Here is a 113,455-nt window from a genome sequence, read left to right as displayed (position 1 = left end):
TATTAATTGAATAAATTCCAATCAAAATTTGATTAAAGTGTAATTGAAAAATGAAAAATTAAGGGTTTGACGTTTTAACCTAGGGAGTTGAGACTTTGCACTTAATTCTAGGTCATTGTAGGGATGTATGTGATGTGAAAATAGGAAACCTTTGTGTATGGATCAGTTATATGTTTATGTTCATTCTTTTCTGGTATTGAACTTTTTTTTCCATGATGGTCAGCAACATGCTTGTATATATTTATTAAAATCCTGACTTTACAGCATATTGCCTTCCTTTGTCTGATTTGTCTTAAGATATTGGTTAGATGTGAGGCGTCTGTAAGGGGTTTTATTGGCCTGAATCAATTTGGAGTACATTTATAAAACAAGTATGATATGGAAAATAAAATAAACTATTTTCCCAACCTATTGACACTACACTTACTGTATTGAAGTTGTAAACTCAAACATACATTTATTCTTCTATTTTCTAAACTTGTAATTATTCTGATAAACATCAACTCCAGACAGATATATATAACTTAATAGAACATGAGGATGATTTAGGCTAACTTTGTGTGGTCTAGGAACTCCAATGTATTGATCTCGGTAGGATTAAGAACAATCTTGAAGACTAGATTCCTTGTGTGTAATCCACCCCGCTAACAATATGAATGGAAAAATCGAAGGAAGTGAATGAAAAAAAAATCTTGTAGATAAAATTAGCATGATTGGACAGTACGTGGAGGGTGATTATTGTTTTATAAGTTGATTATCGCCTAATTAATACGCGTTTTTCATAAGACTACGTTACATTACGTGTAAATATTCATGTGGATAGATTTTAGTCCAGTCATTAAATCACGTGTCCTTTTCAACCAAGGATGAACTTTATTGAGATTCGAGAAAAAAATCTCATGTCTTCGTTTATTCTACATTCATTTTTATGGATACTGTAAAAGTTGTTTTCTTAGGTGGCGAAAATTTTCGCGGTTATAATGTATGAACATTTCACAGAGTTTATGAGACGAAATTTTTTTTCTATTTCTAACTTTTTCTGATAATGAGATTTAATGTAATGCTCGTACTATTTACGATCTTACGGAAAAACTATTGAAGCATTAAACCGTCTTGTTATGGCATGTATGGTCATTATAAATGACAGTTTTGCAGTCATCCGTGTAATCTGTCAGTACAGTACGTGGAACAGCCATTTTGTAGCAACACCCCCCTCTAGTCTGAAGTCTTAGTAAGCACACGCTTCATGGCATTTACGGTATCTTCTCTCAGATAAGTTTAGATACAGCCATTTGCTGTGCCATTTTCAATTCATGACGTAACGTCACCATCTATATTTTATAACAATCATTTTCTGACTGGCGCAGCCAATGAAAAAAGCCCCAGTGTATGTTACACAATTGATATATACGGAAAAAAAAGAAAGAAAACAAAAAACATTAACTGGATGACAGGCCGAATATGTGATAGAATATATACATTTGTATGTGTAAAACTATTAAAAAAGAATTTCAAAAGGAAACAGATTAACGGTGTCATTTCGAGCAAATTTAAGTAAGGGTATTAAGGTCATGTTTATGTTTATCATCTTGAAATTTACATGTCCTTATATTTACCATTGCTTGTCATTTCGACAATTGACCTTATCAAAGTTAGTTGTTTATTACAAGCTCTTGAACCGACAGCGTAGGAATATTGCAAGTAATGTCAGCAAATTGAGGTTGTCTCCCCTTATGATAAGATTAAAATTGAACAGTAAATATAAGCATAGAACTGCTTTCAGTTGGCATTCATGCATAATTGTAAATTCAATGCGAAGCGCTTCATTGAGTTTGTCATAGTCCTATTGGCATTCATATACTCATGGATGCCAACTGAAAACAGTTCAATAGTTTAACATTGCGTGCATTATGCCTACGTCATTGGCAATTCATGAGCTGGTAATTCTCAACTTGCATTTTTAAGGTTTCACCGTAGCAGTGTTATACAGTGGGAATTATATTATTAAGACTTGGGCCTCTATTTAAAATTACCTATGCCAAGAATATGTCGTGAATATATTTTTAATTTTCGTTTAAAATACTCAACCTATAACAAACTTTTTGAAATAATTTAAGAACATTATGTTACTTCATTATTTGACGCTAAGTTCTTGTACATGACACAATTGTGTTGACCGTCTCAACTCAACCTGACAGTAATGCGAATGTACCATAATTTATAACAGCCCCAGTTCTATTTAGATACGTGGAGCAGGTGTATGATATATAACGTCCATCTTTATGTGTATTCTACAACTGTATAATTTGAATAAAACACAAAAACTAAGAGAAGAACATACTGTTTTAAGTTCAAAGTGTGATATGACGCATTCAGTGGTCTTTTTGCAGTAATTAATTTTGACGAGGTCTACAAGTGTCTAATTCATTCTGTTACAACTTAATAAAGATAGATCTTTCAAAATTTCTCCACAATTTAACGGTTTCCTGTTATTGAATATGATTTGCATTATGTATGCTATCTCTGATTGCACCGGTCTCGAAGCGTACATTTGATAATCGTGTTCCTGTGTTCTGCTTTAATGACTTGATGGCTTTTTCTAAAATTGTACAAGAAACAGCGAATATCCTCTTTTAATACATGCTTTGAATTCGACACCGTAAAGCCAAATAATGGATTAAACTTAAAAACTTAAATATTTAACTTATCCAGATCAAATTAATATTTCTTGCAATTATTGAAAGAATCCATTTTTTTTACAAATTTCCCTTAATGGGCCCCAAGCCTTAGCCTCATAGATCACCCCTTCTGTTAATATAATTTTAAAAAAGTCTTGGCATTTTTCTTCTTTACCTGATTGTTAATGTCCCTGCATCTCCTGCTTCCATCGAGAGCCCCAACTCCGTGTAGTACATAGACTAATTATAGTGTCTTTGGTCCACCATAAAATATTGTGGGACGAGGGAGGGGAGTTGGGGTGGAGTGGTGGGGGATGTGGCGGAAAGGTATGGGGAGGGGGGCTATTACTTATCACTTAAATCTAATTACAAGAAAAAAAAAAATGATATTTATTTATTCTTTATTGATCTGAAGCAATACAGCTTATGAATTCTAATACATAAATATACAACATGTATCGTATACAATAGAATATGAATGAAATCTTTCGTGGGAACAGAATAGATCAGAGTAGTGAAAAAACAAACGAACAAGCAAACAAACAAACAAGTACATTAAGAGCTTTATGTTGTGGTTTCATCAATCTGGCTATCCTGTGTATGAATCTAAATTAACTCTTTCAGGAACAATTGAATTTTGTCTGCACATTAAATTAGTTAAAAGTGGGTGTTATTTGTAGCACATTGAGTGACTGCCCATGAAATAGGACTGAAAAAATCAAAAGGTACATAAGGCCTGTGTTACGCCCCATTTAGTGTCATAAGAATATGACAGGGTTCAATTTATCATCTGAAAAAGTATTCAAACCAACGTGTACATTGCCAAATGACATACTTTTTGATTAACAAAGATCAGTTTGAGAATACGGTGGTAGTTATGTGTCAAAATATATAGTTTTAAAATTGAAAAAAAAAAGACTTTTTTTTTTTTTAGCTGAGACAATTTTTCAAAGAACTGAATCATTTACTTTCAATTCGAGTGAACCAAAATCATAGTCAAGAGATGTCAGTTTTGAATAAGTAGAATCCATGTCAAATATAGATATAATTATCGCTAATCAATCAAAATCAACCATCTCGAACTTGGAAACATAACATCAGTTTCTCAAATAAGAAAAGCTTTCTTGAAAGAAAAAAAAACTATTTCCGTTTTCAGTGCACAAAGCATTTCTATCCAATTATTTGACTCATTATTTGAAATGTATACAGTGAAAATTGGTTCCTAATCTTGCCCCAAAGAAGAGGAGTACATCAGGCAAACGTAAACTCTGACCTATAACTGAGAAAAGTCCAGATTCACACATGGCATACATCATCCTGAATTGTTCCAATGACCAGCGGGTCCATGCATGACAGTCTGAATCCGACATGTTTATAAACTGCAATTTTGGTGAATTATCTTGAGTGGATACCTCGTGAATGAGTTCTAGGATATCATTTATGACTTATGATGAAATAGTGTCACCCAGTTTTCCTCGTGTCCCCGTAGTGGACTTTGGTTGACCAAGGATACTATGGCACCGGGATGTACAAAATATCCTCCCAATTAGGTGTTCTGGATAAACACGGGCATCAGTAAAGCACCATAGCCGATGTTCTTCATGATCGGACTGGGTATATTAACACAGTTGTCGTTATACCTAAGACAAATTGAACACTTCCGGTGAGATGTTGCGGCATACTTCAGATCGTCGACACTCAAATGTAGGATAATGACTGTGAAAACCTCAACATTATCTGCATTGTCACTGCTGATATTCCTATATTCTTAAGATGGAGCTTCAACATATCGGGAGTAGTAATTGTTTGTATCTTGTCATGGTCTTTTTTAGATACTTTGTTTAACACCTTTTGGAAATCGGTTTCCCCTGATAACCCGTCTTCTATGAGCAAAGATTTTAGCCAACTATTATGCTGTGAATCAAGACTCCGAGGCATTTTTGGGGGTTTTGTTACTGTACCTTGTATGATAACTTGAAATGATGCACTGGTCATTCATTTTCATGAAATTATCAAATTGCTTTGAATAATAGTACAAGATATTACTTAATGATATCACTAACAGAATCGTTTACATACTACAGGAATTAGATGAAATAAGACCACTACACTCTGTTGAGGCTCAGGCATGTCCTTTAGGTAAGGTGACTATTTTGGCCTATCCGTTTTTCTACAACTACCACTAGGCTATATGTACATACATAGGCTCTGTTCATAGTTGTTGTTACGCTACTTCATTTTAATACATACAATTCAATGACATTTGTAAAATGATAAAAGTTCGCAAATGTTCAACTTTAAGTGAATTTTTTGTGAACATTTGCCTTGTCAGAATACTGTTTATAAGATATTTATACTCTTCTTCAGACCAATTTCTAGGAATATATTAACTTACTTTGCTCGAGCCTTTAAATGGCAATTTTACCGGTCCTCAATTTTAATGAAATTGTCACTGTATACACTTCAGATGATGAACCAAATAATTTTACATAAATAAAAACATTCAGACCCCTGGCATCACTGAGGAATACTATGAATGACAGAGCTCAATGATGCAGCTATCTTTTTCCATTAATTTCTTCGGTGCTGTAATTGTAATTTTCTATAAATACTGAGAGGCACAATTTACTTGTGTAAATAGGATAATCATGTGTAGATTGCGAATATTGTATGACGAAATAAGATTTGGATCCCCGACACCCCTCCTCCATCCTCACCCCCGTCCTCGTCCCCCCCCCCCCACCCAACCCCCCGCCAAAAAAAAAAAAAAAAAGAAAAGAAAACTGACCACTTATCCAACGGGACAATGACAGCCACTACCTATGTCACGTGATCCTTCCAGCTTTATCATAGTTATAAATCGACTGTCCGTACCAGAGGTTAATTACCGAGTCAGATGTATTATGACACATCTAATCGACACCATTTAACAGTAAACGACCTGTCGTTTCGTTTGTTTACAAGTGTGTTTCGCCCCGTATTGGTTTTATTGTCCAAATACACGATACCAATGGATCATGTTTATTTTTTTTATCTTCTACGTTTTTCTATTACAAGTTTATGCGCCCATTGTTGGCAGATAATACTGATAACCATTTTCCTTCCGCGGCTACCGTCTTTCACGATTTTCGCATCACAGGAAGCCCTCTGGGATGCTTCTTCCAAATCTGGACACAAAATTCCTATTTTCCACAAATTTTCAAAATTTATGTTATTCCTGCAGGAAAAAAAAGGATTCTGTACAATTTGTTTTGTATCCTGTGTTGGAACCACCCCTTTGGTCATTGGGATACAAGACCTTTTATGTATACATAATTTATTCTTTCTTCCTTAACGGACGCACGTGACCAACTTCTGTAAAAAAACTCTCCTTAATCTTAATAGAAGAAAGGATATCAAATTAAATCAACTATTTCCTCTATGCGCAGGTAATACTCTTCCTTTCGCGGTTACGAAATGTCGCGATTTCCATGTCGCAGTAAGTTCGCCGCGATTGCATTTCGCGAAATCCATTCACTGTTATATTATTATCGATTTAATTTCAATCACGAATTTCGCAAAAACAGCTTGTACTCAAATAATAGTTTACAGAGGAATAGAAAAAAAGAATATCTGTTTGTTATCAGCATTGTTGCCATTTGAGAACGTGTCGTTACTTCTATAGATCTACCAATATTTCACAAGTTAGATCCCAGATAGCATCAATATCAGACGGGTGGCCAAGCAACCCGGTCTTATCTTTGAAGGCCTCCGTGATTTTTTTTTCAGTCGTTCATAATTTGCCGTCATTCTGCCGATTTTGAGTTTGTAATTAGAGTTTGTAATTATGCTGGTAATTCATTGTTATTCTGAAGATTTTGTGGTGTCGATTTCACTGAGGTACACATTTTAAATTTGTCATTGATTTTGATAATGTTTTAGCGATTTCTCAGGTACGATGGATATTTTAAAGGTCTATATAATAAAAAAAAATATGGTAAACGATGACAAACGTATTGCAAACCTGTTATAAATATTAAAATAAATATTCAATAATATTATTAAAGATTTATTATAAAGCTTTATCAATCATTTTGTCTTAATTTGATAGGTTAGTAAGTATGTAAATTATATACCAATTATCATTTTTGAATAATTGAAAATCATACATATTCATGGCGTCCGATTTTTGTGATGATTTGAAAACTATTTCATGAATTTCTTATTTAAGATTGACATTTTATTGGCATTCCCTCTGTGTTAGTTGGACTGTTTTCTTTTTCCTCGGTTGTTCGTCGCTTATCTTTAAATGGCACCAGTTAAATAATTGGTATCGGACATTCTTTATGTGAAAAACAGATACGTGTATTACACTAGTTATATTATAGGAATTTGTAAATCATTCTATTTCAGTGGTATAATTATACATCCATGATCTTTAAAAGCTGGACGTGATAGAAAGAGTCCTTACTTTAGTAGACCGACAAAGATCTACATGGCGGGTGTTGACGTTGAAGCAAAGGACGCTTACTCTACCGGAACACCTTGTCTTATTCTCTTTGTACATATTTCTGGTGTCTCCGTGTAAATATTTCTTTTGTTCATATTTTGCCCTAGTTTTGTGTGGATTATGATTATGTTGACATATTGATATTTTCTTGTTTTTATTTATGTAGTACAATATCTCTACATATAACATCTGATTACTGTTGTTTTAGATTTCTTCCTCTTTACTGTTTTTCTACACAGATACTGATGCTTTAGTGTAGTATTGTTTTTACTGACCATTTTAAAAAAGGACTTCGCATCGTCAATGTATCAAATCATGTGAACTGTTAATACAAGATTATATTTGTTATTATTTGGTGATGAAAAATTTTCTAATAATGAAAATAATAGGTTTGCACTTGGTCGCGATCTTGTTTCTCCTTTCCAAACGGCCGAATTCTGTTTATAAACATAAATATGAATCTCTCTCTCTCTCTCTCTCTCTCTCTCTCTCTCTCTCTCTCTCTCTCTCTCTCTCTCTCTCTCTCTCTCTCTCTCTCTCTTAAGACAATCTCAAAGTTGTTTAACGGAATATTGAATTGAAAAGGTAAGCGATCTTATGCTTCATATATGTATGTATGTATGTATGTATGTGTGTATTTATGTCAATAGGAAAGGGCGTTAACATTGTTCTGGTGACTTGTGCTCAATCCAATAAATTATGTTTAAACTAAACCACTACATTTTCGTGGATTTGTTAAAATCTTGAAGCAAAAAGGATATTTTATCACGAAAAATGAATTTCTTGAGAAAACCAGCTGGAAAAATCCCTTTTCGCTTTAAATTTTCTTTTCACTATAGTACAATACGCTACTGGATTCATTCTTCAAAGACCTAATATCCACCAAATATGGCAATATTTACAGTAATCACAGTCTCTGCTAAATTTCATTGGTTGATTCAACGTGAATGCAAACGGAAAAACTTACCGGAAGCAATCAATTTCATAACCAGACTACACTAGCACTGTCTTCCTTTGTCAAGGTAATTAATAGGCCGAAATATATTCAGGTGTCGCACACAGCAATCTGTACCCACACTGAGGTTTTATAACGACACCGTGTTCCCATGTCAATAAACACAATTAAACACTGTAAAACATCAAATCATAACTGTTTAATCATTTCAACAATCTGCATGATGGATATTTAAATATACTTATAAATTATGAAGCCTTTATTTCCTGGAAACAGTTTCCCCATGTGAGCCTCCTAGCAGCTGTCAACAAACATTGTGACTTGTCGACGTCAGGGCGATGTTTGCTGATTTCATTTGTAACGTATACAATGCTACAGGTCTATAGACCAAAACACTGTTGTCTACCAAAATGCCATGTATTTTAATGTGGAAGTATAACTATGTGATTCTGGAAAACGAAAATGTGTTTGGAAACGTTTTAAAACAAGAAGATCCAAATCTGAATTTTAATGAGGAAAACTGTATTCAAACTGTGTGATTCTGTGTATCAGCTCTGCCTTCCCAGGACTAGTAGGAAGATGCTGTGGCGGACGATCTTAAAGATTTTCAAGTGAGTACATAAACATTTGAACACATACGAATTTTGATGTAGTATGAACTATAAAAATATAATTCTACAAATTTACCAATAGCTAACCATAATAAGAGTTCCAGAAGCGTGTTGTTAGCTGAAATTCAAGTGTCATAAGTTAACAATTAACTGTCAATTTTTCATCAAGTGTAGTCATAACTTAACCGACTTTCTGAGATTATCTCTCCCTACATTTCCATAGCCATTATAGCTTTCATTAATTGACCTGAATAAAATTATCGTTAACCAGCTGACTGTAAACACAATTTCATTAATAAAAATTATGGGAAAGTTTTATGGCCGTCATAGTGATCGCATTGCGAAATGATTATATTTCATTGCACGATATGAAGCTGGACGTGCTTGATGCTGGTTAGTTTACATGTTGATTCCATTGTTGTATACCTTGTTTTCATATTAGAACGTGACATTACTTACCTGAATTGAGCACGATTTACATATCGTCGATATAGCAGAACTCGCCTACTCTTCTGGAACACTTGGTCTTATTACCCCTTTCCAGGAGTCTCAACTTAAATCTATCTTTCGTTCTTTTCTGTTTTCTTTTTAAATTTGAGATTGGATTAAGATACTGTTTATATTTTTTAGTGATGTAAGGGACTTTTTTATTGATGATATGTCTGTTTACTAAATTATCTTTTTCATGTGTTCAATTTTTCATTTTGGCTATTCTGCCTCTCATTCTTGTTTTGAAACGTGTAATCACTATGTGGTTTTATACTATGTATATTCCCTGATCTATAAAAGGAGAACACGATAAATAACAACCAAACCAACAGGTATACTAGCGAGCATCAATCACGTCCAACGTCATATCGCACAAATGGATAATTATAGCGACCGTTGAACTTCAACGAGTTTTTTTATCTCTCTAAATCATTCGTTGTCAGTTATCGAAATCCTGCAAGAAAACTGTAATATTGAGAACAATCACAACAATTATCCATATTTTTATTCTTTCCGTTTTTTATATTGTATTTTCGTTGTTCTAAATCTAGGTCATCAAACTAGGTTTTATCTGTGATGGCAGCCCAATATTATCACAAACAAACATCTCAGAGCGTAGATATGTAATAGCCAAGGTGTGATTATTATCATCATTATGGAGTCTCGTCAATTGTCAGGTTATGAGTGATGACCTTAAATGTCACAAGTCTTCTAATTAAGAATACTAAATCCTATTTACATTTAAGGACGTCTCATTTTGTCATCAAAACTTAACTCAGTAGAATGTATGAAATATACATATATGTTAATATCAATATACAAAAAATTAGTAATATAAAATTCATTTAACTTAACCAGTTTGAAAATTTCAATATACTTCCGAACTTGCAGGAGATGCTCCATAGGTTGTACAAAAGACATCATGAATCACACATTCCAATACAACTTTAAGATTAGGTACAGTAGCACCAAACAATGAATAAACATACAAATTGCAGCTATCCTTTCCTTCTGATGTCCGGCTAATGAATCAAACTGCATGATCAAGCCGTATCCCATAATATCAATGTATGCTGGCAAAATTAGTAATATCCGTAAAATCACGTAGATAGTAATTATTTTAATTTTACGTACTTTGAATTTGGAGTTGGGATCGTTTCACTTATTTTATCTTGAACAAATTCGAACTGTGGAATGCTATTTTAATAATAATATTAAGTAAATTTCTATTGCTTGTGCAGCCTTTTACAGGAAATTAAACATTTTGTCTGTTCGACATGTAATGTCATTGTGTAATCATATTCACTAGCGTCACCTTTTAATGTACGTGTAATAATACCGAAAATGTTTACTTGCATTTTCTAAATTATACGAGTTCGTTGCAACAAAAATACTGTAGAATCATTAATTTACGTGGGGACCTATTTTCATTGATTTCGCGAGTACTCATAATAACTGACAATCCAGGAAATTATGTTTCCACGGCCTGTTCAATTAAGTATGAAAATGACTTATAGAGCCATATTTAGCAACGATATCAATTTGTTCACGAAATAGAAATTTAAAAAAAAAAATTTGAGCGGAGACATAGTTGTTCGTACAGACCAAGTATAGAAAGAAAATTATACATGCTTGCACTGATTGCATACCAAAATTACTCGGTTCTATTTTTATATAATATTTCCATTTTCGTTAGGGTAAGTGCGCCTCTACATGTTTTGCATTTCTTTCGATCACTTCGGATTTTACTCATTTGTCTTCTAAGTTGTAAAATTTAGAATTTTAGCACCACTGACGAATTTTTGAAGGGCGAAACAGCTGTATGATTCAGTTTAATCCATTATTTGGTACTACTATATCTAAATCAAAATTTGTATTAAAAGTATTATTATTTTGTACAACCTGTTGGAGACAAGATTTTCCTCAGCTAATATCTCCTTGAAAATATCTTGTATGAAAATTCCTCAAGGAATTTCAGGACATCCTAGCCGATGTTCCTTGAGAAAATTTTATACAAGCCGTTTTTGAGGAGATATCAGCTGAGGAAAATCTCGACTTGAGGAAATCTCAAGTTGAGATGTTTCATACAAGTGTGGCCTGGTCTTATTATCTTGTATATATTCGGGGATCTAAGTAAACCCCCCCCCCCTCACACACACACACACACACACACACACACACACACACACACACACACACGCACGCGCACGCACGCACGCACGCACTTCCACCCTTTATACACCACTTAAGTTAGAAAGCTTGAGACGTAAACAAATAGAGGGAATGTAGCACAAGGCACGCGTTGTTTCAGAAGATTTCGTGTCGAGTAATGGCGGTTTACAGTTATATTTATATATGGTTTATATGTCTTGGTCTCGAATGGATTACTACTGTGTCCAATTATATCTATTAGAATCTTTTTTCCTTTTTCCCAATTTACTACCACTTATTTCTACAAATCAAATGTACTTTACTATGTCCATTACAAAGAGTTTGTTATCTTACTGCATATAGAAACTCTCATGTTTTGAACTTGTTTATTACATATTACTGGTAGTATCGTCCTTTGGTGATATATTTTAAGACGTTTGTTTCTATTCCACAGTGGCCGGCGTGGTATTGCAGTATTACTGGGAGTTTGTCTTGCCTTGACCCTGTTATTTATACTTAACAACTATAACATTAGTCTGAGTTCTCGACACGTGATAACATTCCAGGCCAATCTCACACACAGTGACATTAATTTCAACAGACCAAAGGCAGTTAATAAGACGCCTAGTCGTGAGTGCAATTTTACAACACAAAGTGTTACAGTGATAAAGAATTTAAATGAAACTGTTGGAAAACAAACTGTATTAAAAAGAACAGTTAAGCCTCGTCAATCGAATATTTCGTCCTTCAATTCACTAAAATATGTGAAGAATTATCAAAAATTAAATAACAAATTTTATCCTCAGGACCATTATAATCAACAACAATATAAAACTCCGATAGAAAATGCAATGTATAATCAAACTGGTATAGGTAGATTAAAAAAAGAATCAGTTTCAACTCAAAATGTGACTGTCGTGCGCGAACTGCAATCCCAAAACCTGTCGAAAGATTTCGCCACGGAAAGTCCTGACCTACATCCTTCAGAAACGTACAGTAAAGCAAGCAACGATAACGTTATTAGTGTAATTCACCTTCAAAGAGAGGATTCCCCTATATCAGCGAGCAATAATGAGGTAGATCGCAATGATGATATCGTCAACAACGAGAAAGTTAATTACAAGCTAGTAGACAGATTAAAACATATACAGAATGTTGCTATGCAAAACCAAGCAGCTCTTGTACACGACGATTTCATTGTTCACGGCCAATTAGTAAAAAAGGATTTCGACATGGCAGAACAAAAGAGATTTAATGAGGTAAGAAGTAATATTCTACGCAACAAAAAGCCATCAACGGACAGTGTTAGTAATCTACCAGAAAAGATTCATGGCATGCAAAGCACTGGAACATATAAAGTAAAAACATCAGTACAGAGTCAACAGCCTCAATATCCTGCCAGTTCCCAAAATCTTTCCGTCCAATCAAATCTGGAAAAATACAATTCAACATTTGACTGCCAACATCCAAGAGAGGTCGCCAAGGTAGAAAACATTTTGTGTATGGTATGTATTAACTGCAGTATCATAATTTGCTAATTTAAGTCTGTAGCTCTGCTTGTTTTATAATATTTCTAATTTGTATACGTCATAAATAGCACTGTTATTTTTCTTTACCGTAAAACAACACGAACATAAACGACTTATTATACTATTACCCTCTACACATTTTTATTTATGTATTTTTAGAAACTTTAATTTTAAACTAAAATTACTTACTTTTCTCGCGATTTTCTTATTTAGGAAGGAATACGGAAAAAATCTTTCTTCTTCATAGAGGAAATGCATAATGTAAATTGCATCATTCTCAATAATGCTATATTCTTAGGTTTCGATTTTTCCCTAATGCTGTTTTTTCTATATGTTTTTAATTTACGTTTAATTCATGTTCAGTAAAGATTTTAATAAAGACAATTAATTTTTCATTCAATACTGTGAATTCCTATATTTATCGGGTTCTATGTTTATGATTTCTCAAAACATTATTTCGTAGACATTGATTTAATTCTATTCTTTCTTTGTTATAAAGACTGCATGAATTGTACTCGCGATATCGACGAACTTAATAAACCCTCGAAAAATTGATGAAATTTCAGTATATGTCATCATTATGTTGTCTCCTAACTTTGATGAGATGTCTGTTACACTTTCAGGAAAAACCCAAATTCCTTCCCGATTTCAAAAATCCGTGCTGGCGAGACAGTCCGACAACTTTTCTAAGGTGTCTGCCATACTTTCACATATTCGGAACATGCAAGTCTGGGACAACAGACCTATTTCATCGAATGCTTCACCATCCGCAAATTATCCCTAATAAGGGTATATTGTCAAAAGAGACATGGTTCTGGAGCTGGAAACGGTATGGTGAGTAAGGTCCGCCGAAGTGTTGGAACTAGGGACGGTATGGGGAGTAAGGTCATCCGTAATGTTGGAACTGGGGACGGCATGGTGAGTAAGGTCCCCCTTAATGTTTAACCTGGGGACGGTATGGTAAGTAAGGTCTCCCTTAATGTTGAGCATGGGGAGGGTATGGTGAGTAAGGTCCTCCGAGGTGTTGGAACTGGGAAAGGTATGGTAAGTAAGGTCCCCCTTAATGTTGAACCTGGGGAGGGTATGGTGAGTAAGGTCCTCCGAAGTGTTGGAACTGGGGAAGAAGTGTTGAGTAAGGTCATCAGTAATATTTGAACTGGGGACGGCATGGTGAGTAAGGTCATCGTAATGTTTGAACTGGGGACGGCATGGTGAGTAAAGTCATCCGTTGTGTTAGAACTGGGGACGGTATGGCGAATAAAGTTATATGTAGTGTTGAACCTGGGGACGGTATGGTAGATAAGGTCCCCCGTAATATTGAACCTGGGGACGGTATGGTGAGTAAAGTCATCCGTTGTGTTGGAACTGGGGAAGGTTTGTTGAGTAAGGTAAGGCTCGTTAACGTTGTCACAGTTCATGAATCTTTCATCATCTATATACTTTCCTGGCTGCGTCAAAACTTATTTTTCTTCGCCAGTTTCAAACCAAATTACTTTCTAATTCATGTAGTTAAGTTTGATGACAGTATGACCCTGTCTTACGCTTGTAAACTAACTTTTCACCTCCTCTGTAGACCCCAGAGACTCATGAGAAAAAGGAAAAATGATTAACGAATTGAAGAATTAGACGAAAAATTAAAAATGCAAATAGTAATCATTGTTTCATTATTTCGTTGTCTCATGGTGTGTCATGTTGCTTCTGAATATTTAAAATTTCATGTTTATAATTTTCTTCTTTTTGTTTTTCAAACAGATCGATTTATTGGAATTCGAAACAATCGAACGGTCCCTGGTATGTTGGACTTCTATAAACATAATTCTTAAATAATAACTCCATAAATATTTTTTTTGTAAATGATCCGAATTTTTATGCTATCAATGATACAATGGAATATTCATTGCTTCAGTATTCTGATGCTGTAGGTATGACAGATTTCCGTAAAGTTTTACTTGCCATTGTCAGATTTTGCTTCAGTCTATTATCAGTGTGATGAAATCCATTACCTTTATACCATATACGTAAATGGGAGGTGTTATCGGCTAAACCGTTTTGTTGTTCCACGTCACGTCATCACTTCATTGCATCATATGTATTGTGACGTCACTGTAATTCCGGATATATATAGTCCGTAATATTTTCCGTATTCCTAGACCGCCTTTTCGACTCTATAATTAGTCACTACCAAAGTGCATTTTGAAAGATCAACATGGATGCCGCCGGATTTGCAAATTTTGTTGTGAGGCCCCAATCATCTCTCTGAATAAATCTGAGGATTGTATGATTTTATCTGTTTGTTACAGTTACCAAATGAAGAGGTAATGAGCGAGATTAACATTAGTTTTTGCTGGTTTCATACAATAATTGTTAAAATTGTTTTTCACGATTTCTTGCGAAAGTATTGAAACATTAGGAGAAACAGAAATTTAAATTCGTTTTGATTTCATTAGACATTTAGGAATTCGTAACGACTTTTTTTTTTACCTTGCCTGCAACATGGTAAAATGAAAAGCCAACAATCATATATGAATGAAGTAATGCAATATCTTCTATTTGTCGAGTAGACAAGATGTTTTTACAGATCAAATTATGATATTTACAAATCATTCGTCAACTGAAAATATTCTTAACATTATTGCATTTTTTTCTTTATGTGAATTACGGTAACTGGAATAACTCAAATATATATATATATATATATATATATATATATATATATATATTACAGAATATTATATCGTACCAAGATATATCCTGTTTTTGTGTTGAATCAATAATTTATCATGGAGTTTTACAGATATTGAACTAAATCATTTATCAAAATTCTTAAGGCTTCATAAATCATAAAATGCAAACGAATGTAAGAATAGGTGGACACGGGCTCATTCAGCCAAACACAGCATAGCTGTTTATATAATGGGCGTCATCATACTGAGGGGCATTTAAGCGGTAAATTAAGGCTAAAAGGTAGAACCCTGGCATTCCAACACGTGACAAAAGACTATCATGTTTCAATGACTATCTTTATAACCATGCAGGCCGGGCGATGACTCTGAAAGGTTTCACAGATTTCTTCGACGCAAAGGCGATTGACAATTGCATTACAAATGGGAATTCGTCTTGCCACAATCTCGTTACAGGTACTCCAGCCTATCAAGGACTATTAAGGTAGACTGTCCTAACGTTTAGATTTTTTTTATCTTCTACGATAAAGATTTTACTTACTCTTGTCGGTAACAACAGATAATTGTCAACTAGTGTTTATTTAAAAAATTAAAGTGGTCTGTTTAACATGCCAACCTCAAGTGTTTTATGACTAAAATTATAATTGGAATGTGGATTTTTTGTTTTGTCACCCTTGTTAAATAAAGTCCTGTATATTTCATAGGAAAAGTAAGCCCACTACAAATTTGTTTTTTCCTAAACATATCAGTAACTTTATTTTGAATGCATAAGGAGTTCCGCATGTTCTGTCAATGTTTGTTGATAATGTTTTAATGTTACATGTGCTATAAAATGCAAGGTCATGGCGATCCGATGGATATTTGGGATTTCACAAGATGGAGGAATATTTCACAGAATAACCCTATGGCACAGGAACCTAAAGTGACTACGCCCTATCTAGTGCATCACGTGAACCCTGATATCAAACTGATAGCTCTGCTGCGAGAGCCTGCTGAGAGGTAAATTTCCGTAAACAGTTTGCGTGTCTTTTTTATATACAATATTTCATTTATTATATCCATGTCCATTACTGATTCTCAATTGATCAAGAAGCGTAACTTACATGGACTGACCAAGAATAACATGAAAAATTTTGTCGATGAAGCCAATGACACTGACGTTGCAGATATCTTATAGTTTTGGAATAACGTCATGTGCATGTGTAATTTTTACCCCACAGCCCGAAAGGGTGTGGGGTATTGCGATCACGCACGGCGTCCGTCCGTCTGTCTTTCTGTTTTACCGTCCACAATTGCATACCGCTTATTATCTCAAAAACTACATCACCGGTCATTACCATTTTCACTGGGGATGTTGGGCCTATGGACCAACACAACCCTATTGTTTTTCGTCACCGCGCGATATCCAATACTGCGGTTACGACCACCATCTTGAATTGGCATTCCGCTCATTATCTCAAGAACGACATCACCGGCGATCACCATTTTCGCTGGGCATGTTAGGTCTATGGACCTACACAACCCTATTGTTTTTCGTCGTCGCCCGATATCCATAATGAGCGGAATGCAAATGCCAACAAAAATCTACAGGCTTATTTACGTCCATAGAGCCAAAATACTCAGTGAAAATGGTGATCTCCGGTGATCTCATTCTTGAGATAACTTTCCACTCACCCGAACCGCACATTTTCAACTTTATAAGAAGGCTGTGGGGGTATTTCCCGCGTTTGCGGAGTTATTTTTAACCGTGCAAGTATTCTAATGAATTAAAACGAGGCATGTAGGTTTTGCCAATGTATGCTTCATTGAGCCATGCGATATATTTTGAACGTTTTGAAATTAAGGTTCAAATAGTATAGGAGATATGGCGCCAGAAACTTTCTCTAAAACCTTGAGAGTTCACCTTGACATAATTTTGCTACATTATGCATAATATTATCCCAAAATGCATCCAATGGGCGATATAGTCATTACTTACTGGAATGGTGTGTCGAAGACTGCACCGAAGTAAAACAAGTAAATAAAGACCGCATTCTGTCTTACACAGCAATCCCTTCAGCTCCGGTTTGTGGTTCAAAGTGTAAAAGATAAATAAACATGTAAACAAACTCAATTTTTAAAAAGCCGGAAATTACTAACAGCTTGGGAAGTCTTCATTTATTTCATAGTGTATCAGAAGTACAACAAAATATCGGAATTTGGTTTATTTTTTGCCTCTCTTTAAGTGAGTACAAGCAACTTTAGTCAAAATATTTTAAACGATTTTTTGTCCCTTCTTGACAAAGCCATTAAACCTTGCAATTCTTCCAAACATTAAAACTGTTTAATTTTATTATTGTCAAAAGAAGGTGTGAAAATACAAAATATTCGTTCTTTAAATTCATATATCTATATGTGTACTTACTTATAAAATACAAAACGTCTCAAAGCATCTCGATTTCACGAGGTATTTGCACACCTGATTAAATCACCGTATATTAACTATACCAAACACAGTTGATATTCCCACACTTGCAAATGTATATTGCAGGACATATTCCCACTATCTCCACCTACGCTATGGGGAAACAAAAGAGGCATTCCACTTCCACGTGGTCAAGACCATCAAGTACCTAAGAGACTGTGAGAAGCATGGTCGACTACGAGCTTGTGTATATAGACGAGGTTTTAGAATGGTGGTAATGTAAATTTTAGGTCACTGTCAAGAAAGGAATGAACGCATTTCTTCCAAATAGCTAAGTTTTAATTTCAGATAAAAATAGTTTTCAGTTCATATAAAGATTAACACAATGTTTAACTGTATGCTTGATGTATTTGTCCTTAATCTCATTGATCTACATAAAAACACTGGATTTTTATAACACAGGCCCCATTACACGCTAGTCTGTATTATCTGCATTTGACTGAGTGGCTGAAGGTATTCCCAAGAAAACAGATACTCCTACTGACCACTGAGGAATACCACAAGGACACGGCAGGCACACTTCGTACTGTGTTCAGACATTTAGATCTAGGTAAGATACTTCGTTTTGTGTTCAGAGAATAGAATCTAGGTAATGGCATTATGTACTTTGTTCTAACACTATAATCTAGGTAAGTTCATTTTGTGTCGTGTTCGAATACCATGGTTATTTTGTATCGTGTTCGAATACCATAATATTGGTAAGGGTAATTTTGTGTCATGTTCCAACACCAGGATCTAGGTAAGGTCATTTTGTGCCGTGTTGCAACAGAATCTAGGTAATCGCTCTGTGTACTGTGTTCAAACGTCAGAACCTAGGTAATGTCCCTCTATATTGTGTCCAGACGCCAGAATCTAGGTAATTCCTCTTTGTACTATGTCCAGACGCCAGAACCTATGTAATGCCTCTCTGTACTGTGTCCAGACGTATGAACCTACGTAATGCCTCTCTGTACTGTGTCCAGAGGTTATGATATAGGTATTGTTACCCTGTACTTTGTTAAGATACCAGAATCTAAGCACTGTCACTTTATACTGTGTTTAGACACAAAACTTTGGTAAGGTCGCCTTGACTGTGTTCAGACGTATGCGTATAAGTAAGATCTCTTCTCGCTGTTTACAAATCCCAATCGCGGTAAGGTCACTTCGTTGATTGTATTCAGACGCCTAAATCTAGGCTAGATGACTTAGATGACACATTTTCCGATTCTTCAAACGTCCGGGCTAGTAATGTATCGTTCAGGCAGCACTAATAGGGAACTTGCCATTAACCGAATATTGATTACGAGTATCTACGTTGAATTTGGTAATATAATTATTTACTAGAATCCTTATTAGTGACAAAATATTCACTTAAACCTTGGTTATCAGCAATGTTGTATGATTTTAAAGACAAAATAAAATTGGGTCTCAAAGTTTGTCCCGCAAGAAAAGTATGGGCGAGTCCCGGATTAGTCATCAAATATCACTAGTCGGTTTCACATCCATGTGTATTATATTTCAAGTTTAATTGCAACATAGGTTGTTATTTCCCTGTAAGACTACAGTACTGAGTCTTGCTGTCATGTTAAACCTACAGTACGGATTGTTATTTTCCAATTATGAATACAGTATGTGTATTTTTCCCAAATCAAATTACTGTATAAATCATTGTCTAGTTAAAAGTTCAGCACGCGTTATTTCCCAGTTAAATTAAAGTGTGGGTTGGTATCTTCAAGTTATACTACAGTATGAGGTATAATCTTCTAGTTATGATATAGTATTGGTTATTTCTCAGTTAAACTAAAGTGTTGGTTCTAGGTATATTACAGCATGAGGTATAATTTCCATTTTATCATAAAGTCTTGATTAAATTCCATTTAAACGTTAGTATGGCTTTTTATTTCTTCAGTGAAACTAGTTTGGATTATTAATCTCCAGTTTAATTACAGTAAGAATTATTGTTTTCCAATCTAATTACAGTATGGAATATAATTTTCTAGTTATGATACAGTACAGTGGTATTTGTCCTGGTCAGATTGCATTCATCAACCAGAGACTTTGTAGCATAACGTGAGCACGCCCGATACATCACCAGAAAGATCATGGAGGTTTTTAGTCTACCTGGCGACAAAGCACACGTTAAGGAATTATCATTTAAAACGCCATTCAACAGTTTCAACTTTTCGAAGGGCTTAAAATGATTTAAACATTGTAATATTCATTTTGAGTATTTATGAGTTTCGCGTGGTATTTGTCCCGGTCAGACAGTATTCATGAACTAGTGACTTTGTAGCTTAAAGTAAGCACCTGTTTTTGTGGCTGCCTACGTCCGCCATCTTGAAAAGACCATTCCCTATATGGAAAGGATATAAAAACAAGTCAGCCAACCAGTTGCAATTGTTTCTTGAGAAGTACTGGATGGTTCTTTCTCAGATTGCATATGAAGGTTTCCCTTGGTCCCTAGTTGAGAGCTTTTGACTTTGGTACAGACAAAAAAAAAAAAAAAAAAAAAATGGTCGATAGACGACCACATTGGATTTTACCGTCAGAGATTATTGTCGCTACTTCTTTACAGGAATTTTCAAAATTAATGAAAATTAATCAAAATTAATTAATCGGCAAAAAAAAAAAAAAAAAAAAAATGGTCGATAGACGACCACATTGGATTTTACCGTCAGAGATTATTGTCGCTACTTCTTTACAGGAATTTTCAAAATTCTTCTAATTTTGAAAAAAAAGTGAGAATAGAATTAAAGGGGAAATATTTAACTTCCAAAGAACAAAGAAAGATCAAACAGTGATGGGCGCTAACATTGTTATACTTGTCTTAAATTCTAAACAAACGACAGTACCCACGAAACCAGAATAAATATGTTCCTCTCAAAAATAAATGTTCTTTCATTAAATGGAATTTTTATTGGATTTTTTTTATCTAACCATCGAGTATCAACATCATTTCTCTAAGAACTGGTTTTATCTTTGTAGATCCGATGTCTGACTCAGATCTTGTAAGAGTGGCAAATCGACGTAAGAAGTATGTTTCGTCACTGAAAGCAAAATTGGGAGACATGCTGCCGCAAACAGAAACACTTCTTCGAAAATATTTTAAAAAGTCTATTCACAAACTTGTGGCGTTACTAAATGATACAAAATATTTAACTTGGATTGATAACAATTCATCTAGAGACAAAACAAAAAAATCATTTAACACACCATTCAATAAGAAAAGCAGTTCAAAAGTTCACATGAATACAAAATACGGAGACAAAAAGACGTTACAGACTATTCATGGCCTCAGATTACCCACAAATAATATACCACGTGCTGATTTCCCTTCAAATATACTTCAGGTGTTCAAGTTTCCTTCAACTCAACGACCAAATGATTCATTCCATTCCAATTCTATACCTAATGCGAATTTATCTCCAAACAGAGTGCAATATAATCAATTGCGTTCTAATAAAATATATGAAGTTAACTTACTACCAAAAAACATGCTGAAGAACAAACCCCTGCTGAGTACACCCTTCAAACCTGTACAGACTTCAAATAAAATTCCAACTACAACACCTTCTTCAGACACAACACCACGCACCAAACAAAATTCAAACATAATTCCTCCCTTTGAATTCACTTAAAGTACAAGATCAGATATCAATTTACAAACAAATTCCCATTCCAGAAACACACTGTTCTATCTAAAATGAAACATTGCATTCACATTGAATTCCCATCATGAAATTTTCTATTAATAAGCAAAATTAAGTTTTTATATGAGCCCCTTAATTAAAAGCCAGAAATAAAGACAAATGAGCATGAATGTAAATAAACAACTGTGTTATTTGTGCGTTCTTTTTTCTGTTGTTTCCTGTTTCCATTGCAGAGAATACTTTAAAACACAATGTGTAGGTAGTGCATGGCTCGTTCAAGACTGGATACACAAAACGTGTTTGCCCTAGTGGATCGATTATTCAGTAGAGAGGTCATGACCTGATGCTCATCCTTACCCGTTATATAGAGATCATGCTATGTTTGATAAGAGGTCGGTCCATGTTCAGAATGTGAACCATTCGGTGCTAGCATTTGGTTAAAGAAAGAAAAATTACGGTAAAAACAGTCCTTCCGTAGATCCGTTCTGGTAATTAAAATTCCATAGAAAGCGGATTTAATTATAGAATTGGGATACCTGTGAGTACTTTGAAATTCACATTATTAATGTATAAATTATATGCTGTTTATGAGCTGTAAGGCTTCAAGTTAAATATATAATGAATGAACACACCTAGCCATTGCCTGGAACCTGTCGGTGGGGGGATTCTTGGTCATGACAAGACAATAATTGATTCGACTGTGAATTAACCTGAATAAGGTAACAAGACAGCCAGTTTTACATAAAGGAATAACTCTTGGCATATTAAAATTAGTGATTTTTTCGTCAAAAAGTCACAAAACTCGCTATGTCATTTGTCACGAAGGCAAGTCGAAGGTGAATAAATCTAAGTACACAATATCGTCATAGAAGCAAATACAAGATTGTATGTGCTACTGGTAGCCTCTATAGTCGTACGTTTACAAATAGGCATTGGAATCCAAACTTTTACATACGGAGGGTATAGTGCCCTTTTGTGCCAAAAATGAAAAAAGTATGCTTTTGGGGAAAACGCCACAATATTTCTTCATTCTTTTATGAAAACTAATCATGAACCTCCTGATAATAACATGATAAATATGTTATTTCTGAAGTATAGTGAACCGAAATAAAATGTTTACACTTGGTTTTATTAATACAAAAGGACTGTCACCTTCACGAATAATCCATTACAGTGAAATTTAAACTTTCAAATAGTCGTCATGTTCCCTGATAAATGTTCTTACAACTACTTGTTCTATATTCTAACAAGAATGCTCAATGATAGATTTAAGTTGGTTTACACATTAAACACCCTAATCTGGAATCCAATATGGGTTCTTCGTCCTAGAATCTGATCGCGATGTCATTGTTAGTCTATATCGCCCATATATAATGCCTTGAAGATGACGATTCGTGGCGAAATCAACCTTACTTGAAGTCTGTCTTAAACGTTTGTCTTTTGAATGCAAAGGCTTACTGGTTTCCAAATGCATGAAGTATCCTAAAAGTGCAGGATACTGCATACATGGACAAATATTCCCAAGGTTATCTGTCCAGTATGCCACTAGCAATAATAATCCTTAAATGGAGACGGAGCTGTCATGCTGGATCCAAACATTGTACTTTACTCTGCTCTTATGTCTCGAGTGGATCTGACGTCATACAATGAATGCCTATGGATCCAGATCTCGTAGTCCCCATCATCACTGAGGTGCTCACTTATGTAGCCAGTTGTCAATGACATTAGGTATGTGCCACAGGATATTGTCATGTCTAACTTTGGAAAGTCACAATTATCTGCAGTAGCATTTAGTTTGGTGACAAAGAGTGACTTGGTAAGATGTGGCTCATTTTTCACAAGATGAGCCGAGTTTTGGTGAACACTAAGGCGCGTCTTCATTGTGGCTCCTCTGCTCTTGTGTTCCAACATATATTGGTCCTCTGATTCTTATGTTACAGGCCGTTACGAGTGCCTCGATGACATCAACGAAATAGTTGGAGACAAGTTGTGTTTTGAAAAACAGCCATTGCTTGAATCGTCCGTGATATGATTCCACTATCCATCTGTATTTAGTTATAGATCTATCAAGATTAGCTTGTAGGTCGCCATGTCGAGTCTGCCTTGGTTTTAGATATTTTTTATTTAACCATACGATTCCAAATCTGACAAAACACCCCTAACCCCTCGATCAACGATGACTTCATCTTTCTCCAGAAAAGACTATCAATGCTGGCTTTTGTAATTTTCGCAAAATCATCGCTTCCAGGAAAAAAGGTCCTACTGTACACAGAATGTAAACATAAGGCAGAGTTACGCTCATGAACTTCAAATAGTTCCCCTTCCTCTGGAAATTGACATATTAAACAGAATTGAACAATGATATTTCCGTCTTCTTTTTTACCAAGAACAACAGTAGTGCATCCTGGTGGTTTGGAGTGTAAATACCAGTGCCAATAGAGGATGAACAATAAGAAAGAAATTTTAGAAACTGTTCTTGTCCAGGCTTTACAATCTGTACCATCTAGACAGGAGAAATGCGGAGTACATTGTATTTTAAATAGTCAAGTAATTTGTGAAAATATAGAATTTTTGCAGGCATTTTTGGGAGTAAAAATGGTGAAAATATGCTTCTACTTATATAATTTGTTCATTATTCAGGAGTTCAGAAATCAATCTCAGAATATTTCACTAACACGTCAGACCAACGACTTGAAAGTATTCTCTTCAAATACTGTTTTCATTTGAATTTTAAAAAAAGTTTTTCTCACTTTAATTATAGCTTCAGTACAAATAAAGAAAAATGAATCTAATTTGTGAATTTTTTGTTTGTTTTCTTTGTCATTTGACATGTTATGCCTATCCAATCAACCTTGATTACTCTTATGTATACAAACATTTTCCCTCACACTTGACCTAATCAATAGTGTTCAGTGTTGTAATCACAGATGAAAGTAATTATCTATTTCCTTAAAGACAAAACTGGGTAAATACAATCTGTGAGTAGTTTTCATTCATGTGGCTTGCTGTCACCAGCTGAAAAATGAGGCCCCAACTCTGTATTGCAAGTGATCCGTAAATGGAGCACAGAATGCACACACGTGCATTGTTCACACTTAGGCATGACTGTCCCTTTTTTTATTAAGATGAATAAGTAATTACAAGACTCATAGATATACTTTGTAAACACCAACAAGATTAATTTTAATGCATTATGATCATGTGGTTATAAATCCACATTCCACATACTGACGCCAGTCTTAATCCACTCTCCACACAGTAACATGTCAACACTAACTTCCAACAGTCTTACCCACACCGCACACACTAACCTGTCGAAACTAACTTCTTTCTTCAAACATAAGGGAAAAAATAAAATGAAATAGATCATTATCTAACAGTTGTTTCTGCAAGTGTTTCAGAAGAAAATGGCAAATGGTAAACAAAGGGAAGTAACTCTGTATGTAGCAGAGTTTCAAGAAATCTTTTCAAATTGATAGCTAAAAACTATGGGTCAAATAATTTAAAATTTACTAATTTCTTTCAGTCTCTTAACAAATTCATTGAGTAAAGGACTAAGGACTCGCAGATAAACTTATCAATGAGCCAGATGGTAATTCTGTATGTAGCCGAGTATTGGATGTGCCATTCCATTATCTAGTTGATACACTGTTCTGTGTTAAAACCTGTTAGTACGAACACAAAGTTTGACAGACAGCATTTTAACCATTTTAGAAGCAATGACCTAAAAGTTGTGATAATTTTCTTCCATTAAGTGTTTTGTGTACAATATCATATCAGACAATGTATAGCCGAAGTATTATCATATCTCAAAATTTCCATGCCAAACATCAAAAAGATGTCTCTATATACCAAACAGCAGATTAAAATTCAACATCATTAAGTTATGGTGCATGACTATTATTGTTTTAACATGACAATGAAATCAGTTCATATCGACTATCCTGCTGATTTCTGGAGATACATGTAGGAATTAATAAGGTTTTTGAGAGTTTTCTGACTTGGCACACGTACAAAACATCAGTTATTTTTTATGTAATGTGATGTATATTGACATCAAATGTTTTCTTTTCCTGAATCTTCGAGTTCAGTTTTGTTTTCTGAAAAGTCTTTCTCCAAGTCCTTTGCATATGTTGCGAAAAAGAGATCCCTGGGTGTAAACTCTGCCTGGTTAATCTCTTCTGTTCCCCATGGCACGTACGCCTTCAACTGTAATCACAAATGTCAATATCTTTTTCATTTCTTGAGAATATGAAATAAAATAATCAGTCTGATTTTAGAGTTGAAATGAAAAGCAGATTTTAATACTTGAATATTTGTTCAATGTTTTTCATTCTGATGGAAATGTTGATTGATACTAGTTATCTGAGTACTTTATGTCGGAATTTTCATGTTAAATTTCGACAAGGGGTCTAAACTTGAACAAACTTAAAAACAGCAACAATTGGAATATATGTGTTGTATAGAGAAGAGAAAATGGGAAAAGTAATTTGCAAAGGAAAAGAAGAGTTTTACTGAAGTTGCACCCGAGGTCATGAAATTTACACTTTTGGTAAAGCCATTTATAATCCCTTTCATTCAGAGCGAGTATTGATACTAACATATTCGGTTATTGATAAGATTTTAGAAATTTTGCCCAGGGTCAATAAGTGTATAACATTGAAATGTCATCCTACACTAATGATTCTAACAGAGTTTGATCTATTTTCAAAATATTTCCAATAGAAAATAAACAAATCACGCTCATCCCAGCATGCTACAGCCCCAATGACAGCACCCTGGGCCTTTTGGTTATTGAGAAGAATTTGTTTAAAGATTTCAATACATTTGACCCCTGTGACCTTGAAAGTGGATAAAGATCATTCGTTTTGACAAACCTTGAAGCCCTTCATCCCTATATGCTACAGGCCAAAAAACAGCACTCTGAACTAATTTGTTTTTGAGAAGTCATTTGTCATAAGTTAATTGTAGCAAATGTATTCAAATACTATTTCACTATTCTAATGTTGGGAAATAAGTATTCACCTGTGCACAATTTTTTCAACTCCAACTGATTGACTTATATTTTACTTCAGTTTATCACAGGAACATGTCAAACACTGATTATCGAAGAAATATTACACGAGTTGTATATACCTATGGATGAAAAATACTGAAGAAAGCCTTCAATATCACAGATGAAAGATTTATTTTATGGTATCCTGTTCAAAATCAGATTTATTTTATAAGTATGTTAGCTATATATTAAGTGAATTACGGTATTAAAGTTAAAATTTTTCATGGACAAATGTGAAGGACCTCCTGTATGTTATTCAGAGAGGAAGTCACCAACTACAGCTTTTAAAAGGAGACCTTGCCTAAAACCACTTTGGATGAATCTAGGGCTGCAATAGCCCAGCTACACTAGAATACTGACCTACATGTAAAAATCTGAGGTGTGTATTCTGACATTACCTACATATCTGACATTACCTACCTGTGGTGATTGGTGATCCTCAGAATGCTGACAAACACACAAGTCTACACTAATAGGTTTGTGTCCAGGGGCAAGACATTTAACCCTAATATTACTCGGGATGTCAAATGATTTTAATAATTCAGGTAGCAATCAACTACTACAAGAAAACCTACTTAAAAGAGACCCTATCTGTTCATAGGCCCATTAACCTACCAAACAAGATAGAACACTGGAGCTAGTCAGACAAAACCTATAGTGGTAGATTCCAAAAGTAAATACTAATACCTTAAAGTCTTTCAGATCAGGAACTATGAATTCTGGTACCATCTCTTTAATATGTCTATACTTCTTCACGTTTTCATCATACTTTCCAGTCTCAGCAACTCCTGAAGGTAAAAAATAATATTATTCATATTTATCCTACAACTGGGTCTACCATTGTAGTAATACACCTGCCACATATTTTTTCTGTATTCAGAAATGATGGAAAACATATGTATTTTAGCATATGTGTTAATTTGACAAAATTTCTCTCTAAATTCACTTAAAAATTTTGTTTTATATGTTGTAATGAACATGTTCATTTATGAAAATTCACTCCATTGGTGTGATGTCCAGTGAAATTTAGAATGATATATCTGTGTGGAGCAATCATTTCAGCATATGTTATCGGGAAAAACTCAGTGTAACATCATTGTCAGGTAAACAAACACAGAGTGGACAAAACTTTTGAAGTTTTGATGGCATGGTCAGTGTCTCAGAATGTAAGCTGTATTTTGGCTCAGGACAGACAAAATACAGCTTATATTTTAAGACACTGACCATGTATACCCTATTTATGTCATTACAGAACAAAGCAATACTTTTGGACTTCTGCAGCCAAAAAAATGCCAGAAGGCGTGACCTATTATTCATGGTCGATTTTTATTAAATTGGCAGACGACAACAAAACACTGACATCCAAGGATGGACTGATTGGTTATTTCATATCTAGGAGGATGTTTGTCATGTGTATGGTTTAAATCACTTTTTTTAGTCTTTCTGGAAGCGTGACATGTTACAACAACCAACATTATCTGGGTGCAAGGTCACGAAGGTCAATACTTTATATGATTGGACTCGACAAAAAGCCATTCCGAAAAACATAACGGTCCGGAACTGATGTGAAGATAATATGGCCAGATTTGCCGGTGCTCCAGTAACTATGTATTATAAGCAATCCGACCTGATAACGCTGACCCACTCCCCCCTCCCCTTAACTTCCTCCCCGAGACAAGCAGGTGCCCAAACGATGAATGTAACATGAAGTCATTTTCATTTCATTTTGATGATGTAAAACTGTTACAAGTATAGTTATAAAACTCACGCTCATAAATAGGGTATTGGACCTTTGCTGCGATCTCGTGTGATCCTCCGCGTTTTCCAAACGACACCTGCTTTGGGTTCGTAACATGAGCAGATGCCTTTTTTTTCACTTCTGTTAATTCACGAAGAACTGGGAGTTTGTCCTTCCTCCTAGTAGCGTACTTGCGACATAAGAAAACTGATTGAAGCTGTCGACTTGTCGTAAACAGCGGAGATCTAACAATTCCGTTATGCATTCTGCCGCATGAAAATTATCCGGAAATACAAAGCTCCATGTAAGAACTAAAACGGCCGCCGGTTTATATATCCGGATTTTGTAAAAACAGTGCCCTCTTGTTAGTAAAACATGGTATATATTAAAACACTGATTGTTCCCGACACGATTATGAAATTTTCATACATGCTGAACATAATACATTATCTTATTAAAAAATTCAATATACTTATAAATGAGTAGCTGTAGGATTGCCCATTTTTGTATGTTAGATAGGAAGTATATTACAATTTCTTCAAAAACACAACATTAGATAAGTATATAGAACAGAACGAAACTAAGTAGTTAGTGTGATGGGCAGTTCGAGTCGGAAACAATTTACGTGTGTTGACGTGTGTTCTGAACCGTGCAGCTATTTCTGACAGGGTTATTCTAAATCTCGGATACTTAGGTCCACCAGGAGTCTATCACCTGAATCCAAAAGAACTTTTTCATTTATTTTTCAATGATAACATTTTATATCAAAGCAGTACAAAACATGCATTAGGAAATTTCAAATTTCAGCAAACAAACAAACTTCGATACAATAGCGCCAAATATTAAGTTAAATTGCATCAGACGAATGTTTCGTCCTTCCAAGACTCGTCTGTTATGTCAGGGGCCTAAATTGTTAAAATTTTCGGGTCGATTAAAAAATATTATTTTCAGAATGCAAAAAATTTAGATTGGATGTTGACTTAACCCGAAAGTGTGAGCAGAAACATTATGAAATCTGCTTAACAAAGCAGTTTAATCGGTGCAGTTATCTTCAACATCGCATGTGTTTTCCAGGGAGACTTCATGCTTAAAGAGTAACTTAACCTACTAATTTCTTTATAAAGTATTTCTCCTTTGTCATGTGAGGTAGAATAATTATGTGTTTCATAACCAAATAAAAAATCTCGCTTTCATGAATTCACTTGAGATGTCATGATTTGTCACATAATAAACATATGGGTCATGATTTTGTCTAAAAGGTGTTATATTTAGTTTAGGATAAACAAATGTGTCTTCAAAGTTGCAATTTAGCGTACAGATATATATATATATATATATGCGAAGGTTGATAGCTGGGCGGGGATCATTGAAATTTTAGCACAACATATATTTTATCTCGCAGGGCGACAATTATATATGTTATTTGCATTCTCTGTGTTATCGCTTTATTCATAACAAAAGGAAGAAATCCTGGCCTGCATGATCCCTACCCTCCTGCCCCTACTCCTTGATTCTAGTATTAATTGATAAACACGGAAAATCGGTATTTTCTGTACAATTTAAATGTTACGGTGTCTACATACTAAAAGTCCACGGTTTGATAGAATGTTTTTTTTTTCATTCTCACAGAAATAGAAATTTAAATAACTTCATTTCTCAGAGAGAAAAGGCGAGCGAAAAGATCAAAGTTGCAAATGTTGTGATGGAGAGGACGAGCTTGTAATAGTGTTCCACTTTCTTTCTTCAACGTCCCTTTAACAGGGGATTGAAGAAACCTTTGTAGAAACCACATGTTTAACTTCCAATACGCTTTATCTTCCGGAAGATTTTCTTTCTTTATTTTCTCGGTATTATTTAAAGCTTCTTTATCCGGAGGACGTAATCATAAAGATGATCGAGTTTTTAGTTGACAACATCTTCGTCGAGTTTTTTGGTAATATCTTCCAACAGACTATTGGCATACCTATGGGAACCAACTGCGCCCCTTTGTTGGCTGACTTGTTATTGTTTCCATAAGAGGCTGAAGTTGTTTAATTTCATTTTCTGATATGTTGATGACGTCTTGTCTTTAAATAAGAAGAAATTCATTGACTACGTCCATCGTATATTCCCAATAGAACTAGAAAATTAGATATGACAGGCTCATATACATCAGTTGGTTATCGCGTTTCCGTCAACGAAACCAAAATAGACAACTTTCCATCAAGCTGCATGATAAACGTGATGACTTTAATTTCCCTATAGTGCATTTTCCATTTCTGGATAGCTATATCCCTGCGTCTTCAACTTACGGTATTTAAAATGATTCGATATTCAATGACCTGTTCCCATTAACACAATTTTCGTGCTACATGTCGTCAACTGACTGACAAACTCGTAACACAAGGATTTAAAAGATGCAGATTGATGATAATTATGGGGAAGCTTTATGGTCGGCATAATGATCTCATTGAGAAATATTCTATTTCTTTGTGTGATGTGAAGCTGGACGTATCTGATGCTCGTTAGTTTGCCTGTTGGTTTCGTTATTGTATACCTTGTTCTCATTTGAGAACGTGACATTTCTTACTTGGATTGACCAATGTTTACATGGAGGGTATCGTCGATGAAGCAGAAGACGCTTACACTTCATGAACACCTGGTCTTATTCTCCTTGTACTTTTTCAAGAGTCTTCGTGTAAATCTTTCTTTTGCACTAATTTTATGGAATTTTAGTTTGAATTATCATTATGTTGCAATGTTGGTATTTTCTTAATATGCTTTTGTTGTTTAAGTATAAATGATATTGAATTATTTTGATGCCATATAAACAATCCCTGAAATTATCAGTAAATATTTACTGCAATTATTATTGAAGGTTTTGACACGAGCTAAACATATTGCATAGATATGTTCGAACAAAACCGTAAATTTATGGCTTTGATGAGTTACTAAGCAAATGAGTAGATTTCAACCAATCAGGATCGAAGCGCCACTTATTTTCTCATAATCTTATTTCCGTATTAAAAACGTGGGCATACAGAAAAAAGAACGATATAACAGGGAAGAAAATTATGAAAAAAAATACGAAAACATGTACCTCTATAATCAATAGAAGTAACTTTTTCTGCGTTTCGTTAGTATAGCAGAAAAATATTGTCTGTAAGTTTTTATTGCCATATATAGTATAGGCGTAGGCTGATGAATATGCATTAGGCCAAATAGGCGAGTAAGGCATTTTGCATTTTTCGTTGTACTGAGTCAGGTATACAGGTGTATTGTATAGGTGGGGTCATTCTAGCCTTGTATCGTACAGGCTGTTTTTTATTTTTTAATGTCAGAATTTAGATTTAGTAAAAATAGAATTTTTTATCTATGGGAGGTAACTCGGACATGACAAAGTTGTCAGTGTAGGTACGAAGGTTTTCCATTTAGCTCATAGAGTTTATCAACCCTGGGCTGTATTGTATGGAAATGGAAGTTTAGAAACAAGAGTTATTAGTAGATATGATCAAAATATTTCGGAGTATGTATTTCAAGTAATTTTATATGAATAATACAATAAAACAAAATATGTGTCAAATATTAATAAACGCCGGCTTTCTAGCTGTTCAGCAGGCTAAATGCATACCTGGCATTTGTGTTTTTATTTGATAAAGTGTTTTATGGGAAATAGTTTAGACCAGTCATTACGTTTAACGCCCAAATGCACGTTTCCACAAGAGGTCGGTATTTACTTTAAATACGTATACGCCCTATTCAGACTACACGGCGGGCCATCGAATGCTGCATGGCTGCATTCTACCTGTGATTTGACGTCACGAAAAGCGCACAGCACGTGCGGCATTGCACTTTACCTGTAAATGTACCTTTTACGTCAGTACATTTGAGTATGCAGATTGCTCACATGATTTTTGTTTTTCTGACGGAAATCTGTAGTTAGCATAACATCAATTTTCATTCTAATTCTGGTGTTTTTCTTCTGCCTATTTAGCCAGGCCATTCTTCGCTTTGTGAATAACCTTGTAGCATTTTTCAAACGCAACCGATTCTCGCTGGAAGTCGTATTCTTGTTTACTGATGTGGTGTTCTGTGCACATGTCAGGTTATATGACGTAAAAAATACATTTACAAACTGTTAATCAACGGCGTGTGATTTTCTTTTTATAATTATTTAGTAACATTATTATTTGCAGATTTCAGCGGAAAGAAATTTTCATTGATATGTACATGTTCCATCCTGAGATTAAGTAGTGTTTTGATCTCCCTACATACTGCAAATGGCACTTGGCACACATCATCGGCTAGAACTACCACATCCTCCAGTCGGTATCCTGCATATCGGCCAATGTAATACACTTGATAACGTTTACCAAGTTTCATTTGCAGTATGTGGAGCAAGTCAAAACACTACCTAATCTCAGGATAAAAAATCACAGATGTTCTATCAAACAGAAACACTCGGATCTGCCTGTAGCAAGACATTTCAACATACCAAATCTTTCTTTTCATGACATGCAGGTAGTACCCATTGACCACTGCATGAGTTTGGGTGACCAGCAACGCCTCAGTAAAAACGACACTGGATTGACCACCTCCAAACCTGCTACCTACTTGGAATGAACGAGAGATGATCTTGTTACTACATACAGGTTCGGTCATACATACCTGGCAGCCGGTACATTTCAAGCTACCACTGAGGCAACTAGTATCATATTACCTACCTATCCGCACCTTTAAAAAAATTCAAATAAACAGACTTGTTCTACTTATTGCACGTTTTACTTAGTTACTACATCTACTTTCTTCCTACTTGAGATTGGCGCCGTTTATTTCTAGTCCAGAAGTAGAATTTTTCAATTTTATGGGGCGACTTTTCAATGGGCGAGTTGACGATTCTGGGGATTATTTAACCATATTCAAAATTATATATATATATATTATGCATTTAACTAGAGTTTTTTAAAAACAAATTCCTTTTTATTGTAAATACACATACATTAACATTATTTTACAATAAATTGTCTTATTTACTTACAATTCCTAATTTAGAATGTGGCCGAGACTGTAGACTACTTTCCTCGGAGAGTGACGTGCAATAATTTTCGTCGCGATCACATATACGCTCAGTGTCTAGAGTGCAAAGCATGCCTGGCTTTATGTAAAACATTTTTGATATTTTCATCACCATCTTACATACGACAATTTCGGATGGTTTTGTGTCCGCTATAAACGGCTTTCTGTGTCCATCGGCTGAAGGGATTATCGAGACACCTAAATTTACACAATCGCTCTCGATTTAGATTGATAACTTTGTATTTTCTTTATGTTCTATGTAGGTGATGTAATTTGTGAAATGTCGGTGTCTTGATAAAGGAAAAGGTTGCCTCGCAAATTTGACAATTCGCTTGTCATTTAAGTCGTTTTACCATGATGTCACTGTAAGATTTGTCCCTAACAACAAGTGTTGATTTCATACCTGCTATCGACGTATGGAAAATTCCCTTCGTAAAAATATGTATTGTGCTATTTTGATAATGAAGGACACGATATTTCACTTTGTGTCGCTTGCTATAATGTAAATTTTAATATAAGATTCCTTATTATGTTTGAAAGTAGAAAAGGGATATTTCACATGAGAGTCACAAAATGATAACACGTGAGGATTTCCGGGGGTTGTATCACATGTTTTAGTGTATAGGAAAGTGATATAACCCTACCCTACATAAACATATATTCAGCCTAGATTATCTAGCAAAATTTGACCCTCCCGCTATATCAGAAATTGTAGAAATTTTCAAAATCTTTATAAATCTTTAATACTCTCTCTAAAACAGGTGGCGAATGACAATTTCATGCATACTGTTTGTTTCATCGACACCGGTATGTTTCTGCCAGGATATTCGGGTGTAATCGTAACTTGATCAATTGGAAAATCCACAGGTGTTACTTTAAATAGACTCAATGCCTCGAACAAAAAGCGTCGCCGTAGTATTGACAAACTTGTGACAGGGGTACAAAGTCCCCAACAGCCACCATTGACGACATGGCTGCCCTGGCCCAGGCTCCAGTACCTGGTTGTCCCCGTCATCAGGGGAAAGGATTTGTATACGTCTGTAAATCGTGTAACGACCAGTTGATTTGTATGGAGTGTGTTACAGGCAGTCACAACGGTCACACATTGGGAAAACTTACTGAATACGTGGAGAGCCAGAAACGGGAAATACAACAGTATGTTGACAAACTCTCCAAGGTCGACATTCCGAAAGTTGAGGAAGATATTCGGGAGAATGAGACAAACGGTGGACAATATCAGGCAGCTATCAGAGACATTAAACGTCAGGGGGAAAAGATGAAAGACGATATCGACAGAAATATCGATATGTTAGTGAACATGTGTACCGAGTTAGAAAAATTAAATGCAACTATTTCTGAGAAAAATAAAACAGCATTAAACAAACATCTGAACAAGGACTTGAAACCAAAACTACACAGAACTCGTGGGGTTCTGGCATCTGGTACCACCGCTGACGTCACAATTTTAGCGCGGGAAATTAGGAATACATCCATTGTACCACCTACTCTCAGAAAGTTGCAGAAAGTGGAATTCAAATCCGGGACCATCTCCAAAGAACTGCTGGAACATATGCTCGGTAAGATACTAGTCGACGGAGAGGATCAGTCTTGCAAACCGATAACTGCTCCTGTGATTCTGAACAAAATTACACCGTCATTTGATTACAATACGTGTCAGGCACATCTTACTGGTGACGAGGCGTGGCTATCGTTCTGGGACAGTGATAGAGTGTACCGAGTGGATACAAAAGGCAGAGTGAAGGAGAAGATACAGTGTAAGGTTAAAGTCGATTCGATATCCATATCCCCGACCACGGGCAGGGTGTGGTTCTGTGTGTGTGATGACAGAAGTATCCGGGAAATCACGACAGGTGGTGATAATGTTAAACGATTTAACGTCACCGACACGCCACGTTCTCTTTGTATGACCAGTGATGACATGGTAGTGGTTGGGATGGAGGGAGGAATACAGCTGTTCACTACAGACGGACGGGTGGTATCATCTAGAGCGGGAGGTCCTTGTAGACAGGTAGCAGTTCTTCCTCATCAGATAACGTCATGTAAACAGACCGGTGACGTAGCTGTTGTTGACAGTGATGGCGTGTCGTATGATAGCTACATGGCTGGTAAAGGACCAGACAAACAACCGTACGTCATCGTGATGGATAAACACCTCAACCTAAAGTTTCACTGTAAAGACATCAGTGCGACCAATCCAATCCGAAGTTCTACTCAGTCATCAAAGTTTTATCCGTACGATGTTTGTTTTGATGGAGCCGGTGATGTCCTTGTAACGGAATGGATCACCAAGTCAGTACTACTGATTGACAGGAACACTGGACACTGTATGAGGACTGTTTATACATCTGACGGAGTAGAACCTTTGTGTATCAGTCTACATGAGGACGGTACCTTCTGGGTAGGACACAGGGACAGGAAAATAAAGATTTTCCAGTATATAAGACAAGTTACCGTCTAAATAACTTATGTGTAATATGTTTTTACATTAATATACCGGTGTATTATACAATAAAGCTGCCCTCTGGTCGACGACGAATATCAGGCAAACAGATTCCAACCACTGTGATTCTGAACGAGTTTACGTCATTTTTTTGCTCTACATGTCGTACAGGTCTTACTGGTGACGAGACTTGGTTATCGTACTGTTACAAGAGGCAGCGTGTACGAGAGGTCAAAGTCCTATCGACCTCCGTTTCCCTAACCACGTACAGGGTTTGGTTCTGTGTGTGTGACGACCAGTGTCCCGGAAATCAAAGAGAATTGTGACGTTGTCAATGAGCAGACGAGCGGTGTCAGCTGGAGCGGGAGGTCTTTGTAGACAAGTTGCCTTAAATCCTCATCACATGACGTCATATAAACAGACCGATGACGTAGCTGATAGTGATGGCGTGTCGTATGATAACCACATGGCGGGTAAGGAACCAGACAAACAACCGTACGTCATCGTGATGGATAAACACCTCAACCTTAAGTTTCACTGTAAAGACTTCAGTACGACGAAGTTTTTTGCCCTTGTGATGTTTGCTTGGTGGAGCTGGTGATGTTCTTGTAACGTGGCTGTGTGTATTTCCACTTCAGAAAGTAAAATGTTTATCAAAGATATATCTTATCGAAATAAATATGTCTTCAAAGGAATTATGTGTATACAACAAGTATACATTAAAGCAACACCATAGGACAACTCCTCAGTACGACAAGCCTTCAAACATTTGAACACATGTAAATGTAACTGTTATTTAAGAAACTTAACAAGCAAATGGCCCTGGGTGTTCATGGGATGATAAACCCAGCAGTGAAATTCCTCATGATCTGTTTATGTTTACTTTTAGAGAAATTAATTTGTGAAACTTAATGTGACTAAGTATACAAAAGCAGACCGTCAAACAGCATCAAGAAGATGCTTACAGTGACGTCTGCCACTATGAACTAAGATAAATTTCTTATTTGTGTATATACGGTTATAATGTAGTAATTTGATTTTCCTTCCTTATATGACTGTGGTTTACATAAGCTTCCATCTTGTATATGCGATTTGTCACTAATCACGTTTTTCATATTATCTCACCCATCAAACAGACTAAGACTCGTCTTATAAACCACAGGCATATCAAATGGAACCTCATGTAGGATTCTTTTTCAACATTTTCTTGTCTGAATGCAATTATGTAATGTAAAGGCAAATAAGTACCCGGATGTTCTCTGTTTATGTACTCTTATCTTTTGTAACACGTTTCTGAACCTACGCCCGTCTTATCAGTATAATAAATGTGTAATAAAGGTTGTACAAAAGACACGCAAGTGAATAGCACCTTACAATGATTAAGAGTTAGATACAGTAGAGTCAAACAATGAATTAAACAGCACAATACAGCGATTTTGTCCTAGGTCTAGTCAATGGTGTTAAGGGCCTTAATTTTGAAGCTTAAGAGGAGATTAAGGGAAATCCAAAGTGATCGAAATGAAATATAAAATCTAGAGGTGCAGCTGTCCCATGATTAAATAAATTTCAAAATTTTCATATATCGGATAATTTTAAGTTAATGCGTATTTTCTGACCTTGGCACTATTCGAAAGGCATAACATACTTATCACGCTCGATGGCAAGGATGGGAGCAAGCAGATGGTATTACTGGTTGTGTAGGCGACTTCCTACCATTTAACATCCGTCGAAATGTGACATTATACTCTAGATTTGAGATTTGTACAGTACTTTCAATGTAATATTCCAATATGGTCGCCCGATAGCCATTTCGATTTGTTATAATCAGTCCTGAATTCAAAAGCGACCAATCCGAGACCTAGGCAACCAACACATGAAATTTGAGAACGATTCCTTTGTATTTTTTCATGGAAGTGATAAAAAAAAAAACTGTCAAAATCCCTTTCTGACCAGTCCAATACACAACTAGGAGACATTGGGAGCATGCGTAAGAACTTTAAGAACAATACATCCTGTACTGGTCAAGAAAAAGGAATTTAACTGTAAAAATATCCGCGTCTGATGATGATCGCCCATAATGTTGTATTTGGATAGTTTCTGGAATGACAATACACTCCCATGAGCCAATGAGAACCTGCAAACACGAGAGTGAAACTGACGAATGCTCACCAAAATCCACGGTGTTGGAAACAATATTTCAACAAAAGAGAATAATTCTGTAATTGCAGCAGTGAATATGGAGCACTGAACATCCTAGTTCCAAGGCCAAAGCATACATTAAGGTTTATCGTCCTAGATTATATGAAAGCAAAGCTATTCTACAGTCTTCGGAATGGGCACTAACTCTTAAATGAAGGGGTTCCATGCCCTAAATTTGATACAATGCTAATCGTTTCATGATATTTCAACACAAAGTTTCATTATCCTTGCTGAAAGGAAAGGAAAGTTATGCTCTGGACTAATTTGTGTTATAAAGGACAATAACTCTGTAATTCAGGAGTTGTGGGCCCTGAATTTGGTACACATATACGCACCAAGTTTCATCATCTTAGTTTAAATGCAAGCAAAACTATGCTCAAAACTCTCATTTTAATCAAAGGGTCATAATTCTGCAAATGAGGAGTTACATGTCAAACATTGTGTAGTTATGACCAATGTATACACAAAGTATGATGATAATTGCTGAACTCTATTCAAGGTTTTGCTCTGGTCACAAAAGAATGGATGTAAAGATGGACAGGCCGATGGACAACGCAGAGTATATGCGCACACAAAAGTTTTGGGAGCATAAAAAACTATATAATCAATCCAGATACCTTTAAGAAATGGCTATTACAAGAATGATTCATGGATGAACTGATAATAAAAGACAATTTTATGATATAGTGTGTTTAAATAGCACAGAAAATCGGATGTTTGTGTCAGTAGTTTATTGCATTCACCACAGTGACGGCTTTCAAGTCAAGTACAAAGTATACAAAATAACAAATACAGTTCTCCACAGGGAAGAATCAACAATAACAACAGCACCATTTGACATTCACCGCTCTTCACACACACAAAACAATTCTATCAAACAGCATTACCCTAATCAGACATCACAAAAGAGATTTTGACATCTTTAGAATTGTCACAAACTCCCAAAATCACGTGAAGACATGGCAGTTTATATAATTCATCACATTACAGCTAAAATAATCCTGCCTTAATAAACAGCGACAGTAACCACCATCTACAAAAAGAGCTTTTCTAAAAGTTATAACTCTATAGATTAAATTAAGTGAAACAGATTTTAATTCCAAGCTATTACAAAGCACCTTTACAAAATTTATATAGAGTCCCATTATCAAGTGAAAGAATGCATTTGATGTTATAGCTGGTATTTTCTACTTCAATTTTCAAGTTTATTGAGAATAATTTTCCTTTCCACACCAATGTGTATAAGGTGGAGACTGTGTGAACTTACTCTTGTATCATACAGACAAACATGTACATAACTTCTAGATTAAAATCGCAAGACCCAAAAAATATCACTAACCCTGAACTTGTTTCTAATACTTCTTTTTTTATCCATACTGTATTTTGTGACTGAATTGAAAATGAAATACAGTTTAAACCAAGATGTTAAAGCTGAAGCAGAGCTGTTGATTGTATTTTTAGGTCATTCAAAATATACAGGCGAAGAAAAAATGGGGTGAATAATTTCCAATACGTTGTTGAATTGTCAATAGGCCGTTAAGATCATCGGACTAAAACTCTCAGCAAGGAAAAGGATTGTTGTTTTCCGCTTTGAATGAAATGTTACTAAGGAGCTGTTTTCCATGATGCAGATGGTGAGGAGTAGGTAACTGTAACAAGTGTTACCTATTTTTGACAGTAAAGTTGGAGATCAATCCAACTGGTAAAACATGAGAAGTTTGAAATAGGTGTTGCTCAGGAAAATGGTCTCCCTAGCTGCCATATCGAAGTTTTGACAAGGTTGAAAAATAACAACACTTTGTTGGCTTCGTTTTCTTAAACTTCCCGCTAATTTTTAGCTCGATGGCACCAGTGGAACTGGAGAAGAAGTTTAAAATATGTTTTTCAAGATGGCAGCCATGACGACCATCTCGGGATTCGGATATACCCAAAAAATAACAATACTTGGTCAGAACCACCTCAGGATCATTTCAAGCAAGTTAGAGCTCAATCCCACTGGTGATTCGTGAGAAGAAGTTTGAAATAGGTATTGCACAGGAAAAATTTCCCCCCTCCAAAGGAGGAAATGTGAGACCATGTGGTCATAAATTATACAAATCTGGTAAAGCATCTTATGACCTTTCCATATATGAATAGAATTTGTTTCTATCATTCCTGGGTTTTGTAAAGAAGATTTTTGAAATTTCAGTCAATTTTCCCTATTTTTGGCCGCATCCAACAGTCCCTGGGGGTCAGTTGAGGTCAATGTGTGCCTCTCATTAAACTGTCACCTTAAATAATAATATATATTCATGTTTGAACTCTTTCCAATAGAAAATAAACAAATAATGTTCAAATATCAGTTGTAAAACTTGGCATCCATTACAACTGTATGTGCTCTTAATTGAACAGTATCTTAATATCAATAACTTCTGTGCTGAAGTCATTGTGCTAATTCAAGAGCAGTAAACATACATCTACAATGATTCTGCATAAAATCATTATTTTAACACAAATTCAAGATCAAATTTCTGAACCTGTTTTCTGAGATTTCCTTTCTAACAGACAAGGTATGCAGAGCCTTTTAAAAAAAAAAAAAAAAAAAAAAAACATTGTTGATGAACTTGGTCAGTTTGCTTTATCTGTGAAAACGATCTGCCATGGGCAGGGAGCATGGACCAAATTTCTGAAAACCTTTTTCCTGTTACTTTCTGTTACAGACAAGATATGCAGAACTTTATTTTCTTAAATACACTGTTGGTGAACTTAGTCAGTTTTACCTGTAAAAACATGGGCTGGGAGTGTTAAACCCTACATCTCTGTCCTTCACTTGTAGTTAGAAAGGCTATACTTACCATCCTATTTCACCCCATAGTGATTTATAGTGCCACCATATTTTGAATAATATATGACATAACTTTTATGATCACTTAAAAAAAATCAAAAGCAATTTTGTAGATAGAAGTCATAGATAACTAAAATTGAATTCCAACTACAACTGGTGGAAATATCCTTCTGTCAGACATGTTGGTAAACTTCCTCTTAGAATCACAATTTATCACAATGACGCTGCAAACACATCATCCAAGCGATGATGAATCACTTTCTAACAACTTATCGTCTTCCTCTCTATTGTCATCTGAATTTTCATCGTCAGCATCACTGTCTATTTTTAGGGAAGATTGTGAGTCCTGTTCATTATGTGCTGATTGACTGTTGCTATGGAGATTGGTGTCAGAATTTAACACCATACCTTCACTTGACACTGAAAACAAAGTAAGGAGATGAGTGAAGATATTTTTAATGAGGATATCAAGCACTTATAAAATTAATGTTTTCCATCTAAATCTGTTCACAAAACATGAAGAAATCGTTCTATAAATAGATGTTCTATAAATGACCAATCAAAGACATTGGTCACCAAATCAATGTTTAAACAGACATTAGAATGAAGAAACATGGTGAGTTAGAGCTCTCATAGATATATTCCTGAACCACAGTGGCCACAGAAGACCAAAAATAATACAAAATTCACTGATTTAGGAAATGAGAGCAACTTATTGATGCCAAAATTGCAGAGGTGACTGATTGTTAGCGTTCAGGAATTACTCGGATCTCAGGAATGAGACAAAGTATATTTCCTTGTGTGAAGCTGTAACAACTGTTGTTCCTTTTCAGGTGATTTAAAACTAGGAGTTTTGAAAGGTATATATCAGTGGTATTCATTAACGGAATACAAGTACCAGGTATAGTGACCGATTAAAAATTTCTATGAGCTATTCAAGTAAAACATTCATCTGACCCCAGGACTCTAAATAAGACAGTTCTATCCCTGGTGTGGTATCCTGCCTTATTGCTTCTAAGCAAACTATTAATTAATTTCTACCCCTGATACCTCTACACCAAAACCTGAAACCCAAGGGTGGGATAGAGATTTTACTCCAGTAGTCATAATAAAAGAGCGATTTAAAAAATTTACATGTTTCTAAACTAAGACACAGACAACTCAAGTTAGTTTGTGTCAGAAGGAACCAACCAAACTGACTGAATATATGAATTATCGATTTAGAAACTGATTCTTGTCACTACTAATGGCCAATAATACAGAGTTAAGGCCCCTGTCACCTGATGTTGTGAGAGCCTGACAGGAAAGAAAAAACACTGAATCAATGCTACTTAAATAACATATAGGTATGTGATTTGACAACACCTAACTATGGTCATTCACAATTTTTTTCTAAAAAATTTACTGTCAAAATGAATAGTAACTATAAAGAGCATCTATTGTGTCACCAAGATCACTCATAACAACAATAGAAAAATGCATGATCTCTTAAGAATAGAAAAGTTTGAACTACCACTGGACAGAAAATAGTCATCATTGAAAATAACACTTTTGAATTACCGGCCTATTTTTTTTTTGGACTGGAGGTTGAAAGTATATGTCAATTTATTTAGTAACCTGAATATACCTGTATCTTCTATCACAGTGCATGTCCTTTTATCTGTCATGATTAATTTTTTATTGTTTCAGAATTTTTTTTTTTACATCATTATAGATCTTCCAGGCACCAAAATAGCAAGCTTAAATAAAACTTACATGATTCATTAAAGACAAGTTGATTTTCTGAAGTTATCTCGCCTTTGGCCTGTGAAGCACCACCTGGGAACTGTGGTTGGATGTTTGCAATACTGTCAGGCCAGAATCTTTGCTGAACTGGTCGGTGTTGGGTCTTTGGTTTTTTAGCCTTTCCCTGCTCAGGATTACTAGCATCTAACATTGGTTGTAAAATTCTTCGTCTCGCATTTATAAACCTAAAATATGAAATTAGAATTAATTCATGCTTTAGTGATCAAAACTCAGAATATTTTTATTTATGAATTACCTCAAAGTTGTTATTTTTTGGAAAATTGCATCATAATATTGAGAATTACTGTACATATTTGGAAAACTGTGGTTAAAATTTAAATATCAAAACTACTGTTTCCTAATTCAATTTTCACCTCATATTAAAAAATCAGTATTTTAATCGTTAAATAGGAAGTGTACAAGTCATCAAATTTATTCAAATTACCAGATTATGAAGCTTGAATGAAGCGATGCTCCCTTTGAGTCAATCTAACATGTTTCCAGTGTAAAATACAAACATAAAATCATTACCTATCACTATGTAGGGGCCCTGTGATATTGGACAAACATTACCTATCACTATGTAGAGGCCCTGTGATATTGGACAAACATTACCCATCACTATGTAGGGGCCCTGTGATATTGGACAAACATTACCTATCACTATGTAGAGGCCCTGTGATATTGGACAAACATTACCTATCATTATATAGGGGCCCTGTGATATTGGACAAACATTACCTATCACTATGTAGGGGCCCTGTGATATTGGACAAACATTACCTATCACTATGTAGGGGCCCTGTGATATTGGACAAACATTACCCATCACTATGTAGGGGCCCTGTGATATTGGACAAACATTACCTATCATTATATAGGGGCCCTGTGATATTGGACAAACATTACCTATCACTATGTAGGGGCCCTGTGATATTGGACAGACATAAAATCATTAACTACCACTATGTAGGGGCCCTGTGATATTGGACAAACATTACCTATCACTATGTAGGGGCCCTGTGATAATGGACAAACATTACCTATCACTATGTAGGGGCCCTGTGATATTTGACAGACATAAAATCATTACCTATCACCATGTAAAGGCCCTGTGATATTGGACAAACATTACCTATCACTATGTAGGGGCCCTGTGATATTGGACAAACATTACCTATCACTATGTAGGGGCCCTGTGATATTGGACAAACATTACCTATCACTATGTAGGGGCCCTGTGATATTGGACAAACATTACCTATCACTATGTAGGGGCCCTGTGATATTGGACAGACATACAATCATTACCTATCACTATATAGGAGCCCTGTGATATTTGACCAAAATTAATCTATTACTAAAATTAATAGAAAGGCTTTTACCAGTTGTTGACTTGTAGGAGGGTTAAGTTTGTCTGAGCTGCTATCTGTCTTTTCTCATCTTCTGTTGGGTAAGGGTGCTGTAACATAAAAAATAACCGATATATATATATATATATATATATATATATCTGCCTTACCTCATCCTGTTTTGGGTAGGGGTTGCTGTAACAAATACATTCCTGATATATATGTTATCTCTTTTTTTCCCTTCTGTTGCTGTAAAACAAACCCTTTTGTTAATTGAAACAGTATTTCTTTTGCAATAGTTAGAAATTTTCAGCCTAAACAGAAAAGCACAGGTGTTGCTTGAATCCAAAACCTAAAAGATGAAAGATCTAAATCTGGGGATTTAAGCATGCTGTTTTACAATGTTTACTTATGTTAATTTGAAACAAAATCAGATTACCATCCTTTAAACACCACGAGTCACCTTGAGTGTTCTTTTCAGAATTTAGAAGCTACCTCACTGAACAAAATATGAGGGGCTTCTGATATGCCATACATAGTTATTGTGTTGTCTTTCCGAAGGATATAATCACTCCAGCACAGGAAAGTCTGTGAACTCATTGTTAGGGGTGCAGATTAACAGTCGCCCAGTCGCCTAATGCGACCAAATCATTAGGTTGGCTACTGAATGTTATTACCTCATTCGCCCACTTGGTGATTGGATTTTCAATTTAATTATCTATGTTTCTGTTTCTGAAAAGTTAATTCAAGTGATCTCATCACAATCAGAAATTATTTACGAAGTATTTAGCCTAGTTAAACGGCAATAATCACAGTCGTATCATGCTATTTCAAACCGGGAAGCGTAAACATTGCAGTGACTCAGATTCCTCATATTATGATAAAGCACCATGCTGACACCGATTAGAATCCACGCCATTTGTAAACATGGCATTTGATGGTTGTTTTCATGCCGGTCTAATACTAAGGTCGTGATCCGGAATGTGGCGGTATCTAAAGGGGGTTTCAAACCCCCAAAAATCACAAACTGTGGGAGAGAAACATAAATATTATCTGAACTACAACAAAAACAAGCATTCCAGATCTTTCAATGAAAAATGGTGTGCAGACCAGCCATCTGGGCTCCTGAAATTATGATTGGGCTACTAACTTTTTTATCTTAGGGGCCCAGCTGGCCCCCAGCATTAAAGAGTTAATCTGCACCCCTGAATGTACTTTAGATAATATGTATCCACAGCTCTAATGACAGCTATCTTGACCATCTTATCAAATTGTCCATATATAATTCCCTCCATTTCCCATCATATGCTAATCTAAAACTTACCACTATATGTTGAAAAAGCCAGGATTTCATGATCTGTGTTGCAGATTTTGGTAAAACTCCACGTTTATTTTTCTTCTTTCCCAAAATGTCATCTCCATCAGAATCACTTAGCAATGCTGACTGCATTGAGGATTGTTGTGAAGAAACTGTGAGCAAACACACCTTACATTTTATCACAATTTTACTCTTTTCAATATTCACTTAAATGGAAAATCTTTAATATGATACAAGAGAATTACTCTCCTTGCTTTCATGGCTAATTTTCATCCATGAATTCATAAATGTCCACATTTTTTAAAACAAAGAAAACAGGAAAATTTAACCCCACAAAAAATTATTAGTTTTCAGTACAAATTTTCTTTATGGCAATGATTAAGAATATCTTTTCTTTCTAAACCACAGCAAATCAAGTGACTGTCAAACTGACGACCACCATTATCTTCCTAACTTACCTGTCTGGGCCTGAGTGACTGGTGAACTGACCATGCCTATCTGTGACAGTGGTGTACTGCCATGAATGACAGGTGTGGCTGTAATTTGTGGCTGTACTGGTGCAGTATGGATCTGTAAAAATATGTATTTAACCTCATTCTTTATTTGAATTAAGAAAACAAACCAATTTGGCATTTACACCTGACTGATCATGAAATTTCTAAAATGTTCCTCTTTTGTCTTCTTAAAACTGCATTATAAAATTATATATGGAACTTCCATTATTCTTAAACCTTCAGTTTAATCATTAAAATATGCTGCTCATATGGGTCAAATTTTCTCACAAAATGAAACAGAAAGGCCCCTGCCTATATTGACAAGAGAAGTTAAAATTGTGTACCTGTATGGGTTGGGCTACAAGTCCCTGTGGAGTCTGTACCATCTGGTAAACTGTCCCACCAGACACTATTTGACCTTGGTTCAAGGTCGCCATGGCAGGTTGTGCCATGCCAGGTTGTATCATTGTCAAATTGTTAGCCGAGTTCACCACACCGGAAGACATAACTTGTTGCATAGGTACTGAAGCTTGTCCAGGGGGAGATAACTCCTCTGGAGGAGGGTCATCAAAGTCTGAGTCTATGCGTAACAACTGCTCACTCTGTAGTTTACCTTTCAAACAGGCAATGTAACGATTGCAAAAGTCTTTACACAATTCTGTCACTTTCTCCAGTTCTAGTAGATGTATTCTTAATACCTGTATAGCCTTCACCATCTGTAACAAACAACAAGTGTGAAACGTCAACTTCAAAACATGCTGGCACATATCATGTCTGGAGTATTTAAAGAAACATCAAACATCAGTTTGAAACATGCAAAGAAATATACATAACAAATATCACACAAACAAAAGAAATTATGTCTGAAACCAGAAAATATCATGGCTCAAACATGAAGCAAATATTGTGTAAATATCACATTTAATATCCAGTGTAAACAAATGCGGCCAATGTAATTACACAGCAGACCCTTATGAAAAGGAATAAATTGCTTTCAGATCACCAAACAAAATCAAGATTATTATATGATGTCATTTCTGTCATAAAGAACTTTTTTCAAATAGTGATTTTATATTTGAAATATCACTTGCTATTTGCCAACAAATTCAGTCTTATATCGTTCACATTTTACTTTTTGAGATCTGATTTTCCAAACCTATTTACTAACCAGAGCATCAAGTTCAGGGTCCTCGCTAAAGAAAGGCTTGCGATCTTTTTCCTGGTGGTGAACAAAGGCTTGAATATCAACATCAAAGCTGTCTGAACTAGGACAGTCAGATGTCTGTGATGCTTGCTCACATTTCTCAAATAACAATGCCATCAAAGGAAACAAGGGGTGCCTGAAGGGTGCAACACAAGATATATTATACAATTCTTTCAAGATATACTTGTGGCGAAAGGGGGATAACTCCATGATATACATCTAGTTATATACAATCTTTCCAGTTGTAGTCCATTCATACTATTTATGTCTGGCATGCCATGAATGTAATCATTGAGAACTTGAAAGTAGATTTTAAAACAAAATATTGTTACCTGGTTGTTCAATTTTCTTACTACTAAAGACTATTTAAGCCATGACTTTTTCTTTTTACTTTGTAAATACTAACAAGAAAACAGAAATGTAAACATTCGTCAACCAACCTACCCTACATTTTTCCTTCATGGTTTTTAGTTTTTTGAGGCCTGACTTTATGTTTTGAGTCTCGAAATTTGTGAGAATATTTACTCTAGATGTAGAATTTATATTGAAACACTTGGATTTTGAGTATGAAGATTATTGTGTTTGTAGTTTAGATACCTACCCATAAATAGCACGTTTTTCACCTTCCGAGTTGACATCTCCTTCCTTTGTAATGACCGCAGGGCTGTTGACAAGAAAAAGGAATGCATTTCGTAATATGAATATATAGTTACCAGTACATTTATATGTATAAAATAAATTGCAATTGTGCACACAAAAACATGCTTCAGGATTTCTTTAGAGAATTTCTATACAGGTATGATTTACGTTGACAAAACCCCAGTTAAAACATGATATAATACAATATAAATGACTGTCTTATGTAACATGTTAAAAGGTTAGACCAATAACCAGTAAATAGCCACTTACTTGTTACTGTCTGAAGGAGCTGAGGAGACAATTGTGCCAAGAACCTGAACGTCTGTGAAGGATGGCACCAGTCCTGGCTGTACGACAGACATGGCTTCTCACATCCCTCTCTCTGGTCTCTACAGATGAATCAACATAAACAAACGTATTAGTCCTACATAGTCCTATATAGTAACACTGATTTAATAGCATTAAGTCATGGCTGTACGCTGTTTTCACCAGCAGTGATTCTAAGTCATTAATGCTTTCTGAAACTTTCAAGATTAAAAAGGTAGATGAATTTTTTTATCACATATACAGCATATCCTCAGACAGGGTTTTCTATAAGAGCCGGTCGCCAGCCAATTTGATCGGCTACTTTGATCATTTGGCTGCCTACACCAATCCAGTTCCGTAATAATGTTCCGTACACGGCAGGTCAGCCTACTACTTTCACTACACAGCCTACTACTAACAAAATTATGGAAAACCCTGCTCAGAATTTCAAAGTATTCATCAATCTCATTCCAGAATCATCATTACTGCAGTTTCATATATTATCCAACTTGAAGGATAATCCATATTTAAAAATTGATAATGATATTATTGTTATTCCCATCAGTCTGAATATTGAAGACTTCAGATTATTGTCTTTCATCAACTGCATGGTTACGCTCACTATTGTTCTATGCACGTGCGCTCTTGAAAGCTATTTCAGGACAAAATCAAATCTCATGTGCGGCACCTTGTGGATAAGATGAAGGGATTGTTAGCAGTCGTAATGTTGAATGTAAGGAATGTTAGTATGAACATTTAAGACTAAACGTATGTGTGTAGGTGTGTGTACATGTATTTCATAGTCTGGAATATGAGAAGTCTGAATGATGTGTGAAAGTATGAGAGCCCTCCTGTGTGAGGACACATTTGTAATCTTATGTATGTCTCGTCTTAGTCAATAAAATGTTTGAAAAAAAAAAAAAAAAAGATGAAGGGATTATTTGGATCCCTTCATGTACATAAACAAATTTCGAGATCACATAGCGCTATGTTGTACAGCCTTTGAATTTGGATGTAACCTTTCTGTAATCTCAAAAGAAGGATATCTGTCTGATTTTTTTTCTCTCTTGAAATCTGCTCTCGACCAATTAAATAACTTCAATTGCAAATGCTTCAAATATTGTTCGGAAATGTTTCAGAGGTGCTGCGAGCAAAAGTAACTGTAACCCGTGGAGTATCAAGAATGATGCCTCAAGTAAAAGGAGTGATAGTTAACGTAACCCCTCGATTAGCGGAATATTTGTCTTTATGAAAAAGTAATTTTTACTAAAATTATTCAGTCCAATAAAGTCTCATTTATGTGGTCATACAGCATGCAGGTTTTAAAAAAATGATATTAATACTTGAAAATAAAGAAAAACACATATAGTTTCATTTTGGTAACAGTATTTCAGGATTTTTTTTTTAAAACACTAATCTTTATTTTTTAGTAGTACATCCAAATTTAGAAATCCAAAATATTTCTAAGAATGACATATATGTATAGAGAGACACAAATTTATTATATATCTGTGATATTGGCCTATGTGTATGTTTACACATAAATACTGTTTAAATTTGCATTTTTTTTTCCAAATGCCTAATGTTGATTTAAATGCTATAAGGGTTATATTTAAACATGCTATAAATTAAACTGAATTTTGAAAATCAATCAAAGCATCCGAGAAAAGCTTAACATTTTGGCCGAATATATTTTCATGAGGAAAGTTAACAAAAAACTCAATAAAATCAGTTCTGATAGCAATAATCAGAAATAAAAACCAAAATTAATTTTGTTACATATTAGTGTAGTTATTATAATTATTCATGATACAGAATTTAATAATAAATAGAGCGGAAATAAAATCTATTGTTACACTTCAGTGAAAATACACAAGTATATTCAATGTTGATTTAATTTTTATATCAGATAAACAACAAAGATGAATTTCAAAATTCAAGCTACCTCAAAAATGAGTTACCTCATAAATAGGTAATAAATTTGAAAAGATCTTTTAATTAATATGGATCATGTAAGTTTGATGTTTGAACTATACATAGATCTAGTTTTACAAATATTTTTTTTAAAAAATAGGCCTAGTCTATCACACAAGTCACATGACCTAATCTGTAAAAATAGACTTCAATAAATTATACATTGGCCCAAGACTCGACATTAATCGACAATCACGACGAGAAATACATGATATAATATTAATATGAAGACGTCCGTCATCCAAAGTAGTTTACTAGGTCAATTCCAACACCCTTAGCCCAAGCTATGCACAATGAGACGGCAACGTAAATCGGGCCATAAATAAACACTGCAGCAATGCTTATCTACTTTGCCTGATAAATTCATTGTTTTGGGGCGTACTGAAACCATTTACATCATGTTCTGAAGACATCAATCCTGTACTGTAACAAGTCGCATTTGGGGATGTGCCAATAACGAACAGGATCGCCCAGTCGGATTCTAAACCCATCAATTTATAAACGGAAGTCTAATTCGACTTGAACATTTCCACCGCGAAACAAAACATAAATTAGTTCTTAAAATGTCATATGAAAGCTACGCAGCATTTCAAATATCCTGTCATTATTGAATTGGGGAGTAAATCTAAATTTCGAATATGAACATCCTGCGGTATTTGTTTCCCCGTCAAACCGCGCAGACACGTTATTGACAGCTTACCTTGCTCGCAGACAGTGTCACTCTTCGTCAAAATGGCGGGCATCAATTAGGAATACTGCCCACCCAGTCACGTGAGTTATGACGTCACTCAGCTTACAGCCTGCAAGGTGCGAGCTTCTTCTGTCCGATTATAAGCAATTCTCGCTGCAATTTTTTGTATTTTTGCAGCTAGGTTGGTTATAAACTTTTAAGTGATGATGCCCGGCTATTAATTTATTAATAATCAGTGCAAATTTAGTCACATTTGGACGAAAAGCGTCGATAACTGCTGACGGGAGACCGATCGCTGTGTCCTGCCCCTGAACTCTGACAGTTCACCGATCACCTGACGAGACGGGAGATAGACATTTCTGTCTGCCGACAGAATGGGGGCAAATTGGGTCGGAAAACATGTAGCCGAGCTTTAATGTTATAGACTGGGACGACGGATCTGTATTATTTTCAGAATATTTTGAGTTTTCGGGTTTAGATAATATCAACTTTAATCTTAATCCAATGACAAGTGTCCTGTAGACCCGCTGAGGAGGGTACCAACCCATTGATTTATGACAAATGATGACAATATGATCGATCAAGAGACTGCCCTATTTTTTGGGGCCCTCAAATGGGGGAATTCCAGCCAATGTTGGGGGGAAAACTCCACGTTGACTAGAGCATTAGTTGTTTATTTACAAAACAGTAATTCTACTATTTATTTCTTCAACTCACAGGAGCTGTTGGACATTTATGTGATTTTAAAAGAGAAAATAAATTATGATAAGTTAGTGGAGAATAAACAAGTTAATTAAGTCAAACACCAACAATAACAACCCAATTGTTTATTCTCAATTAACTTGAAATATTTTATATCATATAAATGATAATAATAAAAACACATATCAACAGGCACATGATTAAATTAACTTACAGGACATTGTAAATCAATTTGATATTATTGATAAACATATTGATGATTTTAAAAGAAAATTATATATATATATTTTTTTAATTTGATTTGTTTGATAAACGATACATTAAAACTTGTTATTCATGGTTTTTTAATTTATTTATCTCGCAGTTAAAGTTGAGTTAGTGATCCGCAGGGTAGAAATAGAGCATTTTTATCCATGCAGAACATTTAGTTGTTGTTCATGTAGGTATTGTAAAAATTTTTGAAGGGCTTGAAAAATTGAATTGGAACTTGTACCCTGTTTTACAATTTCAAATCCAGTTACCAGACAGGTTTGGAAAGGGTTAAGGGCCAAACAGGTGATATCCAAACAACTTTGTACAGACTGTCAATTGATTTTTCACAAGCACATTTTTCTTAAAAACTACATTCATCTTTATCAATTAATTGATAAGTAATTCCTCATTATTATCAACACAATATAAATATTTCAACAGGATCATATTGTATTTGGAACATTGCATTCCGAAATGATATATACCCGTATTTTTTTAATTTCAAATGTAAATTTTCAATGGTTTAACTAATGGATACTGATTGTTAATAGGTCAGTGAAGCTCAGATTCAGCTGTGTAAAAAAGTTTATATGGACTGCTCTGTGTGAATTAAATAAAAATTGTATTTCTAGTTTTCAATTTTTGGCAGAAGCTACCCCAGGTATCTGGAAGTACCAAGAATAATGTATCTATTCAAATACTTGAGATAAAAATATTTATAAAGTTGATTTATAAGACAGTGTTGTAGATTTATTTTAGATGGATTGCCTTTTTGATATTTTTGGATTGAAAATGCATTTTGTTCAGAAATATAAGAAGGAAAAATACACAACACATGACTGTATCACCCACAGGTGTTGCACAGTGCACTTAAATGAGGTCCCTGTGACATTTATCTCAAGAAGTGTGATTTTCAGAATTATAAAATGTCAAAGGTGCCCTGAAGCTTTGAATTTAAATTTCATCCCCAATAGACAGTGTGTGCTGCACTAAAACGAGGTCACCATAACCTACACCTTAGGGTATAATTGGAATTTATAAGAATTTGTGCAAGAAATATATTAATGAGCTTGAAATATCAACACAACACACAACACATCTAAATGCATGTGCAGTCCACTGATAAGATGTCACATCACCCTACCATTCATCTCAAGATCAAATTTTCTTTCCCTGAATTTTTTTTAACCAGTTTAAGATACTGGTGCTGAATCTAATATAGAAACATTTTATCACTAGCAGGCATTGCTTATTACACTGTTAAGTCACAGTGACCTTCAGCTGTTCAAATTATAAAAATAGAGGCATTTTTTCTGACAAAAGTCTTAAGACAAGTCACCTGATCATCAGGTCAGAGGTCAAGGTCAAATATATTTTTTACACTGGTATGTCAATATTTAATAATAAATTGTGAAGTAAAACTCATCAAATTCAGTTGAAAAGTCACTCAACTTTTTAACACAATTAAAGTGATAAAAGCCAGATCACATAATCGTATAAGATATTGTGTTGTAGAATTATTAAGAAACCTGTCCATAATAAAATTAGTGCATGCTCTGAGGTAAGAGATCAACTTTTGTATCCTTCAACTGATAAATAATTTGCTATTATAAAATAAATTACATGTGGTTGGAGTTTAATGATGAGTCCTAAATCTTATATGTACTTTCAAGATTGTTCCTTATAATTTTTTTCAATTTAAAAACAGGAAATATTCTTTCCGCAAATAGGGGAAGACATATTTGTTTCTGTTAAAAAAAAAAAACAAAATTCCTAGTTTTGCATTGTACATCATTTCCACTACATTTAGAGAAAGACAACTTGAAAAAAAACTACGGTCATTTTAATGGTTACCTGGTGAAAATATTTTAAGTAATGTTGGTGATATTGAACTTGTCAGTAGATATTGAAACGGTACACAAAATGTAAACAATTTCATGCCCTTGTCATCCAAATTGGTTGTCAGATGAAGCAGTTGCTGAAGAGTGTACTGCCTTTGGCAACTTGGGTTCACATCTTGAATCAAGACAGGAAAAGGTACGGAATCATTAATCTGATTATCTGACCATTCCTCCTGTGGTCATGTTCTCCTTGCCCGCACACCTGGGCCAACATTGATGTAAAGTGCCTTTCAAAATTGTTGTAAAATAACTAAACGTTTGTAATAGTGATAGATCAAAGTTGTGTAGAACAAATGATTTTGTCTCCAAAATGTTCAATGTTTGAAAAATATTTCAGGACTTTGCTGCTGAAATGTATTTCATCAGGCTAGATGAATATCAGCATAAAAGTAATGAAATATGACACAAAATGAAAGGGTTTGGAAATAAAAATGATGAAATATTGCATTTGAGGAAATGTTAAAACAAAACAAGATTTGCACAGTAAAAAGTGTAAACATGTTATTGATATAAACTCATTTCAAAATTATAGAGTCAAGAAATGTTAAACTCTTGTTTGTTGAGAGTTATAAATGCAGTATGCTGGACTTATCTCCCTAGCAACCAATGGAGACAATGGTGTATATAACACGGAGAAGATACCAGGGGAGGTAATCCAAGATACCCAGAAATTTTTGACATTAGTTTATTTGCTCTCTGCATTTCATTACCCCATTAACTGCCAGGATCAGTTGAAGGGAGGATTCTCTGTGTAGTAGTTCGTAGCGACCTCACTTAACAACATAAAGGAAGTCCATTGCATACTATTCAGAGCAAAAATGTCTAATTCAAAGACACAACCACAACAGAGACCAGTCAGTTTCTCAGCTTCTTGAGAAAAAAAAAATTGCAATGGGATTGGGTGTTAAATCACGCATCTTGGATTTTATCTGGGGCTATGTAGATCAATCTTCTGTCATGGCATCATGAGCCATCATGGCACGTAGATATTGAAAAAATAAAAACATAACAACGTTGAGGTTTTTGATAATTTAAATATGATTTGGTAATGTGTCTGTTACACAGAATCATTATGTACAAAGATCATGGAGTCTGATTAGAGAGTTTTCACCTCCCCGGTATCAAACAATGAAGTGTCCAGTAAATCAGTATCACCAACAAATTCGTCAACTCAATCACATCCACTAAACATCAGAATTGCTTTTGTCTTCAGAAATCTACAATGGAACAAAATACAAACAAAAACAATTTTTAGAATACAATCAGAAATATCAGTCCCAAATTCTGCACGAAATTCGATAAATCTTTTGAGAAAGAGAATTAAATAAATTTTGTTTCAGAATTATTTCAGTACTTTGTAGACTTGCTTTTCGGTAACAAGAAACTTATAATGGTTAATCAGAAATTAATTCTCCTTACAGGTCCCCTAGTTTATAAAACAGCCGTCTAACAACTTCCTCCTACACAAATCCTCAATCCTTTTTTGTACACTCAGGGTCCTTTAGTTTGTATAATACCAACCTTATTTCCAACTTGTAAACAAATCCCTCATCCTTAAGTTTTATCAAATTTGTTCTGTAGTTTATGTTATACAAACCAACTATAATACCCACTCCTATACAAATAATGTCTACCTAACAACCCACTCCTATACAAATAATGTCTACCTAACAACCCACTCCTATACAAATAATGTCTACCTAACAACCTACTCCTACACAAATAATGTCTACCTAACAACCCACTCCTATACAAATAATGTCTACCTAACAACCCACTCCTATACAAATAATGTCTACCTAACAACCCACTCCTATACAAATAATGTCTACCTAACAACCTCCTCCTACACAAATAATGTCTACCTAACAACCTACTCCTATACAAATAATGTCTACCTAACAACCCACTCCTATACAAATAATGTCTACCTAACAACCCACTCCTATACAAATAATGTCTACCTAACAACCTACTCCTACACAAATCCTGTAGATTATGTATTAGGCCATCTAATTTACATTATACCAACTAACTACCTACTCTTATTCAAATCCTTTAGATTATGTACCAGGCCCTCTAGTTTACATTACACCAACTAACTACCTACTCAACTCCTTTATATATACAAATCCTAACTACCTACTCCTATACAAATCCTTTAGATTATGTACCAGGCCCTCTAGTTTACATTACACCAACTAACTACCTACTCCTATACAAATCCATGAGATTATGTACCAGGTCCTCGAGTTTACATTATACCAACTAACTACCTACTATACAACTCCTTTAGAATATATACCAGGTCCTCTAGTTTACATTACACCAACTAACTACCTACTCCTATACAAATCCATGAGATTATGTACCAGGTCCTCGAGTTTACATTATACCAACTAACTACCTACTCCTATACAAATCCTTTAGATTATGTACCAGGCCCTCTAGTTTACATTATACCAACTAACTACCTACTCCTATACAAATCCTTTAGATTATGTACCAGGCCGTCTAGTTTACATTATACCAACTTAACTACCTACTCCTATACAAATCCTTTAGATTATGTACCAGGTCCTCTAGTTTACATTACACCAACTAACTACCTACTCCTATACAAATCCTTTAGATTATGTACCAGGCCCTCTAGTTTACATTACAATGACTATCTACCTACTGCTATGTGATCTCCACCTAGCTACCTAATCTAAAAGACGACACACCATCCATAGTTGCTATCATACTAACCTAACTATTGTCCACCTACTCCTATACGAATCCTCCATCTTTAAGTTTCTGTACTAGGTCCTCTACACTCTCCACCTTCTGACCAGCCTCCCTGGTTGGTGGGTCCTCTACAGACAGGACTTCTTGACGTGGACTCACATCTACTCCGTAGTCTGACACTGACTTAACAGCCATTGGTTTCTTCTTAGCTTTCTGTATACGTGACAAATATTTATAAGAATCAAAGCTGTGTATGGACGACATCAATAGTTTCTAATTTAGCATATATTTAACAAGTATAACAGAATAACCGTATTTTTCACATGTGTGAAGCACAAGTGAAAAATATTGATAAATTTGATCACACAAGTTACATACATGTGATATTTAACAGGAAACCATTCAATATTCTTTGATGTCAGCTAGTTTGATGTCTGGCCATTTTGAATGGGTTGCTTTATTTGATATTCTACCATTTTATACTGATATGTGCTAAGAATCCCTTATCACACTATTTAACTTACAGAATTAGAGAAAACCAGAAAGGTACACAGAAATCATCTGGATAGGAATATATAGTATAAAATTGTATTTTTTGAGAAATCAGCTATAACTCACCATGATATTAGGTAGTGTGGCGTATCGTGGTTCATTGAGTCGGAGATCAGCTGTTAATACTGCTGGAATAGACACCTTTACTGTCTCTAAACCGCCATCAATTTCTCGTAAAATGTTTAACTGTCCATCCAGTTTTTCAACATTTGATACAAAGGTTCCCTAAGAATAAGGAGAAAAAAGACATAAAATTTAAGGAAACTTAATTAAATCTAAATGAGGCAGGTTCAAATTGTGATAGGGGAGATAATATCTTGAAGTATTTAGGTGGAAATAAAAACCTAAACAAAATGAAAATGATATTGTTTATATTAATAAGGTAGAAAGAGTCATTGAGTTATACAGGAGTCAAAAACAATCTCTTTGTCGATTAATTATTTTGATATTTCAAGTCATTACCAGAGTGATTGTAAAACTACCAAAAAAACCTGATTCTCTTCTAGATGACAGAGCAATACTTTCGTTTTTGATCCGAGATCAATCCATAAAGAATGGTTATGCTATCATCAGCCAACAACAAATACATGACAAGAACTAATCTAATAGATTAATTCTGATATGATTAAACTATGCACATATCAGTCTTAAACCTGATGTCAAAACTCTCTCTGTCAACATCTCTGGTATAACAGATTTCAAATGCTGACATTTTGAAATAGCAGCATGTTGGGCTCTATTGTTTTGTAAACACATGTTGTCGTCACCAATAGCAATGATGTAAACAATGGGGGGAATTGCTAACTACCCATCTTGTCATTGTAGTAATGGAATATCAACCTGCAGGACAAAATCTTGAATGTCCAATCCTCAGCAGGTTCTCCTGTTGGACATTTCAGAGTACCACAGTATCACACAGCCTCTACAGGCTAATATTACTTTGTCGCAACTCCAAGGATTCTACTTACTCTCCACCAATGACAGTTTGCAACAGATTAATAATAATACAACTTGAAGGTTATCTACATTTCTGAAGCTATATAGTGATGACTCCAAATGGCATAGTTTGTCCACCACACTAGCTACTCACCTGAGGCCAATCTAACAGACCAGCGGTCATCTGTCCAGTCTGGTTACAGTCATCATCAATAGCCTGTAAAACACAGAATAAAACTGACAACATAACATTGCAGAAAGAAGTATAAAACAATGTACAAGTTGACGATACTGATTGAAAGATAGGGTGTGAATACCATGGGGACCATAAAATTCACAATTTTGTTTCCTTTTCATGAAATTTTTCTGCGTTGAAATTGGTCCAGGGGTTTCCGAAAAGTCGAAAATGTTAAAAACTTTATGATGCACAATGCTGGACGAAAGACAATCACAATAGGTCACCATGAGACTGTCTCAGATGACCTGAAAATTCTCCGCCCCACAATTTTTTTTTATCAATTCCAAGAGTCAAATTGAAAGCAACTTGAACCAATCGCAAAGTTAAGATGAAAAAGTGTGTGTTACAAGCAGAACATCCTCGATACTCAAGGGGTTACAATCACTTTCACTCTGCACCCTTGAAACAGGTTGTGGCCAAATTGAATGTTCCCTGTGTGACACTTTTGGGATAAGAAGAAAAGACAATTTTGATCCTTTGGTGTACATCAAATGAATCGCCATGTAGCATAACAGTATATTGTAATGGCTTTGAAGGTGGATGTCACTTCTTTGTAATCTTCAAAAGGAGTGTATCAGCCGGTGATTGGCTAGTCTTTTTCTCCTGGAACCAATCAAATCACTTTGGTTGTGCCATCAATTTTGCCAAGACATGTTCCAGGGGTACAGAGAGTGAAAGTGATCGTAACCCCTGGAGTATCAAGGGTGCTAGCAGAAGGATTTGTAGGTATTATGATAGTGGCATTCAACTTTTTTCAAAAGATATCAACCCAAAACCTTAAACGATATGATACTTAGCATGCAGGCTCTTAAATACAAATGTCACCAAGGAAACTATAAACACTGTATAAATTTGACTCTTATATACTGCTGTACATTTTGTGTACATTGTAATATGTACCTACCACCAGTTAACTTACCTGTTTACCTAAAACAACCAAATCAACTTTCTCCTCAGCAGCAATCTTTGCGAGGATTTTAGACACATGGAATGGCTGCAGTGTCTCATAATCTTTTGGTTCTACTTTAACGTGAATGGCTCGATCGGCTCCCATTGCTAATGCTGTACGAAGTGTTTCCTATGTAAGAAAAAAATATGATGATGAAAATAGGATAACATTTATTATAACTCTTTCCATTAATCTTCAAAGCAATTTTGAGGCCAAATTTTATGAATTTTGATTTGTCTCACAACAGCTACAGACCTGGCTCTGTTGGGGTCCACAAGAAACAGCTATAACCTCTGATGCCAACTTCTTCTCCTTCATCCGCATTGCCTCCTCCATGGCAATCTCGTCAAAGGGATTCATGCTGTGTTTCACTCCATCTGTGACTACACCCATTTTGTCAGGTTTTACACGTACCTGGTGAGAAAATTAAGTCGCCATGATCAGGTACTGTTATAACATGCAAGTCAAAATAAAATTAATCAATTGGGGACTGTAAAAGCGCAGTTGGTAATTAAAAGACCTTGGCTGTTCAGAGGGTAAAGAACCTTGTAAACGAACAAACAAACAGCAAGGGAAGATCAATCAAGTAAACACGTAGATTGCTTTTTGCTTCATGTCAAGAGGGTGTGGGGGATTTGACAATGAGGTAGGTGAACTGTCTTAAGTGAGTGTGCAACGTCTTGGTGAAATAATGTGTTAGATAAGTATACGTATATATCCAGCTGGTCCGAATTATGCTGATGTGGTGTTAAAGTCAATAAAACGTCAGAATAATTCTGACTAGTTTCCAGCAAGATAATTGTGATCGCCTGAACAAAACAAAGTTAACACTCTAACAAATAGCTGTATCTCCAGAATCGATCGCTGAAGTAAGTATTTTGATATCTTGTCATTCACATGACATTTGAACTTAGAATGAGATGTATGTTTCCATAGAACGTGTCCACGCCTATTGCACAAATCAAATTGTAAATAACTGAAATAGAAAATGTAAAAGAAGTCCTTGTATTTGAAAATGAAACCACTACAATGAGGTTTTGGTGCTATAGTGCGAAGTTTTCCGGTCAAAAAGTTGTTACAAAACCAGGGACGTATTTACGAAACGATATTTAATCATCTACATTTCGGCGTATTAATTAAGAGAGATATATATATATATAGGTTGGTATGCAAGATTGTCCTAATGAAGTGTACTATTTATCGTATGAAAAAATGAAATCTTACTTTTACGGCATAATCTATGACTCGTTTAACACCAACTAGTATTCGTAGAGACATCTTTGCAGATCGGTCGGCAATGAGTGTGACCTTTGTTCTGAGGAAGGGACATACCATTATTGTGATATCAATATTCGAAAATATTAAATATTTTGATAAAAAACTTTTGTATAAAAATATTTTTCCTTCATAAAAATATCTTATGAATGTTTAGAAAGGGATATACTAACGATTCATATAGCTGATATTGGTACGTATTTTATTTTAAAATTAGTTGTAAATAATTTACCCTCCATTGAGTTAATATACTTTCTAGAAAAAAGAGCTCTTACACTATAAACGCTTTAATTAGACGGGCACTCCACCTTTATTGGTAAGCGTGTACATGACGTCGTACACTACACAACTCCTGCATGCAGACGATCCGAGACAGCCTCCAATAGGGGTTTTTCGCTATCTTTTTTTATTCTAACTGTACTTGATGAAGATATTTATGGTAATTTTTATTGAATGTGCTTAATTGAAGTGGAAGAAAACATAATCATTTTCACACTCGCCAGTCTATTGTCTTGTTTAGGGACATTTGCATGTAATTTACATACTTGGCAGAAGCGCGAGCTAACTACCTCGCCCTTGAGTATATTCAAAGAAACAACGTAATGAGAGCTGTTATCCATTCAGACTCTCTTTCTGCTATACAAAGTCTTAGCAATAGAAATATCGAAAACATTTTCATTCGTAATACCTTCATACTAAATCATAAACTTGCTTTTAACTTTCGTAATGCTTTTTGCTGGGTTCCTGGGCACATGGGAATACCAGGCAATGAAAAAGCAGATCGTGCCGCAAAGGAAGCTTTATTGCTACCACCTGTTGTTTTTAAACTTCATTTTACCGCTTTTAAACCATTTATCAAACAAATTTTAAAAGCTCAGTGGCAGGAGGATTGGAATACCTATACCAATAACAAATTGCACTCCGTTAAACCTATTATCGGTGAATGGTCTCCAGACTATAGAGACAACCACCGAGACGAAGTTGTCCTTACCCGTCTTCGGATGGGTCATACATACCTTACACATTCATATATGTTGAAAGGCGAAGATAATCCTCGGTGCATAGGATGTGATGAGCCATTCACTGTTAAACATTTTTTATTGGACTGCAGTGACCTTCTGTCTACTCGAGACGATTTTTATCGTAACATTACAGGTCTAAAATCCCTTTTTGAAGCTGTTGATCTATACAATAGACTATGATGTACCATTTTAATATTTTGTGTTAAAATACCCATTTAAGATTTTTAACATGTGGCTTGGAGCCTTCATACACAAGGGACTAAACTTCACATCTCAATCAAATCCTAGTGTATCAAATTCAAATATAAATTGGTATGATATAGAAAGCATCTAGCCTATTTTGTATATATTCTTACTGTAATGTGCCCAGACAGCCAGCATTCAACTTCAGCCTCTGTGGGAGGGGCTTGTTTGTTATTTTAAAGCAATTGTACATGTGCTTATATCCAGACAGTTATCTCACCAGTCAGTTCAAGATTTATGGAATTGGATGTAAAACTTGAGTGTCAAGTTGAACTTTGTTGTTAGCATATTGTGCAATAAAGATATATCACTCAGCTGACAGAACATACGATATACATGTAAAGTCTTTTTAGCTCAGTTAGCCAAGCCATGCAATAATCACATGAGAGACAAGTTTTAGATTTCTGTCAGAATGCTCAACAGAAATATTTTTTGACCAATTCTTCCACATTGTGACAGTAATTATGTTTGATACATTTTCACTGAGATGATCTGTTTTTTTTTCTTTTACAGATTGGTGACATGGACCATTAAATTCAAACAGTTCAACATGTCAAGTCTTTTTTCTAAAGTTGCTTTCTACCCAACCTTGGTTTATAACATCTTTTTATCCAAGGTCACTAGTAGGAATTGGTATGACCGTATTGATGAAACAGTTCTACTAGGTGCTCTACCACTCAGAGGAATCACCAAACAGGTACAAACTTCTTCCACTGAACATTATTTTCAACAGGGCATGCAAATTATATCATACCTTTTATAGGTACCCAATTAATATATTACACAGCACGTTGTCAGGCCTGACCGTAAGACATCTAATATTTAAAAAATGAAGAAAAGAAAAGAAAGAAAAAAAGATTTTTTTTTGCGTTTTAGACAAAATAAGATTTTAAAAGATTTTAAAATCAAAACGTCTTATTCGGGTCTTGTATTAGAGATACAGGTGCCCTATAGTCATGGACCTGGTTGTCTGTCCACAAATGAACGGCTTAGCTGATAACTTTTAAAAGTCAAAAGTCAAGGTCAAATTTTTGTTGATATCATCGATGAGCATTTACTTCTGACATTATTTAAGCAATGTTGGCAAAATGTAGCGATACATCAGTTGATCAAAATTCAAAGTCAATGCATATCAAAATCAGACCATTTCTTGCCAACATGAATTATAGCTTTCTTCATGACAAAAAACATTTTGTTGAATATATACTATAAGAGAATGTTGCTACTTTCCTTCTAATTTTCTGTAAAAACTGAAATTATATTAAAACTTAAATCTTTTAAAGTAATTATGTAGTCAAATTCTGTTACCTATTGTCTCATTTTTTTCTTTGCAATCTTTTCTTTTTCCAGTTGGTGGAGGAAGAGAATGTACGGGGCCTGGTATCTATGACAGAGGATTTTGAGATGAGCCAGTTTGTGAATTCTGAGGAAGTAAGGTTATGTTTTTTCCCCTGTAATTCTGTCATATCAATTATACGACCAAATTGTATTGCACCTAGTTTCCAAATTTGGCTAGGGGTAAATATTTTTCGATGGATTTGATAACATATTAAGGTTTAAATTTTTAATAAATTAAAAAGAAATAAATTTAATAAATTTATGTGGAAGGTTCTGGGCCTGTCTCCTGGTACGGCAGTTGCCAGGTACTGGTTGCAGGTCAGTGGCTTTTCTTTTGAAACTCTAACTTATCTTCACCACCTAAACCTGGCACATCCTTAAATGACCCTGGTTGCTAATAGGACAAAAAACAACAAACAACAAGAAAACACAATAAACAAACATGTTAATCTCAAGTGTGACCAAAAGGTTGGGAGATAGGCTTCAAAATTACTGGCCTATAATAGAAACACTTTTTGGAATTTCAAATCAATTTGTTAGTAGGCCTATTAGTACAAGGTATTTAGCTAAGACTAGTTTATTTAATATAAACATTATTACCACCACACAAATTTGTAGATGGTAACACATTTCCCAGGTTCACATCTGTACTCTCTATTCTAGAATATTGCAAACAAACGGGCCATATATATGGGTGATATAGTACTTTGTGTTCTCTTATGGAAATAAAAAATTGTCAAAAAGGGGAATAACTTCGAGGGAAGTCATCAACATTTAAAGTAAATCGAAAGGCCAAATTACTTTTGCTACAGATCATGTACACCATGTTCCAAAAGAATTGGTCATGTAATGAGCATGATTCTGGACATATTCTCATATCAAGAATTGACAAAAGAGACATTTTTGTCAGGAGAGAATCTTCCGAAAGCGATTATTGTAAATAATGAAAAAAAAAAAGCAAATGATATATGAAATGGAGTGTGGAGACTGACCTATGATTAATACATGCATTACTCTTCAAGAAGAATGGGAAAAATTTAAACTTCATCTGATCATCTAGTGCAATATATGCATGTACCTTGTGGACAATAATGGGGTCTCAATTTATTTTTGTCTTCTTTTTAATCAACACTCTCAGATGGAAAACTAGTGATTACTCTTTCATTGTTGTAACTGTAGCATTGTGTTGTTCAGCCAAGGTAGGAGAGGCTGGGTATTAATATTAGCAGGATAGATATAGCATATATGAATTGAAGTATATTTTGAATAGTTGATTGAAAATAACCTTTTGTCTAAGTAAAAGTTGATTGAACATCATGATAATTTTAGGGGCTACAGGAAATATCAACAGTAGTATTCAGGTGGTTTTAAAATCTAGTTGCAAAGTTGGACTCTGACAACATCATAATTTTACTATACATCTATTGTGTTTAAGTCAATTATTGATATTTAGAATTATTTTCTGGATTGATTTATCAAAGGCAAATTAAAAGTAAAATGACATTCGTCTTTTCAGGAGTGGTTAAATGTGGGCATTAAACAACTTCGACTACAGACAGTTGATTATGTGGGAACTCCTTCACAGGAAAACATTCACCGAGCTGTCAACTTTATCCTACAGCACAGAGAGCGTCGAGAGAGTGTTTATGTCCATTGTAAGGCAGGCCGCACCAGGAGTGCTACAATAGTTGCCTGTTATCTCATCAAGGTTGGTGGGAGTTATCTTCCCTTATATATGATTACATTTGTGTATGATTTGTAAACCTGGTGAATACTAGCCAGCAATATACTGCTCAGCTAGAGAGAATTTCTCTTTAGCTTGATCGGTTGAGCATCAGACTAGTAAGCCAAGGGTCCCGAGTTCGAATCTTAGCGAAGACATTGAAATAAATACTGACATCTGTTACAGATGGGTAAATTGCAGTAAGTTATATACAACATTATTTTTATATTATCTCATTTCCAGACTTTGATAAAGATGTTTTGTATGCTCGTTTGGCTTACTGTAGGTGATAGATCAGACTTAGCGATCTCAGTTGAGGATTCAAGGTGTGTGATTTACTACCCGTAGTTTAATCTACCTACATGGAAATGTTTATGTTTCTCCAGGAAGCTGATATCACAAACTTTCCCGTGCTGAAGTAGTGACATTACACATACCACAAAATAAACTGATTATTTTACCAGGACAATTTTCTTTATGAAATTTTACCTTAACATAAACTAGTTATTGAATGAAATTAGTATTACATTGTCTGGTGCATAACTGTTTATAATGTTATTTTTGTGGCACTTAGATACATTGTGTAATCTAATGTTGAAGTTGAGAGTACAGATCACCTTAATAGCCTGGCAAGTGAAATTTCCCTTTAGTCAAGTGATAGAGTATCCAGCTAGATATCGAAAAGTGGCTAGTTTGATCCCCAGCAGTGTTTGAATTATTCAGCTTTGTCCAAATTTGATCTGAAGCAACCTTGGGTGAAAAGAACTTAGTTTTGTATAAATGATGTATCTAACCCCTTTGGGGAGAAGGATGGAGCCTGATAAATATCAGATGCACATTTTTCCATTGGTTAAGATAATAAATGAATAATTAGAAATCTGTATAATAAACCAAGTGAGTGATAAGGCCATATGGGCCTTTTATTTTATAAGTATCAGCTTTGAGAGAGATGACTTTGTATAAGTTAAGATAATAAATCTTTCTTTTTTCACTTTTTCAAACCATGAAATACTTTGTCAGTAGGTCAACAAGAGGGAGAGGGTATTGACATCACATCTTTTCCTTATACTCTGATTATCTTTTCAAACAAGAAAATCTTCGCGAACAATGTAAAGTATTTCTACATTCTTTGTGTCATTGTCAAATAGAGGTTTTGTCTTTTCTCAATTTTCTTGTAATTTTGTTAACAGATAAATGGATGGACACCAGAAGAAGCTGTAGAATTCATAAAAACGAAGCGGAGTCATATATGGTTACGGGATAAACAGCTGAAATCAATTGACGATTATTACTCGAACTGGAAAGATTTCAAACCAGTAGATGGAGCCTGAAAATCAATCAACAGTGTTTGTTATGTTCTAGTGAATATGCTTAGATTTGCTGGCAATTAAACAAAGCTTTTATTTTATTCATCCATGTCACTGTGAAGATGGGTTGAATTGAGTTATGAATACATTGACATCCAAAGTATTGGTATCTATGTTGGACCTGTGATGACCTGCCATATACAGCATGTGTTCATGTTTGGGCTGGTCCCGTCCCTTAGGAGGGTCAATTCATGTTCAAAACATGAGTAAAGATACAAACCTTTACCAAAGTATGATACTCACTGGAAGGTGAATCATTGAGAATTGCCTATTTACAAGCATTTTATATTCAAAGCATGCTTTAGTGATCTTGTAAGGGTTATCTCCCTTTAAGCTTTGCTACATAAACTATTAAATCTCAATACTTGTATTCCTGTCTTTTGAAGTCTGCATTCTGTTGATTAATAACATCCATTTCAGGTCATCTGAAATCATCACAGGTTCAAATTGGTGTGTGTCTGTGTCTCATTGTCATTCAAAAACAATTCCTGTTTTTCTTTTTTCAATGATAATTACAGAATTGATCTTTTAGTATTGCTAACTCAACTGATTTCATCAAGTCACCTGATATTGGCCAAATCATGACCTGATCGATTCCCGAAGAAAACTATAACCACAAGATACTCCTTTATTTTGATCAATGTTTTGAAAATTTCTAAATAAATATTCAGATAAAATAAATCTCTAAAATGTTCATACATAACATAGAACATCATCTAAATACATACAGGTGTGATAACTATACAATACATACAGATGTGATAACTATACAATACATACAGATGTGATAACTATACAATACATACAGAAGTGATAACTATACAATACATACAGATGTGATAACTATACAATACATACCGATGTGATAACTATACAATACATACAGGTGTGATAACTATACAATACATACAGATGTGATAACTATACAATACATACCGATGTGATAACTATACAATACAATACATACAGATGTGATAACTATACAATACATACAGATGTGATAACTATACAATACAATACATACAGATGTGATAACTATACAATACATACAGATGAGATAACTATACAATACATACAGATGTGATAACTATACAATACATACAGATGTGATAACTATACAATACATACCGATGTGATAACTATACAATACAATACATACAGATGTGATAACTATACAATACATACAGATGTGATAACTATACAATACATACCGATGTGATAACTATACAATACAATACATACAGATGTGATAACTATACAATACATACAGATGTGATAACTATACAATACATACAGATGTGATAATTATACAATACATACAGATGTGATAACTATACAATACAATACATACAGATGTGATAACTATACAATACATACAGATGTGATAACTATACAATACAATACATACAGATGTGATAACTATACAATACATACAGATAAGATAACTATACAATACATACAGATGTGATAACTATACAATACATACAGATGTGATAACTATACAATACATACAATGTGATAACAATACATACAGATGTGATAACTATACAATACATACAGATGTGATAACTATACAATACATACCGATGTGATAACTATACAATACAATACATACAGATGTGATAACTAGACAATACATACAGATGTGATAACTATACAATACATACAGATGTGATAATTATACAATACATACAGATGTGATAATTATACAATACATGCAGATGTGATAACTATACAATACATACAGATGTGATAACTATATAATACATACAGATGTGATAACTATACAATACATACAGATGTGATAACTATACAATACAATACATACAGATGTGATAACTATACAATACATACAGATGTGATAACTATACAATACATACCGATGTGATAACTATACAATACAATACATACAGATGTGATAACTATACAATACATACAGATGTGATAACTATACAATACAATACAAACAGATGTGATAACTATACAATACATACATAATATAGAACATCATCTAAATACATACAGATGTGATAACTATACAATACATACAGATGTGATAATTATACAATACATACAGATGTGATAACTATACAATACATACAGGTGTGATAACTATACAATAAATACAGAAGTGATAACTATACAATACAAACAGATGTGATAACTATACAATCCATACAGATGTGATAACTATACAGTACAAACAGATGTGATAACTATACAATACAAACATAACATTGAACATCATCTAAATACGTACAGATGTGATAACTATACAATACATACAGATGTGATTACTATACAATACGTACAGATGTGATATCTATACAATACATACAGATGTGATAACTATACAATACATACAGATGTGATAACTATACAATACATACAGATGTGATAACTGTACAATACATACAGATGTGATTACTATACAATACGTACAGATGTGATATCTATACAATACATACAGATGTGATATCTATACAATACATACAGATGTGATAACTATACAATACATACAGATGTGATTACTATACAACACATACAGATGTGATTACTATACAATACATACAGATGTGATAACTATACAATACATACAGATGTGATAACTGTACAATACATACAGATGTGATAACTGTACAATAAATACAGATGTGATAACTATACAATAAATACAGATGTGATAACTATACAATACATACAATATAACTATACAATACAAACAGATACATACAATACATACAGATGTGATAACTATACAATACATACAGATGAGATAACTATACAATACAAACAGATGTGATAATTATACAATACATACAGATGTGATAACTATACAATAAATACAGATGTGATAACTATACAATACAAACAGATGTGATAACTATACAATACAATACATACAGATGTGATAACTATACAATACATACAGATGTGATAACTATACAATACATACAGATGTGATAACTATACAATACATACAGATGTGATAACTATACAATACATACAGATGTGATAATTATACAATACATACAGATGTGATTACTATACAATACGTACAGATGTGATATCTATACAATAATTGCTAATACATTGCAGCGTTGTGAACAAAATGTGACTTTTCCGGATATTCTCCGGACGTACTAAGTCCATTTGGAAAGGTGGATATCAGTCGTGTTTGCCATTAGAATTGTCATTGTCAATATTACAGATATGCTTTATTTCATTTATCGTTACACTGATATCATCGTTGTCTATATCAACATCAAACGTTTATGTCAATATGTTCCTGTCATCTTTATTGTTATCGAAATTCCATCAAATCATTTTATATTTCCAAATACATCATCTGATAACGAGACGATTGCTTGATACAAGCAGGATTTTTTTAATACGAAAATGACAAATTCATGAATTACTGCCAAAAAAGCTAGTTTACTGTGAAAGATAACGTTCGTTTTTACTTCAAAAAAAAAAAAAAAAAAAAAGAATCGATTGGTTTAGTGTATATAATAATATACAAACAGTTTGTGAACCAATACTCAACCCACTCATATCAAAACATCTTTACGAAAGCAGTATTGTGATTTCTGGATTTATCTCCCTTGACGTAAAAAGTTGTCCGTTTGAGGGCAGCAGTCTTTAAAATTAGATTGGGTTTTTTCCTGTCTTAGTTAAAACACTTCTCTGCTAGGCTGTGCTCATTGAAACTAACACAAAACAGGGTCGCCATTTCGGTCTAAACTTTTCTATAGTTGGTATAACCACATTGTATGCAAAACATACTTGCGTTTATCTGCGTTTATGATTATATTCAAGAACACTAGACATTCTGTTTACAGATACGGAAACTCATACAATGCCAGGTGAAGTGCCAAAAGGATGATGTAATATATGGCATGAAATATGGTTCATTATCATGAAATCAAAATAACTTTGTAACATCGACTGTACAACATAAATACGAGGGCTGATTGATAAGTTGTGAGCATCATATTGAAGGCTTTGATTTGTTTTTAACATAATCCCCTTCTGTACATATACACTTTTGCAAACAATGTTTAAGGGACTCAATGTCAATTTTAAAGAAGTAATTTTCTTGGCCGTTCAGAAAGTCCTCCATTGCATGTATTACATGATCATTTGACCGAAAGTGGACACCGGGAATGACCTCAATAAAACTCACTTGTGTCGAACACTCTTGAATCTAATACATCGGATAAGTCGAATGTACTGCGTTTGTGTCCAATATATCTTGTTATCCATCCCTTCAACCAAAATTTTGTCCTAGTGTCGAACATTCAGACGTCACCTTGTCTCGGGTACTAAAAAATTATTGGCTTCGGTCTGTACAACTGAGTTTGATCAGTCAGCCGTATTTGTGTTAACGAGCACTCTTGGTTAAATAACGTACGCACAATAGAAACCGGTATAAATTTTCTCTGGGATTATACTAAAACACGTACATTAAAGTGAAATTATAAAGAATTTGTTGAAAAGCAACGATTACAAGATCAGTTTATTAAAAAAATGGTTTAATGTTTAAAATACTCTCGTGGAAGTATATATTCTATAATGAAATATTTCGAGATTGAAAAATACTTTTCGAAACTAAAACCAAAACAAGGCAGATAATTGATAAATTGACGTCAAATGCAAAACTACCCGTGGAAACTGGAAGATTGATATAAATACCTAAGGAAAGCAGAACTTGTACTCTATGTTGTAGTAACAATATTGGTGATGAATTTCATTATCTATTTGAATGTGAATTTATTCCAAATTATTATTGTGTGAATCCTAGTCTAAGTAAAATACATTAATTATTATCAATTTGTTATGTCAAAGTTTTATCTAATATAAGAAAATTTATTGAAAAAACTTGACAAATATCTAGATACACGTATTTAATTGTTTCATGATACTTTTCCGCCGTGTGAAGAATTACTCTTAATGTTGACCTCTTGTAACATACTATGTATGTCTGAGTGAAAAATACAATCTGAAATCTGTAATTTTCGATCGAACATTAATCCCTGTGTTTACACTGGTGCACAAGTAAAAGTTATGATTTATACAGAATTAGGCCACCAAACTTAGAAAGAAATTCACTATTATATTAACCGTAAGTTTACTGTGTTTTGTTTACATTTTAAGCGCATGGCTGCCGAAAACCAACGGGAAAAAAGCGATAACTACCTCGCCGACGCAGATTAAAAAAATAATAGTTTGTCATTGACACATTTTTTCATGATTTGAAATATCAATGTAGAATGTTAATGAGTACGTATTAAGTGAGTTTTATTTTAAAGTATTGTTGACGGGACTTGTTACTCTTAGGGTATAAATGTAAGTACAATATTTGTATTACTTTAGGTATAAATTTCACTAAGTTATGTGTATGAGAGTGGGTACGTATCCACGCGTTTCACATCACATTTTTGTTTCATGTTTTCGTACATTTGTTTATTGGAATAAAAGATATCGCCAGCGTATAGAATAAACGAAATATTTCTTTTGTATAGGTTACTAATTCATTACTGTCACGCCATGTTATGAGACAGGTCAACGACCGATGAAAATAGGGTCAATCTTCGATGCAATATGGCTCTGTTAATAGAAACAAGTCGAATCATCAGATAAGTCGAATATTTCATTTGGTTCCAGCGACTTCGACTTATCCGTGTTTTGCTGTCTAACGGAGCGATACTAGAAAATCGAGGCCATAACCTTAACCATTCCCAAATGTTGCTACCTTATCAGTATGGATATCCTAGACCTTTCTTATGCAAATATTGAATCACTATTCTTTCAGCGATTTTGTCATTTTGCAAAAAATCACTTGCCTTGTATGATTTAGAGTGCCACCTTTTCGACATAAAAAGGCCAAATGAAACCAGTCTTCGGGTACACAGCTTTAAATAGTCATATAATAGTTGAGCTAACAGAACTTCTTTAATTCAAGGCTCATAACTTACCAATCAGCCTTTTTAAAACGTCAGAACAGTTGTTCACAGACGTTGTGGGAATGTTATATGAATTGTTTAAATATAAAGAAATTTCAACAATGTAAAATGCTAATTTCAATCCAAATTATTGTGTAGCATTTACAAGTATGGATTATGTAATCTGAATATTTAGTGACCGCAGTTGAGACATTGTTTAAACTACAATGTTTTATTTAAATACACATACAGCGTGCAGATAAAACCAGGTGCCCGCCATAGAGGTATATGCACGCGATTAAGAGATAAATCTTTACCTTTTTTCTCCTTTTCCTACGAACTCTTTGTCACCGTTGACAGTCCTGAGATTGAGTTGAGTGACCGCCAGGAGAGAAAGTTTATGTGTCCGGACACAAAGCTGGGATATGCCAAAAATATGATAAAATGGTGTTTCAGATCGTTGCGTAACATTGCACACGGACTTGTCATTACAGTGTGATAATGTGTGAATCGGTTCGGCCCGAGCTGGGGCTCAGTTCATATGTTTTATTCTTATTCATACGGATATCTGATTTGAATGTCAAATGAGAGGCTCAATAAATGAAACATGTCAGTATTAGGGTATACTATATAGGTGTAGTGTTATTCAAAATGCGTGCAGTGTTAGAGTTCGTGCCAAATATGCAGGTTCCCTCCCCTCTCGATGAAATCATGAGTTTGTCGAGTTCCCTGTACAATCTCTATCAGTAAATGAAGACTATTACTGAAATATTTTGATTATTTATTTTACAACTACTAAACATATCAAGAAAATACCATAATGTCAGCATAATTATAATCAAAACTCAAATTCAATGAAACTAGGGTGAACTATGAACAAAAGAAAGATTTACACCGCGACTCCTGAAAAAAATACGAGGAGAGAGAATAAGACCAGGTGTTTCGGAAGAGTAAGCATCTTCTGCTTCATTGACGACACCCGCCATGTAAACCTTGGTCAATCCAAGTAAGTAATGTCACGTTATCAACATTCCAAAAGGGAATAACATTAAACAAACCAAAACGTAAAAAGATAAATGATAAAAGTCTTAAATGGGTATATCAACACAAAATCTTAAAATGGTACGGCATATTCTATTATATAGACCAACATCTGTTAATTAAGGTAGAATTTTTACAAATCGCAAGTTTCAAAAAGGGTTTTTAAACATGGCATTAAATACATACAAAAAACTAATCAATATTAAATTCAACAATAAAATAATGCATTTCCATTCCTCAATGTTGTTTCCGCAGAAACTTAACTAGAAAAACTTACTTATATGCTTTGAAAAATACATCAGTATACCCCTCAACTTCGTTGAAGGGATCTCGGATTACTCGGACGACCAACACGAATAAAGGACACTTGTCTGTTGGAACAGACAAGCGTGTAGTTCCGAAATTGTTAGGGGCTCCTAAGTTGATCTCAAACATAGGTAACTGATTACTGGTATAAATAGTAAATCTTGTATAAAAGTAAAAAGAAAAGAACAAAAACTCGAAAACACTGTTATCTGTTATCACTATTCCACACAATACATTTCTAAACGTGATATACTTCATCGGATACCCATAAAATTGTCAGTTTTCAGTTAGACAGCTACTCATTTGACGGAAATCAGATATCGGTATGAATAAGCATAAAAACATCTTGACATGACATGTAAACTAAGCTCAAGCTAGGCCGAACCTTTTCACCTATTGATTCACTATAATGTTAAGTCCTTGTGCACCCATGGTCACATAAACTGTCTCTCCTGGGCGAACATTCAACTCAAAGTCAAGCCTATCAAGAGGGACAAAGTGTTCGTGGGGAAAGAGGACCAAGGTAAATATCTTTTAATAGTTTTACGCCTCTCTGAGGCTACTTGATGCCACTTGTACATTTACGCTGTATCTATCACTATATAAGGAGAGAATGTACTTTTCTTTAACAAAACATTGATTTTTATATAAATCTCAAATACGTTCACTAAATATAGATTTACATAAGAGAAACCCTTCTCATAAATGCTGCACAATAATTTGGATTGTAATAAGTGTTTTTAAGTAAAAATAATTCATCATTCATTTCTATTATACACAACATTCAGAGAAAAAACTAAAGTTTGCAGGACGTTCGACATTTAACGTCTCTAAAACGCACGTGCAACGTTTGGTTTGTATTGAAAAAGTTTAAGCAAACACATTGTCTGAGGTACGTAGGTATCATACGGAGCGTCGGCGCATTTCTGTGAACCAAGGAGTTCTTTAAAGGACAGTTACGGTAGATGGTACTCGGGTCAAGCAGCTGTTAGTACCAACAGCTCACAGGGCCTAAGCTTTAAACGGTGTCCACGATGAGGTGGGTCACCAAGGTTCTCTACAAGAACTTAAATGTTCATTATGAGTTCCCAGAGAAGCTTCATAGCGACCAGGGTCGTAACTTCGAAAGCAAGATGTTAAAGGAGCCTTGTAAGCTCGCAGGGGTAAAGAAACCTAGAACTACTCCATACCGCCCATTGGGGAATGGTTCTGCAGAGAGGTTCAATCAGTCTATCCTTGACGTGCTTGCCACACTTGCAGAGGGAAAAAAGTAGATTGGAAGTCGTATGTCCCATCTATGGTTCCTCCACTTCCATCACTTTCTAATGCCTGGATGACACCCCAGATTTGATGTAGATGGCTTTCTAGGTGTTGCTTCAGACAGCAATGGGATGACATGTCACTTACGTCAACAAACTTGAAAAGAAACTTTGAGAATACATACCATGCTGCAGCTAACAAAGCCAATAAAAAGCCTGTCAAAACAAGGCTAGGTATGATACGAAGGTTAGGGAGTGTAACATTGATGTAGGGGGATCAGATGCTGGTCCAGAAAAGTGGGTTTCCAAGAGAAACACAAATTAACTGGCAGATGGAAACATGATCCACATAGGAAGGGAAGCGTTAATGACGATGAGATAACTATCCCCTTCGTACACTGCGCCAGAATATGTTGTTGCCATTTACTACACTGCCCAATGATGTAGAGGAGCAGACGAGTTACAAAGCCCCCACGACTCCCGTTATTCGGTCAAAAAGGTAAACCAGCCAAGTACTAGTTCACTTGTTAGTTGTAGTGGGCAGTATATTATTCCACAGAATTCCTCGTTGTCTGATTTTCCTTCTAGATGGTACCATAGCTTAGAAAAAAAATTAGCTCAAGGTCAATTAACAGAGTTGCTGATGAATTCAGAGCTGCCTCTGCAGTATCCCATAGGGATGATCATGTTCTGAGCTTGGTGAGGTTCCGGAATCTCCCAGGGGTCCAGAGTGGAAAATACGTCCTGTACACCCCTGGACAGCTACGGGAATGGGTTATGTCACTGCATATTAGTTAGGGACCTATGGTGAATTTTTTGTTTAAGATATTATTCACAAAATTATTTTTTTACTTTAAATGTTTCATTCGGGTGTAACGCAGATTGTATGGTTGTGACCACCCGGAGCATCCCTAATGTGGGGATAATGCCTGTTAAGTTGGTGAAGCCATAGAAGCTGTTGTTATATCAGGGATTACAATCCCAGGTTGTCCTCTACAATCATTTAACCTTGGAGTGGTCACCCAGGTGCCCCTACAGTGCTTACGGTTAGATGTATATATTTTGTATATCTGTTTACGTGAATGTATTTTGTTTACGTGTATGTGAAGTAACCGTGCATGACGTATTGATTACAGGACGGTGTGTATATGTTCTCTGGAATGTATGGTATGTAGCCGAACTGGTCCGACGTGACATGGACAACAACATGAATGCAACTCCGCGAACGTGACTTAAATGTTTGAAAAATAACTTTCTCACGACGTATCTTACACATTTTTGACGTTGTGATCAAATGTGACGTTTTCCGAAATCACTTTATCCGTTCTGATAGGTGAATATCAGTTTCTAACGTCGGGTTATATCGTCTCCATTAATTTTATCTCAATTTGTTTACTTTTTTGGTACCGGTGTTTTTTATTCTCGAAATTCCTGACAAACTAGTTATTAATTGGTTGTGGCCTGGAGTTCCAAATATTCAGTCAGAGATATTGATATGTGTTGACTATAATAAGAGCGGCAGTGATTAAATGTGACGAGTATTGACAAGTGTTTATCATGCGCAAAGACTTTCATCACACCAATAAAATCAGTTCCGATGTTAAACGAAAGAGGATATCGCGGAAACTTAATTATTAGGGATATTCATCCCTTGCTGATATAAGTTCATACTAATAAGGATTACTATATGTCTATTTACATACATATATTTACATATAAAAACTTTAAAAACTGGAAAACACGATGAGCTGTAAAATATAAGCGCTTTCGTTTCTTCTTCAGATGTTTTACATTGTATACATAGTGATTCCAGTTTTTAAAGTTTTTATATGTTTTCTGGACACGCAGAATTTTCCATATTTTCACCATATTTACACACATATATATGATCAATGAAGTAATAGGAACAGTACGGACAAGCAAATTGTCAATTGTTCGAGGCAACTTGCCCTTTTATCAAGACAGATATATTACATAAATTACATCATATACACTGAACATAAAACAAATACAAAGTTATAAAAAAAAATTATTCGAGAGCAGTTGTGTAAATTTAGGTGTCTCGATAATCCTTTCGGCCGATGGACCCCAAATGCCCTTTATAGCGGACAAAAAACCATTCCAAGTTGTTGTATGTAAGACATTATCGAAAATATTTACATAAATCTAGGTATGTTTTGCACTCTAGACACTGAACATGTGATCGCAATGGAAACATTAGCCGTCACACTCCGAGGAAAGTAGTCTACCGGTACATCTCGATCACATTCTAAATGCGGAATTGTTTGATTCAACATAAGAACATCTATTGTAAAAATGTTAAATGTATGTGTCGTTACTGTAATATCCTGTAATGTAAGTGTGATCAGTCTAGTCGCTATATGTTGGTCTAGTCTGTATCGTAGGTTGTTCATATTTTAATTAGTACGACGTCTGTCTGTGTGTCTTCCGATAAATTGTTTAAATACAAGAACTGTACAGTTACAAAAGTAATTTGATTAAAAAACTAGTTAAATGCAAAAAAAAAATATATATCTATATTTAAAATATAATTTTGAATATGGTCAAATAGTCCCCAAAATCGTCAACTAGCCCAAAAAAGTCGCCTCAACAAACTGAAAAATTCTTCTTCCGGGTTAGATTTTACAAATGGTGCCAGTCTCAAAAAGGAAAAAAATGCTGGTGTGGTGACTAAATAAAAAGTGCAATAAATAGAGCTAGTAAGTTTATCATATATATATATATGTATTTTTAAGGGGGCGGATAGGTGGGTGATATTATACTAGTTGCCTCAGTGGTAGCTTGAGATGTACCGACTGCCAAGAATGATTGACCGGATCTGTATGTAGTAACAAGATTATCTCTCATTCATGACGAGTGGGTAGCAGGTTTGGAGTAGGTTGATCAAGTATCGTTCCTTATTTGGGCGTTGCTGGTCACTCCAACTCCTGCATTGGTTATGGGTACCACCTGCATGTCATGCCACGAATGGCTTGGCATGTTGAAAGGTCTTACTACAGGCAAAAAAGTAGTTCCGGGCGTTTCTCTTTCATAGATCATCGGTCATTGTTGATCCTCAGATTTCGCGGTTGATCAGAGCTGCCTTATATCCACTGTTGAGAAGGTGGGACTTCAGTTCTAAGCAACGGCGTGTAAAGACATCGTTGTCAGAAACAATATGTTTGATTCTCAACGCTTGTGGTATGAGGTGGGTGACAGCTAGATGGGCGAAGGTACTGGTGAGTGTCTATGGGTTTACTGTATGCACCCGTGCTTATTTATCCGTTGGTGAGTTTTGAACAAGTGGCCAAGAAAGTGATTTTCTCGCCGGACATGTCAGCAGTAAACTTAATGGTCATGTGGAATTCGTTTGGAAAACAAATGAAATGCACGAGAGATGTTTGACGGGTGCCCACTTGATCTCAATGTCGTCAATGAATCTAAAGCAGCTGAGAGGTTTCAATAGGGCTGTAGCATGTAGCCTAGACTCAAGATGCCCATAAATATTTTGCATATGATGGTGCCATCTTGGAGCACTAAGTTTAGAAGGTCTATCAGACTATCTTTTTCGGGATGTTTGTACTCCCTGGTGTCCTATGCTGCACGGCAAGCTAAGTTGCCACCCACGTGTGGGATAGTAGTGAACAGGAAGAGTACATTCATAGTAACCAAGAACGTGTCTTTAGGTAGATCGCTACATGGTGTCTTTTTTTCGGTAGTCTGTGGTATCATTCAAGTAAGATGGCAGGTTTTCCACATAAGGTGGAAGTCAGTGAACTTTGAATTTTCTGCCCTTGGGGAATCGCAGCGTCAAAATTCTGTTGTTTCTGTATTTATATCTCTTCTCTTTAATATCATGTTGATGGTAGCGTCGACCTTTTGAGCATGTTCTAACGTCAAAGTCATGATCGACTTTGTGATAGAATGTCTCATTTGATAACTGGCAACTGACCTCTTTAACGTTATCATCTCTGTTCATGACAACCACTGCGGAGCATTTGTCAGCTGGTTTGATCACAACATCGGTGTTCTGTTTTAAGGCTTGCAAGGCCTTCCGTTCTCCTTTCCCAAGGCTATCTCTTTGGGTTTGAGTTTTGGTATAGTGTTCGGATATTTCCTGTTTTACCGCGTCTATAAAGGCTTCCAGTGCTTGAACCTTAGATGGCGACTTCCTTGTATTTTTTTTATAAAATGAGTTGATCGGGACATCTGTGGCATAGTAATCCGTCTTTTTTTCGTCTTTGGTAAAGTGTACGCAAAGACGGAGTCGTTTGTAGAAGCAATCCATATCCTGTACCAATTCTGCGTTGCTTAGATTTCGTGGGATGAAGCAGAAATTTAAGTCATTTACTATGAAACGTTTTCTGGATTGACCTACATTGTGAATTCAAGCGGTTGGTGTCCTGGGTGTTTTGTATATGTGTCATGTGTTTGTTAATGGCATGTGTTCAGCGAAGGAAAGAAATATTTCAAACTCAGACATATCGCACGACGAAGCAGTGAAGTTGTTTTAGACAAGGAATTATGGATTTTTAAAATGATTTCTAATGAATAATCCATTTCAGTAGATCTAAATCACTATTATATGATTGTCTAATATTGTCCTTAGGTTTTCTAAAAACAAACCCCGTCTCATCTCATAGGGGGAAATGGCTTGTTCCGGCGGAGGCGAAAATAACGGTTGTGATCAGAGGATGACTTCCGACATCTGTAAAACTCAATGGGAGAAATTAGGATCTTGGTTTATTGGACCGTCAGCTGAAAACATAGATGAATTCTGCGGTCTTGCGATAGAAGCAATTCGACAAAATGCCAAACCCAAAAGTTATTTCCAGGAGGATAGTCTGTATATCACGTCCGAAGTGAAAGCATCACCAAATTACAAAAAGGAGATGTCTAAGCTTGAAACAGAATTAAAATCGCTGAACGATACACTGTCGGAGTCAATTCCATTTGCGAATGTCAGATATCAGGTAGGATAAAATATTTTTGACATTTTATATTTGTCTTAACAGTAACGATCGCCTTCTTGCTTCAAGCTAGAAGGAATTTCCTTTTAACTTGATCGGTAGAGAGATGAACCAGTTACTCATATCATGTTACATTCTGAATCATCGGCTTATTTTACTCTAGCCGGTGTTTACCATGTGTGTTTCAGTATACAATACTTTGGAAGTAAAGTACGTTTTGACATTAAAATCATATCTATTTCAATTGAAATGATAAATGAAACATTATTCGCATCATTGTCATTAGAAGCATTTTAGAAGATATAAATCAAAGATGCATTATTTACTTTTGGGAGATTGAGAGTGTTTACAACAAAGAAAGACATCATAGGAAGTAATCGATAGATGATTAGATTATAATTGCACCGCACCATCACCTGGACACAGTAGCAAAATACATAACACGCTTATAATATGTTTGAAATATCATTAAAAAATGTCGTGTTTACAATATGTATTTTAGGGCCACATGTTGGCTGATACGGCAACAGCGGCAAGATTGGGATTTCTCGCCGCATGGATGACCAATGCGAACAATGCGGGCAAAGAGGGTGGTCCAGTGACAACACAACTTGAGATAGAGGTCGGAAAACAGTTGTGTGACTTGCTTGGCTTTAATAAGAGAAGCAATCCACGGGGGTACATTACCAATGGTGGATCATCTTCCAATATCGAAGCTTTGTGGGCATCTAGAAATGTAAAGTTCTTTCCTTTGGCAGTCCAAAAAGCTATTCGGGAAGAACCAACGTTAGCAGACGTAAAGGATCTAAGGGTGTATATTCCCAGACTGGATAGAAAACAGAAGTTGATATCCTCCTCTACATGGGACCTTCTGAACCTTAACCTTGATGACGTCATATCTTTACCACAAGAAATTAGTCAATTGATCAAAGATGACAACATTGATTTCAGAAAAGTTATCAACAAGTAAGAAATTCGGAACCTATCATTTAAGAGATTTGAATACGTTGACTGTTCCACTCATTTTGTCCGACGAAAATACTTCAGGTGACCTTAAGACTTAAGACCTTGAGATTTATTTTCAGAACATATTTCTAAAAATCAATTTGAAAAAAAAAGTTTTGGCCGTAGGCGATATCAAGGTCTGTGATTAGACGAATCAGGATAGATTTGCTTTTATTACAATATACATGTCGTGGATGGTCTTTTTTGAGAGGCGATCTTAATGCTAGGCATATAGGAGAAAAGGTGGAACGCTCCGGTGCATTTATATCTAGCAGATGAACACTTGTCCCAACTAAATTTATAGAAAAAAACCCTCTTTCTGTGACCGAATACGACATGAAGACCCTACTCTAAAACCAGTTACCTAAATCATATGTGACGTAATTATATGTGAGCTGTTCTGGAATAAATCTTCAATACTAACCATACCACTTGAATAGAATTTGCAAATAGTTCGTTCCCTAAAAAGAAAAAAAGAAAACCTCCGTAAATTTGAAGACAATATTTTACCAATTGGGTTTATTTTTTATTTTGAGAACCGTTGGAAAAAAATGTACGGAACCGGTATGGACATGCGCATCTAAAACGGAAATTCCTTACAATCGATACGCTTGCAGCATTCGAACAGTTCAGATTCCAAGCTGAAAACGTATGAAAAACTATTCACTTAATCTTCAATTGTTTGATATTAATATTAATCGATAATACAATTCAATGACTGCTACAAGAAGTGCCACATTTAGCCATTCTTTCAGTAATACTTTTACAGTGCTGATGTGTAAACATCAGTCATTGACCAAATTCATAAGGTTTTGATCATTTTGTCCATTAACATAAATTAATTCAACTAAATTTTACAGAACATTTAAAAAAGAGTATCTAGACTATATTATTCGATTGATAAAACACTTAAGAATACATTTTTAACTATTTGGTTAATCCTGACTTTGTTTCTTGCATCTGGCATAGAATAAATACCATATCTTTATACAGTTGACATTTATTGAATCTCTTTCAGTACATTATTGACTTAACACTGACTGACCACATAATAGCATCAATGCTTTACTCATTTACTTACCATTTAGATAATATTTCACTCTTTGCTGTCTTTACTGGTTTCGTCAAGTGTTATGTAAATAATAATCAATTTCGTTATGTCTTTAATGAAGCGCACATATCCACATAAGACTTGTCATGAATATCCTTTCAACTCACCTTGTATTTGTTAGTTTCATTTATTTTAATATGTCATAGATACTATAAGTTTATGTATTGGTTATATATAAACGTTCACTGTTCTTAAAATCTTTATCTACTTTAAGGTACTCTATCGAGCACAACGGATTTGTCAAATTTTATCGAATGCACGGGTTGACAATCGAGCCAGTGGTTATGACTTCCGCTGCCAAACACTTTACCTGGGAGAAGGCTGCAACCCTTATGGGGATCGGAGGACGCAATTTAATATGTGTCCCTTTCGATCATTCTGCAAGGACAGATGTTGTTGGTGAGTGATGTCATTGGAGTAATACAAACGGTATTAAATACAATCGTATTGTCCCCGGCATCATATATTGAATTCTAACCTGAAATCCCAACTTTTCATTCCTGTTATCGCTAACTATGTTTCAATACCTGATGTCATATGTATAAGCATATATAAAGATACAATTTTTATGTAAATCATCCATGTGTACTTATTTTGTGTATTTGATTTGTCTCCCTTTTGGAATTATTTTGTGTTAACAAAAAGAAGATTTAATGAAGAGCATTTTCCAAAACGACTGTGAGTGATTGTTAGATTCATCACTGACTCAAATTCCCAATACTGAAGCCCTTTCGAACACTTAAGTATTTTGCAAAGGTGGAATACAACACCAAAGTATACTGCAAAGGCGGACTATTTGTTTGTTGTAGTTGTATTCAATGTTTGGTTATACGATATATACATGCATTTGTTGTATTGAAAGGTGCAATTCATCTGTGTTTTATTTTTTTTAAATCCGAGGGAAGTTGAAATCGCACTGAAATACTTTTCTCTTCAGCATTGCGCAGACTTCTTGACGGATGTCTAGTGAAAAAAGTCCCGGTTATTGCCATTGTATGTATCATCGGTACGACAGAGCATGGATCTGTGGATTCAATTGAAGATATTCTTCACTTGAGAGCAGAGTATAGGACCAAGGCAAGAAGTGAAGCACTTCAGAAATAACAAGTTTTAAGGATTGATACTAAATATATATGTCAAATATGTTTTAAAGGGTATATCAGTGTACGAATGTTGCTCCTCCTTTCCTTTGGTGTCGTATATTATCGTCACAGCTAGTTATCCAGGAATGATAATGTCATTCAAAGGTGCTTATCTGAAAACAGCTTGGCCTCTCTGTTTTATTATGATATTTGAAATATCTAAACATCTTCATATTGTACCGCATTTTAACAAACAACAACCTTACACGTGTTACAGGGCCTCAGTTTCTTCCTGCTTGTTGATGGAGCCTGGGGTGGTTATTACACGACCATGATAAGAAAGCCTGAGGAGAAAGACAAGTTGTTGCCAGCCTTTCCTCTGAGTGACTACGTTAGAAAACAATTGTCTTTCTTAAAGGATGTAGACACAGTAACCATTGATCCACACAAAGCGGGATATTGTCCCTATCCGGCAGGATTTCTGTGCTATAGGTAAGATGTAAGCTGTAAGTTGTTGTCGATGTTTCTACAAATAAATAAATCACCATTATGCTTATACAGACTTGCAGCAAAATCAAAAGTTTCCTGATGATTTTATAAGTTACTTATTCCATAGAAATTTTAATTAAATTCTTTAGAACAGTTCCTCTTGACTCTTTGTTGTTCGGACACGTTTTTATTATGAAATTGAAAGTCCAAAAGGTCAAAAGGTCAACATTTCCTTCAAGGATTAAACAACTGTACGATACAGTTTAACTAATATCGAGTTATGAATTTGAAATTGTGACGTTTATTCCCGATGCGTCTTCTAGTCAGTCTTTGAGATTTAAAAACGGTAGACTTTTAGTCCCCGAGATTTGCCATGTCCTTCTTGCGATGTTTAGAGCCATCCTAGTTTGAAAGAAGTAAGTAAATTATTTCATCCCTGGACATATCGGAAGTTCCTTTCTATGTACAAGTGCTTGCTCAACGAGCGTGGCAGATACCAATATTTACATAGCGAGTGTCGTCGATGGATCAGAAAATGCGTACTCCTCCGGAACACCTAGTTTATACTTTGTACTTTTGTAACCGTGTACATCTTTCTTTTGTTCATGTTTTGCCTATGTTTTATTGATTTTGAGTGAGAATGATAATTATGATGGCATATTTATCATTTCTTAAATAACATGTTAATGTTTCACTACCCGAACCAATTCAGTTTTGGAAAATGTTTTTCAATGAGGCCTCTGTCCTGTATTTTAATCCCACCATCAAAAGGGGGGACGTAAGAGTTTAGACTAGACATATAACTTGAAATAATGACTTATTGTGTTTAACTAAAGGAATGGACAAATGAAGTCTTTTCTGGCCTTTTCCACTGATATGCTGAACAGTACTGGTTACGTAACTGTCAATTGTTTAGGACTGGAGACATCAAAACCAGGAGCAGCGGCGGCAGGAGTGTACCTAGCACACAAGGTAATATCACCGTTAATGATGCCTGAAATGGTGCAATTTCAAAACAACCATCCCATAGTTAAATTATAGTCATAGGAGGAGGTAGTGTGATAAATTATGGTAATAACATTCCAGAAAAACAATTCCTTGAGCGTGTGGTCACATTTTGTATCTTTTAAAAAAATTATATACTTATATTTTACCTCCGTCTAGACTTAAGAGGATAGATTCACTTCAGTCTTCAGAAATAGTAAAGCCTTAAGAATCTATATACAACATTAACGGCTTTGTCTTATAATCTCATTCTACAATCTGTAATATTCAACCCTGAAGGTGATCGGTCTACACAGTTCTGGCTATGGACGAATCCTTGGACAGTCAATCCTTGGAGCCAAACTGTTCTACTGCGCATGGCTAACAGCAGCCAATCCTGATGACGAGTTTGTCTGTGTTCCTTTGGTTCCGATCCCTGAAGCGTATGATGAGGAATCCACGATGCAATTTATCCGTGAAAAAATTCTACTTTCATCTTATGAGGAAATTGTACTGGTTTGTAATTAACTAAACTTTAAAATTACCGTACGTATTGCGAACTAGACATTAGAATGGGTATATTTTTAAACAAAGACTGGGAGAAGGGAGACAAATAACATACTTCCTCGAGAAATTTTCTCAGTTAATACTTGATTTTGGTTTAATGTTACTTAACGTCCCAATAAAACCCGGGGTCATTTAAAGACGTGTCTGGTTCGGATGGTGGAGGAAAGTAGGAGATTCCGGACGGAGAATAAACACTGACCCAAACTAATACAATAAACAACACGATACAATTAAAACCCCTTATGAGCACTTATTACATTTATATTTGAATTCTTGGGTTAGTACACTTTGTCGTTTATATATAGACATTTTTTGGGTACAAATGTATTCCCTTAGATTTTAACATCTTCGGACTGCGCATCAATTACGAGATCCAGAAGGCCTTAGTTGCTGTAGGATGTAGTTAATGTAATTGTTTGACGATACGGTTATTATTATTAATTTGTATGGAAAGGAGCTATTCACTTATGCGTCTTTTGTGAACGTTTGTAGTGATAATCCACTGATTATTACAGAACGATTGCATGAATATCTTTCATTCACATATTTAACATTGTAGGATATGGTGGCACCGTTCATGCCATTATACTAAATATATATGTTACTACAATATAAAAGGATTCCGTCAAGACATAATGTTACGTATCACAAAACACGATGTAATTTATCACAAAACATGATGTGACTTGTCACAAAACATGATGTAACGTATCGCAAACATATCACAAAACATGATGCAATATATCACAAAACATGATGTAACGTATCGCAAAACATATCACAAAACATGATGTAACGTATCGCAAAACATATCACAAAACATGATGTCATATATCACAAAACATGATGTAACGTATCGCAAAACATATCACAAAACATAATGTAATGTATCACAAAACATGATGTAACGTGTCACAAAACATGATGTAACGTATCACAAAACATGATTTATCGTATCCCAAAATATGATGGAATCGAATCGAGATTGCTGCCTAAATCAGATAACCTTGTAAAATAAACTATATCTAAAACAACAGTCTTTATTCCTTGTATTTATCCTTTTTTAACAGAAACAAAATAAACAAATTATTGTTTTTCATGCCAGGACACTGAGGTGATGGATTTCCTTTCGGAGATAGGTCCTGATTTGCCCATCAATGCCTTCGCCGTTAATGTCAAGAACAACACCTGTGTCGTCAAATGTAACCGTCTAAATATGGCCGTATTCAACAGACTGTCACACACAGATCCCAAACAAAGAAGTGTTTGTGATGTACCGATGTTCCTGACAAAATCAAGTCTTTCCCAAAAAGAATGTGGCATTATGCTAGAAAACATCAAGGAACATCTTGGGGTAATGTGTGGGCTTTTTCTGTTTTGTGATTAAAGGAATACGTCCCGTAATCAAAATAGCCTGATAAAGTCATTTCATAGTAATTACATGAAAAAACGATTTCGTTGTTTTGATTTACAATGCTTGCATTTTTAGAATAAGAAGGCGGTGAAATCCTATGGATCGATGTTATCTATTTATATTTTTGTGTAAACCAGCTTGAAGTATTTTTGAATATCTGAAAACGTATATTGGCTTATAGGTATCAAAAGAATCAGGTGACGAACTTGTCTTCCTAAAGAACACGGTTATGAACCCCTGGACGGTAGCTGACCAGACGATTCAGATGCTTGTTCAGCATTTCCGACAAGTGGTCACTCAATGCATCGCAGAGGTAATGGACATACCGATTTCTATTCTCTCTGAATAAAATTTCTTGTTTTCTGAGATATCATTATATATTACAAATAGCGCGAAAGTTATTTCAACTTGTAAAAGAACGCAAAGAACGATTACAGACATACAAATATTTGATATCGTCTCGTATACATCATGACGTCATAAATTTGGACAGGTATTAAATTTGCATATATTATGTTTCAGATTGAACAACCTGAGTGAACAAAGGAATCGACTTAAATAACTCTTCATGTACGAGACTGCCTTAGATATTTTTGTCTTTTCTCGATAATCTAGATTATATACATGAATTGAAATTTAAACATGAACAGGAATGATTTTTTTTTAGCGTACTTGATCCAAAGCACCGGTGATCTGGTACCATGGCGCGGCGCCATTCTTTTATTTGTCTATCCATCAACATTTTTTTTCTAAACATCGCTACTATACATGAATATCTGCCAAACTAGAAAGCTTTAGAGGCAAGACATAATTTCGTACCAAAGGTCGAACCCAAAAAAGGGAGACATTTAGTCTTCTTAATTTGTCTTCTGTAGAAATGACGGGTTTTTGTTGAAATTTCGAATGAGATATTTGTTGATAAACGCGGCATCAATTTAGTATAGCCATGGACGCCATCTTGAAAACACATTTTCAACTTCTCAAGTTCCACCATTGCGGTTGAGCTGAAACTTACCTGAAATGATCTTGACATGGTCCTGACCATACTTTGTTAATTTCGGGTTGGTCAAAATCCAAGATGGCCGCCATCTTGAAAACACATTTTCGACTTCTTCTCAAGTTCCACCAATAATAGGTGAAAAGGTTCGGCCTAGCTCGGGCTCAGGTTACATGTCATGTACAAATGTTTTATGCTAATTCATACCGATATCTGATTTCCCTGTCAAATGAGTAGTCGACTTACTGCAATCTGACAATTTAGGAGAGTGTCCGATGAAGTCTCGCGACAGTTGTAGAGCACGATATACCTGTATAATTAATGAATATATCTGTCGATTCAGATTACTTCCAGCGAGATATCTCACACTATTTACTGGCACGATTTTTTTCACAAGTTACCAACTTTGTTTATAGAATGAGTGTATTTACAGACTGGTACCTGTGATGTTTTGTATGCTAGATGTTACTTGAGAGATAATGATTGGGATCAGATTTGTGCAAAATTAGAATCATAATTCAATTCAATAGAGCGAAACAAAGATTAATACGACGATTACTGAAACAAATGCATGTATGATAAAGCCTGGTGTTCCTGGAGTGAATGTTTGGCTGGACATAATGCATTAACATAGACCAAACTGTTAATCATTTTGAGTATCAAATCAAAATTTTGAAACAAATTAGAACACAAAACATCTGAGAAGAAACCATTGACTTTAGGATCAGACGCCAGCTAACCATGTTATACAAAATGTTATTCACATGTATGCCTTTGGTACAATCTTCAAGCTTGCAGGTTTTGTGTGGACATTTAGTCCCAGAGGTTTGCTGTGATGTTTTAATTCATTCAAATAGTTGCACGGTTCAGAATATATACATGTACGTTTTTCTTAAATTATCTAATATATGGAAAACACGAAATTCGTTGTGATGAGAAACTGTTAACAGCTGATGTGTTATCATATCTATCTAAACATATCAATCACCCATTTTGCCATAATAGATTAACACAGCTGCTGAAGCAAAATATGTTCGGAAATTAACGGAAAATATTGTTATATATACTTATATTTAATTTTTACTTTTAGCATGTCATAAGGGCATATGTGATGTCTGTTACCGGTTGCAATTGGAACAGCTATCTAAGTGTATCACAGTATAACTATTTCACTAACAGCTGAGTGCTTTAGTTTCAAGGGCTTTTATTGAAGAATCTGTTACAATGTTTTATCTACCTCGCCCTTGAATATTTTTAGAGTAATAAGATCGGTTATCCATTCAGACTCTCTTTCTAGTGAAAATATTTTCATTCGTAATACATTAATACTATATATTGAACTTGTCTGTAACTTTTGTATTGCTTTCTGCTGGGTTCCTTGGCACATGGGAATACCAATCAATGAAAGAGGAGACCGTGCCGCTAAATGTTTGTGTCTGATGGGTATTTTTGCGCTGAAGCCTGTGTTTTGAGTGTGATTTTGAATATGCATAACCACTGGCGTGGTTGGTATCGTAACAATAAAGCACCCGAGAGCAACTACAACGTCTAGTCAGAGCGCATAGGTATTTATTTAGTACGGTTAAAAATACATCTACGTATATACGACCACATACTGTATAAACTTTACAAACATACCAACATATTACGTTTGGAAACACTACTATTTATGTATTATATGGAATAGTGATACAAATTATGGATGCAAAATCACCACAAAATTGCTTTCGAGTTTTTTTTTTTTTTTTTACTTTTGTACAAAATTTACTTTTTATACCAGTAATCAGTTACCTATGTTTGAGATCAACTTAGGAGCCCCTAACAATTTCGGAACTACACGCTTGTCTGTCCAAACAGACAAGTGTCCGTTATTCGTGTTGGTCTTCTGAGTAATCTTTTCAACGAAGTTTAGGGGTATACTGATGTAATGGTGTACTTTTTCAAAGCATATCATTTAACACATTAAGTTTTTCTAGTTTCTGCGGCCACACAAAATTGAGGAATGAAAATGCATGGGTTTTTTGTATCAATCTAATATTGATTAGTTTTTTTTGTATGTATTTGATGTGTGTTCTCATCAACGATTACCGTATAAGTAGTAACTTTCACGGGTCAAAATTTTCGCAATTTTCTTTTTAATTGATCGAATCATATTTTAACGAATGCAAAAACGAAATTAAGATGTAAAAGGACATCTATACACACGTGTCTCATTAATTCACGGATATATTACACCCGCGAAAATATTCGGCTAAACTGTATATTGAAGGATAATTAAAAAGTTGAGTTTGACATTTAATGGTGTCAAGGTTGGGCAGAGAACTAAATATGAAACTATGAAATTACACTGTGTAAAGGTTTGTCCAATCTTTTCAGATATAACATATTTGTAACGGGCGGAAAAGTCGTATATTGTATTTGAAACACTTAAACTCAATGGAAATAGATACACTATATAACTACAGAAGTTGTGTTTTGATATACAGTTGCTGAACTAAGTGTTAGTCTTCTAGTATCCCAATTCTTGGTTTCAACACAATTAAAATATTGTATCTATTAACGAAATGACAATTATGTTAATGCAAATATTTGGTCGTTCTATTTAAACGAAGTGTATTTAATTTTTCAATCAATCGATGCTGAGGGCGAAATAAAAATACCTGAGTGACAAATCAACTAGAGAGACCGAAACTGATTACTAAACAGATTAAAGATTATACAAAAGACACAAATGAATTGTTATGTCTGTTTAAGTCTGCTTTAAGCACAAGTTTCAGAATCCAGAAACACTGGACGACATGCTCTAACAACATGTTCTATTTTTACATGGTTACAGAGACGTTTGAGCGTACTTATCTATGAAGAGGGGATAACTCCTGTGACCTTATACTAGTACTACTGACTTGACAGTATTTGTATACATTGCATCCTTCTTACTTTTAAGAAAATAAATATACTTTACAATCAGACGAATCGTCCTTATCAAATGATGTGCATGAATTAATACTTGAGTTTACTGAATAAGGATTGTAGGAGTCATTAATTAATCTTGTGTTTTCTATGAATCGCAACCAGCTTCAACTGAAAGCTTAACTTTCAAAAGTACAATGTACGTCAAAGGACAGTTCCATACATGGGACACGTCATTTCCGCTGAAGGTCTTAAGTCAAATATGGAGAATGTCAGAGCCATTATTGGCATCCCTATCCCTGAAGACAAGGAGGGAATCAGAGGGTTTCTGCGATTGGTTCTGTACCTGTCAAAGTTCATACCTAATCTGAGTCAGATAAAAACCGTCGCTGAAAGTTCTTCTGAAGTCCGCTGTAAAATTTCAGTGGAATCATGAACAAGATGAGAGCTTGTGGAAGCTTAAACAGTGAACCTCCAGTGTTAGCATTATATGACGTTCGGAAACCTGTTGAAATTGAATGTAACGCAAGACGGTCTTGGAGCTGTCTTGATGCAGGGAGGTGGAGTGATTGCATATGCCTCTAGAAACTGAAAGGAGATATCCACAGATAGAGAAAGAGATGCTCGCGATTTTGTACTTTGTTTCACAGTTATATTTTTGGTAAATAAGTAACCGTATACTCGGACCACAAACCCTTAGAAGTTCTCTTCAGAAAGGCACTCCTATCAGGACCGATAAGAATACAAAAGATGATGATTAGGTTGCAATGGTGACATATCGGTCGTATACCGCAAAGGCAAGAAATGCACTTATCGGATGCATTGTCACGCGCATTCCTAACCTAACGTCAGAGATTAATAGCATGATTTCTGTTAGTGCCAGCAAGTACTTGGAGATCCAGACTGCAACGCACAATGAACTTAGTGTACTGATGGAAACAATACACAAGGGTTGGCCAAACACTAAAAATGACGTTTACCTGGAAGCGAAACCTTATTTGGATTCCAAAGATCAGCTGTCAGTTCTAGACAGTGTCATATATATATGACCAGCATGACGAAAGAAATGCTTACTCTTATCCACAAGTCACACCTTGGAATTGCAAAGTGTGTTTTTGGCCAGGTATGAACTCGGATATTGAGGACAATGTCAGTAATTGTTCGCTATGTGCAGAACACCAGAAACAATAGGGAGCAGATCCCTTAAGGACTACTCCTACGCCAGACCTCCCATACAGTCATGTGGGATGTGACATCTTTGCGTTCGGATCCAGGAAGTACTTACTGCTTGTAGACTACCACTTAAAGTACATTGATGCTGTTATGCTAAACTCTGAAACCACAACTTCGGTCATTGAGGTTATGAATTCTGTATTTTCCTGTCATGAAATACCACAGAAGCTGCGTTCCGACAATGGGCCACAGTTCGCTTCAGTAGAATTCAGGAAATTCTGTGAATCCCATGGAATAACTCATGACACATCAAGTTCGCACTTTCAAAGTTCTAATGGTGAAGCCGAAAGAGCAATTCAGACTGTTAAAAAGTTATGTAGAAAAGCCGATGATGCACACTACCGTACAACACCTCTAGACGGCATAAATCTTTCACCAGCACAATTACTGATGAACAGACGCTCTAGAAATGTTTTACCAGCCACAGAGAATATCCTAAAGCCATCCATATACGATAGCAAGAAAGTCAAACAAAACATGGAAAGGAGTTAAGGAGTTGTCGCCAATTATAGAGGGAACAGCAATTAGAATGAGAACACCAGGTGCAAGGGAGTTAACTCCAGGAAAGTTGTCTGTAAGTCGGAAAAACCTAGATCTTATATTGTAAGGAATATTATGAATGGAAAGCTATTTCGTAGGAATCGGAAACATCTTTATGAGAGTACCGAAACTGCAAATCGTGCTTGATGTTATTGTCCAACATTCCCGGGAGATGAGTTGGAGGATATCTATTCAAATCCTACCACGAAACCCCCAAATGATGTTCTCCAAAACAGTTCTCCAAGTTCAGTACAGTCCGGTTTGGTAACAACTCGATCAGGAAGGAGCGTGAAATCACTAGCGAGACCTGATTTGTAAGTAATGATTGTGATATCATTGTTAAGTGAATAGTGATTCAGGTAGACTGACATGTCTAGTCATACATCTATTGTTTGCATCGTCACTGTGACAAGGGCACAATAATCCCTGTGTTGTTGCCAGAACAAGTTTTTCTGAGTTATTACAATTATCTCTTTACTGTTTTATTTGGGTCCATATGTTCGTAGTTATTTTAAGTTTCTGTGATAATACTTTCAGAGTTACAGTGACAATTAAGTTGTTAGTAAGCTATAGTGACTGTGCTAATGACATTCATAGAAAACACTAGATTAATTAATGACTCATACAATCCTTATTCAGTAAATTCAAGTATTAATTCATGCACATCATTTGATAAGGAAGATTCGTCTGATTGTAAAGTATATTAATTTTCTTAAAAATACGAGGGATGCAATGTATACAAATACTGTCAAGTCAGTAGTACTAGTATAAGGTCACAGGAGTTATCTCCTCTTTATAGATAAGTACGCTCAAGCGTCTCTGTAACCATGTAAAAATAGAACATGTTGTTGAGCATGTCGTCCAGTGTTTCTGGATTCTGAAACTTGTGCTTAAAGCAGACTGTAGACATAACAATTCACTTATTTCTTTTGTATAATCTTTAATCTGTTTAATAATCAGTTTCGGTCTCTCAAGTTGAATTGTCACTCAGGTATTTTTATTTCGCCCTCAGCATCGATTAATTGAAGAACAAGAATTAAATACACTTCGTTTAAATAGAACGACCAAATATTTGCATTAACGTAATTGTCATTTTGTTAATAGATACAATTTTGTAATTGTGTTGAAACCAAGAATTGGGATACTAGAAGACTAACACTTAGTTCAGCAACTGTATATCAAAACACAACTTCTGTAGTTATATAGTGTATCTATTTCCATTGAGTTTTAGTGTTTGAAATGCAATATACGACTTTTCCGCCCGTTACAGATATGTAAAATCTGAGAAGAATTAACAAATCTTTACACAGTGCAGTTTCATAGTTTTATATTTAGTTCTCTGCCCAACCTTGACACCATTAAATGTCAAACTCAACTTTTTAATTATCCTTCAATATACAGTATAGCCGAATATTTTCGCTGGTGTGATATATCCGTGAATTAATTAGACACGTAAATATAGATGTCCTTTTACATCTTAATTTCGTTTTTGCATTCGTTAAAATACTATTCGATCAATTGAAAAGAAAATCGCGAAAATTTTGACCCGTGAAAATTACTACTTATACGGTAATCGTTGATGAGAACACGCATTAAATACATACAAAAAAACTAATCAATATTAAATAGATACAAAAAAAAAAAATAAATAAATAAATAAAATCATGTCAAATGACATGCTTTAGAAAAGTACACCATTACATCAGTATACCCCTTAACTTCGTTGAAGGGATCTCAGATTACTCAGAAGACCAACACGAATAACGGACACTTGTCTGTTTGGACAGACAAGCGTGTAGTTCCGAAATTGTTGGGGGTTCCTAGGTTGATCTCGAACATTGGTAACTGATTACTGATATAAATAATGATTTTTTACAAAAGTAAAAAAAAAGGAATAAAAAAGAATAAAAACTCGAAAACACTTTTGTGGTGATTTTTCATCCATGATGAGTATCACTATTCCACATAATACATAAATAGTAGTGTTTCCAAACGTAATATGTTGGTATGTTTGTAAATTTTATACAGTATGTGGTCGTATATACGTAGAGGTATTTTTAACCGTACCAAATAAATACCTATGCGCTCTGACTAGACGTTGCAGTTGCTCTCGAGTGCTTTATTGTTATGATAGTGGTTATGCATATTCAAAATCACACTCAAAACACAGGCTTCAACGCAAAAATACACATCAAACACAAACATTTGACAGGCAAGATCTGTTTTTTCATTGCCTTGTATTCCAATGTGCCAAGGAACCCAGCAGAAAGCAATACAAACGTTACAGACAAGTTCAATATATAGTATTTATGTATTACGAATGGAAATATTTTCGATAGAAAGAGTCTGAATGGATAAAAGATCTATTTACTCTGAATATATTCTAGGGCGAGGTAGATAAAACATTGTAACAGATTCTTCAATAAAAGCCCTTGAAACTAAAGCACTCGGCTGTTAGTGAAATAGTTATACTGTGATACACTTGAAGAGCTGTTCCAATTGCAACCGGTAACAAATATCACATATGCCCTTATGACATACTAAAAGTAAAAAGTCTGAATTAAATATTAAGTATATAACAATTTTATCCGTCAACACCGTTAATTTCCCAACAGACTTTGCTTCAGCAGCTGTTTGAATTTATCATGGCAAAATGGGTGATTGATATGTTTAGATAGATATGATAACACATCAGCTGTTAACAGTTTCTCAACACAACGAATTTCGTGTTTTCCAGATATCAGATAATTTAAGAAAAAACGTTAAGTACATCTGTATATTCTGAACCGTGCAACTATTTGAATGAAGTAAAACATCACGGCAAACCTCTGGGACTAAATGTCCACACTAAACCTGCTAGCTTGAAGACCAAAGGCATACATGTGAATGGCATTTTGTATAACAAATGAATCAGGTTGTCGTCTTATGCGAAGGTTTATGGTTACTTCTCAGAGGATTTATCCTCTAATTTGTTTCAAAATTTTGATTTGATTCTCAAAATGATTAAAAGTTTGGTCTATGTAAAGGTATTATGTCCAGCCAAAATTCAGATCGCCGTGTTAATCTTTATTTTGTTTTCTTGAATATAAGTTTGGATTATGGTTCTAATTTTGCACAAATCTGATCCCAATCATAATCTCTCAACTTAACATCTAGCATACACCTAAACCACAGGTACCAGTTTGTAAATACACTCATTCTGTAAACAAAGTTTGTAACTCTAGTAACCCGAGTGAAAAAATAAATCGTGATTGTCAGTAAATAGTGCGATATATATCGCTGGGAGTAATCTGAATCGACAGATAAAAAATACTATTTTTATTTGGTATATGATTCATTATACAGGTATATCGTGCTCTACAACTGTCGCAAAGATTTCATCGGGCACCTTTAAAGTGTCAGATTGCAGTTATTCGGCTACTCATTTGACAGAGATATCAGATATCCTTATGATTTAGCTTAAAAACATCTTTACATGACTTGTAAACTGAGCTTTACAATCGCCAGCCTGTAAATGCAAGTTTGTAACTCTATCTGTCTAGAGAAACAAAATTTCGTGATTGTCAGTAAACTGTGCCAGGTATATGATATTATACATGAATATCGTGCTCTTAAACTGTTGTGAGACTTCATCACATATACTTTCTCCCCTGGGCTTACATTCAATTCGAAGCCAAACCTATCAAGAAGGACAAAACGTTCGTGGGGAAAGAGGACAAAAGGTAAAGATATCTCTTTTAATAGTTTGACGCCTCTCTGAGGGTATTTGTTGCTACATGTATATTTACGCTGTATCTGTCAATATATCAGGAGAGGATGTACTTTTCTTTAACGAAATATTGATTTTTATATAAAATCTCAAATACGTTCACTAAATATAGATTCACATAAGAGAAACCCTTCTCATAATGCTGCACAATCATTTGGATTGTAACAAGTATATTTAAGTAAATAGAATCATCAATTCCTTTCTATTATACACAACATTTAGAGAAAAATCTAAAGTTTGCAGGATTTTTTCATATAACATCCCTAAAACGTATGTGTGTAACGTTTTGTTCAACAAGAAAGTTTAATCAAACATATTGTCTTGGGTACGCAAGTATCTTAGGGAGCGTAGGTGCATTTCTTTGAACCAAGGAGTTCTTTAAATGACAGTTACGGTAGATGGTACTCGGGCCAAGCAGATGTTAGTACCAACAGCTCACAGGGCCTAAGCTTTATACGGTGTCCACGATGAGGTGAGTCACCAAAGTTCTCTTAAAGAACTTAAATGTTCATTATGAGTTCCCAGAGAAGCATCAAAGCGACCAGGGTCGTGACTCCGAAAGCAAGATGTTAAAGAAACCTTGTAAGTTCGCAGGGGTTAAGAAACCTAGAACAATTCTATACCACCCATTGGGAAAATGGTTTTACAGAGAGGTTCAATCATACTCTCCTTGACATGCTTGCCACAGTTGTAGATGAAAAAAGTGGATTGGAAGTCGTATGTCCCATCCATGGTTCCTCCACTTCCCCACTTTCTGATGTTTAGTTGGCACATCCGGCTTGCTGTAGATGGCTTTCTAGGTGTTGCTACAGACAGCAAGGGGATGGGGGGGAGTATACATACCATGCTGCAGCTAACGAAGTCAATAACAGCCTGACAAAACAAGGCTAGGCATGATACGAAGGTTAGGGAGTGTACCATTGAGTTAGGGTGATCAGATGCTGGTCCAGAAAAGTGGGTTTCCAAGGGAAACACAAACTAGCTGGCAGATGGAAGCATGATCCACATAGGAAGGGAAACAGAGATGATAAGATAACTATCTAAAAGATGCGAAGTGAGAAGGGAACTGGTCCCCTTCGTACACTGCTCCGGAATATGTTGTTGCCATTTACGACACCGCCCATTGATGAAGTAGAGGAGCAGACGAGTAACAAAGCCCTCACAGCTCCTGTTAGTCGATCCAAAAAATAAACAAGCCAAGTACCCATACTGTCTCTGATTCATATTTGAGCAGTACTAGTTCATTTGTTAGTTGTAGTGAGCGATATATTATTCCCCATGTCTGATTTCCCCTCTAAACGGCCCTAGAGCTTAGAAAAAAAAAACAGAAGCTCAAGGCCAGTTAACAGAGTTGCTGATGAATTCAGAACTGCCTCTGCAGTATCCTTTAGGGATGATCATGGTTCTGAGCTTGGTTAGGTTGTGGAGTCTCCTAGGGGTCCGGAGTGGAAAGTACGTCCAGAAAAAACCTTTAAAATCCCGGACAGAGAGTGGGTTATGTCACAGCTCATTAATGAGGGACCTAGGGTGGAATTTTTGTGTAAGATACTATTCAGGAAATTTTGATTATTTTTGATACTTTAAATGTGGAGTTTCATTCACAGATTGTATGGTGTTGACTACCCGGTACATCCCTAATGTGGGGATAATGCCTGTTAAGTTGGTGAAGCCATAGAAGCTGTTGTTATATCAGGGATTACAATCAAAGGTTGTCCTGTACAATCTTTTAAGCTTGGAGTGGTCACCCAGGAGTCCCTACAGTGCTTATGGTTATATGTATATATTTAGTATATCTGTTTACGTGTATGTATTCTGTTTACGTGTATGTGAAGTAACTGTGCATGCATGGGGTGTTGTTTACATGACTGTATATGTCCTCTGGAATGTATGGTATGTAGCAGAACTGGTCCGACGTGACAAGGACAACAACAGGAATGCAACTCTGCAATTTAACACCTCGCATCACATGCTTATTGCGTTCCCACACCTGTTTATGTCACGATTCCCTTATATCGTAAAGAATTCCGTCGCCATTCAGAAGCCTGGTAGGTTGACAATGTCGAGTGTAAGGTTGCGTATCATTTGCATTCGCGACAGGTCGAGTCCGTTTCGGAAGTTATTGCAAGTATGTATATTTGTTTTTGTAGTTTTTTTCTTTCGTAAATAGGATGCTAATAAAGACACCTGAACCTAAATTTTGCCAAGTGTGAGTTACTTCGCCCCGGTGACAACACCCTTGTTGCAACATCCGTGACGAACGTGACGTAAATGTTTGAAAAGTAACGGTCTCACAACGTGGCTTACACACTGTGGACGTTGTGAACAAATGTGACGTTTTCCGATTGTGCTGTATCCGTTCATATAGGTGAATACCAGTTTCTAACATCGGGTTTGCCGATTTGATCGTCTCCATTCATTTCATCTCATTTTGTTTACCTTTTCGATATCGTTGTTGTTTTTATTCTCGATATTCCAGATCAACTGGTTATTAATTAGTTTTTACCAGGAATTTCAAATATTAAGTCAGAGATATTAATATACATATATGTATGTATATATACACAATTGACTTGAATAGCACAAGTCACAGCTTTTTGTTCTTGTCATTGCCTTCGTTTTTCATTTAACTTGTTCTAACCGCTCGTTCTTGTCTTTATTAAGGACATATTGCAATATGGCGTATTGCAATGGGTATGAAAATGCCATTTGGGAAAACAGAATTGATGCAGATGTTTGCGGCTCTCAGTGGAAAAAACTAGGATCTTGGTTTATAGGGACGTCAGGTGAAAATGAGAGGGAATTTCTTGAATTAGCTTTGAATACACTTCAACAAAATATCAAACCACGAAAATACTTCCCAGAAGATCCATTACTTATTACCCCTGAGGTGAAATCTTCAGCTATTTATAGAGATGAAATGACTAAACTGAAGGTGGAACTGAAGTTTCTGAATGAGACATTGGCTGAATCCATTCCGTACTCCAGTATCCGGTACCAGGTAACATTAACGTCAACTTAAACGGTCAAAGAAAATAAGAAACAATCATTTAAGTTAAACATTAAGTACGAAATATAAATATTATGAGAAATTAAAAGTGATATGACCATAACATAACAATTATTTCCTCCCTTAAATGTTAATGCGCAATTTCAATCAAGAAATGTATTGTAAATATCCTTTTAAATTACCATGAATAATACGAATTTGTGGTTTCATAATAAGCCTACTACAGGCACTTGCTCAGTAGATATGATATATAGTAAGGCTTAGTTGACACATTTGTGACAGATCAAATGGAAACAAATCTGGGATCTTTTTTATCACTTGATCGATTTTTCGGACAAGTGTTGTGGATGTCAAACTTGAAGTCATATCTATCTGATTTTTCTTCTAGAGTTTTTATTGTTACGCCTCATTGTTATCTGTGGATGTGTTACGTCAATTGATTAGCTAACGTGTCGTCACAATAAGCTATATGACTCATCAATGAATTCTGAATGTTATTTTTTGAGGGTGCCGAGCGCTACATAAATCATGAGTATTCCATACATCAACAGGGTCATATGGTCTCTAACACAACGATACCAGCCAAATTAGGATTTCTGTCTGCCTGGATGACGAATGCAAACAATGCGTGCGGAGAGACTGGTCCAGTGACAATACAACTGGAGAAGGAGGTTGGGAAACAATTGTGTGACTTGATTGGCTTTGACGTGTCACAGTGTCCAAGAGGATACATCACAAGTGGTGGATCATCGGCCAATATCGAAGGTTTATGGGCGTCCAGAAATGTAAAGTTCTTCCCTTTGGCAGTCCAAAAAGCTATGCGGGAAGAACCAACTTTTGCAGATGTAAAGGATCTAAGGGTGTATATTCCCAGATTGGATAGAAAACAGAAGTTGATAGCCTCCTCTACATGGGACCTTCTGAACCTTAACCTTGATGACGTCATATCTTTACCACAAGAAATTGAGCGTCTGACAGGCAAAGACCACACTTATTTTCAAGGTGATATAAACAAGTAAGGACTTTATTCTTTGCTACGATTGATCATACGAGTATCGGGGTTGGGGAAGTGCGTGTTGTAGGTCAAGTGTTGTTTTGCCTTTCCCAGTGTCATATAAAGACAGAAATCAAGAACGATTCAACCGCTGCTGGTATGTTGATAGTAATGAAATTATGACGTATTGTCCTCAAAAAGCAAAGATCATTATGAGAACTGTGTAGACGGATGCTATAATCTGGAGACAGCAACATCACATGGCTAGACCTGTTATCTTTATATTGAAGTATTTTTATCGACATTGATTTGTAATAATCTCCCCTGTGCAACGAATTCAAGATTCGAACTTTATTCAAGGTACGGTATGGCTTACAAAGGATTTGTCGAGTTCTTCCGACTGCACGACTTGAGAACCGAACCGGTAGTTATGACCTCTGCTGCCAACCACTTTTCCTGGGATAAGGCAGCGACACTTTTGGGGATTGGAGGAAGTCATCTGGTGTGTGTTCCCTTCGACCGTAATGCTAGAATGGATATGGAAGGTATGTCAGACACTCTAACGGTAATGACCCACAAAAATTATTGATACTTTACACACATCATCAATAAGCGTCGCCTAAAGATGGTGCATGCGTAAGGCCTCCTCGCACATATTCCATGACGTTTCAGCCTGTTACGGATGGTCAGGCTGTCTACCCATCGACCATGCAAATTCCTTGCTGTTACGATTACAGGAGGAAACCGTTCGCGAAGATGCCTGCAGCAGTATTAGTCGGTCTTCAGGAGAGTTGGTAACTCATGATCGGCCATTTTTTAGACAGTCGGATGCTTAAGCAGTTGCAGTAAAATTTTGCTTTAAATAACAAACCGTCCTGCAATCTCGAGTTGTATTGCACCGATTTGGAACATGATAATAACTTAAGAATTTCAACTGCACAATGCACGATGTTTGAACTTCAAGTCTGGCAGATTTCAATACCTCGTCCTATCCTATAAAACACATCAATAACTTAAATATATATGTATGTACAAGCAACCAAAGATTGGTTTACGGGAAGGTAAGTAGATATCCTATGTTAATATATATATATTGATAATGTCTTGTCTTCAAATATAAGAAACATAAGATTTCTGAAAACGCAAATAATTTATGAACGGCTATATAATTTCATTTCAGCTCTGCAGAAACGTCTAGAAGAATGTTTAGTGAAGAAGGTCCCGATTATTGCCTTGATATGTGTAATCGGCACGACAGAGCACGGAGCTGTGGATCCTGTTGAAGAGATTCTGAACTTGAGAGCAGAGTATAGGAAAAAAGTAACATGAATTACTATGAAAAATATTAATATTATGAATTATCTCATTGACAAATTAATAACGAAGAGAGAACTTGTGAAATTGTTTAGATGCGGGGTTTTGTTGCTAGTTTTCTGCATGGTATTTAAAAATAACAATTCCATTGAACGTGTTTCAGGGCCTAAATTTCTACCTGTTAGCTGATGGAGCTTGGGGTGGTTATTACGCGACCCTGATGAGAAAGTCAGAGGAGAAAAACCACTTGTTACCAGCCTTTCCTATCAGTAATTACGTCTGCAAACAACTCTCCTGCTTAAAGGATGTAGATACAGTAACCATTGATCCCCACAAGACAGGATATTGTCCCTATCCGGCTGGAGGTATTTGTTACCGGTAAGATATAATATATCATATTACATGATGTATGAAATTTGTTCAAAATACTGTAATGTGCACGTCACTGATAAAGTATATATACAATTGTTACATTTATTCATAAGAACACGAGTTTTTTTCGTTTTTGAAAGCTGTATCTAACAGCATGAGGCGATAAAAAGTGTTTACTCGTCAATGCAGCTTCGGGGGTTTTGCTTTTTTCCGAGACGACATTGAAGAGACCAAAATATATCTTTGCCCCTCATACAACATTTGGTATCATGATCTCTTCATTTTGTCTTTTCTTTCTTCATGTGCTTCCACCGTTAGTGTCTCTCTGTACAGGTTCAATATAAGTCCAACAACTTCGTTTGTCAGTACACTGTATATTAACACCGAAGTGAAAGTGACCAGCGGCAAATTTTGTTTACCTAGGAGACATCTAGATTTATTAATTCCAATACCGACCGAATCACTGTAAATAGTAGTATACGGTCTTAATACTGCCATTCAGCGTATTAATGATATATAAGCGAATACAACAACAAAGAATATTACATTATATCTACTATGATTGTATTTTGGAAGACGTCTCACTTTGACATCAAATGCATGTTCATATGCTTGACCGAATTGGCATCCATAGCCTGGTACGCTTCCATCCGGTTTACAAACGGAACCGGAAACTAGTTGTAGTTTACATGGACGAACGTCCGATCAACAGCTATGGTCGTGAGAGTGTTTGTGAGAAGTTGTGATATGTTAGTATAAGCCACTGAATGATATAGCGGAATTGAAACCTATTTCATACAACAATTGAACTAAAATATACTGCCGAAGGCCTCCAGCAGGGCTCCCCGCCCGGTCACACTATACGACAACGGGTAAACCAGTCGTTAGCAGGTGTTAGTAGCGACCATTTCAAGGAGTTTTGGATGTCGACGCCAATGGACAGAATCCAGAGCCTGAGAGGCGGTATCAAGGAAACTTTGCCATTTTAGAAAGAAAAGGATCCCAAACTATTTGTCTCTAACGATAATACATTTGAAGCAGAAGGTGCCATCTTTACACACTGACTGCCGAATTGGATGGTTTTTTAGAGTATTTACATATGACAGATATATCAACATGGCTGATTTGCAACTGAAGTTCTGTCTCCTTCTCTTATGACTTCATCTAAAATACCAAAACATCCATACTTTGTAGTCTCCTTTATTAAATCGTGCATGAAAATGACGGTTAATCGCTATAGAGTTAAACGACATGAATATTAATATCATTGAAAAGTGAAATTAAGAATAAACCTATGTACAAAATATGGTTTCTCTGAAGGAACGGAAAAATGAAGTCAACCTTGGCTATTGCTACTGATATGCTGCATGGTACGGGCAATACGAATAGTCATTGTTATGGACTCGAGACTTCGAAACCAGGGGCAGCCGCAGCTGGTGTCTACCTGGCTCACAAGGTAATTTACGGCGGGCTTGAAACTATGTTAACTGAAAAAATATAAAACTCGTGTTAAACCTAACATACAAACACGCCAGATAATCAAAAGCTGAAGATAACGTTATACGAGATCAATTCAATAAATGCTTTTGTAAGTTTCCATCAATCAAATCTTTATTTTTAATATTGTTGTTCTGTAACCATCAACAATAGTATCCCCGTTAAGCAGGAACACGATATCGTAATAGCGCTATCCATGTGGTAAACTCTGCGCAAAAGGTTCCGTCTGTTAAAATATTGCAGCACCTAGTACAGTTCTGGAAGCGTACTTTTCAAGAAGTTTTTTTTATTCCGCAAAGGAATTTAAAAAAGCCGGAAGGACTTAATGTCTGGTAAATAGTATATGTGGTCAATCTGTGCTACCTTATACTGTATAAAATGCCTGCACAATACAACGTTTTATGTTAAAATACGTTTACGCCATTCATTCGCTTATCCATTTTTTTACCTTTGAAATTGAAAGACTAACTTCAGCGCTTTAAGTTTGTCAATCCTTTATGCGCCCTTAGGGTATAAAAAAGTACACAGTGTCTTGTTCATTGTAAAAGATTTCTTGGGTCACTTTACTATTTGAGCGTTATTTAAGAGCTTGGCACGTTTTTGATATATCAGGAAATGTACGTATTCAATTCCAAGCACAACGAATGCTTTAACAACAGCAATGCTATTTTCGATGCTGAAACCACTGGCTTATCTTTTTCCGCATTGAAATTACAGCTAGATTTAATACAAGCACGTATAACAACGGACTACATGCTGTAGGAGATCAGTCTACTTTCGTGATAATTTAATGAATTTTGGAAATCCATTTCTATTTTTTAAATGAACACAACATACTATCCCTTTATATTACTGACCACTAGCGTAAGAGGTCATGAAAAGCTATCATTTTTTGAGCAGTGTGATACTTCAGACTGTCCAACAAAGTTATGTTCGTAGATGACATGTTAAATAATATTACTTACAACATTGGCTCTGGAAAATCTTAATTTAACTATAACAGTGTTGTATTTATTTCAATTTTTGAGAAATAATTTGCCTGGTTGTGTCTTAGATATGAATTTATATTATATAGCTGAGTTATAGTAATAGAACGCACAATTAAACAAAGAGTTACATTTAAACTGGCACCATTAAAAGACAAGTAAGAGTTTCTACCCAATTCCATGAAATTGAACTATATAATAGAAATAAATATTCTCTTTCCTTGCATCAAATAAAACCAAAACAATAACAACTTTGCAGTTTGGTTTTACAATTTGCAAATGGTAAAAAATATAACAATGAAAATATAAGATAAAATATAAATATAATATTCAATAATATATATAAAAAAACTAAATATGCAATATAGGTTTAGGTCTACTGCATCATGCCCCAATCTAGATTTTGTTCCCTTAGCAATACTGACGAGTGAGATGTTGATGCAGTTTTAATCCAAATTTAGCTTAATTGTATCTAAAACTGGGTTTTTGAATTATTCCAATAAATTAAATATCGCGGTTGTGTTTGAGTGAGAGTCATTATCGAACTTACAATGAAAAAATACGAAAAGAAGGTATATGACTTTCGGTCGTGTTACCCACCACCTACAATCTAAGCGCTCCCAACCCCTTCTCTAAACAAACATTTGAACCTTTAATGTACTAAATAACTAGCAATAGTATGATGGAAAATGTTTGCAGGTGATCGGTCTGCACAGTTCTGGATATGGACGAATTCTAGGACAGTCAATCCTCGGCGCCAAACTGTTCTACTGCGCATGGCTAACAGCAGCCAATCCTGATGACGAATTTGTTTGTGTTCCTTTGATCCCGATTCCGGAGGCTTATGATGAGGAAAAAGCGATGAAATTTATCCGTGAAAGAATTTTACGTTCATCTTATGAGGATATAGTTCTGGTATGTGTAATGCTGAATACTAGTGTAGTTTTGAAATGGTATCAAAAGATAATATCAGATTTAATTGTTATTTTTTCTAGTTGATATCAGTTAACGGAGATCAAGAGTGAAATTCAGAGTTATTGGTTGGGAGACGAAAATTCTATCCCGTCGCAATAGTCATGGTCATATAGACAGCGCATGTGGATAACAGGTGTTCTAAATTATTCATAGTGCGAACTCACTGTAATGACATGTAAATGGTGTTAACATATCCTACGTTCTAAGTAACATAAATGTTATTTTGTATGATATTGAAATAGTTTATTTCGTTAAACGCCAGGATACCGAGACGATGGATTTCCTTTCGGAGATAGGTCCTGATTTATCCGTCAATGCCTTCGCCGTTAATGTCAAGGGTAACGCGTGTGTCGTCAAATGTAACCGTCTAAACATGGCCGTATTCAACAGACTGTCACACACAGATCCCAAACAAAGAAGTGTTTGTGACGTGCCACTGTTCCTGACAAAATCGAGACTTTCCCAGAAAGAATGTAGCACGATATTGGGAAATTTTAAAGAACGTCTAGGGGTATGTTTTAGGGATTTAAAAACCGTTTTTTTGAAAAGATTTATTTTTCTGTATTGAGATTCAAGGTATTGTGAAAACAATGTTTAGGAAATAAAAAAGGTACAATGTGATGTTTCAGGCAAGTGATCGTGAAAGTTCGTGTGCGAATCTTCTGATATTTGGTTTACTAAATGGATATTTCTTGGGATGACATGTTCGATCAAGAATTTACATAATAGATTAGCACGGAAAGCTCTTCTCTGATTAATATGATTGTGTTTGTATTCTCCAAGGTATCAAAAGAAACAGAGGACGTTCTTGTCTTCCTAAAGAACACGGTTATGAACCCCTGGACGGCGGCTGACCAGACAATTCAGATGCTGGTGCGACATTTCCGACAAGTGGTCACTCAATGCATCGCAGAGGTGATGGATATACTGATTTCAATACTTTATTCTCAAATTTAATACTCATTTGAATTAATAATACATCAGTTCTCTATTTTCTGAATTTCCACATCTGTTGTTCAATGACTAAGATTTGTTCAGGGCCGAATTCATGTTTATTCATTACATTACACATTACTGTTATTGCTACATTTAAATTCAAATGTAGTTTTTATTTTTATGACTTTCAAGCAGTAATTTGTAAGCAGTTTGCAGCAGAAAAATTAGATATTGATATCAGATTTACTCTAAAGATGGTATCACTTATTTATTACAAGCTTAAGTGTAACTTACAACCCCAGAAACTTTCACATCGTCGGAAATTTTCATATGCTAACTGTTGAGGTTTTACAAATGCATTCTTTTTCAGATTAACCAGACGGAATAAAATCAACAAATGACGAAAAGCAAGCTGAGAAATGCTTTTATCGAAAATATACAATGATATATACCTACATGGTGTTTACACTTGTTTTATAATATGTTCAATCTTATATTTTAACATTCAGTTCATGTATATCTCATTCTTGAAATTCTTCTTGAAGTGCAATGTATTTACGTAAACTGGTTCACTATTCCTGATAAGGCATGGTAGTTATTAGTGCTGTCCTCTGTAACCGGAAACTCTACTCTTAATCATATTAAACAACTGTTTTATTGACATATCCCGTCATCAATTCTGTCGGCTAGTATTGTGATTCCGTCATGTCATGAAGCAAGGCAGACACAAGATTCCAGGAGTTGAATTTTTTGTTTTTAGAGCGAGAGAAAGAAAATGAGAGATAAAGAGAAGAAAGGACAGAAAAGTAAAGAATGGAATTATTTATTATGCACAAGATAAAAATATTCTGATGAAAATCTTTCTTACATACGTACATGTTTATTGTATAAATAAAAAAACAAATGGGTCCTTCTAAAAGCAAATGGAATCAAGAACGCATCTAACAGACTCAAAATGTAAAACAAATATTCCACTTTCTCACAATCATGATCAAAGTGCATGAACAATGGCTTCATTTTCAGTTTTAAGGTGGACACAAACACGACTATCAATAAGACCTATAAATATGCGTTAGTTGTTAAAATGTGTTGGTTTATGATAAGCTAAAGCCATTCTAATTTCTACCCATTGTGAACGGAAGTGCCTCCATTCATCTTTCAAATTCAAACATTTTTTATCTTTCATCTTTTAGCTTCGAAAACGTATATTAGCAAAATTTTAATCTTCCATATCCCTTTTGTTCTCAAAAAATAATTATTAACTAACTGGGTTGTATGGGTACCTTACATTACATTTGAAATATGTTCATGCAAAAGATTTTTAATGGAATCAAAGACGCATATGTTGATTTTTTGTTTAAACTCATAACTATAAAAAAACAAAAAATACACTACCACTATAATTTTTATTCTGTATTTGTTTATTGTGCCTGTTGGGTATAGTAAAGAATGTTGTCGTTAGTATATTGAATGTTTCACTTGTTTGACTAACCTACTCCAAATTTTAACATATCATTCCAAAATGATCATTACAGTTTTGTGTGATTTATTTGCTCAAATACCATTGTGTCCATATTTTTCAACGATTTTGTGCCATTTTCCATCTGTTGTATATATAGCCTACGTAACCAGATCAGTTTTTTAAGTGCAAATAAAAGATATTGTGCTTAAATTTAAGCTTCCCCCCCTCCCCCTTCGTTCACGATAATTCTTCATGATGACACCTGTCAGATATTTTATCTAATTTACATTGCCAAACAAAAAACAAAAACAAAACAAAAACGAGTTTTAAAAGGTTCTGTATTTAGTTTTCTGATAGCGGATTCGTCTGAATTTCTTACGAATATGCAAAGGTGATTGCATATGAGAAGGGACTTTAAAATGTGTATTCTTCCAAATCATTAGACATTTTTTTCATCATATTTTAGTTTGACAATTTGGTTTATTTAGTTATACCCCACTAAATATTCCACTCTAAAGAATATGTATCATAGCTATATTTCACTGCCGTTCCAAACAACTCATATTTTGCCTTGATTTACTTTTAGACCAAGACATTTTGCAATTTTCCAATGCATCAAATGACTCTGTAACGATATCTTCCACCATCTAAAATAACTGACGCATCATCTGAGTACTATGGTAATGGAGTAAGAACATTATCTTGGTTTATCCCATTTATATTTTAATACCAATATTGAAAATCAAGTAAAGAATTCAAATAAACTGCCTTGATTTGTCTTTCTTGGGCATACGTATACAATTAATAATTTACCATTAAAGAATCCATAAAAATACCATATAATTACTTAAATTACACCAAAAACATTTTAAAAATCAGAAGTGAAATCATCTGATCATTATTTATATTTCTGAAAGTATAAGAAGATATATCAATTTGAAATTACCCATTCTATCAATAAATATTGTGTCTAATTAGGTTTTGGAATATTACCACTATTGCTATCTAGGAAAGTGTCAAGATTTATATGTTCAATATTACTGTCACTTGAATGCAATATAATGTCTATAAAATTCTCTAAATATTTGAAATATATGACCATTGAATAAAAATTGCAGACCAGCTACTTTTGTCCATTTTCATTTACAAATACAGTATATATTTCAGACAATGACCTTCTTTTCTCTACTCTTCCCAGTTTGGTCATGCGCCTCTTAACTGAGGAAGTCCGAAACCCAAATGTATACACTTCTAGACGTTCTTCATTCAAGGATGATCAAGACGGTTATGTTTTTATAAACAGGATAACTTGAGTAAGTTTGGACAATTTTAGATGGGATTAAATATGCAGTGAAGCCTAACATTAATACAATTTCTGAAGAGTTCGACAATGGGACCGAATCGATCTTACAGAGTTATAGCCCTTGGCAATTTTATTATCATTGGACCTTGTGAACATAGCTGGGGTAAACATGAATGGATATTGATTAAACTGGATATGTTGTGAACGTATTTCAATATGATTTTGCAGATTTATGTTTGAAATTAAGCCAGTTTGAATAGAAACTTCACAACGTGATGGCCCACTGGAAAAATCGTTTTTTAATGAAATATGATAGATGTACATATAGGGCACTCTGTCGCAATAAACACAAAAATTGTGAGAACATCACAAAACAAGACTATTAAATGACAAATCATGTCAGAAATTGTAGGTAAATCATGTATAGATATACCTTAAGCAGTGCAATGTAAGACATTAATTTCAGCAACTTTTCAGAAAATTTTTAATCAGTACAAACGGTGTTAACAGATTAGAGCCCTTTCTAAAGAACGTACACTGTGCAATAATGTAAGTTCAGTCAAGGTATGTCTGATGAACGTTTAGTACCGCCATTGTCCTGTTGTTTCGTTAAATTGCTCATTTTAGTCCTTGCGAAAGCAAACGCTATAGAAAAAGGACATCCACGGATGATAGGACCAACTAATTGCCAATTTAAGATTCCTACAGAGGAAGGCTGTCGCTGGTCAACACGACATACTATCCTATCACACTATAATGTTATCAAACTAACTGGTATTTACCTTCATCCAGTGATCATTTAAGGTCATTAGGGAAACCAACCGGTGAAAGACACAACGATCTAAAACGTAAATAACATCAAACAAACTTAGAGGTAAAAGATAAAGGCTAAAAGTTTTAAAATGTTATTTTATCACAAAAGATTAAAATGGTAAGTCGTATTCTATAATGTAAACCAACATCTTTCAGATAACATAGAATTTATAAATCTAAATAGTTTCAAAAAGGGTATGTAGACTTGTAACGTGAAGGTCAATGCAGTCTAATAAAAATGTGTAACGGTGAATGGCTCGCCACATTCTATACACCGTGGATTATCTCCGCCTTTCAACATTGCATATTCATGTGATTTTATTCAACGATTCTCGAAGTTTTAACATTGAGAAAGGTTTATTTGTTTTTGGAAGAGAATTTCAACTTAGTTTTTTCTCTAGAAGTCAAATTTTAAAAAAATTGCAGATGACGTTTTGAGAAAAGCAGTTCCTAATGCATTTGCAATATCATATTTCGATGTGGCTAATTTTCCATTTGTTTTTGGATGTCCTGTTTGTTTGAATAATGTTTCCCTCTGGTTTGTTTGATAGTATCCTATGCTTTTATGGTGGATGTATTGAATGCAGGTCACGCACACAGCGGTAAGAAGTTTAAAAGATAGATCCTTTATCTCTTAGTAATATTTGAAGTTTACTCATGTAGTTCGAGGATAAAAACTAAAGCCAAACGTGAAGGCGAGTTAAACGATCATTAATAAAAGCGAGGATTAAGTTTGTTGATACATGTGTACTCCGTAATATAATCGCGATAAAGAAATTTTAAGTAGGAATTGCGCTACCGAGGTATATTTGTATATATCAAAACATCTGCATATTTTTACATCAATTTGGTTAAATGGTAATGATGTTTGCGATAGGGTTTGATAGGAGAGAGTGATGAGTGAGTGTAAACGAATGAATATGAGTACAGGCTCAGGCATCATTACAACTCTACGAAGGCTGCAGAAAACCAGTCAGGTGGTAACCGACGTTTATTTTACAGTTATTTAAGGATATAAAGAGAGCCTGATCTATACAGGTAAGTCGTCGGATAATGTTACAATGTTACATTTTAATATTGCTCATACAAAAGTACAAAAAAAAGTTTGATGAATACACGCCGCAGCTCTAACATTATACAAAAGACACAAACGTAAACAACACTTTACTTAAATAAGAAGTGAGTTACAGTAAACCAAACGATGAATTAACCAGGACTCATCAGTGATGCTAGATCTCATTTACTATGTAACGTTTTCTTGATTGACCTACATTGTATATTCAAGCGATTGGTGTCCTGGGGGAAACAGAAAACGCGTTTCTTTACAGATCAACCTTTATTGTATATGTTTCATGTGTTTGTTAATGCCATGTATTTACAGACTGGTACTTGTGATTTTGTTGTATGCAAGATGTTAGTTGAGAGATTATGATTGAGATCAGATTTGTGCAAAATTAGAATCATAATTCAATTCAATAGAGCGAAACAAAGATTAATACGACGATTACTGAAACAAATGCATGTATGATAAAGCCGGGTGTTCCTGGAGTGAATTTTTGGCTGGACATAATACTTTAACATAGACCAATCTGTTAATCATTTTGAGTATCAAATCAAAATTTTGAAACAAATTAGAACACAAAGCATCTGAGAAGTAACCATTGACCTAAGGATCAGACGCCAGCTAACCATTCATTTGTTTTACAAAATTCTATTCACATGTGTGCCTTTTGTACAGTCTTCAAGCTTGCATGTTTAGTGTGGCTATTAATCCCAGAGTTTTGCCGTGATGTTTTAATTAATTAATTAATTAATACTTTTATTATGTCATAAAGGCACGATCTGCTTTTTCATTGCCTGGTATTCCCATGTGCTAAGGAACCCAGCAATACAAAAGTTACAGGCAAGTTCATTATATAGTATTAATTTATTACGAATGAAGATATTTTCGACAGAAAGAGAGTCTGAATGGATAACAGCTCTTATTACTCTGAATATATTCAAGGGCGAGGTAGATAAAACATCGTAACAAATTCTTCAATAAAAGCCCTTGAAACTCTAGCACTCAGCTGTAAGTGAAATAGTTATACAGTGATACACTTGAATAGCTGTTCCGATTGCAACCTGTAACATACATCACATATGCCTTTATGACATAATAAAAGTATAAAAGTCTACATTAAATATTAAGTATATAACAATATATTCCGTCAGCACCGTTAATTTCCCAACAGGCTTTGCTTCAGGGTGATTGATATGTTAAGATAGATATAACACATCAGCTGTTAACAGTTTCCCATCACAACGAATTTCGTGTTTCCATATATTAGATAATTTAAGAAAAACGTTAAGGACAAGTGTATATTCTTAACCGTGCAACTATTTGTATGAATTAAAACATCACAGCAAACCTCTGGGACTAAATGTCCACACAAAACCTGCAAGCTTGAAGATTGTACCAAAGGCACACATGTGAATAACATTTTGTATAACATATAAATGGTTAGCTGGCGTCTGATCCTAAAGTCAATGGTTACTTCTCAGAGGATTTGTGTTCTAATTTGTTTCAAAATGATTAACAGTTTGGTCTATGTGAAGGTATTATGTCCAGCCAAAAATTCACTCCAATAAAACCCGGCTTTATCATACATGCATTTGTTCCAGTAATTGCCGTGTTAATCTTCCTTTCGCTCTAGTTTTCTTAATACGAGTTTGAATTATGATTCTAATTTTGCACAAATCTGATCCCAATCATTATCTCTCAACTAACATCTACCATATATCAAAATCACAAGTACCAGTCTGTAAATACACTCCTTCTATAAACAAAGTTCGTAACATGTGAAAAAAAAATCGTGCCAGTTAATCGTGCGAGATATCTCGCTGGAAGTTATCTGAATCGATAGATAGATTCATTATACATGTATATCGTGCTCTACAACTGTCGCGAGACTTCGTCGGACACTCTTAAATTGTCAGATTGCAGTTTGTCGACTACTCATTTGATAGGGAAATCAGATAACGGTATGAATTAGCATAAAAACATCTGTACATGACATGTAAACTGAGCCCAAGCTAGGCCGAACCTTTTCACATATTATTTCACTATAATGACAAGTCCTTGTGGATCCAAGTAATGCTAAACAGAAAGCACCATTTTAATATATATCTTTGGTGTATCCGAACGTTTGGACATAAACTTTCTCACCTGGGCGGACACTCAACTCAAAGCCAAACAAATCAAGAAGGACAAGGTGTTCGTGGGGAAAGAGGACAAAGGTAAAGATATCTCGTTAACTAGTTTGACGCCTCTCTGAGGGTATTTGATGCTACATGTACTTTTACGCTGTAACTATCACTATATAAGGAGAGAATGTACTTTTCTTATAAAATTTCAAATACGTTCACTAAATACAGATTCACAGAAGAGAAACCCTTCTCATAAAAGCTGCACAATAATTTGGATTGTAATAAATATTTCTAACTAAAAAAATAATAAATTCCTTTCTATTATACACAACATTTAGAGAAAAATTTAAAGTTTGTAGGATGTTTTACATATCACGTCCCTAAAACGTATATGTGCAACGTTTTGTTCTTATTGAACTTCAAAAATGTTTAAGCAAATAAATTGCCTGAGGTACGCAAGTATCTTAGGGAGCGTCGGTGCATTTCTTTGAACCAAGGAGTTCTTTAAAGAAAAGTTATGGTTATGGTTAAAAAGAAATAAAAGAGTACACTATAAAATTTTGCAGGGACCTGGCAATAAAAAGAAAAAATGAGATTGTAGAAATGGAGAAAACACTTGAAAACTTGAAAATGTATTTGAGTGAAGCAGATAGTTCAAAACTGACTGAACTAGAGAAAGAAATTGAGGATGCTTATGAATACAAAGCAAGGGGGGCTCAAATCAGAGCTAAGGCTAGAAAAAGGAGGAAAAAAAACCACCAAATACTATCTTGGGCTAGAAACAAAAAAGCAGAGTATGAAGAACTTAACTCAATTAAAATACAAAAAATGGGAAAGTAGTTACAAGTCAAACAGAAATACTAGAGTTAGAAAGACAATATTATGAAAACTTGTATAAATCCAAAAGCCTAAATGAAAATGAGATAAAAGAGTACATTCAGCAAACACGCACTAGAAAACTTCTCAACACATCACAAAAAGAAAG

The 113,455-nt window shown here is 35.1% G+C and overlaps 8 protein-coding genes across 8 annotated transcripts; 5 read left to right on the top strand and 3 right to left on the bottom strand.

The window, feature by feature from the left end:
* Positions 1 to 12,224: 12,224 nt before the first annotated feature.
* Positions 12,225 to 21,664, top strand: LOC132553732 (uncharacterized). The gene is made up of 8 exons (XM_060218004.1): positions 12,225 to 12,878; positions 13,526 to 13,736; positions 14,655 to 14,693; positions 15,938 to 16,039; positions 16,423 to 16,582; positions 18,114 to 18,261; positions 18,450 to 18,597; positions 21,012 to 21,664. The coding sequence occupies exons 1-8, from the start codon at positions 12,225 to 12,227 to the stop codon at positions 21,662 to 21,664; spliced, it is 2,115 nt and encodes a 704-aa protein (XP_060073987.1).
* A 3,167-nt stretch (positions 21,665 to 24,831) lies between these two features.
* On the bottom strand, positions 24,832 to 28,745 carry LOC132553744 (large ribosomal subunit protein mL41-like). Its single transcript, XM_060218016.1, has 3 exons — positions 28,501 to 28,745; positions 27,420 to 27,520; positions 24,832 to 25,885 (listed from the first exon to the last, which is right to left on the bottom strand). The coding sequence occupies exons 1-3, from the start codon at positions 28,733 to 28,735 to the stop codon at positions 25,733 to 25,735; spliced, it is 489 nt and encodes a 162-aa protein (XP_060073999.1). The 5' UTR covers positions 28,736 to 28,745; the 3' UTR covers positions 24,832 to 25,732.
* Positions 28,746 to 34,495: 5,750 nt separating this feature from the next.
* LOC132553730 (uncharacterized) lies at positions 34,496 to 36,004 on the top strand. Its single transcript, XM_060218002.1, has one exon. The coding sequence runs from the start codon at positions 34,496 to 34,498 to the stop codon at positions 36,002 to 36,004; it is 1,509 nt and encodes a 502-aa protein (XP_060073985.1).
* A 2,908-nt stretch (positions 36,005 to 38,912) lies between these two features.
* LOC132553742 (homeobox protein PKNOX1-like) lies at positions 38,913 to 50,872 on the bottom strand. The gene is made up of 10 exons (XM_060218013.1): positions 50,782 to 50,872; positions 48,072 to 48,190; positions 47,764 to 47,826; positions 47,127 to 47,298; positions 46,303 to 46,674; positions 45,923 to 46,034; positions 45,471 to 45,616; positions 44,180 to 44,256; positions 42,765 to 42,979; positions 38,913 to 41,429 (listed from the first exon to the last, which is right to left on the bottom strand). The coding sequence occupies exons 2-10, from the start codon at positions 48,161 to 48,163 to the stop codon at positions 41,245 to 41,247; spliced, it is 1,434 nt and encodes a 477-aa protein (XP_060073996.1). The 5' UTR covers positions 48,164 to 48,190; positions 50,782 to 50,872; the 3' UTR covers positions 38,913 to 41,244.
* A 3,769-nt stretch (positions 50,873 to 54,641) lies between these two features.
* On the bottom strand, positions 54,642 to 60,332 carry LOC132553747 (electron transfer flavoprotein subunit beta-like). Its single transcript, XM_060218020.1, has 7 exons — positions 60,257 to 60,332; positions 59,288 to 59,446; positions 59,003 to 59,161; positions 58,000 to 58,062; positions 56,976 to 57,134; positions 56,379 to 56,570; positions 54,642 to 54,844 (listed from the first exon to the last, which is right to left on the bottom strand). Exons 1-6 carry the CDS (start codon positions 60,308 to 60,310, stop codon positions 56,400 to 56,402), a joined length of 765 nt encoding a protein of 254 aa, XP_060074003.1. The 5' UTR covers positions 60,311 to 60,332; the 3' UTR covers positions 54,642 to 54,844; positions 56,379 to 56,399.
* A 320-nt stretch (positions 60,333 to 60,652) lies between these two features.
* LOC132553748 (phosphatidylglycerophosphatase and protein-tyrosine phosphatase 1-like) lies at positions 60,653 to 66,385 on the top strand. The gene is made up of 5 exons (XM_060218021.1): positions 60,653 to 60,746; positions 62,086 to 62,269; positions 62,923 to 63,003; positions 64,427 to 64,618; positions 65,824 to 66,385. Exons 2-5 carry the CDS (start codon positions 62,123 to 62,125, stop codon positions 65,962 to 65,964), a joined length of 561 nt encoding a protein of 186 aa, XP_060074004.1. The 5' UTR covers positions 60,653 to 60,746; positions 62,086 to 62,122; the 3' UTR covers positions 65,965 to 66,385.
* A 12,815-nt stretch (positions 66,386 to 79,200) lies between these two features.
* On the top strand, positions 79,201 to 86,713 carry LOC132553729 (L-tyrosine decarboxylase-like). Its single transcript, XM_060218001.1, has 10 exons — positions 79,201 to 79,524; positions 80,024 to 80,487; positions 81,852 to 82,036; positions 82,575 to 82,714; positions 82,997 to 83,211; positions 84,045 to 84,180; positions 84,493 to 84,708; positions 85,865 to 86,113; positions 86,355 to 86,486; positions 86,696 to 86,713. Exons 1-10 carry the CDS (start codon positions 79,201 to 79,203, stop codon positions 86,711 to 86,713), a joined length of 2,079 nt encoding a protein of 692 aa, XP_060073984.1.
* An 11,583-nt stretch (positions 86,714 to 98,296) lies between these two features.
* On the top strand, positions 98,297 to 106,091 carry LOC132553728 (L-tyrosine decarboxylase-like). The gene is made up of 10 exons (XM_060218000.1): positions 98,297 to 98,620; positions 99,181 to 99,644; positions 99,984 to 100,168; positions 100,804 to 100,943; positions 101,101 to 101,315; positions 102,630 to 102,765; positions 104,492 to 104,707; positions 105,030 to 105,278; positions 105,551 to 105,682; positions 106,074 to 106,091. Exons 1-10 carry the CDS (start codon positions 98,297 to 98,299, stop codon positions 106,089 to 106,091), a joined length of 2,079 nt encoding a protein of 692 aa, XP_060073983.1.
* Positions 106,092 to 113,455: the final 7,364 nt, after the last annotated feature.

This window comes from Ylistrum balloti, unplaced genomic scaffold, assembly GCF_031769215.1.
Source record: "Ylistrum balloti isolate Yb309-2 unplaced genomic scaffold, AGI_CSIRO_Ybal_v1 Utg370346, whole genome shotgun sequence".
Taxonomy (NCBI): domain Eukaryota; kingdom Metazoa; phylum Mollusca; class Bivalvia; order Pectinida; family Pectinidae; genus Ylistrum; species Ylistrum balloti.
The sequence above is the reverse complement of the archived record's forward strand: the minus strand, read 5'-3'. Positions and strand labels throughout refer to the sequence as shown.

Excerpts from the sequence above, each read along its gene's own strand:
- LOC132553748 (XM_060218021.1), top strand. The coding sequence starts at position 62,123 with ATGTCAAGTCTTTTTTCTAAAGTTGCTTTCTACCCAACCTTGGTTTAT. Across the intron at positions 62,270-62,922 it reads TCAGAGGAATCACCAAACAG|TTGGTGGAGGAAGAGAATGT; the intron begins GTACAAACTTCT and ends TTCTTTTTCCAG. Across the intron at positions 63,004-64,426 it reads AGTTTGTGAATTCTGAGGAA|GAGTGGTTAAATGTGGGCAT; the intron begins GTAAGGTTATGT and ends TCGTCTTTTCAG.
- LOC132553728 (XM_060218000.1), top strand. The coding sequence starts at position 98,297 with ATGGCGTATTGCAATGGGTATGAAAATGCCATTTGGGAAAACAGAATT. Across the intron at positions 102,766-104,491 it reads GTGTCTACCTGGCTCACAAG|GTGATCGGTCTGCACAGTTC; the intron begins GTAATTTACGGC and ends AAATGTTTGCAG. Across the intron at positions 105,279-105,550 it reads ATTTTAAAGAACGTCTAGGG|GTATCAAAAGAAACAGAGGA; the intron begins GTATGTTTTAGG and ends GTATTCTCCAAG.
- LOC132553732 (XM_060218004.1), top strand. The coding sequence starts at position 12,225 with ATGTATAATCAAACTGGTATAGGTAGATTAAAAAAAGAATCAGTTTCA. Across the intron at positions 13,737-14,654 it reads CTGGAGCTGGAAACGGTATG|ATCGATTTATTGGAATTCGA; the intron begins GTGAGTAAGGTC and ends TTTTTCAAACAG. Across the intron at positions 14,694-15,937 it reads AAACAATCGAACGGTCCCTG|GCCGGGCGATGACTCTGAAA; the intron begins GTATGTTGGACT and ends ATAACCATGCAG.
- LOC132553744 (XM_060218016.1), bottom strand. The coding sequence starts at position 28,735 with ATGCATAACGGAATTGTTAGATCTCCGCTGTTTACGACAAGTCGACAG. Across the intron at positions 27,521-28,500 it reads CCAATACCCTATTTATGAGC|GAGTTGCTGAGACTGGAAAG; the intron begins GTGAGTTTTATA and ends TTTTACCTTCAG. Across the intron at positions 25,886-27,419 it reads CTGATCTGAAAGACTTTAAG|TTGAAGGCGTACGTGCCATG; the intron begins GTATTAGTATTT and ends TTGTGATTACAG.
- LOC132553747 (XM_060218020.1), bottom strand. The coding sequence starts at position 60,310 with ATGTCTCTACGAATACTAGTTGGTGTTAAACGAGTCATAGATTATGCC. Across the intron at positions 59,447-60,256 it reads TCATAGATTATGCCGTAAAA|GTACGTGTAAAACCTGACAA; the intron begins GTAAGATTTCAT and ends TTTTCTCACCAG. Across the intron at positions 59,162-59,287 it reads GTGGACCCCAACAGAGCCAG|GAAACACTTCGTACAGCATT; the intron begins GTCTGTAGCTGT and ends TTTCTTACATAG.
- LOC132553730 (XM_060218002.1), top strand. The coding sequence starts at position 34,496 with ATGGCTGCCCTGGCCCAGGCTCCAGTACCTGGTTGTCCCCGTCATCAG.
- LOC132553742 (XM_060218013.1), bottom strand. The coding sequence starts at position 48,163 with ATGTCTGTCGTACAGCCAGGACTGGTGCCATCCTTCACAGACGTTCAG. Across the intron at positions 44,257-45,470 it reads GGCTTTTTCAACATATAGTG|CACCCTTACCCAACAGAAGA; the intron begins GTAAGTTTTAGA and ends TTTATGTTACAG. Across the intron at positions 41,430-42,764 it reads ACTTGTCTTTAATGAATCAT|TGTCAAGTGAAGGTATGGTG; the intron begins GTAAGTTTTATT and ends CTTTGTTTTCAG.
- LOC132553729 (XM_060218001.1), top strand. The coding sequence starts at position 79,201 with ATGGCTTGTTCCGGCGGAGGCGAAAATAACGGTTGTGATCAGAGGATG. Across the intron at positions 82,037-82,574 it reads TGCAAGGACAGATGTTGTTG|CATTGCGCAGACTTCTTGAC; the intron begins GTGAGTGATGTC and ends TTTTCTCTTCAG. Across the intron at positions 86,114-86,354 it reads ACATCAAGGAACATCTTGGG|GTATCAAAAGAATCAGGTGA; the intron begins GTAATGTGTGGG and ends ATTGGCTTATAG.